Raw genomic sequence first — 144,179 nt, forward strand, 5'->3', positions numbered from 1 at the left:
CATCACTACTCTGGACGTTTCTGACTTAGAATATGTGGACAACTACAAATACAGTTGAAGTCGGAAGTTTCATACAACTTAGCCAAATACATACTGTTTTTCACAATTCCTGACATTTAATCCCCATAAAAATACCCTGTCTTAGGTCAGTTAGGATCACCACTTTATTTTAAGAATGTGAAATGTCAGAATAATAGTAGAGAGAATTATTTATTTCAACTTTAAATTCTTTCATCATATTCCCAGTGGGTCAGAAGTTTACATACACTCAATTGGTATTTGGAATCATTGCCTTTCAATTGTTTAACTTGGGTCAAACGTTTCGGGTAGCCTTCCACAAGCTTCCACAATAAGTTGGGTGAATTTTGGCCCATTCTTCCTGACAGAGCTGGTGTAACTGAGTCAGGTTTGTAGGCCTCCTTGCTCGCACACGCTTTTTCAGTTCTGCTCACAGATTATCTATAGGATTGAGGTCAGAGCTTTGTGATGGCCACTAGAATACCTTGACTTTGTTGTCCTTAAGCCTCGAGCACAGAGCTAGCACAACTTGTCCTGGCTGGATACCCCCTGTAGCCCGGCAAGTGCGGGGAGCTGGAACAGGCCGCACTGGGCTGTGCTGGTGAACCGGGGACACCGTGCGTAGGGCTGGTGCAGGATATCCCTGGCGAGGAGACGCACTGGAGGCCAGATGGTCATACATTGGGAAGGAGGTTAGGAAGGGCATTCTAGTTTCTTTATTTCTATGTTTTCTATTTCTTTGTGTTTGGCCGGGTGGGGGGGGGGGGGGGGTACTGTCACGCCCTGACCTTAGATCCTTTTTTATGTCTCTATTTTGGTTGGTCAGGGTGTGGGTTGGGGTGGGCATTCTATGTTTTTGTTCTATGTTGTCTATTTCTATGTGTTTGGCCAGGTGTGGTTCTCAATCAGAGGCAGCTGTCTATCGTTGTCTCTGATTGAGAACCATACTTAGGTAGCATTTTCCCACCTGTGTTTTGTGGGTAGTTGTTTTGTGTGAGTGACTGACAGAACTGTTGCGTTTTTTTCTACTTTTGTTTTTTGTTTCAGTGTTCAGGCTATATTAAAACATCATGAACACGTACCACGCTGCGCTTTGGTCTACTCCTTCTTCCTCAGACGAACGACGTTACAATGATCTTCGGATGTTTGCACTCACGAGATTTCCAGTTACACAATAAATCTTCCTTTTGTTCGATAAAGATTATTTTTATATCAAAAAACCTCCATTTGTTTGGCGTGTTATGTTCAGTATTCCACAGCCTTAGGCAGGACATCAAGGCTTGACAAATTCCAAATAGTATCCGTAAAGTTCGTAGAAACATGTCAAACGTTTTTAATAATCAATCCTCAGGTTGTTTTTAACATCAATAATTGATAATATTTCAACCGGACTGTAAACTATTCAATACTGGAGAGAAAGAAAATGTAGAGATCCAGTGTCGCGCGCATTAACTAATGTAAGGACATCCGTCTATCCACTGACGCGTTTTGATAAATCTCGCTCATTTTTCAGAATAAAAGCTTGAAACTATGTCTAAAGACTGTTCACACCCCGAGGAAGCCATTGGGAAAGGAATCTGGTTGATATCCCTTTAAATGGACGAAAGGCAGGCAATGGAACAGTGATTTTTCAAAATAAGAGTCACTCCGGGTTGGATTTCCTCAGGTTTTCGCCTGCAAAATCAGTTCTGTTTTACTCACAGACAATATTTTGACAGTTTTGGAAACTTTAGAGTGTTTTCTATCCTACTCTGTCAATTATATGCATATTCTAGCATCTGGACCTGAGAAATAGGCAGCTTACATTGGGAATGTTATTTTTCCAAACATAAAAATTCTGCCCCCTAGCTTCAAGAGGTTTTAAGAAGGATGCCTGTATCTTTGTGGTGAATGGGATTTTTTTTTACCCATCTACAAATAGGTGCCCTTCTTTGCATGGCATTCGAAAACCTCCCTGGTCTTTCTGTTTGAATCTATGTTTGAAATTCACTGCTCGACTGTGGGACCTTACATATAATTGTATGTGTGGGGTACAGAGATGAGATAGTTATTCCAAAATCATGTTAAACACTATTGTTGCACACAGGAGCTTATTATGTGACTTGTTAAGCTTTCCATAACAAAGGGGTTGAATACTTATTGACTCAAGATATTTCAGCTTTTAATTTGAAAATAATTTACAAAAAATTCTAAAAACAGAATTCCACTTTGACATTATGGGCTATTGTGTAGGCCAGTGACACAAAATCTGAATTGAATCCATTTTAAAAAAGTCAAGGGGTGTGAATACTTTCTGAAGACACTGTACATGTTGTCCCATTCCTGTGGTCGCAACATCATGCATGTGTTGACTGAGTGGGAAAAAAGGAGAAAGTGTAACCACCTACACCCACGACCCACCTGTTGTAGGCCTATATGATTTTGAAACCACTCATAGATACAGCCAACAATATTTTTTTTCTTTTTTTTCTTTTAATTGAACAAAACCACCTGATGAAGAATCTTTGACTTTGAAATAGCTGCTTCACACCTGACGTATTGCCAAAGAGTGTCATATAATTCTTTATAAAATTGTAAATTCTTTGGAAAGTAAAATCTTAAAATAGAAAATGGGCATACAATACCAGGCCGGCAATACAAGGCTACGAAAATGTATCATTATTCTAAAGAATCATACAACTGCAAGAGCTACAGTATAAAAAAATAGATAAAAATCTAATGTATTTTGCTAATAAATATTACATTAATACAGCATTTACTATTTGGCCTTCTTCAGCCTCTTCATTGACATCAAGGTTCTTTCAACAGCAAATTAGTCATTTTTATGCATGTATAGACATTAGTTGACATATTTTAGCTGTGCCTCCATCTGCTCTTTTTCAAAAGGCGACAGGAAAATCTTTGGTATGAGAGGCATAGCCATCTTTTTTCCTGAAAGATACTTTAGTTTGACTTGAAAATCCTGATCTGTTAAACAGGCATAACTTCTCTACAACCTAACCACCTGTATGAATTACCAGCGACTGGGTTGGTAATTGCACCAGTTAAAGACATGCTTGGGAACTTTGGTGACTACGAATTATTTTTTCAACCTCCCGTTTTGGGATGGATGTGTCAATGTGTAGTTCATACATGCATAATCTATGAGCAGAATTACTGTCTTCTCTCAATTAGTCACGAAATCCCTAGTTTGAAAGCGACTGTTTTTTGTGAAGCTGTGCTGTGCCATTTTCGCTACATTTTCCCCCACATGGGCCAGCCCCCCAGCAATTCAAGTTCTAGCCAATGAGCTTCAGCCCCTCGCCATTTGATTGACAGCTAGCAAGATGCACACACAGCAGAGCGACAGAGAGAGCAATGACTTGGTGCACATATGTGACATAGTACGCAATTTTCAGGGACAACTTTTGGCTTGTGAGTGCTACTTTCAAAACTACTGGCTAAAAAGTATACAAAAGAACAGGAGAATCTCTTTAAGCCACCACAGTTTTGCCATCAAAATTGTGATCAGTTAATAATAGAACTATCAAATGCATTGATAGCACCAGTCAACTCATGTCCTGAGTAATGATGATTAGAAAACGAATGAAAGACAAAGAATGGAAGAACATTGTCACTGGAGAATCACAGAATCCCATTCATAAGGATCCTGTCCTGGTTGGCTGGACTCTGCTGCACCACCACCAATGAGCTGAGATATGTCTCTGTCGATGATCTCATTCACTGCAAAAGAGAGACAAACAGGGGTTTAGTTTCAAGCCTCTTGTTGTTGGTTTCTTTATAGTTGATTCAGCCATCTGAGAGCAGCATTGCCCATCTCCTAAATATAAACCAAATCACAAATGTAAAAGTAAGTAAATGACACATCAAGCAATACAACATTGACACATACAATGCAGTGCATTGTTGATACAGATGTAGGATCTTAATTTGAGCCAGTTTGCTACAGCTGGAAAATTATCCTGCAGCAACAGGAAATGTGAATTATTATGTTGATTATAATTCATTAATATTTTTTGTACGGGATGATACACTTTACGTTAGGGCAAATCAGGTTGAAATTTTAAAGTGGAAATTAAAAACTTTAGAAGTATTTGCATTTCCTGATGTGCAGGAAAACTCTCATCAACAAAAGACTGATCAAATTAAGATCCTACATCTGTACATTGTATTATTTTAGTGACACTCTCCATCTACAAATGTCACGCATTATGAAAAATGACCAAGCATTGAGGCCTTGTCTAAAGGTTAGAATTGGCTGTATTAGAATTGGTTAGAATTGGCTGTATCAAATGGTGTGATCCATGACGATGGCTGAGGCTCCGGTCTGTATTTGTGATGTCTATTTATATTCCCCACAGTGCAACAAAAACACATGGATCATAAGGCCACATATACACTGTCTATTCATAGCCTGCCCATGAAAATGTGGTGTGTTTGAAACCCGAGCTGTGTATGAGGGTAGATGAAAGACCACATGTTTCATTGTCACATACACTGGATAGGTGCAGTGAAATGTGTTGTTTTACAGGGTCAGCCATAGTAGTACAGCACCCATGAAGTAAATTGGGGTTAAATGCCTTGCTGAAGTGCACAGCGACAGATGTTTCACCTTGTCGGCTCGGGTATTCAAATCATCAGTCCTTTTGGTTACTGGCCCAACGCTCTAACTGCTTACCTGCCGCCCAAACAAACATATGTAAACAAACACACAGCACCAGGCTAGCACTGTGGGGACCGAAATAACAAGTCCCTGGCTTTTCCAACCAACAGACTGACGGGAACTCAGACAGCTTGACTGCACCAGCTCCCTTCCTCCAAGACCAGTTACAAGACACTGTAAGGGCCTTAAACTATTTTATGCTTTAAACCTCTTATGGCTGAGATCGGCTAAGATCCCGTTAATGGGATCGATTTGACAACAGCCAGTGAAAGTGCAGGGCGCCAAATTCAAACAGAAATCTCATAATTAAAATTCCTCAAACATACAAGTATTTCACACCATTTTAAAGATAAACTTGTTGTTAATCCCACCACAGTGTCCGATTTCAAAAAGGCTTTACGACAAAAGCACACCAAACGATTATGTTAGATCAGTACCTAGTCACAGAAAAACACAGCCATTTTTCCAGCCAAAGAGAGGAGTCACAAAAAGCAGACATAGAGATAAAATTAATCACTAACCTTTGATGATCTTCATCAGATGACACTCATAGGACTTCATGTTACACAATACATGTATGTTTTGTTCGATAAAGTGCATATTTATATCCAAAAATCTCAGTTTACATTGGCGCGTTACGTTCAGTAATGTTTTGCTTCCAAAACATCCGGTGATTTTGCAGAGAGCCACATCAATTTACAGAAATAGTCATCATAAACTTGAATAGAAGATACAAGTGTTATGCACAGAATTAGAGATATACTTCTCCTTAATGCAACCGCTGTGTCAGATTTCKAAAAAACTTTACGGAAAAAGCAAACCATGCAATAATCCGAGTACAGCGCTCAGACAACAAAACCATGTTGGAGTCAACAGAAGTCAGAAATAGCGTTATAAATATTCACTTACCTTTGATGATCTTCATCAGAATGCACTCCCAGGAATCCCAGTTCCACAATAAATGTTTGATTTGTTCAATAAAGTACATAATTTGTCCAAATACCTCCTTTTTGTTCGCGCGTTTAGCCCAGTAATCCAAATTCATGAGGCGCGAGCAGACGAAAAGTCAAAAAGTTCCGTTACAGTCCGTAGAAACATGTCAAACGATGTATAGAATCAATCTTTAGGATGTTTTTATCATAAATCTTCAATAATGTTTCAACCGGAGAATTCCTTTGTCTTCAGAAATGCAATGGAACGCAAGCTAACTTTCATGTGAACGCGCGTGGTCAGCTCGTGGCACTCTGCCAGACCCCTGACTCAAAGAGCCCTCATTCCCCTCTCCTTCACAGTAGAAGCATCAAACAAAATTCTAAAGACTGTTGACATCTAGTGGAAGCCCTAGGAAGTGCAATATGACCAATATCCCACTGTATATTCGATAGGCGATGAGTTGAAAAACTACAAACCTCAGATTTCCCACTTCCTGGTTGGATTTTTTCTCAGGTTTTTGCCTGCCATATGAGTTATGTTATACTCACAGACATCATTCAAACAGTTTCAGAAACTTCAGAGTGTTTTCTATCCAAATCTACTAATAATATGCATATCTTAGCTTCTGGGACTGAGTAGCAGGCAGTTTACTCTGGGCACCTTATTCATCCAAGCTACTCAATACTGCCCCCAGCCATAAGAAGTTAAGCAAAACAAAATTACTAAAACTAAAAGATCCCAGCACTGTAAATCAATGAAATCACTGTCATTTGAAATTAAAATTGATTAAATCCTTTGAATTAAATCATTATCACCTAATGTGGCATAAGCTTGCTGTACCTTAATTTATGTATCAGAGTCGCAGAAACCCTGTAGGGTGAAAGTCCAAGTTCAAAGAGAACCCTTCCACCAAACTCAGACCAGGCGTCTTATTTCCAAGCCATATGTAGTGAGGGGGTTGTGGGGGTGCTATGAATACCTGTCATCACTGCACTGTGACAGCTGTGCCACAGACGGTAACTGAAGCAGATTAGCATGCAAGTTACCATCTGTGTGATTATAGTGTCTATAGTGTCAATCACAGTTAAAAGTGTTATCTCCTCAACTAGCAACCAGGGCTCCTGCCTATAATTAACCTAGATCAGCGTTCTTCAARCCTGTTCCTGGAGAGCTACCTGGTAATAGGTTTTCACTCCAACCCCAGTTGTGACTAACCTGATGCAGCTGATCAACCAGCTAATTATTAGAATTAGGTATGCTAGATAACCTACGGGACGGTAGCTCTCCAGGAACAGGGTTGGAAAGCCCTGACCTAGATCATAATGTACGCAAACACACATAGACATATGTGCACAACCGCGCACACACACATACATGGGCAGGCAGCCATGCAGCCCTGTAGGACAGCAAACAAAGACCCAGTGGGCATATGCCTATGGTGACAAGAAAACTGGGCAACAGTGACTGACTGTGTGGTTGGGACAAACACAGTCCGTCCAGCGAGAGGTGATTCATTAAAATATCTGGTCGGCATGGTGAGAGCCTGAGAGCTTAATGGTTCATTGCCTGGCCCCTGAAGGCTTGTAATTACAGCCAGCCCTACTGCTGCCTATCACCTAGCCCACAGTGCAATGGCATCCATTGATTCCTGCACTGTAATGTTCTTTATTTCTGCTTTCTAACCGATTTCTTTAAAGTAACTCTCCTGAGAATAAAATAAATAAGACCGATCAGATAGGGAAAAATCATCTATTCTACCCCTTCATTCATAGCTAATGGCCCAGTAATAACTGTGCTCTAAATACCCAAGATCAGTGGTTCCCAAACTTTTTATAGTCCGGTACCCCTTCAAACATTCAACCTCCAGCTAGCACAAGGGTCAGCGCACTCTCAAATGTTGTTTTTTGACATCATTGTAAGCCTGCCACACACACACTATACGATACATTCATTTAACATAAGAATGAGTGTGAGTTTTTGTCACAAGGCAGCTCGTGGGAAGTGACAAAGAGCTCTTATAGGAGCATGTCACAAATAATAACATAATAATAATCAATAATTTTGCTCTTTATTTTGCCATCTTACATATAAAACTTTATTTGTTCATTGAAAATTGTGAATAACTCAGGAATTAACCACAGGTTAATGAGAAGGGTGTGCTTAAAAGGATGCACATAACTCTGCAATGTTGTTTTGTATTGGACAGCGTCTCAGTCTTAAAAAAAATTCCACACACAGTCTGTGCCTGTATTTATTTTTCATGCTAGTGAGGGCCTAGAATCCACTCTCACATAGGTACGTGGTTGCAAAGGGCATCAGTGTCTTAACAGCGCGATTTTCCAACGCAGGATAGAAATCTGGCAGTGGCTTCTGATTAAATAAAATTTTCACAGAACCGCTTGTTTCAATTTCGATGAGGCTCTCTTGTTCAGATATCGGTAAGTGGACTGGAGGCAGGGCATGACAGGGATAACGAATCCAGTTGTTTGTGTCATCCGTTTCAGGAAAGTAACTGCGTAATTGCGCACCCAACTCACTCAGGTGCTTCGCTATATCACATTTGACGTCGTCCATTTGCACACAAAAAAATCATACAATGATGGAAAGACCTGTGTGTTGGAGCTCTTCTCTGTCCTTGTTAATGCAGACAGAGAAGAGCTCCAACTTCTTAATCATAGCCTCAATTTTGTCCCGCACATTGAATATAGTTGCAGAGAGTCCATTGAATATAGTTCCTGTAATCCTAGATTCAGATCATTCAGGTGAGAAAAAACATCATCCAGCTAGGCCAGTCGTGTTAGAAACTCGTCATCATGAGTCGGTCAGACAAGTGGTCAGACAAGTGAAAATTATGGCCAGTAAAGAAAACTTTAAGCTCGTCTCTCAATTTAAAAAACGTGTCAATACTTTGCCCCTTGATAACCAGCGCACTTCTGTATGTTGTAAAAGCGTTACATGGTCACTGCCCATAGCATTGCATAGTGCAGAAAATACACAAGAGTTCAGGGGCCTTGCTTTAACAAAGTTAACTATTTTCACTGTAGTGTCCAAAACGTCTTTCAAGCTGTCAGGCATTCCTTTGGCAGCAAGAGCCTCTCGGTGGATGCTGCAGTGTACCCAAGTGGCGTCGGGAGCAACTGCTTGCACGCTCGTTACCACTCCGCTATGTCTCCCTGTCATTTTGCGGCATCAATACAGATACCAACACATCTTGACCACCAAAGTCCATTTGATGTCACAAAGCTGTCCAGTACTTAAAAAATATCCTCTCCTGTTGTCCTGGTTTCCAGTGGTTTGCAGACGAGGATGTCTTCCTTGATTGACCCCCCATAAACGTAACAGACATATACCAGGAGCTGTGTCAGGTCCACCATGTCTGTTGACTCATCCAGCTGTAACGCATAGAATTCACTGGCTTGTATGCGAAGCAGTAATTGTTTCAAAACATCTCCTGCCATGTCACTGATGCGTCATGAAACAGTGTTGTTTGATGAAGTCATTGTCTGTATAGCATTTTTGGCCTTTTCCCCCAGCATTGTCCCAGCCATATCCGCGGCAGCAGGAAGAATTAAGTCCTCCACAATAGTATGAGGCTTGCCTGTCCTCGTCACTCGGTAGCTCACCATATAAGACTCTTCCAGCCCCTTCTTATCAATGGTATCTGCTTTTATACATAACTTACTAGTCAAAAGTAGAATTAATTCTCGCTCAAAAAACACCCGCGGCTTATTTTTCAAATTGACGTGTTTTGTTTCTAAATGTCTGCGCAAGAGTGAAAGTCTCATTGAGTTGTCAGATAGTACTTTTGCACATATATCACACTGTGGCTGAGGAAAGGCACTACTCCCAATATAAGTGAACAACAAATCAATTGAGATCTCATCATATTTGTGCCTCTTCGATGGTCCAACGTCCCTGTCTGTTGTTCGGTGCTTTCCCGGGTAAGGGGGCAGTAGCTCTTCGGATGCATCAGATTGTTGGATGTTAATTATTTGACTAGGCTACCTGTATTTGACATTGTGTTGTTATTTTGCTGAACACCAGATGGTTTCATTTTAGGCAGTAAAACGAGGATACTCAGGCGAGAAAAAAACCTCACACAAATGTATAGCGCCGTTGGAAAATATACTGTTTGAAATTTTTTGAATATTTAAATGTTTTACATAAATGTTTTTAATAATAAAAAAATAAGTTTTTATATTAATCACTTTTTTATTGCCGTACCCTCGACAGCATTGCGCATACCCCAGTACCCCAGTTTGGGAATACCTGCCCTAGAGAACATTTATCATCTGAGCCTCTTACCATCATCCAGTGTGATCTCCTGGAGCCTCATGTTGCCGAGAGGCAGCTTCTCCTCTGGTTCCTGCTTGATGTTCACTTTCTCTTGGTCGTTTGAGAAAAGGAAATGGGGGGCCGGGGTACACTCCTGGGGGTCACTAATAGAGGCCAGGCCCTGGGCTCTGCTGGGGGACAGTTGCCTCAGAGGACCCCCAGAGGAGGCTGATGCTGACGGGGAGGTGGAGCAGGTTGCTTGTGCTCCAGGGGTGGGGGAATACGAGGCAGGCAAGTTTCTGGCAGAGTGATAGCTCAGATTATACTCAGCCTGTAGGGCTGCCAGGTCAGAGTCTGATTGGGAGCAGTGGTAGCTTAGTGAGTGCAGCTGGCTTGTATTCTGGGTGTGGTTTCCCGCAGACTGGAGAGTGGCGCCAGAGAGATCAGGTCCAATGAGGCTCTGGTACATTTCCCTATGAGGGCTGGAGGCAGCTGGTTTGGTCTGGGCAGACTGAGGTCGATTGACCTGGGGTGCGGCAGGGCCAGGTCTCATGGGAGAGCTGGCCTGGCCGCTGTAAGGCACATTGTGTTGTGTGACCTGGTAGACAGGCTTTGTCCGAAGGGGTGGCATGGGGTCAGGTGTATGCACAAGGCTTATCCGCTGGTATCCCATACGGGGGCTGTAGCTGTGGAGGTGAGGGGAGTGCTGAAGAGGCGAGGAGCCAGAGGGAGTGTATGCTGCCTGGGAGGGTGGATCACAAGGCACTGGGTGACCACCAGAGGAACCATACAAGGCCTTGTCCTGAGAGAAGGCCACGCCAGGAGAAGTCAGCTGGCTGCTGGTTGGATATAGGCCAGGGGGATTGGTGCAGGTAGACAGATAGGCGGAGTCTCTGTGCTCTTGCTTCACTTGAGTAGCCACAACTGTACAGTCAATGGCAGTGGGATAATGGTGTGGAGAAGCACCAGCCAAGTATGTGAAGTTTTGTGTCTGGCTTCTTCTCCTCTTCCCGTTACACACATAGAACTGCACCTGGACTGCAGAGCTCACAGTTGTGTTGTGGTAGGTAGGAATCTCAACCACGATTCTGGACTGCAAAGAGAATGTTTCAAAATGATTGATTATCTATTCAAGGGATCCACGGTTTCTGTGAGGTCCATTTCATGTAACTTTTATTAATGTAATGTACATTACTACTTACTCTTTTACTCTTTTCTCCAATAACGTTTCCGTCAACTTCCCATTGTGTGTGTCCATCTGGAGAGATAAAACATCACAATTAATAACACATTAATAAACCTCTGCTAAAGTTGGGCAGCGTCACCATCTCTTACCAGGGCTTTTCTCCAGGAAGATGACCTTTGACTCTGGGGATATGTTGGAGCCGGTGATGACCATCTCCTCCCCCCCACTGACCAAGCAGCTGACGGGACTGCAGCTCTCCATCTGGGGAAGGTCTGTGGCCGAGCGCTGGGCTGCAAGCCAATTACATTTAACTATTAAATATACTGTACAGTAAAACAACATTATGTAAGCTACTGTATAAAATAATTTCAAGGGGAAAACTCTGACTTCTAGTTATAGTCTTACCTAATTATTATAGCCAATAACTTAATACAGGTTACATAAATAAAGAGTTTTCCTGGTCAAGTCGGCAGGGTAGCCTAGTGGTTAGAATGTTGGACTAGTAACCGAAAGGTTGCAAGATCGAATCCCCGAGCTGACATGGTAAAAATGTGTTGTTCTGCCCCTGAACAAGGCAGTTAACCCACTGTTCCTAAGCTGTCATTGAAAATAAGAATTTGTTCTTAACTGACATGTTAAATTAAGGTAAACTTCTTTTTTTTTTAAGTCCCATAATGGAGAAAAACTCAGGACTCTATGAATCATGTACATGTATCTTTGAATGTATGTACATACCATATACCAGGGATCATCAAGTAGAGGATGGTCAGGGGCCGGTACATAATTACAGATAATTTGTGGACCAGATATATTTAACTAAAACATAATAATTTCAAACCTTGCTARATTTGTATACGTTCATATATATTTCTCTATTATGCATGGGAATACTTTGGAACAGATTTCCAAAATTATGATTTGCTGGTGTTTTTAGTCTTTATTGTCCAACAATCTATAAAAATATATCTATTTTGTTTTTTAAATATATTATAATTTTTTGCTCAGAAAAATAAAATCGTACGCGGGCCAAATTTGGCCTGTGGGCCGCCAGTTGGGGAACCCTGCCATATACAATATGTAGCCCTACTGAAGATACTCACAGCACTCCACAGGAATAGAGGCAGCTTGCAGGCACATGACCTTTCCGCTGGGCTGAGGGATATACACACGGAATGCCACTCGCACACGTGTGTTCTTCCTCCCGATGTCTGTCTCCCCCTTCCTGAGCTCAATGTCAGAGTTCCTCAGCTTCAAGATGCCTGCACAGTCAATACTATAGAGGGGGACATACAAGCACAAGACAACATTATATAAAGGCCATTTGAATATAAAAGCTAACAATTGAATATAGTAACCTAATAAAATAGGCCTATAATGCTATGAATAGTTCAAGTTATTCATGTGTAATTTGATGGTGTTATGCAGTTTGTTGATTAGTCACAACATGTATCAGATAGTGTGAGAGAGATCTAGTCTCGAGACAAAATAATACCTGGATTTTTCTACTGTGGAAGGCAGCCACATTTCCATGACAAAATAAACTCAGCAAAAAAAGAAACCTCCCTTTTTCAGGACCCTGTCTTTCAAAGATAATTAGTAAAAATCAAAATAACTTCACAGATCTTCATTGTAAAGGGTTAAAACACGGTTTCCCATGCTTGACCCATAACCAATGACCCATAATGACCCATAACCAATTAATGAACATGCACCTGTGGAACGGTCGTTAAGACACTAACAGCTTACAGACGGTAGGCAATGAAAGTCACAGAAAACTTAGGACACTAAAGAGGCCTTTCTACTGACTCTGAAAAACACCAAAAGAAAGATGCCCAGGGTCCCTGTTCATCTGCGTGAACGTGCCTTCGGCATGCTGCAAGGAGGCATGAGGACTGCAGATGTGGCCAGGGAAATAAATTGCAATGTCGGTACTGTGAGACGCCTAAGACAGCGCTACAGGGAGACAGGATGGACAGCTGATCGTCCTCGCAGTGGCAGACCACATATAACAACACCTGCACAGGATCGGTACATCCGAACATCACACCTACGGGACAGGTACAGGATGGCAACAACAACTGTCCGAGTTACACCAGGAACGCACAATCGCTCCATCAGTGCTCAGATTGTCCGCAATAGGCTGAGAGAAGCTGGACTGAGGGCTTGTAGGCCTGTTGTAAGGCAGGTCCTCACCAAACATCACCGGCAACAACGGGCACAAACCCACCGTCGCTGGACCAGACAGGACTGGCAAAAAGTGCTCTTCAGTGATGAGTCGCGGTTTTGTCTCACCAGGGGTGATGGTCAGATTCACGTTTATCGTCGAAAGAATGAGCGTTACACCCAGGCCTGTACTCTGGAGCGGGATCGATTTGGAGGTGGAGGGTCCGTCATAGTCTGGGGCGGTGTGTCACAACATCGTCGGACTGAGCTTGTTGTCATTGCAGGCAATCTCAACGCTGTGCGTTACAGAGCAGACGTCCTCCTCCCTCATGTGGTACCCTTCCTGCAGGCRRATCCTGACATGACCCTCCAGCATGACAATGCCATCAGCCACACTGCTCGTTCTGTGCGTGATTTCCTGAAAGACAGGAATGTCAGTGTTCTGCCATGGCCAGCGAAGAGCCCGGATCTCAATCCCATTGAGCACGTCTGGGACATGTTGGATCGGAGGGTGAGGGCTAGGGCCATTCCCCCCAGAAATGTCCGGGAACTTGCAGGTGCCTTGGTGGAAGAGTGGGGTAACATCTCACAGCAAGAACTGGCAAATCTGGTGCAGTCCATGAGGAGGAGATGCACTGCAGTACTTAATGCAGCTGGTGGCCACAAGATACTGACTGTTACTTTTGATTTTGACCCCCCTTTGTTCAGGGAGACATTATTCCATTTATGTTAGTCACATGTCTGTGGAACTGTTCAGTTTATGTCTCAGTTGTTGAATCTTGTTGTGTTCATACAAATATTTACACATGTTAAGTTTGCTGAAAATAAATGCAGTTGACAGTGAGACGACGTTTCTTTTTTTGCTGAGTTTAGCAAAGCTATGGTCTGTTTCAAAAAAAAATTCTCTATGTAAAAATATGCTTATTCTTCAGATGACAATCCGTTCCCATTTTTTACATGCTATGATCTGTTCTAAATCTTAAAAAATGAATAGAGTTCACAGTGGAAGCCATTTTACATTTTAGATCATAAAACTAATAAATCAGAAGCACAAATGTTATATTTTTTGCCTTTGAAAACATAAATCTTGCATGGTTATGACCAGTACCTGCTGGACATATTGTTTTCGGGGAGCAGAGGTATTTCCAGAACCTTTGTACTGCTTATTACACTTTCCTGGCAAGCAGTAGCCACCGTCTTTCCCGTTACTCTGTGCACCTGGTAGAAGGCATGCGGTCTCAAGTAGCGATCGTCTGCCGTTCCAATGAAAATCTGCAGGTTGACTGGCTTCTCGTTGTATCCAATGAGCTGAAAATGAAACCAATCCATAGAGATATTAATAAGCATACTATTGAAGCATACTAGAGCATTTGATCTACAAAGCTATAAATACACTGTTTCACTTCTTCTTATGAGCACTCTTTTTCTGAGCGCTGTTTTCTAAGAAGACCTGATTATAATGTGATTATAATGACAACATGAACTGAATAGTGTATATTTCACTACATATGCATAACTGTGTTCATCATGTTTGGGTCTATTTATAAACAGTATGCCAAAACAATACCAAAGCTCTGTACAGATAGCATTACACTCAGAGAACGTCTAAAATGTGACCTGAAGGTTGAGCACTATTTAGTTTACTTATGGAGGGTTTGTAGTGCGCTTTCCCTACAGGAGTCCTGTAAGGAATATCCAGAATTGCCCACAATGAAATGTCCAAATTGAAACCAATTGAGGTCACCACAAATTTGTTGTGCCATAAAGGAGCATGAGATTGAGGAATGTTGAACCAGCCTATGTGATGTAATGTACGGGGAAACACTGTTAGTGGCATTACAGAGGACTAGAGAGTGAAGCTGTGTGGCTTTAACACCAGAGTCAATTCAATGTAACACTTCCTTTGATATCTCAGGATATAACACGTTGATTGACACTTCAAGGTTACAACTGAACTGCAAACAGCAGTTAATCAAAACATAATTTATTCAAACCAGGCATAAAGTTTTAACCATTTTTTGTTTTGCTTTGATCTCTTAGAGAGCCTCAAAGTTTGCAGTGTATCAATAGCACAATCATATTGATATTCTAGGTGAGAGCCTGACACTGACCCTCTATACATACATTTGTCATGTTGACTTGGATTTACATAGAATGTGTCTAAATACTTTAGCTGTGCTAGATTGAGCTTGCCAAGTGAAAATACTAATTGAATCCAGGTCTGGTGTCATGATTTTGGGAAAGTCTTGCTTATTACCTTGACTGAAGGGTGTCCTCCTGAGGCAGCCTTGATGGCCCCCCGACTCCCCTCTGTCTCATAGTGGGCCCTGTGGTGGCCCCGCGGCTGCACATCCACCTTCAGCTCACACTGGCCAAACTGGCTGGGCAGGGGCCAGTCCAGAGGGGGCAGGGACGAGGTCCTGGGTGGGGGAGCCAACACAGGGCTGTATTAATTAGGCAGCAAATGGAAGGAAACAGACTGAAACAGGGAGGGACCTGAACTTGTCCAATAAGCAATGCTCATTTTAAATTGACATTGTTTTGTTATGTTTTGGTACATTTTGCTACAGAGTGTGTGCACTAATGAATATGACCCAGCAGCTCTTTCTCATAAACATACAGTCATTCAGATTTGGTGTTAAAAATACCATGGGGGTCTGTGTTTTGTTCTTCACCTTTAGTAAAGCTGTGCTGACCCTTTGCTTTGCAAGGGTTCTATGATAGTACAATGTCTGCACCATGCTGAGTGATCGGGGAAATGAGAACACGTTTTCAACCAGTGGTTGGCATTATGAAGCACGCATGTGAGTATTGATGCCGATGTGATTATGAATAACAAACCTGAAAAGGGGTGTGTTGCCAAGTTTGGGTTTGCTCCAGGTGAAGTGTGAGGGAACCGAGAGAAAAACTTCTTCAAAAAGGCCATCCTGTTTTAGAATAGACCCAGACTCCTCTGCAGGTGAATCCAGGTAAGGCAAAGCAGCTCTGTCGTCTTCCAGCCCCTGCCCGGAATCTCCCTGTGCTTGGAATAGACCCATGTGAGCCTGATGAGAGGTCCTCCTGGTCTTGGACGGAACGTCTACCTCAGGGAAGCTGTACAGGAGGGCCCCCATGGCACCAGGGCTTCCACCCACCCAGGTATCCTCTGTCACACTGCCCCTGGGAGAGTGGCCCGGTGTGGGGCTGGGGGAGTGGTGTGGCGAGGGGGAGGCTAAGTGGACGTCGGCACTGGAGTGCCTTCTTTTCCCACAAGGGGATGTGGGTCTTGAGCCAGACCTGGAGGTGGGATGCAGGTTCAGCCAGTTCTCATCTGTGACGCTGTTGCGCGGGGAGTGACAGGGGGACTGGCGGGGCGATTGGCGAGGGGACTGGTGGGGCGAGAGTGAGTAGGTGCTCATGAAGTACTGCTGCTGCCACAGCTCTACCCCAAATCCCCCTGCGGCCTGGCCCTGTGGTGAGCAGATAGGGGAGGCCAGGGGAGAAGCCAGCGGGGAGCCCAGGGTGAAGCGGGCGGCCGCCTCGTTTAGCTCAGCCTCCACGTCATCATACACGTGGGAGAAGGACTCGCAGGAAGACATGTCAGACAGCCAGCTCCTGGAGGACAGGCTGCTGCAGGGGCTGGGGTTCAGGGAGGATGAGTCCCTGTAACAGGGGTCCAGGGACAGGTAGAGGTGATCCGTGGACGAGGAACACTCGCGGCTGCACTCCCCCCCGCCATCTGCCCCACTGATGAGCAAGGCATCCTGGCTGGAGACCAGCTCTTGGTGACTGATGGATGTGATTTGGATGCTTGGGCAGTCAAATGCCTTGGGGATGTGTCCAGTGGCACTGTATCTGGAACCGTGATCTTCATAGCTGGAGCTGGAGTGGTAGTTACCATGGGCCTGCAGAGGAGCCTGGTTAGAGACAGCTTGATGGCGCTGGTGACTCTGTTGTACGTCCGGGGCCTGGCCAATAGGCTGGGTGGTGTAGTATTGCGTGCTGTCATCAGGTTCTGGACCAGCTGGGTATAGAAAGAAAGTAGGCCAATTGAGAGTGTTGTTCATTTGCAATGTAAAGTGTCTACTCTTTAGAGCGTAGCAAATAAAAACAGTGCCACTGCACCCTGTATTAATCCGGAGTCCAGACAAAGGAACAGACAAACAAATGATAATTCTCTGATCTATTACTCTCTATTTGCATCTATCCTACAACAGCCTAGACTAGTCATCCATAGGTTAACCCACTGGGAAAGGTTTGTCATAAATGCCATTGCAGTCTCTACAAAATGTGGGGAAAACAAGACTAGAGACTGACCTGTTTAGCAGAGGCCACTGTAGAATGGCGATATATAGATTAACAGCAGCACTCGCCAGGCTAATTCGCATAACTGTATGTGCTCACAGCTGTCAACAGAGCAGAAGCAGCAGCATTAGAAGCGGCCTACTACTAATAAACAGTTTCACACAGGACACACGCCCACACACACTGTTTCTCTCTGGCCTGGTCTGCATGCAAAATGCAAAGAGGGTGAAAGGTCAAATGGCTGATTGTGCCTAGATATGGAGCACATAAAATAATTGCCTTTGGCCTTGACTTATTTGCAAATGCAATGAATGTAATGAATATAAATATTATCTGATGCAACATGGGCCCAGCAACCCCTCTGGCTGGGTGGTAGAGTGTGGCGCCTGAATGAGCTGCGGGTGCCATTTACAACCGTTAGAAATAAGGAAGGAAACAGACAAGAGAAGGGCTGATGGCAAGAAGGGAGTGGGTGGCTATCATTATGATTTATGCTCTTCCATTACAGTAGACATCACCTTTCACTTTTCATACCCCAATGTCGCTGGCATTTGATCCCTTTTGAGTACCTTTCTACTGAAAACTGCTGCTGAAATCTTTATCTTTGTGCAATACCAATAAAATAGCAAAATGGGCAGTTGTCAGTAAAATAGTATTTTATCCTACAAAGTACATAGTTATACACTGAGTACACCAAACCTTAAGAACACCTTCCTAATATTGAGTTMCACRRSCCCCCCCCCCCCCCCCTGAATGGCACACATACACAATCCATGTCTCAATTGTCTCTAGGCTTAAAAATACATCTTTACCTTTCTCCTCCCCTTCATCTACACTGATTGAAGTGGATTTAAAGTTGCACTATGCAGAACTCGCTACACCATTTCCTGGTTGCTATAACTCTAGTTCGCCTAATTTCAGTTTTTGTAACAAAATAAGCTAGTATAGTGTAAAGAATCCTTGTACCATCTAAACCTCTGTGAAATATATTTTCGATAATCAAAAATATTGTATTTTCAGCTGTATGAAGCTGGTGACAAAACCAAAAATAAAAGAGCAAAAACACAACTTAAGAACAGGAAGCATAGAAATAGCGAACATAGAGCAGATCTACAAATTCTTAGACTTGCTTTCAAGTAGAATGATAGATCTATAACTCACATTTCTGTGAATTTGGTCAGGTTGCCCAAAAAGTTACATATTGCCATTTTAACAAGTGACATCAATAAGGGATCATAGCTTTCACCTGGATTCACCTGGTCAGTCTATGTCATGGAAAGAGCAGGTGTTCATAATGTGTTGTGCACTCAGCGTATATTGAGCCACTGGGATTTTGCATGTCAGTGCTGTCCAAATTTCAACTGGACCAGTATCTGATTAGATATAATCCAATGTATCAGTGCAATTTATAACTGTGTAATAAACTCAGTGGTGGAAAAAGTGCCCAATTGTCATAGTTGAGTAAAAGTAATGATACCTTAATAGAAAATTACTCAAGTAAAAGTGAAAGTCTCCCAGTAAAATACTACTTGAGTAAGAGTCTAAAAAGTATTTGGTTTTAAATATAATGAAGTATGTAATTCCTTATATTAAACCAAACCAGATGGCACAATTGTCTTGTTTTTATTTTATTTTTACAGATAGCCAGGGGCACGCTCCAACACTCAGACATAATTTACAATGAAGCATTTGTGTTTAGTGAGGTAGGCCAGAACAGAGGCAGTAAGAATGACAAGGGATGTTCTCTTGATAAGTGCATGAATTGGACCATTTTCCTGTACTGCTAATGAGTACTTTTGGGTGTCAGGGAAATGTTTGGAGTAAAAATTATACTGAACTAAAATATAAACGCAACATGTAAAGTGTTGGTCCCATGTTTCATGAGCTGAAATAAAACATCCCAGAAATTTGCCACATGCACAAAAAGCTTATTTATCTCACATTGTGTGCACAAATTTGCTTACATCCCTGAAAGTGAGCAGTACTTCCAAGCGGCCTCATAACCGCAGACTACGTATAACCACGCTAGCCCGTGGCCTCCACATCCGGCGGTGTCGTCTGAGACCAGCCATCCGGACAACTGATGAAACTGTGGGTTTGCACAAACAAAGAATTTCTGCACAAACTGTCAGAAAACGTCTCCGGGAAGCTCATATGTGTGCTCGTCGTCCTCTCCAGGGTCTTGACCTGACTGCAGTAACCGACATCAGTGGGCAAATGCTCACCTTCGATGGCCACTGGCACGCTGGAGAAGTGTGCTCTTCATGGATGAATCCCGATTTCAACTGTACCGGGCAGGTGGCAGACAGAGTGTATGGCATCGTGTTGGTGAGCGGTTTGCTGATGTCAACGTTGTGAACAGAGTGCTCCATGGTGGTGGTGGGGTTATGGTATGAGCAGCCATAAGCTATGGACAACAAACACAATTGCATTTTATTGATGGCAATTTGAAAGCACAGAGATACCGTTACGAGATCTTGAGGCCCATTGTCGTGCCATTCATCCGCTATCACCTCATGTTTCAGCATGATAATTCGCTGTCCCATGTCGCAAGGACCTGTACACAATTCCTGGAAGCTGAAAATGTCCCAGTTCTTCCATGGCTTGCATACTCACCAGACATGTCACCTATTGGGCATGTTTGAGATTCTCTGGATCGACGTGTACTACAGCGTGTTCCAGTTCCCGCCAAATCCAGCAACTTCGCACAGCCATTGAAGAGGAGTGGGACAACATTCCACAGGCAATCATCAACAGCCTGGTCAACTCTATGCGAAGGAGATGTGTCGCGCTGCATGAGGCAAATGGTGGTCACACCAGATACTGACTGGTTTTCTGATCCACACCCCTACCTCTTTTTTTAAGGTACGGTGCCATGAAAAAGTATTTTCCCCCTTCCCTTCCCTAAAATGTAGCATAATTTTTTACACTGAATGTTATCAGATCTTCAACCAAAACGTAATATTAGATAAAGGGAACCTGAGTTTACAAATAAATAATAAATAATGAAAATAAAAAAATGGATACTTACTCTATTTCATTAACAAAGTTATGCAATACCCAATTCCCATGTGTGAAAAAGCAATTGCCCCCTTACACTCAATACATTGCAAATGCTTCCTGTAGTCGTTGATCAGTCTCACATCGCTGTGGAGGAATTTTGGCCCACTCTTGCATGCAGAACTGCTTTAACTCAGAGGTTTTCAAGAATGAACTGCTCATTTCAAGTCCTGCCAAAACATCTCAATTGGGATTAGGTCTGGACTTTGACTAGGCCATTCCAAACTTCAAATGTGTTGCTTTTTTGCCATTTTCATGTAGACTTGATCGTGTGTTTCGGATCATTGTCTTGCCGCATGACCCAGCTGCATTTCAGCTTCAGCGCACAGATGGAGGCCTGACATTCTCCTGTAGAATTCTCTGATACAGAGCAGAATTCATGGTTCCTTCTATTAGGGCATGTCATCCAGGTCCTGAGGCAGAAAATCATCCCCAAACCATCACACTACCACCACCATGCTTGACTGTTGGTATAAGGTTCTTACTGTGGAATACAGAGTTTGGTTTTCGCCAGGCATAATGAAACCCATGTTGTCCAAAAAGTTATACTTTTGACTCATCTGTCCATAGAACATTCCTCCAAGAGTCTTGATGATCATCCAGGTGCTTTTTGGCAAACTTGAGTCAACTTTCTGGATGAGATGGGTCCCATTGGGACGGCAGGAAGCCTAGTGGTTAGAGTGTTGGGCCAGTAACCGAAAGGTTGCTGGATCGAATCCCCGAGCTGACAAGGTAAAAATCTGTCATTGTGTCCCTGAACAAGGCAGTTAACCCACTGTTCCCTGGTAGGCTGTCATTGTAAATAAGAATTTGTTCTTATTAACTGACTTGCCTAGTTAAATAAATTGTCTGGTACAGATACCCCAAAAAACGACTTAAGTAGTACTGTCAAGTATTTTTCCTTAAGTACTTTACACCACTGAATAAACTCCACATCATTCAGAATGGCTGGTGTATTAATGCAGTGTAATCGTAAAACACTGGCGTCGTATTTTATATGTGTGTTATAAGTTTTAAAACATTCATGTTGCCTAAGTAAACTACACATTTAAAGATATAAAAAGTAAATGCTTATAACTGAATCTGACAGTCTAGGTTTATTAGGCTACAATTGATACCTTACAACAGGGATAATTAACTAGATTCAGCAGCGGGACGATTTTTTCTTGAGCGGGTGGTCAGGGGGCCAGAACATAATTACAAATAATTTGTAGACCAGATATATTTGATTAAAACACCATTTCAAACCTTGTTTACATTTGTGTAAATCACATATAATCTCTTTATTATGCGTACCTTTGAACAGATTTCAAAATTTTAAATCACCTGGGAGATGATTGGCTGGTGTTTTTACAGTATTTTATGTTCAACAAATAAAAATAAAAACCTTTGGGGTTTTTTTATCCAGAAAATTTGGGGGCCAAATAAAATCACCTGCGGGCCAAATTCGGTCCGTGGGCCGCCAGTTGGTGAACCCTGCCCTACAAGACAGTAGCGACACATGTAGGTCAATGACTGCAGCCTACATTCGTAGTTCTTCTACTTTCGCTCCAGGACCAGGTAGCCAAGGCAAAACGGCAAATTGGCATCGAATGGTTAACTTTATAACATTCTATTACGGCTTTGGCGAATACATTGTTGCATCAAAAAAAGAAGAGAACTCACCTACGGGGCCTAGCTGTTGTTGCGCCTCCTCCCCGAAAATAAGTCTGAAGTCCAGCTCCTCATTGCCGCTAAAATTTACAGTACTCATTCGGTCTGACGGGTCGTTTTTTTGCCGTTGTTTCAGAACTGCATTCAAGATTTTAACGATATAAGGAGGAAATGTTTGTTTGTACTATTAACAGCAACAAGAAGCCTATCCGAAGTTGTAAATAGTTAAAACGACTCCAAAATGCGTGTTTCCTCCAGACGACATTTATAACGACGTTATAATCTCTCGATACTTTACCAGTTCAGTTATGCAAATAAAAAAGACGCATAGACAATAGTTTGTCCGTAGTTATTCTCGATTACCGTTGAAGAAGCAGTCAGTCTACTCACTAAACTTCCATATTACAAACAAAGCATTGACAGACAGCTCCGTTCATGACGTCAGCTAAATCCACCACAGGCATCAGCCTGCGTACAGTACAGTAGCTGGTGAGAGAGGGTGCTGTACAGGCTACTTCACAATTATTAGAGTATCAAATCACCTGGCAAGGCAGTGTCTCTGGTTACGAATAAACATAATTAGAATCAAACTGTTTAATTAAAAACAAAAACAATTGATTCAATAGCAGCCAACTCTCAATGTATACAATCAACAAAAACGTTTATTGTATAAAGTGAAAGAGCAACAACCAATTAATTTAGGATGAAAACATAAAAAGCAAGTTTTCCTAATTTTGTAAGGTCCCATGTGAGACAATGGTGCAATAAATACTGCCTGAGAAAATTAACTATCTTTATACAGATCCTGTACCGCCCTCCTCTGGCAGATTTCATTACACTGTACATACACTCCTGTCAATAATTATAAAATAAAAACTTGCTTCTGGTTAATAAGAGTAGTGCAGAAAGTTGAAAAGTGGTTTTCTAATGTCACTTTACAGAAGAAACCTTTCAATATTGCAAGAGTAAGCAGAATGTATGATTTCAAGTAGCCTGACAAACTGTCTTGTTACACATTTGGACCTGTTTCTTTGTAAAATAATCCGATTACCAGTTTGGTTGATCAAATAAATAAAAATAATAGGGCCATTTAATTAATCCATACAGAGCATGATTTCTGCAAACCAACACCAAACAGGCTTGTTGTCACTAAACAAAATAATCCAGGAGAAAAAATAAATAGCATTGAACGCCTCATGCTGATGTCTGTTTGACTATTTGGGGGGGAGCTGACAGAATATCTCAGACACTGTACGCTACTCGTTGCAATGTCTCAATCTCACAATAATATGGCCGCTACTGTATCAATCACTCCCCATGGTAAGAGCTGACCCCCGCTGCAAAACAGCCACCATTTAATATAAAAGGTACATGCTGTCTTATTGCGGTCGTTAAGCAATCATTTTACACAGTGTAGTAGTCAGGCTGTGCTTGTCTTGTGCTGTACACTATTTGGAATAGTTGGTGACCCGTTGCTCTTCTGGGTTTTCAGACAGGTGTCTTTTCCTGGCTCCAAAGTATGTAGTGGTGTCCTCCTCATCTGGCGTCTCGTTGCTCTTCTCCTCCCTCTTCCTCTTGCCGACCAACCCAGAGTACTCTTCACCAGCCCGCCCCTCTGGTAGCCCCAAAACACGTAGACATACTATAGCAGAAGCCTGCTCTGCATATTTCTTTGACTTCTCCCTGCATGGTTATAAAAGAGAAAGTGTTTTTGTGTGTGAATACAGTGTACTTTAGCATTTGTATGAGTAAATAACACTGCTTTTAAGCATTATGTGTTATAACAGTGTTATCAAGCTTTAAATTCCCAGGGTTTAACTTGGTCACAAATAGAAATAAAATGAATTAAGCCTTTTGTGAACTAACAACTAACACTGGCATCTGCTAAATGACTAACATTTAAAATGTCTATAACACTTTCACTATTAACTCACCACAGAGTGGATCTGTACTTTGTCCCTGTCATCGTTACCATGGATTGGAAGGCCCGGTCTTGAGAGCGCTGTACCTGTAAACATCATACACAATGCACATAGGCACACTACACATAAATGCACTCTGGTTTTGACATATATGTTGAAATACCATGGCTAATCTAAAGTGGTCATCTTACTGTCTCATATCGTGGTTGCTCCAAGTTCTCCTTGCGGCTCCACTCCAGCAGGAACATCTTAGGGCTGAATTCTCCAGGGTACTCCCTCCTGACACACAAACATCACACTTCCATCATACTATGTACAGTCATAATAATATGTGCAATATGTAATATTCACAGTAATATATTACAGGACTTCCCACTACCTACCTGCCTACACAACTCAACTAGTGATTTACTAGACATAAACCAATGGTCTTAAAGGTGCACTATGCAGAAATCGTTCCGCCGTTTCCTGGTTGCTGAAATTCTAAGAGTTCGCCTAACTTCAGATTGTGACAAAACCACCAGTCATTGTGTAGAGAATCATTGTACCATCTAAACCTCTGTGACATATCTTTTCCACAACCAAAAATATAGTAGTTGGTGTACAAAACTGACAGTACAAGATGCAAAAACTAAACTTAAGAACAGGGAGCATAGAAATAATGCACATAGAACAGATCTACAGCTTCTTAGTATTGTTTTCAATTAGAGTAACAGATCTATAAATGAAATTTCTATGCAAATTTGGTCAGGTCTATCTTACATCCCTTAAACGGCATCCACCAGACAGAGTACGGTAGAGCTGCTGTAACCCGATGAGAGAGATGTGTAAGAGGAGTTCCAAATGGCCTTAGAACAAACCGTTCAAATTTGACACGCATTGTGGTGACATCACCATCTAGAACAGGCTGGTCGGGGTGATTGTGGTTGGTTTGGATGGCTTCCCTTCTGGCTTGTAGTTCTGCCTGGGTCTTCTTATAGTACTCCTGCAGCCCATATCCCTCACTGGAAAACACAGGTGTAGAGTTAAATACCCAAACATCAAACTTGAGTACCAACACTACAATTTTTGAGTACTTATTACCAAAAAGGTTCACCAATAGAATAATATATGAAATATAACTACATTTACTAGGAAATTAACTAGAATACTGGAATTCTGAAGTTCTCTGACATCATGACTCAAAAGACATGTACCAGATCTCTTCGTTGGTTTGGGCAGATTTGAGTTGCTTCCCCAGTGGAGACTCCACCTTATCCCTCAGCATCTGACAGAGGCAGTACTTGGTGTTGAAGGCATGGTTGTCGTAGCGGATGGCCTACAAATACAAAAAGCACAAACATTTCTTAATTGGCTTCTAACATGACACAATGTATTTTATGCTTGGTAAAGTTGGCATATAGCAAGTCATCTTTGATTTACGTCCCTGTAGTTTGTGATTGCGCCATTATCAGATCAAAAGACAAGCCTTTGATTACCTAGGTAACTTTCCTATGTCATACCACAATATGTCAATCTACAATATGACAGTGATAGTTGAGTTTGGCATTTTAACACAGTGGGTCTCCTGCAGAGTGAGGTAAAGTGGAKGGAGGGCGGTAGACTCACGTATTTGAGGTACTCCTCCATGACCTCCTCCACAGACAGCAGTCCCTGACTGCGGAACACTGAGGGGTTCCACATAGCCGCCCTGGCAACCATCACAGAGGACGCCCCGGTGGCCTTCCGGAACTCCTCGATGTCAGCGTGGGCTTTGACCCGGTCCAGAGAACCTCCGCTACACAAAATACAGTATGTGTCAAAGGAAAGGACAGTCAGTCACAACCATAGAGATGAATAATTGATTTATCTCCGTGTTCACAACACCTTTGAGAGAGACAGAGCGACTCACTTAGCGATGACAGGAATGGACACCGCCTCAGCTATAGCCTGGATGAAGTCACAGTGAACAGGGTGTCTTGGTCTTTCATCTTTTAACCTGAGGAAGTAGAGTCAGTCACAAATCAATTTGGATATGCAATACCCCCAAAAAGAAAATGAGCCACAAAAACAAGCATCTAAAATCAGATGAACGCAAAATACAATATATATATATAAAAGTATGTGGACACCCCTTCAAATGAGTGGATTTGGCTATTTCAGCCACACCCGTTGCTGACAGGTGTATGAAATCGAGCACACAGCCATGCAATCTCCACAGACAATTATTGGCAGTAGAATAGCCTTACTATAGAGCTCAGTGACTTTCAACATGGCACCGTCATAGAATGCCACCTTTCCAGGAAGTCAGTTCGTCAAATTTCTGCCCTGCTAGAGCTGCCCTGGTCAACTATAAGTTCTGTTATTGTGAAGTGAATACTTCTAGGAGCAACAACGGCTCAGCCTCAAAGTGTTAGGCTACACAAGCTCACAGAACTGGACCGCTGAAGCATGTAAAAATCATCTGTCATCGGTTTCAACACTCACCACCGAGTTCCAAACAGCCTCTGGAAGCAACGTTGGCACAATAATTGTTCGTCGGGAGCTTCATGGTCAAGCAGCCGTACACAAGCCTAAGATCACCATGAGCAATGCCAAGCGTCGGCTCTGGAGCCGTGGCAAAGCGTTCTCTGGAGTGATGAATCACGCTTCACCATCTGGCAGTCTGACGGACGAATCTGGGTTTGGCGGATGCTAGGAGAACGCTACCTGCCCCAATGCATAGTGCCAACTGTAAAGTTTGGTGGAGGAGGAAAAATGGTCTGGGGCGGTTTTTCATGGTTCAGGCTAGCCCCCTTTGTTTCAGTTTCCTGGTTCCGCATTACAATGCCCCCATGCACAAAGCGAGGTCCATACAGAAATGGTGTGTCGAGATCAGTGTGGAAGAACTTGACTGGCCTGCACAGAGCCCTGACCTCAACCCCATCGAACACCTTTGGGATGAACGCCGACTGCGAGCCTGGCCTAATCACCCAACATCAGTGCCCGACCTCACTAATGCTTGTGGCTGAAGTCCCTGCAGCAATGTTCCAACATCTAGTTGAAAGCCTTCCCAGAAGAGTGGAGGCTTTTATAGAAGCAAAGGGGGGACCAAATCCATATTAATGCCCATGATTTTGAAATGAGATGTTCGACGAGCAGGTGTCCACAAACTTTTGATATTGTAGTGTAACAAAGGGGATGATAAGAACAGGACTTTACCTGCCATGAACGGCAATAGCTGCCACACCTGTGTTCTCAATTCTCTTTACCAGACTAAGAGTATCTTCCAGCTGAACACACACATAAACACAGGGGTCAGTCAGTCTGCCTCACAAGTACAATTTTAATGACGAATGTAATCTTTAACAAGTGAGGTCAAAAGACTAATGAATTTGTCTCAAAACCCATGACACCCATCTTATTGCTGTAGAAAAGGCATTGTCCTTTTAAAACTTACTGTGGGCAATATTCTGATTTTACATGTCACTGGTTTGGACACTCCTTTCACAAGTGTTCTAAGAATCTAGACAAAGAGAGATGACAAAAATATTGATTTTATTTCTCAACAGTGCGATATTCAATTAGATTGAGCTTACTGATGGGGGAGAAGATTGACTACTCACCGCTTCGATTTTGTCGGGGTCTGAGAGCAGAGCAGCTCCCATCCCACCCTACAGGAGATACAGAGAAGCGAGGGGTCAGCAGACAGTCACCTTAGTGTGAACATTATATTAGGTCTGAACTGACTGACCATTCATTGACTGCTGACTGTGTCACTCATAGCCCACCTTAGTAGAGTATTCCTTAGGACAGCCCATGTTCACATCGATGGCAGCCACATCATTCTCCCTACACATTACAAAGAGGAATATATAAGAACAGGTGCCAAGGGGCAATAAGGCTTTCCTTTTCACTTGTGAGGTAGACCGTAGAACAGATTGTAGTGCCTCTCAACCTAGACCTCAGTTGCTGACAAAATATGCTTACATGTTCTTCCTATATACCAATAGAAATGGAACAGAAAGAATAGATGGACAACAGAAAGACAATGTTCAAGACTCACACTAGTCGCGCCACAATCAGTGCTCTGTCTGGGTCCGCAGTTCCCTGCAGGAACATTAAGAGGCAGTCATGTTGGTCCCATCTTTGACATGTTGAATAAATAAGGACATGAGTCCTGTCTATGTATGATATTGACTTCAATAGCCCCCCCCCCCCAATTCCTCTAATGAAACATTGCAGACAGTGAAGGCTCTCATGTATTGTCTACCATCTGGAAGACAACACGGTCTTTCTCCTTTTCGCAGGTCCTGAACATCACTCTCTCATCAGGAAGCCACGAAATCCACCGTCTCCAAGACCTCTGCAAATCACACACACACACACACACACACTCACCACACACACACACACACACACACACACACACACACACACACACACACACACACACACACACACACACACACACACACTATAGCATCTCACAGTGACAGTTGTTGCAACAACAGTAATCAAAGGACTGTAGTAGGGAGGGTGAGACATACTTACCATTGACAACTCTCTGACACTGTGCCATTTTGATGTCAATCAACTCCTACAAAACATACAAAAAAAATGGATTGAACACAGTAATCAAAGACAACAGTTTCAAAAGATAGATTGACAGTCAATTGCCCCAAAGCCATATAATGAAGCACACCTTCTCCACTGACAGACTTACCTCAGAGTACACAATGTCAGCACCATAATCCAGGGACAGCAGTCTCGTTGGTAAGGTGCCAACACGCACCATAGGTGCCAGTGCATTTACATTGCGGAAACACAGTCTACCCACTGTATTGGCCGTCATATTTTCTTTATTCGCCTGGTTCGAATGGAAACAGAAAACAGGCAAAGCTATTAGAACAAGCTGTCCATGTCCTGAGTCTCTTCTTGGTGAAGAGGTTAGGTTAAGTGAAGTAATCAACAACGAATGGTGGGTGTAATTCTATACGAATCAGGGTTAATAACAGCATTGCTTTAGCCAAAGACAGTTTTAGCTGCGTTGACAAACATGTTTGGTGTCGCTGTTCGCTTGCGTACAACCAGAGAAACGTGGCAGATATAACGTATTGCTGGTAATATAATTGGAGGACACACATCTGGCACTTACGATATCCTGTTTTTACTCCATAATCAAAATAACTCACCGTCATTTACAGAAAGTACATTATAGTGGTCTTCATTTGATCCCCCGGAACGCGTGTTGACTCGACTTCCTGTTTGAAACCTTGCATCATCAAAACTCGCCGATTTGGTATAGAAATTACTGCATAGAACAGACAAATTCACTAAGAGTAATGTTGTTCTAAAGTGGTCGTTTGTGTGTCGTGTGCTGCATACCTAACTGTACCGGCTGTGTAAACCTGATGAACGTAAAACACATTATAAGGTATAATATTTTAAAGCCACATATAAATACTTTTTTTATTTTTCTCTCTGGCTGGCAGTTACTGGTACATTATTGGCAAATTTAAACAGTTGAATACTTTATAGTGAGTGCAAAATTATGATAAATGATGATGGCAATGAAACAAAGCAGACAAAGCATGAAGTCATTCATTTCTGATAGGTATTTGATTTATTGTGGTATTATTGTCATTTTCTCATTTACAAAAAAGTGCACTAAAATACATTCCAGTTAACATTCCAAGTACTGAACCCATTGTAAACACCTGATGCTTTACAAATAATTTACAGTGTAAAAGCTCTTCATATCAAGACTGCTCTAGAGATTTGAACTAAAATGGATATAAAGTAGTAATAAATCTTGCATAAGCACTGTGTTTTACCTGACTGGCTTAATGATCATGGCAGCTGTTGGAGAGACAACTCAGACTCACGTAGTACTAACAAACTACATAATGATATCCTAAACCTACATCATTATCTGGTTATTGGAATGAAATATGTTTCTTGAGTAATGTGTGGTATCAAGTACAGTATCCATCTATCTACTACAATACAGTATATATCTATAAATCTAGGCTACTTAAAATGTATGTTAATTTCAAAAGAAATGCAACATATCCTCTTTTTTTTTTACAGTAACAGTCAAGGGCCTGGTCATATGAAGAACACAATATCAGTTAAAGAGCTCTGTTTAGGGAAAAGAAATGGAATGGCAGTACAGTGCACCACTGGAAAAGCAAAGGCCTTTTGTATGTTTTTGTCAGGTTACCAGCACAACATTTAGTTTTAAGTGTGGTAGAGAATAGAAAATAAAATAAGTTAACTTGATATTAGAATCTTAGTTTAGAAACAAGCATTAGAAAGGTCCAGCAAGCATTTTGTGAGCAGTTTTACTTCCACATAACACTGGTATAAATTGGTGTTTGGGTCATTATGTCAGCTGTGAACATTACAGTTGTTGTGTATTTACAGTATATGAAATAGAATCAGTAGTGTTAAAGGCAATGGCAAAAGTTAAACAAACTAATTACTGTAAAAACATAGTGACACTCAACTATCAACTACAACCATCTATCATTCAGCAGTATACAATCAGAACACATCTATGTTGTTGGCTGTTGCTGGCTAAAGAGATTAATTTCCAAAGGATTCCAGTCAAAGGCTCTGAGGTCTTTGTTCAGATAGTTTTGAATATGTTCACAAATCTGAGGAAGTCATGACATGTTGCAAATTAACAACTGGCAAGAAGCAGAATATGGAAGACCACAGTGCTTTTCAAATTCTCATAAGGAACACACAAAGCAAAGCAAATTCCAAATTCAAATAATAGGTAAGATACATTTTTGTTAACAAGGTACACAATTTCCCCTAAAAGGCACAATGATGCACAGTAAATCTTAGGTGAATTAAATCCCAAAGGCTCAAATACTTCCTTAGGGCATATGAAGTCTGTTTCAAAATGTGATACTGTTGCCATTAGCTTGTTGTCCTTGACGACTTAGTACAAAAAGAGAATACATTTTTTTTGCAAGTGGCCCATGCCTCAAAACGCAGGCAATTCCACCTAGCTGTAAAGAAATGGATATGAGTCTGAGGTTACCAGAGACCAGACAATGGGCTCCACTATAAGGAACGGGCCGTGTCTGTACTCATACAGTGACAGAATATACAAAAAGAAAAATACTTCAGAAGGCAAAAAGAGTTTAAGACTTCCTAGATAGAGTGTCAGAAGATTTGTCGGGCCATTCTTCGATTGGACTGATCTCGATGGGGTCGAACTGGGGGAAGACCACGAAACACAGCCTCTGTGCCACGTAGGTCGCTGACTCTGTGAGAAAACAGGTCCCACGTTTAGCATCACAAAAAAGTGTCTGACCAGACCACTAACATAGTATTCCTTTTAAATGCCATGTATCTGGGTCTACTTAAATAAAGAATGGTTTGATACTTGTTATATATAGGGTTTAGGGAGTTTGAATACCATTAAATACATGTGGTTGAATTCAGAAATTCAGATATTTGGGGGGGGCAAAGAAAGAGGCCAGGATTACTAAAACAAGCATGTATTTGCAGGACTCAAGAGGAGGACACTCACCGATGAAGTCATAGATACACTTTGGCTTGGCTTTCCAGTGCACCCCCAGGAAGTAGACTGGTACACCAGTGAGCATGATGACCAGCCCAACACCACACACTACAGGCTCAGAGTACAGGCTGAAGCCCAGTAACAGGGCCCAAAACATCAGGTAGGTGATAGGAACAAGTAGGTTTACCTGATAAGAAGGGATGAGAACAGATTTTGTTTTTATAATGAAGAGAGTCAACATGACGTRTCACCTTCCAATGAATCACTCTAGTGAAGAGGACAGAAGAAAATAGCTGCTTCTACTCTGTATTCAACAGTTGATGAGAACAGGTTCACTGTGTTGCTGTAGTTTGTTAGTTTTTGTCAATTACTGTGTCAATCATTTATCTGATTGAACCATGCCTGGATTAATAATACCTTAATTGGTCTGTAAAGTTTGGGCTTCTTCCATCGGTAGTAGAGCAGGCCTGCGATGGTGACTCCATAGGAGAGGTAGTTGATGAAGGACACATAGTTGATCAGGTTGTGTGTCTCTCCAATACACAGGATTACAATGGTGGCAGTACACTGCAAGACAGAGAGAGAGAGAGCGAGAGAGAGGGGGAGAGAGAGAGAGACCGTTATTGAAGACATAAGGTATAGGGGTATAGGACCTGCATGTTGGCCACTGAGTGTCATTTGAGAAAAAAACATACAGTAGAGACGTAGTAGTGTTAGGTAGTCTTACGCAGCAGAGGAGAGCAGGGATAGGGGTGCAGTTCTTAAAGTGAATCATAGCCAGCAGGCTGGGTAGATGTCCCTCTCTGGCCCCAGAGAAACACAATCTAGAAAGACAAATAAAAACCAAAATGGCTTATAAACATTTAATTTACTTAAAAAACACACACGCCTCCGTTTCTATGGCTGTGTCTCAATCCAAAGGCCGCATCCTTGTGGATTGAGACACAGCCAGCCGAGAGGACATCTTCCCCAGGGTTGACCCCTCACCTAGAAGATGTGAAGAGGTAGCCGTTGATGCCTCCAAACGTAGACAAGGCTACAGAGATGGGCATAATGACAGAGAACATCCCCAGGAGCTTCTCTCCAAATGTCTGCAGCAGAACAAGAAGGTTTACATTTAAGACACAATTCAAGCCAGGGATAACTCTTGATGTACAGCAAGTTAAAGGTCATCTCTATGTAAACATGCATTGTGTTGAACATTAATTAAAGGTCAATAAATCAAATAAGGGCACCATTAAAGTACAGTACACAATGCAGTTTTTGTCATTTTGCAAAGCAAAGCGAACAGCGTTACTCACGACAGCCACAGCATTGGATGACAGCAGCTCCTCAGGTGACATGGCGGAGAAGTAGGCGATGTTGGTGAGCGTGTACACAAAGGTCACCAATGGGATAGAGATGTAAATGGCACGAGGTAGGTTCCTGATGAGGTAATCCACACGGTACACAAACTACCGATGAGGTCATCCACACGGTACACAAACTACCGATGAGGTCATCCACACGGTACACAAACTACCGATGAGGTCATCCACACGGTACACAAACTACCGATGAGGTCATCCACACGGTACACAAACCATTGATGAGGTAATCTACACTGTATACAAACCATGCAATCAACACACAGTCTCATAAATCATGCATTGTTAGAGAAATAAGAAGGCAGCTGATATGCTGCGGTCCCGTGTGGGACACGGTCCCGTGTGGCTCAGTTGGTAGAGCATGGCGCTTGCAATGCCAGGGTTGTGGGTTCATTCCCCACGGGGGGACCAGGATGAATATGTATGAACTTTCCAATTTGTAAGTCGCTCTGGATAAGAGCGTCTGCTAAATGACTTAAATGTAAATGTAAATGTATGCAAAATATAACTCTATAGAATGTAAAATTGCAGGATATCACTTTTTTTAACATCACAACATACAACCTGTCTCTTATACACATCTAGATGTGTATAAGAGACAGGGATAAGAGCGTCTGCTAAATGACTTAAATGTAAATGTAAATGTATGCAAAATATAACTCTATAGAATGTAAAATTGCAGGATATCACTTTTTTTAACATCACAACATACAACTATGCATCACTCCACAATGCTTGCTTTCACGCATTCACAGCCGGACTGCATATTCAGTACACAGCATTGGATTGATAAACAGAATAGAATAGAATGCAAAGGAAAATAATGTTTGGTGAACCAGAAGCTCACCGTCGCGGTTCAACCACTTCCTCTGTGACGTAGTTCAGGAAGTTCCATCCACTGAAGGCGAATGAGGCTTGAAGGAAAGCCAGAGCGATCTGCCCAACCGAGGGAGTCGTGCTGAACTCAAAGGCCACCTGAGGCGTCAGTCCCTCGTAGTTACCTGGAGAAGTACAAATTCACCATCAATGTCTGGGGGGCTGTTTTAGGGAAATAGCTTAATAGTCTCTTTGACCATTAAAAGGTGCTATTGACCTTCGGCACCTGGGTCATGTTCAGTAGGCACAAAACCAAAAGAAAGCAATCCGAAACGGGGAGGTACTATCTGAACTTGCTAAATAAGAAACCTTCTATTAATTTTCAGTTGCAAAATGTCTTGCATGTCCCAGGATTGCTAAAATGAAAACCAATCTAGAGAGAGGGTAAGTGTGTGTGTGTGTGTGTCTCACCCTTGCAGATCTGCACCAGGCCGACCACTATGATGAGACCCAGGGCCGCCAGCTTCCCCACCGTGAAAACATCCTGGATCCTGGTGGCCATACGTACACTGGAACAGTTCACCCAGGTCAGGAACACTGCAGACGCACACGGAGGCATGCATGCACACACACACACACACACACACACACACACACACACACAAATACTTTAAAGTAATTGTCCAGTGAAAATCGGACTTTTAAAACTTCTGTTAACTCATACCCAAATAACGTTGTTGACTCGTCCTATACTCGTATTTGTGGCCAAAGCATAAATTGGAGAAAAAAACACTTTAAAAAAACACCTCAAGCTTGTATCTCAAACAGAATGTTTAAAAATGCTTGCTATTTTTCATAAAGGCTTGCCAATCAGCAGTCGACTCGCATTAATATTTTTTATGATCAGTACACGCCCACACCATTCTGTTGTTGGGGTATGCCCACACCATTCTGTTGTTGGGGTATGCCCACACCATTCTGTTGTTGGGGTACACCCACACCATTCTGTTGTTGGGGTATGCCCACACCATTCTGTTGTTGGGGTATGCCCACACCATTCTGTTGTTGGGGTATACCCACACCATTCTGTTGTTGGGGTATGCCCACACTATTCTAACACAGAAAAGCTGCTTTTTAACATACTTAAATAATAAAACAATTATAAAGAAAACTATTTCACTCATATTATAATTAATTATAGGTCATATTTCATAGAAATCTGGAAACACTGGACAGTTACTTTAAGGCAAGCATTTATTGAGAAAACAAAATACTATTTAAACCCAGGTATAGAATACGGTAGCCTAAGAAAGTTACCAACAATGATTAGTCAGAAGTCATGTTTGTCCTCACATAGGGGAGCTCTCGCCCAATCGGAATGTGGCATTAGGGATGCCAGGCAAGCCGTGAGGTGCACAGTAATGTGACATGTTCTCTCCCAGTCAGTCAGGGCTCACGCCTGGGCACATGGTGTTGGTCGGGCGGCAGCGGCCTAGCAGTTGCCATGGCAGACCGGAATGTGGGAAATGGTAAGGCAAAGGGGTGGACACGATTGTTTCACCTCGTCCATCACTGTCATTGGCTTGCCTCTCTTTCTCATGGTGGCCTGGCTCTCACAAACAAAGGCTAGGTGTCAAGGCCCCCAAAACAAACCGCTTCCGATGCAACAGAACAAAACCCAGAGAGGACATGCGGGCAGGTCCCTGAAGAGGCTGAGAGAAAGCTCACGTTTTCTCCAGATCGTTGGCATCCAGTCCCCCAAAAAACAAGTGAGAATAATGGCCCCTAAAAGCAAGGATCACAATAAAAAAAAACATGGGCCACAATGCTGTTGGCTTGTTGGCTTTTCCGCAGCTCAATCATGGTACAATGGGGATTTTTTCTTTTTTTTTCATTACTTCATGGGGTTCAGTGGAGGTACAGTGGAGGTCCACTCAGGCTTGTTGCCAAGTAATTAGTAATACTAGCATGTCCAAATTGTACATAGAGTGAGGGGTGCAACCCTGTGAAAAGCAATACACAAATCACAGGCGACAAAATTGGCTCTAACTTTAGCGAATGGGACAGACACTGTACATGACATTGAATTTAAGTCCAAGTTCCTTCAGGTTCACAAAAATAGTTGCAGTGACGTCATTCGGATGTCTTTTGTGGCGTCACAGTCAACTTCGTTGTAAAAGGATGTTTTTAGATGTATTTTTAGCGACCAATAAAAGGATGTCTATAACCACCTAAAAACCAGATGTCTCCTTGATAAAGAACTTAAAACTAATTTACAACCAGATAATTAGGTCACTAGGACATCCCATGGCATATTTTGCCCATTGGGATGATTTTATACATACTTTAGAAACTGTACTCTTCATCCGTCTTTGTTTCCCTAACTTTCCGGCTCACTCTTCCCCCTCCTGTCTGCCACTTCCATTTTCTATTTGACACACCATGCATTTCAATATTCCTGTCTCCCCCTTCCATTTTCTATTTGATACACCATGCATTTTAATATTCATGTCTCCTCTCTGAGAGTTTTAAAAGGCTTAGAGGCAATTGTTACATAATAGATATTTTACTCTGTTGCACCAGATAAACTTCCCATAAAACATAACACAAGCATGCACGCACACACACAGTCAGACACACGGTGCAGTACTCACATAGACAGACTGTTGACAGCAAGCGTGTGGCCATGTAGGGAGGGACACAGTCTGGGAAGACAGGCTGTAGGACATAGTTAGAAAAGGTCAGGGCGATGACAGCCAGGGTGGTAGGGTACATGATGAGCACTGCACTCCACAGCAGAAGGAACCTAGGATGGGAAAGAAACAGTATTGAACAGAATTGTATTTGGGGTAAAAAGTAATGCATAGGCTACATCAACAACATGTGAATTTCATCACAGAGAAAAGCATATGAAAGTATCAATTAAAAATGTATTCCCAAAGTAGTCTGCATTGATCCAACCTAATGTTACATATTTCATAATCAGCTTGCAAACTATACACATTGGGTGTGAAATAAACTGTAGGTGTGGGAGACAGAGGTACCTACCCAACAAGGCCTCCAAATATTTCTGTGACGTAGGAGTAGTCCCCCCCTGACTTGGGGATGGTGACCCCCAGCTCAGCATAGCAGAGGGAGCCTAGGGCAGCTATACATCCCCCTAGTATCCACACAATCAGGGCTAGACCCACTGAACCCGAGTGCTCTAGAACCCCTTTAGGAGAGATGAAGATTCCAGAACCTATGATGTTCCCTGTGGAGAGGGAGAAGGTATTACTAGAATGCATACACACAAAAACAAGCAATGTAAATATTGTTTAAAAATATACACTACCGTTCAAAAGTTTGGGGTCACTTAGAATTTCCTTGTTTTTGAAAGAAAATCAATTTTTTTGTCCCTTAAAATAACATCAAATTGATCAGAAATACAGTGCAGACATTGTTAATGTTGTAAATGACTATTGTAGCTGGAAACGGCAGATTTTTCATGGAATATCTACATTGGCGTACAGAGGCCTATTATCAGCAACCATCACTCCTGTGTTCCAATGGCATGTTGTGTTAGATAATCCAAGTCTAGCATTTTAAAAGGCTAATTGAACATTAGAAAACCCTTTTGCAATTATGTTAGCACAATAGAAAACTGGTGTTCTGATTTAAGAAGCAATAAAACTGGCCTTCTTTAGACTAGTTGAGTATCTGGAGCATCAGCATTTGTGGGTTCGATTACAGGCTCAAAATTCGCCAGAGGCAAAGAACTTTCTTCTGAAACTCGTCAGTCTATTCTTGTTTTGAGAAATTAAGGCTATTCCATGCAAGAAATTGCCAACAAACTGAAGATCTCGTGCAACGCTGTGTACTACTCCCTTCACAGGACAGCACAAACTGGCTCTAACCAGAATAGAAAGAGGAGTGGGAGGCCCCGGTGCACAACTGAGCAAGAGGACAAGTACATTAGAGTCTCTAGTTTAAGAAACAGATGCCCCACAAGTCCTCAACTGGCAGTTTCAATAAATAGTACCCGCAAAACACCAGTCTCAACGTCAACAGTGAAGAGGCAACTCTGGGATGCTGGCCTTCTAGGCAGAGCTGCAAAGAAAAAGCCATATCTCAGACTAGCCAATAAAAATAAAAGATTAAGATCGGCAAAAGAACACAGACACTGTACAGAGGAACTCTGCCTAGAAGGCCAGCATCCCGGAGTTGCCTCTTCACTGTTGACGTTGAGACTGGTGTTTTGTGGCCAGATGAGGACTTGTGAGGCGTCTGTTTCTCAAACTAGACACTCTAATGTACTTGTCTCCTTGCTCAGTTTTGCACCGGGGCCTCCCACTCCTCTTTCTATTCTGGTTAGAGCCAGTTTGCACTGTTCTGTGAAGGGAGTAGTATACAGCGTTGTACGAGATCTTCAGTTTCTTGGAAATTTCTCGCATGGAATTGCCTTCATTTCTCAAAACAAGAATAAACTGACGGGTTTTATAATGATCAATTAGCCATTTAAAATGATAAACTTGGATTAGATAACACAACGTCCCATTGGAACACAGGAGTGATGGTTGCTGATAATGGGCCTCTGTATGCCTATATAGATATTCCATTACAAAAATCTGCCGTTTCCAGCTACAATAGTCATTTAGTCTACACTGTATTTCTGATCAATTTGATGTTATTTTAAGGGACAAAAATGAGATTTTCTTTCAAAAACAAGGACATTACTAAGTGACCCCAAACTTTTGAACGGGAGTGTATATATACACTACCAGTCAAAGGTTTTAGAACACCTACTCATTCAAGGGTTTTTCTTTATTTGTACTATTTTCTACATTGTAGAATAATAGTGAAGATATCAAAACTATGAAATAACACATATGGAATAATGTAGTAATCAAAAAAGTGTTAAACAAATCAAAATATACTTCAAATAGCCACCCTTTGCCTAGATGACAGCTTTGCACACTCTTGGCATTCTCTCAACTAGCTTAACTTGGAATGCTTTCCCAACAGTCTTGAAACAGTCTTGAAGGAGTTCCCACATATGCTGAGCACTTGTTGGCTGCTTTTCCTTCACTCGGCAGTCCGACTCATCCCAAACCATTTCAATTTCTTTGAGGTCGGGGGGTTGTGGAGGCCGGGTCATCTGATGCAGCACTGCATCCACTCTCCTTCTTGGTCAAATAGCCCTTACACAGCCTGGAGGTGTGTTGGGTCATTGTCCTGTTGAAAATCAAATGATAGTCCCACTAAGCACAAACCAGATGTGATGGCGTGTCGCTGCAGAATGCTGTGGTATCCATGCTGGTTAAGTGTGCCTTGAATTCTAAATAAATCCCAGACAGTGTCACCAGCAAAGCACCCTCACACCATCACACCTCCTCCTCCATGCTTCACAGTGGGAACCACACACGCGGAGATCATATGTTCACCTACTTGGCGTCTCACAAAGACACATCGGTTGGAACCAAAAATCGCACATTTGGACTTATCAGACCAAAGGACAGATTTCCACCGGTCTAATGTACATTGCTTGTGTTTCTTGGCCCAAGCAAGTCTCTTCATTTTATTGGTGTCCTTTAGTAGTGGTTTCTTTGCAGCATTTTGACCATGAAGGCCTGATTCACGCAGTCTCCACTGAACAGTTGATGTTGAGATGTGTCTGATACTTGAACCCTGTTAAGCATTTATTTGGGCTGTAGTCTGAGGTGCAGTTAACTCGGGGTCTTCTTTCCTGTGGCGGTCCTCATGAGAGCCAGTTTCATCATAGCGCTTAATGGTTTTTGCGACTGCACTTGAAGAAACTTTCAAAGTTCTTGAAATGTTCCGTATTGACTGACCTTCATGTCTTAAAGTAAAGATGGACTGTCGTTTCTCTTCACATTAAGAAGGAAATAAATTCCACAAATTAACTTTTAACAAGGCACACCTGTTAATTGAAATGCATTCCAGGTGACTACCTCATGAAGCTGGCTGAGAGAATGCCAAGAGTGTTCAAAGCTGTCATCAAAGCAAAGGGTGGCTACTTTGAAGAATCTCAAATATAAAATATATTTTGATTTGTTTAACACTTTTTTGGGTTACTACATGACTCAATGTGTTATTTCATAGTTTTGATGTCTTCATAATTATTCTACAATGTAGAAATAGTAAAAATAAAGAAAAACCCTTGACTGAGTAGGTGTGTCCAAACTTTTAACTGGTACCGTATTTATTTATATGACTATTATAAAATCTGATAAAACTGTATCATGTGTTTGGAAACAAAAAAGAAAAACACTAAACAATACATTGAGATCTAAACAATAGATATATTGCAGTGTGTAGAAAGTGGGGATATTATATAATCTGGTCTATACACTTCCCCTTGAGCTAGCTAAAGGGTACTCACTGATTTATCCTCACATCAACCCTGAAATGATATGGCTCTCTCTCTTCAGATATACTTGAGAAAAATATCCTTCCTGATGATCATTACAAGTTAACACATCGTCCACAGAGGACCTCAGAAATGGAACAATTATACTGTTGATGTGAGTGAACAGAGCTTTGGACAGGAGATCAAGCAGTCAAAGTAGGAAGTGCTACCATCTAACTCAAGAGGCTTGCTTCCACATCAACCACACTCATTGAAGTAATAAAATGATCTGGGTTCCAATATGGCTGTACCATGTCCAAGGGAAATGGCCCCGTTGAAAAGTAGTGCCATTATGGAATTGGGTGCCATTTTAGACGCAGACCAAGTGTATCCCAACCAACACATTCAGGGTAGAGCACTCAGAGTAGCACAGCAGAAGGCAGCCAAGTGGCACAGACCTCGATTACATAACTGGACATAAATTATTTACTCTTAACTGTCGAGCTCAGGCATGAGCCATCCGCAAGAATTGAATTCAAATCATCTCCTGCATTATTTCTAGACTCTACACGGCCGGCTTTCATTTAGGTTTGTGTCCCTGTCAGAAATGCTAATACTGGGATGTATAACTTTTAAACAACAGGGTGGATAACCAGCATAGACTTCCTGGTCTGGATTGCTCAATTTGTCCAATCACAGTTGGTGGTCTGTACTGTGTCTCTCTTCCACACACGCATTGTGTGTACTATTTTCTATGATTGCGTTTTGCTTTTCGTGTTTTGATGTGCATATTATGATGTATAGTGATGTGTGTAGTGTATATTGATGTGTATACAGGGCTCATCTGTAAAAGAGACCGTGGTCTCAGCATGACTCCCTGTTGAAATAAAGGTTAAATAAAAAATATCTGCATTCTGTGGTGGAACAGACCTTCCAGGAGGTCCAGGAGTCAAAGAGATTTTCACTTTTTTCTACAGGACCGATCTTGATTAAAAAAAGTTTCATTAATGTAACTTATCAAAAGCCACTAGAGTAGGTTGGGGCCTGCTGTGAGGAAATGTAATTGAAAAACATAACTGTCAGTAGAAATGGCATAGAACATAGGCCTATTCTTTACATTTTAGACTTTCAGTTTAATAACCATTTTACAGTAACTCTAAAACAAAATGTAAACAGTCAAGTCAGAACATATGTAATAATTGCAACAGAGCATGCTGAAATCTTCAGCATATTTATCATTAGTCTGAAAACCATAACCACCTAAAATTGAATTTATTAGTCATGATACATATGCATCTTCCAGACTGCATAGTGGGATTTACTTTACTGTAAATCAGTAGCGATATTTTGTGATTACCCAAAATCAGTCATGTAACCTGATTACTTTGACCTGATGAGGATCCATCTAACACATGCGGTGTGTCATTATAGTGGCCTCTGACTTGTGGACTCCCTCYGGTGGAACAAACTTAAATTTGCAAATTGAATTGAATGTCATTGTGAAAACAGAAAGGTGTCATAATGTATAATGTATTTTTTGCAAACATCTTGAACATTTCTGAATTTAAAAGTAATCCATCTAGTTTGTCAAAAGTATCTGTAGTCTGATTACAATATTTCTTCCTGGTAATGTAACTGGTTAGTTCGGTTTTTTGTAATCAGATTACATGTCAGTTATTTTACTCCCCAACCCTGTGTAGGTGACACTTGGGTTTATATCTTAACTTGCACCCTTCAACAAGCAGATTAGATTTATTAAAGCAGTCCCTGACATTTCTTCTGCTTCGGCAGAAAATGTGCTTCTGCTTGACAACCAATGTGCTACTTGACTGACTTAATATATTTTGGCCACGTAAGCATTGAGGTAGACATTTAATGCACATATTTATTTGTCATGTTACCACACGATCAGCTCAAATAGTAACATATTCTTAGCATCACAGGTGAGAAGATGGGCCTATTTCTAAACATTAAACTTGTGACTAAATATAGGATATTAACTTGAATAATAGGCCTACATAATCCATCATTGGAAAACTAATGTTTCATTCAGTAAGGGCAAATGCTGTCAATAGCAAATTTACAACGTTATTTTATAAGGTGCGCATTCAAATAAAACAATGAACAAACACCCCCTAAGTCTCTAAAATGCAATACATTTTTACCAACCTTACCTATGATTATTGTACAGGCGCTTAAAAGTCCTATTTCTTTTTTCAGAGTCACTCTATCGGGGATTTCGTCACGCTTGTTGTTCCCATCTTTCAAGATCTTCAGTGCAGCCAACGGCTCTTGCCGTGAGCAGATACTTCTTTTCCGCTTTCCTCCATCCATGTCTGCAACCATATCAAAGGCTTTCTCGAATCCCTCTCTTGAACTCACACACGGTATTGATGCACACTGAATAGGGTGCGCTTGCGCAATAATCTGCCGCTGTCCAGGGTAGAATGCTAACTACCCCACTCTCGTGCCATGGCCCATCAAGTACTTGAGCGTCGCTGCGCAGGACTTTTCGTAAAATCACTCAACCTCACTCGAAGATCCCCTCGAACTGCGAAGTCCATAGTTTCACCATAAATATTTYGTTATACCAAATGTTCTGTTTCAATACCGGACATGATAGGATGGCATGCTTTTTAGCTGAGGCTTGCAAACATCATAGTTTGGTGTACTCTCCAATTTGAGTAAACCRCCCATCTTGAACACAACTGTGCGTGCATAATCTCGACTGCTCAGTGTTCATGCCCCCCTTTCAAAGTACACACATTCTCTTCATCAATGTCCTCAACTATTAGAGTATTCCATCTTGTGAATTGCAAACAGAGTCATAAAAAATAAATGTTAAATAAAACTATACACCTGTGACCACAGTGAACATAAGTACTCCATTATGGAGTAATAGAGTATACTAAATTATTGACCAACTGATCAATATTTTATAGGGGATGAAAGAGAAAATGCAATAATGCATTTAACAAGCATACACACCACCTGCTATGCCTTATCTACTACTACAGTACAAACTGACTCCAAATAAAAGTAGCCTAATCATCCTCAACAAAAGCACTATTTTCAATTGTAGGGGAAAAAATAGCATAGATTACAAAACATTTGGATGACAGGGATCCCCCCCCCCCAAAAAAAAACGAATTAAAATCATGTACCAGCTTTATAATTTACTTGGAACATATTTGAGCAAATACTTTCCTGTGTACATTTCATGCCGGATACACTCCCATTCACACAACTCTGCCCCTCTGTTTTGTCTTGTATCTAAAATTAGCCTGTCATGTTACATTGATGCAACTCTGAACAGCCTCCTGATGAGAGAGCCCACATTTGAACTGTCCGGGAGAGGAAACCCAAAGAGGAGGGCTCACGCCTCTGCTCCACCAGCACACGCATCCCAAAGGCGGCCTTCTTCATGCTTCCCTTCCTCTCTAAAGGACCCTAGTGGAATTTAGGAAGTCAAGTTGTGCAGTCGTACCAGGTCTTTTCTCTGCCTCTCTCGCTAACACCACAGACTGCACAATAAAGGGCCTGGATTCAGCTGATCCTGTTAGAAGGCCAATAAAACAGCCAGCTGCTTTGTGTGCAGGCAGGGAGGGAGGAAAGACGAACACTGCCAGCAGTGTGCTGCGACGCTTAAAGGAGGAAGCCGAGCAGAAAACCAATACGTCACAGGAGCCACTCTGGGTAACTGGATGGTGGACAGAGGGAAGGAGTGATAAAAACAAAGAGAAGACTTCTTCAAACAAATGCTTTTTAAGTGCCAGTAGGGTAGACTGCCTTTTAACTGCCAGCAGGGTATTATCTCATTGTGAAACGCAAACGTTCACAGCATCACACTGGGTCAAAAGTTTAGATGAAGCACAAAAATGAAATAGATATTTTATTTAACCTTTATTTAAATAGGCAAGTCAGTTAAGAACAAATGCTTATTTACAGTGAAGGCCTACCCCTGCCAAACCCTAACGATGCTGGGTCAATTGTGCGCCGCCCTATGAGACTCCCAATCACAGCCAGTTGTGATACAGCCTGGAATCGAACCAGGGTCTCTAGCACTAAGATGCAGTGCCTTAGACCGCTGCACCACTCAAGAGCCCATATAAATAAACAAGCAAACAAAGACTGTCCTGTCCAAATGTATTAACACTCATTAGATCACAAAATGAGTCGTGAACATTTTTGAGAAAAAATGTAGTTCCAGTTCTTAATAAGAATGGGGGGGCTGAGGTAGGAGTCAATTCATTCAGTCAATTCATGCTTTGGCCAGCATGCCAGTGTTAGTTCCTGTTGGATTGGGAAGGGATGGAATGGCATCACAGAGAGAAGTCACTGGCCAGGGAAAGCTCCACGCAGCCAACCCAGGTCACATGGTCAGAATGGTATAAAAGGCAGTCCTGACTGTGGTTGGGAACGAAGGCCTTTGACAGCTGTGCTAAGAAAGTGCTCCTTCATTGAGGCGGAATGCTTTATTGCAAATGGATTGGATTGGATTGAACTAAGCCAGGGGATCTGCCATTTCATTGAAGTTATAAGGTTTCCCTGTAGGTTCTAACATCGGTTGGAAAAAGGTACCCATATTGTATTACCATTTGCACCTGCAATCAGTTKAAGTAAAACAGTCCTTGGTTAAGGTTGTATTATTCCAATGGAAGTTTATGAATTGTTCTGGATGAGGAAAMAGCATCTTCTACTCCATCTTGTGGTCAGTTACACACACACACTTTCAATGTAGCTCTGCAATGTCTTGTGCAACACATGATATCAGGATCCTTGGGACCCCCTTCATTGAAGTTGCAATTTACAATGGTAAGGTAGGGATGTCCCAAGGATCCCTGATAGCACTGACCCATATTATAGGCCCATGGGTCACACTAACTGCAATACATTTTTGCATTACACAGAGAGGCACCAAAGCATTCTGTTTGTATAAACTTGTATCATAGAGATGTGAAGAAAAAACAAAAACTATAATTCCACTAGACTTCCAACTAAGGAAGTCTCTTTAGCTTTACAGCATTGTGTCAGGTTCACTGTTGCCCTCCTTACACACTTGAACATAAAACAAGTATTGATTTGTCAATGASCTGTGCCGTTTTGTCAGAGTCAGACCAATGGGTTGTGGAAGAAGTTGCGTATGTGCTGAGCCGTGGCCTGGCCCACGATGTGTTCCAGTTCGTGCGTTCCTGCATTGCACAGCTGGTGGATACTGGAGTAGTGCTGGAGCAGGGCCATGGCTTTGACCTTCCCTACGCCAGGGATCTGCTGAACCAGGGACATGACCAAGGGGTCTAGCAGCCAAGACACACTCCTCCTGCGGAACGGGTTGTCTTTACTTTCTCCGTGCACCTGCAGAGGAGAGGACAACTCATTAGTCAACTGTCATCATACATGGTTAGACTTATAATTTTTTAACTCTGCATCGTTGGGAAGGGCTCATAACCAAGCATTTCACTGTGAAGTCTACACCTGTTGTATTTGGCACATGTGACCAATACAATTTGATTTATTGAGTTCTAAATAGCTGTATGCCAGTTTGAGTTTAATGCGTATTTATGTAACCAGGAAAACACTTGTAAAGTGACAATTCTAAACAAAACTCTTCACTCGTGTGAAAGCATGACTTACTATTTGTGTGAGTAGCTGCGAGGCTTCAAGCTGGCTGGCAACAGGTAGCAGTGTCAGACCAAGCTCAAACACCACAAACTTCTGCATGGCAGAAAAGTACTGTTCGCTGAGCTGGGTCTTCTCCACCAGCACTATGCCCTGGAGGTTGCTGTTGGCCTGAAACAGAGAGGAGAGAAGATTAGAACATCACCAAGGAAAAATGGAAGATGTAGCATGTACATTAAAATATTATCTCAGTAGTTCATCCATTCACTTAACAGTGGATTTGTGAACTGGATTATACATTAGAATGTAGCAGTATAATCAAGTGTGTAGTAGTAGTAGTGGTGTAATAGTGTAGTGCCGAACACCAAAAGTAGACTTACATTTCTAAACCTAACAAGTTTTCTTTTGTAGTTGTTTCCAGCCACAATGTCAGTTTCAGAGACATACAAGATGCAGCTCTTGTTAGATAGATGAAAGTCCACCACGCCAAGTTCTTCTTCAAATATTGTTTTCACACTTCCAGTTCCTGAAATCAGGAATTCAACGACACCATGTTCAGAATGTAACAAACGAGAAGACTTTATTTACAATCACTCAGTAAATACTATGCAATCGTCATGTCTTATATTAAACAGACATGAAGTGACATTGTGCGCTAGCGCTGACAATGGGGTGTCCGCCGGGAATATCGATTGTTTGTTCCTACTGGTAGCTAGTGTATTGTTTGCTTAAACTTGTCTGTAAAATGTAAATGTATTTCAGTTGTAATGTAACGTAATTTCAATGACATGTGTAACTAATAAAGTAAAGACAGACTGACTGAAGTTGGGCTGGCTAACTACACGCTAAGTTGTTTGTTTACAATGTTAACCATCTAACGTTAGCTAGCCAACCCTTAGCCACAGGTTAGTTAGTTAATAGTTAATATAATAACTTTAGTTGCCTGAGCTACTGTAGCTACTCTTTGGCAAGAGACTCAGCTACAGTTACCTTTCAAACTTTGCACGAGGACTGAGCCTCTCCACTTCTCGTTGGAAATAACATGCCCATACGGGGGAACGGCGTTCATAAGAACGGGAGGTTTTATCGCCATTTTGCCACAACGATATGTCAGCTCTTTATTCAAAACAAAGTCAGCTTGCCTCCAAATGGTCAATATCTAACTCTTCTTCGATYAGGTTTAACGGCGGTTGGCATCCAATAAATGTTGCATTACCGCCACCTACTAGACTGGAGTACAACTCCCTTATACTTTGCTAAAAAAAAWTAAAAAAAACATAACACAATACTTTAAAATAAATAAACACCACCTTACTCCACTATTTAAATCTATTTAGTCCTACCTCAGGTCAACAACCTGAAAGGATGGGACACTACCACTTAACACACCCTGTAACTCTTCTGATTTTATTTTATTTGTTTATTTAACCTTTATTTAACTAGGCAAGTCAGTTAAGAACAAATTCTTATTTACAATGACAGCCTACCAAAAGGCAAAAGAACGGGTGTTTTATGTGGAGGATGAGGTCTGCAGTAGATATCTCAGATAGGGGGGAGTGAGGCCTAAGGGTTTAATAAATAAGCATCAACCAGTGGGTCTTGCGACAGGTATACAGAGATGACCAGTTTACAGAGGAGTAAAGAGTGCAGTGATGAGTCCTATAAGGAGCATTGGTGAAAAATCTGATGGCCGAATGGTAAAAAACATCTAGCCACTCAAGAGCACCCTTTCCTTCCGATCTATACATTTAGTCTCTGTAATCTAGCATTGGTAGGATGGTCATCTGAATCAGGGTTAGTTTGGAAGCTCGAGGAAACCAAGTTTAAATTGAACTTTAGCCTGCATCTTTGATATGTGCTGAGAAAAGGACAGTATTCCGTCTAGCCATACTCCCAAGTACTTGTATGAGGTGACTACCTCAAGCTCTAAACTCTCAGAGGTAGTAATCACACCTGTGGGGAGAGTGGCATTCTTCTTACCAAACCACATGACCTTTGTTTTGGAGGTGTTCAGAACAAGGTTAAGGGCAGAGAAAGCTTGTTGGACACTAAGGAAGCTTTGTTGTAGAGCGTTTAACACAAAATCCAGGGAGGGGCCAGCTGAGTATAAGACTGTATCATCTGCATATAAATGGATAAGATAACTTCCTACCGCCTGAGCTATGTTGTTGATGTAAATTGAGAAGAACGTGGGGCCTAGGATCGAGCCTTGGGGTATTCCCTTGGTGACAGGCAGTGGCTGATACAGCAGATGTTCTGACTTTATACGCTGCACTCTTTGAGAGAGGTAGTTAGCAAACCAGGCCCTCAGACACCAATTCTACTTAGCTGGCCCACAAGAATGGAATGGTCTACCGTATCAAAAGCTTTGGCCAAGTCAATAAAAATAGCAGCACAACATTTCTTAGAATCAAGGGCAATGGTGACATCATTGAGGACCTTTAAGGTTGCAGTGACACATCCGTAACCTGAGCGGAAACCAGATTGCATACAAGAGAGAATACTATAGACATCAAGAAAGCCAGTCAGTTGATTATTGACAAGTTTTCCAACACTTTTGATAAACAGGGCAAAATAGAATTAAGCCTATAACAGTTTCATTCAAGGACTAACCGTGGCTACCTTCTAAGCAATGTGAACCTCCCCAGAGAGGAAAGATAGGCTTGGCGATMATAGGGGCAGCAACCTTAAAGAAGAAAGGGTCTAAACCATTTGACCCAGATGTTTTTTTGGGGTCAAGTTTAAGGAGCTCTTTTAGCACCTCGGACTCAGTGACTCAGGGAGAATCTTTATAGCGGGGCAGGGGYAAAAGAGGGAGGAGCATCGAGGTTAGTCGCYTTAGAAGGTGTGGGAGATTAGGAAATGTTTGATGGGCAAGGAGGCATGGCTGAGTCAAATAGGAARCCTGACTTAATGAAGTGGTGATTAAAAAGCTCAGCCATGTGCTTCTTGTCAGTAACAACCACATCATCAAATTTAAGGGACAAGGGCAGCTGTGAGCTACCATGCTGTTGTTGCCTTTGGTCTCTATTTATGTAGTGTTGTGTTGTCTGTCTTGTCATGATGTGTGTTTTGTCCTATATTTATTTAAAAATATATAAAATATTTGTATCCCAGCAGGAGGCCTTTTTGGTAGGCCGTCATTGTAAATAAGAAATTGTTCTTAACTGACGTGCCTAGTTAAATAAAGGTTAAATAAATACAATAAATAGCGCCATCCTGTGGACTACCAAGTACATTGAACTGTACACTTTTTTTTCTCGATCCATCACCACGTTGCGGTCGTGATGATGCGCAGTCTCTACAACTACACGCTCGCGCTCGGAATCAGTTGAAACAGGTAAGAAACATAGCTACCCAACCTCGAACGGAATGCGATACTGTACCAAATACTATATATATATTATTGTCTAGGCTTCGCTCTTCCTCATGACAGTGATGTTGTGTAAAATAGTGTGAGCTCGATACGTTTGAACCTGAACCTCATTGATTTGACCGACCATTAATTTATGCAGTAATGACTTTCAGCTGATAATTTCATTCAGTTTCAAAACAAGGTAGCAGCTAATACCAATTGTTTGTCATGCACGACAGCCAGCATGTCACTAAATGTTTGTAAGCGATCATTCAAATACCTTTTTAGATCATTACAGTGGTCTTTGGCACTGCAAAGTTTCTCATAATTAACAATTACCTTTTTGTAACTACCCAGACTGCATTTCGACTTTTCCCGATACACTTTCAAATCAGTCAGCTCTCTAGCTAAGTTAGCTTAATCAGAGAAATGCACAACTAACAACCAAAAGCAGACTTACATTTGAAGTAAAATGTAAATTTAAGTTGCTAGTGTAAGTAAAGTTGCTACTGTAATTTAGCTAGCTAAACAAACAAGGTGCGCTAGCTAGCTATCTTGCAGTCAATATATGCGTGTCATTGGATGGCGCGCAAGATGGCGGTCAGTGCAGATAATTTGTTTTGGTAGCTGAAGGAATTATTGGATTCCTTTACCCAATTATGACCATTGGATTATTTCTATGGCCATAAAACCCCGTATGAATATGGTTTAGTTTATTTACCAAAGTAATTGATTACTTTCTGCAAGTTATTCACCTCTAAAACTAAGTTTGGGACAACACTAGCTCGCTCAAAAACTAGCTTGTCGAACGTACATGGAAACTGCCACGATCAGAAAGAAATGGCGAGATCGTCAGATGGACAATTAACCACAAAAGATAGTATGATTTTGGCTACTCCTCTTCAGAATGTAACTGTGGGGGGAAATACTGCAATGGGTGATGCAAATGTGGTGAGCACGGAAAAATCTGACTTTATCTTTGGAGAAGTGAAAACCTTCAAAGGTGACATGAAAAAAGTGAAAGTTATCTGCCAGGAAAATTAAAATAGCTGCTGAACTKGAGCAAAAGGTGAATGAGGCGGAGAGATACCAGCGCAGGTGGATCCTGAGGCTCCATGGAATTCCAGAGCAGGCGGGTGAGGACCTCAAATGCGGAGTTGTTGACATCTGTGGASCTGTCATTCCCGAATCAAAAGCCAAACTTCAGGAAAATGTAGACACCGTCCATCGTTTGGGAGGACTTAAGGATCAAGACAAGAGACCGAGGACAACCATCATCCGGTTCACCAACAGATCTACACGGGATCTTCTTTGGACGCAAGCGAAGAATTGTCAATTCCTCATCAAGCAAAAATTGAGGTTCACGGAGGATCTGACCTCAGCAGACAAAGTGACAAGAGAGAAACTGTGGCCGATGGTGGCTGCAGCTCGAAAGGCAGGGAAAACAGATTTTTTTGGGGATCGGTGCAAGAGTGATCATCGATGGGAAAGAAATGCGGCCAAATCAGAACATTTGAGTGAGAGCCAGAGCCTAACTCAGACAGAACTGTCAGGCCAAAAAACTGATTACCAGGTGAAAAGCAGCCTTTTATTATAAAAATGTACACCAACACTTGAATGAGAAAAGGCTGACCTGAGAACTGGTAAACTAAACACTAACTATAGGTGAATAACTGCTTATTGTAAAGTCTACACAATGTCTCCCCCTTGTGGGAGTAAGAATACTTTGGTAACTTTATGACCAATATTTTATTTTATTCTTTGTTGGAGAGGTTAATAATGGGATGGAAATCCTTTTGAGTTGCATATCCTTAGGAAAAACTTGTATTAGCATAACAAGGTTGTTGGATGAAGTTTGTCTTTATCTCTTTGTTCAATTAATGTCCGGGGTATTCGTAATTTACTCAAGCGTAAGGCTATTTTCCTGTATTGCAAACGGTTTAATGCAGACTTACTTTTTACAGGAGAGTCATGCTTGTTCTTSCGATCTATCTTTTTGGGAAAATCGATGGGGTAACGATATCTGGTTATCATATGGCAACAACCACTCTGRGCTGTAGCAGTTTTAAGAGGTGCATTTAAAGGGAAGGTCATCAGTAGTAAGACTCACCACTCTGGACGTTGGTAAATTTTAACAGTAAATTTCAACAGTGAAATGTTTTTATTAGGGAATATTTATGTATCCAACAACAAACAAAACAACAGGATATTATTTCAAGAATTTGAAGAAGAAATTAAGAGTTTATAGATGTATTTCAGGATATGAAAATTATCTTAGGTGGAGATTTTAATTCTGTAACTAATGTGGTGATTGACAGATATCCCCCTCCTAACAGATCCAGCATAGTTAATCCTGAGTTTAATAACCTATGCCTTGGTTTAGTTGATATTTGATTTCTAATTCATTAGATAATTCTGTAGTCAATGTATCAATTGAACCATCAATTCTTACTGATCATGAAGTTATATTCTTATCTTTAAATATTAATGGATTTGAAGTTAAACAGAATTGGAGTTATTGGAAACTCAATTGTAGACTGTTGGAAGATGATAATTTCAAGATGGATGCCAAAGATATTATACAAGACAATTGGAGGAAAGCCCAACTATTTAAGTCTTATGTGAAATATAGGCAATTAATGAAGTATGAAATAAGACAACCAGCCATGAAGAGAGGTAAAGAAATTGATTAACTTAAAAGATTGAGGGAAGATAAACTTAAGGAACTACTTTCTCTAATCTCTATGGAGGACCTTGATGAAGAAGGAAAGGGTCCGTTATTCTCTTTACAACTAGAAATGGACCGAATGTATGAAGAGAGAGCAAAAGGGGCATTTGTAAGATCAAGAAGTAGATGTTTGGAGGAAGGTGGAAAAAATACTTTTACAATTTAGAAAGAAAAAAATCTGAATTTATATCTATACATAAGCTCAATATAGATGGCAAACAAAATGAAAACCCCAAAGATATTTCAAAATATGTTTCAGAATTCTATGGTAACCTTTATACCAGTAATGCCTGTCCTACTAGTGACATATCTGCCTTTCTAGACTGTCAAAGACTGTGCAAAATTCATCGATGAAGACTTCCAAAAGTCTTGTGATGAAATTATTTCTATTAATGAAAAAAAAAAAATGTATCAGCAAGTTAAAAGAGAACAAATCTCCAGGGAATGATGGCATTATCAGTGAAATCTATAAATATTTTCAGGAGGATATTATTGAATTTATATTTAATGTTTTTAAGGAGGCAATTGATTTAGGGATCCTGCATGTTTCTGTAATACCCAAACCAAACAAAGATTCTATGCTGTTAGAAAATTGGAGACCAATCACATTAATGAACAATGATGGAAAGCTACTTGCATCCATCTTTGCAGAAAGACTTAAAGGTCTTGACCAAATCATTGACGATACCCAGTCTGGTTTTATGAAGGGCAGACATATATGTAATAATATTCTACTAGTATTGGACTTGATAGACTACAATGAGCACATTATGGAAGATGGCTTTATTTTATTTGTTGACTTTTACAAGGCATTTGATACAGTTGAACATAATTTTATTTTTGAGACTTTGATTTTGGGGGTTTTGGTCAATATTTTCAAAGTGTAATTAAGACACTTTACAATAATAGTAACAGCTCTGTTAAATTATCCCATGGAACTTCACAAAGATTAGACGTGGAATTAAACAAAGATGCCCAATTTCTCCTTTCTTATTTTTATTGGTCACACAAGTTATGGCACTTCACATAAGGATAGTTTTAGGGGTATTCAGATACAAGACAAAGAGATAAAATGTTCACAATTGGCTGACGACACCACCATTTTTTTGAAAGTCAAGAAAGCTATTGAGTGTATTAATGCCTTCACACATGTATTAGGTTTATCTCTGAATATTAGGAAATGTGAATTATTTGAGTTGAAAAGATGTGACTTAAACTCAGTATGTAATATCCCTGTAAAAGATGTGATCACATATCTTGGTATTACAGTTAGCAAAGATCAGAAGGAAAAGGCCAACTTAAATTTCTCTCCTATTGTAGAGAGAATTGGAAAGAGATTTAACTCCTGGTTGTTAAGAGATCTTTCTTWATCTGGATGTGTACTTTTATCAAAATCTGAAGGTCTGTCCAGACTAGTTTATACCTCCCTTGCCTTGGATGTTCCTCTGTCAGTAACTAAAATGGTTGATACTAAATTATTTAACTTCATATGGAGAAATAAACCATTATTTAAGAAAAGCTGTAATATGTAGCACCCAAGGTGATGGAGGTATAGAGGTAATGCTCTGGATTTTAAAACCTCTAATATAATATTTKAGATTAAATGGATACAAAACTATTTAAGAAATAAGGATTGCATCTGGAATATCATCCCCAATTTAATATTCCAACAAATTGGTGGTCTAGAATTCTTACTCAAATGCAACTTTAATATGGGTAAAATCCCTATTAAGCTTGCAAACTTTCATAAACAAGTACTTCTAACTTGGAACCTCATGTACAAACACAAWTTTTCTTCTCATAGGTATACAATCTGGAATAATAAAGAAATAAAATACAAAAACAAGTTTTGTTTTTCCAGAACTGGTTTGACAACAACATTATTTGGGTTAAACAATTATTGAATAGTGATGGACAACTATATGAATATCCAGAATTTATTAGAACACACAATGTTACATTCACTCCCGAGGAGTATCAAATTGTTGTTAGAGCTATCCCTAAAGGTGCTATTCTTCTTTTAGGAGAATATAACAATACTCCAAGTGCAACTGTTGAGGATTTTGTAGCCTCAATACAATTAGAAGGAATTGACATTTTAAACTCTAAATTTAATAACATGTATATAAGGAAACTGTCAATATGTTACTCTTCCTTCTGCTAAAATGTACTGGAATGCAGCCCTAGGACAAGTGAACTGGAACAAAGTCTTGTGTGGCTCAGTTGGTAGAGCATGGCGCTTGCAACGCCAGGGTTGTGGGTTCATTCCCCACGGGGGGACCAGGATGAATATGTATGAACTTTCCAATTTGTAAGTCGCTCTGGATAAGAGCGTCTGCTAAATGACTTAAATGTAAATGTAAATGTTGTTATCTGGTAAATATTGTATATCTAAGGTGAAAGAAGTATCATACAAACTCATTCATAGAATCTACCCTGTAAAGACCTTTATTGTACACAGATTTAAAATAGCTATTGATAACAAATGTGTATTTTGTGATTGTGACCCAGAGACTCTTGACCATTTATTTCGGGACTGCTCTTATGTCAGAAGATTTTGGTGTGAGTTAGATTTCATTTTAAAAGAAACAACTATTAATGTTAATCTGAGAGACTCTGATATGTTTTATTTTGAACCAAATTATATGGACCCTGATTTAACTTTCATTGTTAATTTGTTTATCTTTCATGGAAGATTCTTTGTCCATAAAATGAAGTGGACAGAGAACAAACCCCTCTTCACATTATTTAAGATAGAATTGAAATATTATTTTGAAATGATCAGAAAATGTAAAAACAAAAAAGCAATACGCACCATGAAAGTATTTAACAAATTGAAAACGAATCCTGATATGTAATACCCCTGTCTGTCAGGTTTATGTACTCTTGTTTGTATATTTCTGTTTTTTTGTATTTCTTGTGTTCATAATAAAAAGTAAATATATGCGTGTAGCAAATTCAGATAAATTATGTATATTTGCTAGCTACAGTAGTTTTCTGAATTTGAACCCCATGTCTTGCAGGTTACCAAACTGTCAGTGACGGTTGAAATCATGCTTGAAATAAATTTTTTGAAAGTAAGTAGCTGTCTATGCGTGCATTTCCACACAACATTGCAACTAACATATCTAACTATCTAGATTGCCAATGGGCTGTCTTCGTTACCTTGCAAATGTGTGTTGTTGCTTTACAAATTGAAAGCGGTTTCACCACCATGTTTTCTTTGACAGGTGGAGAACCCGTCCTGTCTGTGGGGTCGGTTTGTGAAGGGTCCAGGGATAGAAGCGGTCGAGAATAAAAAAGAATATGATGATCTGCAAATGAAAATGAACCTTTTCTATCATGAGGTCAACCTAGATGTGCAGAAGATCAAACCCTCAACTATAGAGTCGGGACAGGTAATAATCTCTGTGGAGAGAGTGAAGGGTGATTAGAGCTAAATGTAATCTGGAATGTTTGTTTTAGTATCTTGAGTTTAGGGTAATCAATTTGAGTATATGGCACATGATGAAAGACATTTCTTGTTTTTTAAAGTGAATGTGCATTTACAGATCTGCCTGACTGGCATAGCTCATGAAGGATAAATGAACCTATTATTTGACTGACTAGTTACTACACTGCTATATGAAAAAATGTAGCATCATCATTGTGTTGTTCCCCAGGTGTGTGTGGTGTACTGGTCTACCCTAAGGAGCTGGTGCCGAGCCATCGTTGAGTCTCTTTTCCTGGGCACCGTTGGAACCCAGGCCATGTGTTTCCTAGTTGACCACGGAGAGCGCGTCATCGTCAGCTCAGATGAGTATGTCCTAATTCACTTACTCACTCATCCCCATTGTGCCAGCTGATGCAAAGGGCAACCAAAAAGGCTCTCGACTTCTGACAGTCTTTGGCCATCTTCTTGGTTTTGCACTTGATTAATGTATGTCATGAAATGTAATTGGCTGATCATGGAGCCCTTCCATTCTTCCCCAGGATTCGGGCTCTGTTAGATACGTTTTTGCAGCTGCCCTTCTGGGTGAGGAAGTTTCAGCTGGCTGGTGTTCATCCCATGACGCTGCACGTGTCTGGAGACTGCCTGGAGAAAGCTGAGCTCATGTAAGGGTGAACTACAGTGCCGACTAGATTGATGCACTAAAATAAGCATCAAAATTACTGTAATTATTTTGTACTAATAAAATCACCTTTGTTATCAGTTATTACTTATTACTTGTTTTCATTCTAGACCATCAACGCAATGGGACAGCTCTGCCACACGCTATTTGCACAATCTCTTACAAGGTACGTAATCCTCCTGCAAGGTCAGTTTCAATCGAGATCACTGAATTGAGAAAGCACAGTTTGTAGTGCTGGAGTCTCATTGCTGTATATCAGTCCTAACTGTGCTCTTTTTTCAATTATCTGACCTGAAGCYTCTACCGAGATGGAGGCAGTGTTGTGTGATACACAGGCAGATTGCACTGCCATTGAGCTCTACTTGACCATCAAAAATGTCAAGGTATTGTACAACATACAATCAGTGGTGATGCCTCCCATAATTAGGTATCACAGTTTTTCTATACAACTTTGAAGCTAAAAGATGGTTATCTCTCTAGATCTGTGTGAACGACGATCTGGTCTCAAAGAAGTTTGCGTACTTCACAAGCCAGAAGGCCCATCAAACCAGTGGGAAAAATGGTGTTGTTGATAGATCCCCAGCCGTCTTGGCATGTGACATCTTTTCTGAAACTCAGAACTTCCTGGCTACTGACGGCTGCACCGTACGATCACTTTCAGATTTCCTGCTCCGGCAGCAGGACCCAATCGTTCATAATCAAGGTGAATGCAGTTATTGTGAAGTCTTCATTAAGAACAGTTTATTATATGTCTTCCAAAAAGTTCCCGTTGTAAAATATCACTGCATGAACTTGAGGGGGGAAACTCCTAGTAAGATTTTCTTCATTGAACTTTCTTTATTGATCTCTTTAGTGGCTGATCAGTGCCAGCTAACGACATCTGTGAAAGATGCATCGAAGGCTTCCAATGAGGTATCAAATCCAAAGGTGACTGACTATTTTACCCTCAATAAGGTTGGAATCATGGCCCAGTTGGAATCATGGCCCAAACAAAACGTTATATCCTGTGAAATCAACACTGTTATGTTATTTACTTGTTGTTTTACAGAAAAGCCTAGAAAATGGAAGAAATCCCTTAGAGGGAGGAAAAAAGAAGGCAGCCCAGCCGCAGAACAAGAAATTCAAGACGTTTTCAGAGATTGATGGCGATGAAGACAAGAGGTTTGTTCTATAGGTTTAGTTATTGTTTTTATTGCTCAACCGGTCATTTGGCAGTGGGTCTGCCTTTTGTAGTACGATAATGTCAAATTGTTGTTTTTAATCATAGCGTTCTTCTTTCAGCGACGACAAGCCCGGAGAGGACACCGACACATCTCTTGTGTCAGAACTGTTCAAAAATCTGAACCTGTTAAGGTGAGAATGCTTTAGTCTTCTACTTTCATGCTACGGTTCTAATCTGCTTTGAATGACATTTAATAAAATTCTTACTTGTTCTGGATCTCAACAGATTCAAGAAGTTTCTGAATCCTGCTTCGAGCACTCAAAGGGCTGCTATTCCCAAAGTGAGTTTCTGGATGGCCGTTCTTGTTTTTGTAAAAATTCACTTGCACAAGAACTCTGCTTCACATGTTTCTAAGTCATGAGTGCCCAAACTTTTGCACTATGTGACACAAAATGGAATCTCCGTAGTGAATCTTGGGTCAAAAAGAGACGTGGACTAATGCTGTAAAGCACCTTTTGTTTAATTGTCAGACTGCGCTTATTGAACAGAAGGAGGAACGTGGTGTTCAGAGGATCTCTGCGCTCACGGAGAAAGCAGAGAAAGAGCCAGTCACTGCACCTCAACAGATCGGACAACAGACTGAAACGGCTGTATGGTATGAACACAACCCTCCAGCCACTACCACTCACATTCTCTGTTCTAATTAGAGGACCTAATGGGGAAAAAAGTATTGTGACTTTAATCCTCAACAATTTTGGCATGTGTATCTGTTGCATGGTGTAACATTTATGTATTTTAAATTGTCAAATAAAATCAACTGCTGCCATCCTTTCAACCACAACCATCAGTTTACCACTACCGCTCACATTTGTTTTGTATTCTAATGCTACCTCCCTTTCAACCATGACGTTGCCCATATGTAAGTTAGTGAATTGGTCAGAGTTGTTTTAAAGTGCCATCTGCTGAATGCTTTCATAGTAACGGTGATAGTCAACCTGTGGATCAACAATGCCGTGAACAAAAGTATATCACATTAAAAGCTAAGACAAGTGATATGTGTGTGTTTTCTCACAATTAAACATTGTTGAATTTCTTGGGTGACCGTTTTTTTATATTTATATACTGAACATAAACGGAACATGCAACAATTTTCAAAGATTTTACTGAGTTACAGTTCATATGAGGAAATCGGTCAATTTGAAATTAAATTCATTAGGCCCTAATCTATGAATTTCACATGACTGGGAATACAGATGTATCTGTCAGTCACAGATAACTTTAAATAATGAGCCTCATGATCTTGTCACAGTATTTCTGTGCATTCAAATTGCCATTGATAAAATGCAATTGTGCTCGTTGTCCGTCCATAGTTTATGCCTGCCCATACCATAACCCCACCGCCACCATGGGGCACTCTGTTCACACCGTTGACATCAGCAAACCGCTCACCCATATGACGCCATGCACGTGGTTGTGAGGCCAGTTGGACGTACTGCTAAAATGACATTGGAGGCGGCTTATGGTAGAGAAATGAACATTACATTCTCTGGCAACAGCTCTGGTGGACATTACTGCAGTTAGCATGCCAACTGCATGCTCCCTCAACTTGAGACATCTGTGGCATTGTTTTCTGACACAACTGCACATTTTAAAGTAGCCTTTTATTGTCCCCAGAATGAGATGCACCTGTGTAATGATCATGCTGTTTAATCAGTTAATTGATATGCCACACCTGTAAGGTGGATGGATTATCTTAACAAAGGAGAAATGCTCACTAACAGGGATGTAAACACATTCTGTGCACAACATTTGAGAGTAGTAAGCTTTTTGAGCGTATGGAAAGTGTCTGGGATTTTTTAAATTTCTGGTCATGAAACATGGAACGAACACTTAACATGTTTCGTTTATATTTTTGTTATTAATGTGAATGTTTACTAAAAAGTGTAATTTGTGTTTCCAGTACTCCTAGTGACCTAGTAGACCGGACACAAGAGTTTGTCTTCACAGAGCAGCCAACCATTGATGAGGAGCTCGTCTGCGCTCGGTTGTTGCAGTTGCTAAACCCTGACCCTCTCAACCCAGATGTATACTCATCAGAAGTCACTGTAAGCATCGAATCAACCTTTAATTTATACAAAACATTTAAATTATCAATGGACTGGATGCAGATATACTCTTCACTTCCTTGGGTAGCTTTCACCAAATGTATTGACATGTTTTGTGCACATACAATAATATCTACTGTGCATGACTGACTTAAATGTGTTCTTCATGTCAGATCGTCCATACTGATCCAAGCAGGAGTGGGATAATGGTGCATTCTGCCTTTACTCTGGACCCCTGCACCAGTCTGGCCAATGCTCCAATCACTGACACCTTCCGGAGGGTTGGTTTGCTTTCAACTATGTTCTAACATTCGAATGGAATGTATTTTTAATGCACGGAGCGCTGTACATTGCTCTGGATGAGAGCGCCTGCTAAATGACTATAAAGTAAATGTATTTACAACTGTGAAAATGTAATGTTAGGAATACGATAATGGAAGTTGAGATTTGTTCAGTATAAATGTAAATAGTTGAACATTTGAAATGACTGTTCAACATTTTACGCTGAAGATCTTAGGCAATAATAATGTCCTGTCGCATGGGCAGCAGGTAGCCTAGCGGTTAAGAGCATTGGGCCAATAACCGAAGGTCGCTGGTTCTAATCCCCAAGCTGACTACGTGAAAAATCTGTAAATGTCTAGACTAGTATGTCATGAAGACTGGTAATGTGCTTCGTGTTCCTTTTCAGATCTTGATGAGGAAGAAGTATGCCGGCCCGTCTGTGGCTGAGAGTTACTGCTGGCCGGCGGTGGCCAGGGGCTGTGACACGGTCCTCATCTCCCACAGCGGAGACCAGCCCCTCACCTACATCCCCCCGTTCCTGGCCCACATGCAGCTCTCCTCCGTCTTCAGCGCCCTCTCTTCTCGCACCGGGGTGAGTTGAGCAAGTAGAGCACTAGACAGGAATGGTGTGATTTCCAGTGTTTCCCCTGCTATTATTATTGTGGTGGATAACTATCTCTGTTTGCCACCTAATAAAATTGTCTGGCTTCAATTACAGTTGAAAATCTTTGTTTTGGCACAGGCCTCTGCAGCTCCTTTCCATGGTGATACCACTCTATGTAGACAAAGTAGTATGTAGAAATCTGGGTGTTTTAATTGGTTTGTTAGGGTTCAATGGCAAACAGCAGTAACCTACCTATGTCCAGTAAGTCAGGCATGGTTTTCTGCTGACAAATCTGCATTTAAAGGATCCATTTGTGTTTTATCTAATACCACATTGTATGCGGTCTCCTTCAGCCCATAGCGGTGATCCTGTGCCCGGGGTGGGAGAAAGCCCAGACTGTGATTGACCTGCTGGAGGAGAGCCAGACCGTCCAGGTCCTCCACCCCATGGTCATACTGTTGGGACTGGGAAAGGACGAGGCAAAGACCGTTAAGATCCAGAACAACTGTAAGATCATTATTCACAGGATCAGGACAGTTAGGTTTGACAGCCAGACAGGAGTATTACATTCCTCTCCTGCTGTGTTTGTGTGTGTCTCCAGGCCAGGTGGTGGTGACCACTCCGTTCAGCCTTGTGCGTCTGCTGCGTTTGCACTGTTTCCTGTTCCTGCGGCTGTGTCACCTGGCGCTGGACGAAGTGGACCTGCTCTTTTCTAGAGCCCCGGACGAGGTGAGAGACACTGACTGTTCTTCAACTGTAGTGATACTGTACAAAAGGAGAGAACGGGAGATTCACATGGTAAATGGGCACAGACAGGAAAATAGCCAAGATGGGACTCAAACTCCCGTCACCAGGGGGTGATACAACTAGACCAGACTCCAGTGCTTTCAACTGCTTAAAGCAGTAATCCCGGTCATCTGCGCTTCAAAGGCAYCACCTCACGGCACACCGCCTCCCCCCTATTTGACCTTGATATTTTGTGTGTATGTACTGATGTAGGTTGTGTGTGCCGTTTTTTAAATATATGTAGTTCTGTCCTTGAGCTGTTCTTACATTTACATTTAAGTCATTTAGCAGACGCTCTTATCCAGAGCGACTTACAAATTGGTGCATTCACCTTATGATATCCAGTGGAACAACCACTTTACAATAGTGCATCTATACTCTTTAGTATGGTGGGGGGGTTGAAGGATAGTGATTACATTTATCCTATCCTCTAGTATTCCTTAAAGAGGTGGGTTTCAGGTGTCTCCGGAAGTTGGTGACTGACTCCGCTGACCTGGTCGTTGAGGGAGTTTGTTCCACCATTGGGGTGCCAGAGCAGCGAAACAGTTTGACTGGCTGAGCGGGAACTGTACTTCCTCAGAGGTAGGGAGGCGAGCAGGCCAGAGGTGGATGAACGCAGTTGCCCTTTTTTGGTGTAGGGCTGTATCAGAGCCTGAAGGTACGGAGTGCCGTTCCCCTCACAGCTCCGTAGGCAAGCACCATGGTCTTGTAGCGGATGCGAGCTTCAACTGGAAGCCAGTGGAGAGAGCGGGCGGGGTGACGTGAGAGAACTTGGGAAGGTTGAACACCAGACGGGCTGCGGCGTTCTGGATGAGTTGTAGGGGTTTAATGGCACAGGCAGGGAGCCCAGCCAACAGCGAGTTGCAGTAATCCAAGAGTGAGATGACAAGTGCCTGGATTAGGACCTGCGCCGCTTCCTGTGTGAGGCAGGTCGTACTCTGCGAATGTGTAGAGCATGAACCTACAGGAACGGGTCACCGCCTTGATGTTGGTTGAGAACGACAGGGTGTTGTCCAGGATCACGCCAAGGTTCTTAGCACTCTGGAGGAGGACACAATGGAGTGTCAACCGTGATGGCGAGATCATGGAACGGGCAGTCTTCCCCGGAGGGAAGAGCAGCTCCGTCTTGCCGAGGTTCAGCTTGAGTGGTGATCCGTCATCCACACTGATATGTCTGCCAGACATGCAGAGATGCGATTCGCCACCTGGTTATCAGAAAGGGAAAGGAGAAGATTAATTGTGTGTCGTCTGCATAGCAATGATAGAGAGAGACCATGTGAGGATATGACAGAGCCAAGTGACTTGGTGTATAGCGAGAATAGGAGAGGCCTAGAACAGAGCCCTTGGGGACACCAGTGGTGAGAGCATGTGGTGCGGAGACAGATTCTCCCACACCACCTGTAGAGACGACCTGTCAGGTAGGACCAATCCAAGCGTGGGCCGCCCGGAGATGCCAACTCGGAGAGGGTGATCTGATGGTTCACAGTATCAAAGGCAGCCGATAGGTCTAGAAGGATGAGAGCAGAGGAGAGAGAGTTAGCTTTAGCAGTGCGGAGCGCCTCCGTGACACAGAGAAGAGCAGTCTCAGTTGAATAACTAGTCTTGAAACCTGACTGATTTGGATCAAGAAGGTCATTCTGAGAGAGATAGCAGGAGAGCTGGCCAAGGACGGCACGTTCAAGAGTTTGGAGAGAAAAGAAAGAAGGGATACTGGTCTGTAGTTGTTGACATCGGAGGATCGAGTGTAGGTTTTTTCAGAAGGTGGCAACTCTCGCTCTCTTGAAGACGGAAGGGACGTAGCCAGCGGTCAAGGATGAGTTGAATGAGCGAGGTGAGGTAAGGGAGAAGGTCTCCGGAAATGGTCTGGAGAAGAGAGGAGGGGATAGGGTCAAGCGGGCAGGTGTTGGGCGGCCGGCCGTCACAAGACGCGAGATTTCATCTGGAGAGAGAGGGGAAAAGAGTCAAAGCACAGGGTAGGGCAGTATGAGCAGAACCAGCGTGTCGTTTGACTTAGCAAACGGGATCGGATGTCGTCGACCTTCTTTTCAAAATGGTTGACGAAGTCATCCGCAGAGAGGGAGGGGGGGGGAGTGGAGGAGATTCAGGAGGGAGGAGAGGTGGCAAAGAGCTTCCTAGGTTAGAGGGCAATGGTTGGAATTTAGAGTGGTAGAAAGTGGCTTTAGCAGCAGAGACAGAAGAGGAGAATGTAGAGAGGAGGGAGTGAAAGGATGCCAGGTCCGCAGGGAGGCGAGTTTTCRTCCATTTCCGCTCGGCTGCCCGGAGCCCTGTTCTGACCTGGTGACCTGACCTTCTTGTCTATTAACGTTCTGTATTATGTCATGTTTCATGTTCTGTGTGGACCCCAGGAAGAGTATTTGTGGCTTTCGCAATAGCTAATGGGGATCCTAATAAAATACCCCAAAAAAGCTCAGTCTCGTCTGTTTTCCTCCCTCGCCACTGTCTCCTCAGCAGTTTCTGACTGTTCTCTCCCTTTCCTCAGATGACCACTATCCTGCAGCACTTCCAGAGGGTGACGGCCAGTGAGGAGCGTGTGTCGTGCCCCAGACAGATCATCGCAGTGGGAAAGCGCTGGAGCCGCCACCTGGAGGGCCTGCTCCACAACCACATGAACAACCCCACCGTTGTCGTCACGGTGATGGAGGAGGCCGCACTCTACGGCAATGTGCACCAGGTCAGTTTTGGGAGGACTGACAACAAAATAAATCTGAAAACCTACAAACGTTGTAGGGTCTCCACCATCAGAGAGCTGGTTAAAGCGATAGTTCAGGCAAAAATCTATATTTAAGTGGAATTACCCTTACTTTGAGTTGTCTGAAGGCCCATAGTGACAGAATCAGCAATAATCCATTGTTTACTTCTGCCACAATCAGGATCAAGCCTAATTAGCCTCGTCCAAATTCATGAATGTAAACAGCCGGACTGATGGTAGCAAAGCTGCATCGCAAGCAGAAACTTCTTAAATACTTTAAACTAAATGTAATGGATTATTGTGGATTCTGTCACTTTGGGCCTTCAAAGACAACTCAAGTTAATAAGGGTAATTTCACTCAAATATAGATTTTGTCTGAACTATCCCTTTAAGTGTGTAGCTATCTCTGATTTGAAGGGCCTGTTCGTTGGATTTGTGATTGATTAAAGCTATGTAATGGGGCAGTAAACCTGCTTTCATCGTATCTCATTTAGACTAGTCATTACTTTTAGTAAGGGAAGAAGTGTTCAAGAGTCAAACAAGGTCTAAAAGTCTCTCAAAGCAAAGTTTCACTCATGTATATGTTCTTCAATAAAAAGTTAAAAAATAATAAAATGGAAAGCTATCTCTCTTCTGCCTCCCCCAAGATTATCCTGTTGTGTCTGGACTGCACTAAGATCTCTGTCCTGCTCGGGGCGCTGGACTTCACCCCCGACGTGGCCCAGAAGACCCTCGTCATCACCAACTCTGCTGAGGAGGCCGAGCATGTCTTCAAGGTAACTGCAGCAATCTATAGCTCTAGAACTAAGACATTTTATTTTGGCAGCCTTATTTTTGGATGTCCTGTCCACTGCTGGTACGGGGTACTATAGAAAGAAAAAGACATTGTTACATTTCAAAACTTGTAAGATTTGCATTTTGCAACCTTATTTTTGGACATCTTACCACAAGTGTACAGCACTAGAAAAACAAAAATACATTGTTCATGTATATTTAGTCAACTAAATGTTTGTTTCTTGTATCTGTCATTCAGGCTGTTTCAAACACATCAGCGTTCTCCCTGAAGGCCCACGAGGAGTTAACCTACCAGTTTGACTTTGTGACTGAGCAGTGGAAGAAGCCCATTGGACCTGGCACTCATGTCATTCTGGGTGAACTGATGCACAATTGCCTTTTCTTAGGAGTTGACAGTTGCAATGAATATGAAATATCATACATCTTTCCATTTTATGGCATAATCTGCCAGGTCAGCTCAGTTTTCTTGATTGAAAGTCAGCCTGTCTCTATTTTTTTTCCAATTTGCCCTTTGTCCAATCTGACCTGTTTTTCTTTCCTTGTCTTTCTGTACCAGTCACCACCAATGAGTGTATGAAGTCTTTGGGTATCTGTGATGCTACGTGTGTTGTGCACTACGGCTTCCCAAGCTCACCTAAGCTGTTTGGCAGCCGTCTGTTTTGCATGTCCCAGAACTTCCAGAACCTTTCAGACAAGGTAACGTTAGGACAAACTAATATGTTCTTTCTCTTGCTCGGTCCTGGATTCAGAGCTGAGATAAGCGTGCACAGCTCTTGACTTTTTCAGGGAGACGTCTAGTTTAGCGGGCAGATCTCAAGTCAGAAGATGGACCTGAGTGGTCTCCTTTTACATAACTTATTRAGATGGCACCTGTGTAAGTGTGTCTTCTTTGACTGTATGAGGATAGTCTACTTTGTGAATTCCTTTTCATATTGGATTCTGTGATTGACAGGAGCGTGCTGCAGAGAGCACGGCCCACCCTGCCAAGTCAGTGCTGCTGCTATCTGAGAGGAATGCCCGTCACGTAATCGGGGTCCTGCGCTACCTAAAGCGTACTGAGGCCTCGCTGCCTCCAGAGCTGCTGCAATTCGCCCAGGGAGTCCTGCGTGCCAAGGAGGAACAGAAGTCTGACAGGCCTCTGTGCAGATACCTCAAGAGCTTTGGCTTCTGTAGGTCAGTGCAGCTGAGATGCAGACAATACTCTGTCGAGCATTTCTCCATGGGACAATAAAGCTAGATTTGATTTGCTGTTATGCATGTTACAATACTCAAGACATAAGCTGAACTTTGAATTTGGGTACTTTGAAAGATGCATACTTGTTCTATGCACTTAAGAATAGAACTTTATAGTTTTGTAATTCATTGCTTTGCTCAAGGGCACAGCAGCAATAGGTGGCACCTGCTATTCTTTATGTAGTGCTTAATGTGACTTGCTGTATTGCAGGGACAGCAGTGTTTGTTCTTATCGACACAGCATCAGCCCCATAACAGACCAGCCACTGCAACCAGACTCTGGAACTATTGTGGTGAGTCAGCATATTATATGATAACACTTGTTTCAGGGGTGTAGATATCAGGCAAGAACAGATGCCAAAGTTGGACATATCCTCTCAAGCTTTTCCAATGAGATCACAGGTGTAATATAGCTTAATATGCTATCTGAATTTATACAAATGAAGAAATCATATTTTTTTCACTCTTACGTTTGAAAGGTTCTGCCCTTGTTCATCAAGACTGCTTCCGTCTACTACGGACGCATTGTGAGTAAGAAGGAGGACCGTTATGAGAGCCTGGCAGCAGCAATGACTACATACTACTCCGCTGAGAAGCTGGGTGCTAAGGAGGTTCTGGAGGGAGGGCTGTACGGAGTACAAGAGGATGAGGTCTACCACAGGTCAGAAAACAAACAGCATTAATTCAGTCATTTTCATAACTGATGATGTATGTTATATGGCCATGAAGCAGGTTTAAACAACATGCCAAGTAATGGTTACATGCAGTGAAGTGTAGTCCAAATCCTCTGGGTGGGTCAAATGCTTTTGTCACATATCAACCCAATGCCACTCTACCTCACATTCCTTAACAACTCCTCCCACTGCTCCTCCTACCTGTCATGCAGGGTGCGGGTGACTTCGGTGCCGGACAAGGGTGAGTGGATGTTCTGCAGCGTGAGGGCTCTGTTCCTGGATGAGGGGCGTGAGCAGGAGGTGAAGTCCCACCAGCTGCTGCAGCTGCCTGCCCAGTTCCACATACTGCCGCCCCAGGCTTTGGAAATCATCGTCTGCAGGGCCATGCCCATCGACGCTGAGGTCAAATGGAACCCCAAGGTCTCTTACACCACGCTGCACTCACTGGGCTCTTTCTCACTCACATCTTTAGCGATAGAACATTTAAATTATTAGAACCAATGACCATGAACTATGTTACAGAAGCTAAAATTATGTGTTGAGATTTTTAAAATTAAAAAAATCTATATATTTCACGATTATTTAACCAGGTAGGCCAGTTGAGAACAAGTTCTCATTTACAATTGCGACCTGTCCAAGATATTGCAAAGCCTTGCGACACAAACAACACAGAGTTACACATGGGATAAAAAAATGTACAGTCAAATAACACAATAGAAAAACCTATATAAAGTGTGTGCAAATGTAGTAAGATTAGGGAGGTAAGGCAATAAATAGGCCATAGTGGCAAAATATGTGAAAARYGAGATACTGGGGTGCAAAGGAGCAAAAMAATTAATAACAATATGGGGATGAGGTAGTTGGGTGGGCTGTGTACAGGTGCAATGATTGGTAACCTGCTCTGACAGCTGATGCTTAAAGTTAGTGAGGGAGATATGTCTCCAGCTTCAGTGATTTTTGCAATTCGTTCCAATCATTGGCAGCAGAGAACTGGAAGAAAAGGCGGCCAAAGGAGGAGTTGGCTTTGGGGATGACCAGTGAAATATACCTCCTGGAGCGCGTGCTACGGGTTGGTGTTGCTATTGTGACCAGTGAGCTGAGATAAGGCGGGGCTTTACCTAGCAAAGACAGTGTGTCGGAGGCTATTTTCTATATGACATCGCCGAAGTCAAGGATCGGTAGGATAGTCAGTTTTACGAGGGTATGTTTAGCAACATAAATGAAGGAGGCTTTGTTGAGAAATAGGAAGCCGATTATAGATTTGGATTGGAGATGCTTAATGTTTACAGTCTAGCCAGTTTACAGTCTAGCCAGACACCTAGGTATTTATAGTGTTCCAAATATTCTACGTCCGAACAGTCCAGAGTAGTGATGCTAGGCGGGTGCGAACAGCGATCGGTTGAAGAGCATGCATTTAGTTTTACTTGCATTTAAGAGCAGTTGGAGGCCATGGAAGGAGTGTTGTATGGCATCAAAGCTCATCTGGAGGTTTGTTAACACAATGTCCAAAGGGCCAGAAGTATACAGAATGGTGTCGTCTGCGTAGAGGTGGATCAGAGAATCACCAGCAGCAAGAGCGACATCATAGATATATGCAGAGAAGAGAGTCAGCCCGACAATTGAACCCTGTGGAACCCCCATAGAGACTGCCAGAGGTCCGGACAACAGGACCTCCGATTAGACAGACGGAATTCTATTTGAGAAGTAGATGGTGAACCAGGCMAGGCAGTCATTTGAGAAACCAAGGCTGTTGAGTCTACCGATAAGAATGCGGTGATTGACAGAGTCGAAAGCCTTGGCCAGGTCGACGAAGATGGCTACACAGTACTGTCTTTTATCGATGGCGGTTATGATATCGTTTAGGACCTTGAGCGTGGCTGAGGTGCACCAAGGACCAGCTCGGAAACCAGATAGCATAGCAGAGAAGGTACGGTGGGATTCTAAATGGTAGGTCCTCTGTTTGTTAACTTGGCTTTCAAAGACTTTAGAAAGGCAGGGTAAGATGGATATAGGTCTGTAACAGTTTGGGTCTAGAGTGTCTTCCCCTTTGAAGAGGGGGATGACCGCAGCATCTTTCCAATCTTTAGGGATCTGTGACAATACGAATGAGAGGTTGAACAGGCTAGTAATAGGGGTTGCAACAATTGTGGAGGATAATTTTAGAGAGGGTCCAGAGCTGATTTGTAGGGGTCCAGATTTTGCAAGTCTGGAGTGAACCAAGGGCTATATCTGTTCTTAGTTCAACATTTTTTGAACGGGGCATGCTTATTTAAGGTGAAAAACACTTTTTTAAAGAATAACCAGGCATCCTCTACTGATGGAATGAGGTCAATATCCTTCCAGGATACCCGGGCCACTTCGATCAGAAAGGCCTGCTCGCTGAAGTGTTTTAGGGAGCGTTTGACAGTGATGAGGGGTGGTCGTTGCCCGCGGACCCATTACGGACGCAGGCAATGAGGCAGTGATCGCTGAGGTCCTGGTTGAAGACAGCAGAGGTGTATTTAGAGGGAAAGTTGGTCAGGATGATATCTATGAGGGTGCCAGTGTTTACGGATTTAGGGTTGTACCTGGTAGGTTCCTTGATAATTTGTGTGAGATTGAGGGTATCTAGCTTAGATTGTAGGACGGCCGGGGTGTTAAGCATATCCCAGTTTACGTCACCTAACAGTACGAACTCTGAAGATAAATGGGGGGCAATTATTTCACATATTGTGTCCAGGGCACAGCTGGGGGCTGAGGGGGGTCTATAACGAGCGGCAACAGTGAGAGACTTATTTCTGGAAAGGTGGATTCTTAAAAGTAGAAGCTCGAACTGTTTGGGCACAGATCTGGATAGCATGACAGAACTCTGCAGACTATCTCTGCAGTAGATTGCAACTCCACCCCTTTTGGCAGTTCTATCTTGTTGGAAAATGTTGTAGTTGGGGATGAAAAGTTCAGAATTTTTGGTGGCCTTCCTAAGCCAGGATTCAGACACTGCTAGGACATCAGGGTTGGTGGAGTGTGCTAAACCAGTGAATAAAACAAACTTAGGGAGGAGGCTTCTGATGTTAACATGCATGAAACCAAGGCTTTTACGGTTACAGAAGTCAACAAATGATAGCGCCTGGGGAATAGGAGTGGAACTGGGGGCTACAGGGCCTGGGTTAACCTCTACATCACCAGAGGAGGAGTAGGAAAAGGTTATGGCTGAAGGCTATAAGAACTGGTCGTCTATTGCGTTGGGAACAGAGAATAAAAGGAACAGATTTCTGGGCATGGCGGAATAGATTCAGGGCATAATTGTGATTGCTGAGACTCATATTGTGAATGCCAATTGCTATTTTTGGAGCTTACCTTTTCAAAGTGTGTAACTAATGACTCTAGAACAACAAGTTACAATGACATTATTATTATTTAATATTTTTTAATAAAAATAAAATAAAAACTTTTCCTCCCCAATTTCGTGGTATCCAATTGTTAGTAGTTACTATCTTGTCTCATCGCTACAACTCCCGTACGGGCTCGGGAGAGACGAAGGTCGAAAGCCATGTGTCCTCCGAAACACAACCCAACCAAGCCGCACTGCTTCTTAACACAGAGTGCATCCAACCCGGAAGCCAGCTGCACCAATGTGTCGGAGGAAACACCGTGCACCTGGCGACCTTGGTTAGCGTGCACTGCGCCCGGCCRGCCACAGGAGTCGCTGGTGCGTGATGAGACAAGGATATCCCTACCGGTCAAACCCTCCCTAACCCGGACGACGCTAGGCCAATTGTGCGTCACCCCACGGACCTCCCGGTCGCAGCCGGCTGCGACAGAGCTTGGGAGCGAACCCAGAGTCTCTGGTGGCACAGCTAGCGCTGACAATGACATTATTCTTATGTTGTGGTTTCAGGTGACCAGGGCCATCAGTCAGAAGATCAAAGGCCTGCAGCACCAAGCCAAGGTTGTTCTGTGTTTGGGAAACACGGTCTTCGTCGATCCCATGGTAGGTTCTTCTACTCCAACTACAGACAGCTGAATTTCAACAAATCTTCAACACAAACACTTAATCCTTGTGCGGCAGATAGCCTAGCGGTTAAGAGCATTAGGCCAGTAAACGAAAGGTCGCTGGTTCGAATCCTAGAGCCGACTAGGTGTAAAATCTGTCTGTGCAAGGCATTTAACCCTAATTGCTCCAGTAAATGGCTCTGGATAAGAGCATCTGGAAAATTACTAAAATGTAAAAATGTGCTTTGTTCTCAGGTGCGGATGACCCGACTACCAGGCCTGAAGACCTTAATAAATGAATGCAACGTCCATGCTGAGATCCTTAGCACGGGGATGGGCACCAGCAACCCTCAGCACCTGGACCTCCTGAAGGAGCTCTGCCACGGGGCTGGGCCTGGAGCCAGTGCTGGGGATGCCCTGCTCACCACGGTGTGAGTTCAGTCCTCTATGCCCATGGGTAACCAGGCTTTCGGCACCATGGGACCTCCATAATACAAGATGCTGTACACTGACATCCAACAGCATTCTTCACTTATAATACGGCACAATGTAATACAGCATGTTAATATGGATGTTGCTACACCAGGGGCTATGTGCAGATATGGAAGTTATGTCAGATAGGACATGGCGGTCAATCATTCAATTTCTTTCTCTTCAGTACTTAATGAGAGCACTGCATTATCAACCTATTACAATTGTGTGTCGTGACTCATGTCTGCTTGGTTTGTTTGTTAGGCCGGATGGCTCTGGGTTGACCTTGGAGGAGAAGGTGCAGGCTGCAGAGGAGGCCCTGGTCCACAGGATGAGGGCAGCTGTCGAGCGCTTACACTGTGGCCAGGAGGTTTCTGTAGACCCGCCCCAGACCCAAACGTCTGTGCTTCATGCCCAGACAGACTTGTCCCAGTGCCATATGAAGGCCTCAGCAGATCTGCACCAGATGGACCAGAAGGTCTTTGCTCATGCACCCCAGCCTTGGATGAACGATGTCTTTGTATACCCGACCCAGCTCTCGCCCAAGCCACAGGAGGCCCCATTAGCAGCAGTTCCTGATCCGAGCGAGGCTCAACTACCAACACTCATGGACAGGGTCCAGATAACTTCCCCTCTCCCAACACCTAGCGAAGCCCAGATATCTGCCCCACTCCCAACAATTAGCGAGCCACAGTTACCTGCCCCAACAACTGCGCACAACGACCCCAAAATGGAGCAGTGGAGGAGCCTCATAGCTAACCTCCAAGGTGCCACTCAAACACGGAGGTTGGTGTTCTTCTTCATTTTCACTGGGAAAAACTTCCGTTGCTGCTCGCTTACTGTTCTTCCTATTTTTTTTTCTTTGGTGCAGTCGGTCAATAAAAATAAATTTTCTGATGTTTGATTCTTTCACTATACAGTGCAGCTCTGCACCCGACCCGTGATATCCCACTGGCCACAGACGTCAATTTAACGTTTATTACACATTGGTTCAACATAATTTCATTGAAATGACGTTGGAAAAACGTTGATTTAGCTAGTGTTCTTAGGCTTCCATCTGTGCTGAGTGCTCTAACTGGGATCAATGGCTAAAGTTGCATTGATCTCACTTCAACATGTGATGTTCACAAGACTTGTGTTGTCATGCAGGCATACAGCTCTACAAGGATTCACCCCCAAAGACTGGATTTCTGCAGTTCCCCGCCCCATTGAAAATGGTATGTAAACTATTTTAGTTTGATAGTGATCAACAATGTACAAAAAGTACATTTACTGTATGTCTGTTGAACCACGACATTCACTATTGTTGAAAACAGAAGTTGATAATGATCAACAAAGATGTATAAAGACTCAAATATTTTGAGTAGTCTAATATGCCATTCACCATTGTTGTACCTCATAAGGCTGGCTCTTCATACTACTCCAAACATGTCATGTGCAATCAGAGGAAAAAAACTGTAGACCACATTTACTCCACACACAGAGATGCATACAAAGCTCTCCCCCACCCTCCATTTGGCAAATCTGACTATAATTCTATCCTCCTGATTCCTGCTTACAAGCAAAAACTAAAGCAGGAAGTACCGGTGACACGCTCAATACGGAAGTGGTCAGATGACGCGGATGCTATGCTACAGGACTGTTTTGCTAGCACAGACTGGAATATGTTCTGGGATTCATCCAATGGCATTGAGGAGTATACCACCTCAGTCGTCGACTTCATCAATAAGTGCATTTACGACGTCGTCCCCACAGTGACCGTACGTACATATCCCAACCAGAAGCCATGGTTTACAGGCAACATCCGCATCGAGCTAAAGGCTAGAGCTGCCGCTTTCGAGGAATGGGACATTAATCTGGACGCCTATAAGAAATCCCGCTATGCCCTCAGACTACCCATCAAACAAGTATAGCGTCAATACAGGATTAAGATTGAATCCTACTACACCGGCTCTGACGCTCGTCGGATGTGGCAGGGCTTGAAAACTATTGCGGACTATAAAGGGAAACCCAGACGCGAGCTGCCCAGTAATGCGAGCCAACCAGACGAGCTAAATGCCTTTTATGCTCGATTCGAGGCAAGCAACACTGAAGCATGCACGAGAGCACCAGCTGTTCTGGGTAATAACTGTGTAATAATGCTCTCGGTAGCTGATGTGAGCAAGACTTTTAGACAGGTCAACATTCACAAAGCCACGGGACCAGATGGATTAACAGGACGTGTACTCAAATCATGCACAGACCAACTGGCAAGTGTCTTCCCTGACATTTTCAACTTCTCCCTGAGGTAATACCTACATGTTTCAAGCAGACCACCATAGTCCCTGTGCCCAAGGAAGCGAAGGTAACCTGCCTAAATGATTACCGCCCCGTAGCACTCACGTCGGTAGCCATGAAGTGCTTTGAAAGTCTGGTCATGGCTTACATCAACAGCATCCTCCCGGATACCCTAGACCCACTCCAATTTGCATACCACCCGAACAGATCCACAGATGAGGCAATCTCAATCGCACTCTACACTGACCTTTCCCACCAGGACAAAAGGAACACCTATGTGAGAATGCTGTTCATTGACTACAGCTCAGTGTTCAACACCATAGTACCCATGTAACAGTATAGCTTCTGTCCCTCCTCGCTGGACTCGAACAAGGGACCCTCTGCACACATCGACAACAGCCACCCTCGACGCATCGTTACCCATCGCTCCACAAAAGCTGCGCCCCTTGCAGAGCAAGGGGAACTACTTCAAGGTCTCAGAGCGAGTGACGTCACCGATTGAAACGCTATTAGCGCGCACCCTGCTAACTAGCTAGCCATTTCACATTGGTTACACCCCTTTGACCTCCTTTTCCGCAGCAACCAGTGATCCGGATCACGGCACCAATGTAACAGTATAGCTTCCGTCCCTCTCCTCGCCCCTACCTGGGCTCGAACCAGGGACCCTCTGCACACAGCGACAACAGCCACCCTCGACACGTCGTTACCCATCGCTCCACAAAACCGCGGCCCTTGCAGAGCAAGGGGAACAACTACTTCAAGGTCTCAGAGCGAGTGACGTCACCGATTGAAACGCTATTAGCGCGCACCCTGCTAACTAGCTAGCCATTTCACGCCAGTTACACCGACAAAGCTCATCACTAAGCTAAGAACCCTGGAACTAAACACCTCCCTCTGCAACTGGATCTTGGACTTCCTGACAGGCATCCCCCAGGTGGTAAGGGTAGGCAACGACAAGTCTGCCACGCTGATCCTCAACACTGGGGCCCCTCAGGGGTGTGTACTTAGTCCCCTCCAGTACTCCCTGTTCACCCACATCTGGGTGGCCAAACACGACTCCAACACCATCATTAAGTTTGCTGATGACTCAAGTGGTAGGCCTGATCACCGACAACAATGAGGCAGCCTATAGGGAGGAGGTCAGACAACCACCTCTCCCTCAGCACAACAACCTCTCCCTCAATGTGAGCAAGACAAAGGAACTGATCGTGGACTACAGGAAAAGGCGGGCCGAACAGGCTCCTATTAACATCAACGGGGCTGTAGTGGGGCGGGTCGAGAGTTTCAAGTTCCTTGGTGTCCACATCACCAACGATCTATCATGGTTCAAACACACCAATACAGTCGTGAAGATGGCACAACAAAACCTTTTCCCCATCAGGACACTGAAAAATATGTCAAGGGTCCCCAGATCTTCATAGGTCTGCACCATCGAGAGCATCCTGACCGATGCATCACTGCCTGGTATGGCAACTGCTCGGCATCTGACCGTAAGGCGCTACAGAGGGTAGTGCGGACGACACAGTACATCACTGGGGCCAAGCTTACTGCAATCCAGGACCTCTATAATAGGCAGTGTCAGAGGAAAGCCCATAACATTTTCAAAGACTCCAGTCACCCAAGTCATAGACTGTTCACTCTGCTACCGCACGGCAAGTGGTACCGGAGCGCCAACAGCTTCTACCCTCAAGCCATAAGACTGCTGAACAATTAATCAACTGGCCACCAGACTATTACATTGACCCCCCCTCCATTTGTTGCAACCCGCTGTTTATTATCTATGCATTGTCACTTCACCCCTACCTACATGTACAAATTACCTCTAAGCTGTACCCCCGCACACTGGCTCGGTACAGGTACCCTCTGTATATAGCCTCGTTATTGTGTTTTTTTTATTTTACATTTTATTTAGTAAATCTTTTCTTAACTCTTCTTGAACTGCACTGTTGGTTAAGGGCTTGTAATTAAGCATTTCACGGGAAGTGTCTAAACTTGTTGTATTTTGTGCATGAGACAAAGTTTGATTTGTTTTATTCAGGTCATTTGATTGATGAGAAGCAAGTCAACGGCCAGCAAGTCATCAACGGTGAGAAAGTCATCAGTGTTGATGTGGATGCACCAAAAAGGTATTTGAGGTACACGTATCCCTTATATTTCTGAATAGTCAAATGAAACTGATTTTCTGTTTATGTATTGCGCATCAGTGTTGCATGGGGTCAATTCTATTTAAATTCAGTTTACTTAATAAATATATAAATTGACTGAACTGACTCCAATCCATCACAGATGTACATTTAGTTAGTCTTTTTCAGTTTCCATCCACAGATCAAGTGGTTCCAGAGAGATGACACAGTCACACTGAACATAAAGCTCAGAGAACCAGTGGATCAGAGATGTGAATTCTTCCCTGACAGAGTGGTGTACAGGTCTGTTGAATGTCTGTCATGTGTCCTTTCAACCACCTGAACATACATCTTTTAAAACAAATCTTAAGTAGCTTGAGGCAAGTGCTGAGCTGTTAATGTTTTTATTCTATGTAAATAATTTTTTTAATTTTTTTAAATAAATAACTCCCCGTGCAAGGTATCATTGTGTGTGCAGGACGAAGTCAACATTGGGGCTGTAATTTCCTGCATCACAAATGAGAGAAGCATTTAATTTGATAATATTTCATCTCTAACTATTGCCTCTAGTGCGTGTGTGAATGACAGGCCTTATCGTGCTCACCTGGAGCTCCACAGTAACATCACTGCAGAGAGGTGCTCCTGGGAGATGAAGTGCAATGAGCCAGTCATCAGGCTCGTCAAACAGGAGAGGGGAGACTGGAAGATGCTCCTCAAGCAAAAGGTAGTGCTTTTCATTAGAGAGACATAATATATTTGTTCCATCTCCTAACCTCCTTTGTACAGCTAGCAATACCTGTAGGTAAACATACTTTGGATATTTAGTCCTTTTGACATTCGCGAACTAAAAAATACAATACATGACCTTCCAGATGAGGAGTTGTCAGAGTTCTGCTTACAGTAACAGAATGTTCTAGTAGATGTCATGCCTCGTTGTTTATTCATAATGAATATTGATGAAGGTGAATTGTGATGTCCTCAGAGTGCTTTTGTTAGTTTGGATTTCGACCGATTTGAGGAAGATGAAAAGAAGACTTCAAATGGTAAGTTTTTAGAATCATTTGCACTAAATTCCAGAAGCTAAAGTCAATTACGTTTATTTGCAGTCAGTTAGCTGCCCCAAAACTCTTTCACTTTTTAAAAATGTATTTATTTAACCTTTAACTTCACTCGCTTTCTATCATTGTATCAAGCCTCTTATAATGACAAGGAGGCTCCAGTAAGGCTTTCACGCCCCCGCGATATGCAACTMTTCAGGGAAGTCAGGAACCAATATACTCAGTCAGTTAGGAAAGCAAAGGCTAGCTTTTTCAAACAGAAATTTACATCCTGTTGCACTAATTCCAAAAAGTRCTGGGACACTAAAGTCCATGGAGAATACGAGCACCTCCTCCCAGCTGCCCACTGCACTGAGGATAGGAAACAGTGTCACCACCGATAAATCTACGATAATCGATAGTTTCAATAAGCATTTATCTACGGCTGGCCATGCTTTCCACCTGGCTACCCCTACCCCGGCCAATAGCTCTGCACCCCCTGCAGCAGCTTCTCCTTTACACAAATCCAGACTAGAGGTCGATCGATTATGATTTTTCAACGCTGATACCGATTTATTGGAGGACAAAAAAAGCCGATCCCGATTTATATATATTTTTTTATATATATACAGTGGGGCAAAAAAGTATTTAGTCAGCCACCAATTGTGCAAGTTCTCCCACTTAAAAAGATGAGAGAGGCCTGTAATTTTCATCATAGGTACACTTCAACTATGAGACAAAATGAGAAAAAAAAATCTAGAAAATCACATTGTAGGATTTTTAATGAATTTATTTGCAAATTATGGTGGAAAATAAGTATTTGGTCAATAACAAACAAGCAAGATTTCTGGCTCACAGACCTGTAACTTCTTGTTTAAGAGGCTCCTCTGTCCTCCACTCGTTACCTGTATTAATGGCACCTGTTAACTTGTTATCAGTATAAAAGACACCTGTCCACAACCTCAAACAGTCACACTCCAAACTCCACTATGGCCAAGACCAAAGAGCTGTCAAAGGACACCAGAAACAAAATTGTAGACCTGCACCAGGCTGGGAAGACTGAATCTGCAATAGGTAAGCAGCTTGGTTTGAAGAAATCAACTGTGGGAGAAATTATTAGGAAATGGAAGACATACAAGACCACTGATAATCTCCCTCGATCTTGGGGCTCCACGCAAGATCTCACCCCGTGGGTCAAAATGATCACAAGAACGGTGAGCAAAAATCCCAGAACCACACGGGGGGGACCTAGTGAATGACCTGCAGAGAGCTGGGACCAAAGTAACAAAGCCTACCATCAGTAACACACTACGCTGCCAGGGACTCAAATCCTGCAGTGCCAGACGTGTCCCCTGCTTAAGCCAGTACATGTCCAGGCCCGTCTGAAGTTTGCTAGAGAGCAATTGGATGATCCAGAAGAAGATTGGGAGAATGTCAGATGAAACCAAAATAGAACTTTTTGGTAAAAACTCAACTCGTCGTGTTTGGAGGACAAAGAATGCTGAGTTGCATCCAAAGAACACCATACCTACTGTGAAGCATGGGGGTGGAAACATCATGCTTTGGGCTGTTTTTCTGCGAAGGGACCAGGACGACTGATCCGTGTAAAGGAAAGAATGAATAGGGCCATGTATCGTGAGATTTTGAGTGAACCTCCTTCCATCAGCAAGGGCATTGAAGATGAAACGTGGCTGGGTCTTTCAGCATGACAATGATCCAAACACACCGCACGGGCAACGGAGTGCTTCGTAAGAAGCATTTCAAGGTCCTGGAGTGGCCTAGCCAGTCTCCAGATCTCAACACCCATAGAAAATCTTTGGAGGGAGTTGAAAGTCCGTGTTGCCCAGCAACAGCCCCAAAACATCACTGTTCTAGAAGAGATCTGCATGAGGAATGGGCCAAAATACCAGCAACAGTGTGAACCTTGTGAAGACTTACAGAAAACGTTTGACCTCTGTCATTGCCAACAAAGGGATATAACAAAGTATTGAGAAACTTTTGTTATTGACCAAATACTTATTTTTCACCATAATTTGCAAATAAATTCATAAAAAATCCTACAATGTTGATTTTCTGGATTTATTTTTCTCATTTTTGTCTGTCATAGTTGAAGTTGTACCTATGATGAAAATTACAGACCTCTCATCTTTTTAAGTGGGAGGAACTTGCACAATGGTGGCTGACTAATACTTTTTTGCCCCACTGTGTATATATATATATCATACACACACCACCCACACATTTTGTAATAATGACAATTGCAACAATACTGAATGAACACTTTTATTTTAACTTAATATAATACATAAATACACACAACCACACACAATGATACTGAAGAGTCTGCTTAGGAGACAAATACTCTCAACTGTTTGAATAAAAATAGAGTAAGTTACCTGTGATGAATGTTGAAAACAAAAACTGTCATTCTTATATGCAGGAAATCCTATTTTAATAATGGGCATGGTAAGAATTGACGACCAAAGTGAGAGTCATAATTCCCATGACACCTTCTAGCAAAATCTGAAAAGCGGTTCTTCATTTATTCCATAGGATATTTTTTAGATTCACTTAAAATAAGGTCTGTTTTCGTTAGGCTTACACCACCTTGCCAATTTTATAACTGTTGTAGACATCCATAGGACAAGGTAACTCTGATCATTATTGGCTAAATATAAGCGAAGATCATTTTTTTTGTAGAGTGGATTTATGAAAATATGTTGACAAACGTTACCTTATCCTAGTGAGATTTACACGGGTATCAAAACGTCGAGGCGGTTTTAGCCTGCACGAAACACAGACCTTATTTGAAGTAGATCAAGACATTCTCTATGGAAGACATGAACGGTAAAATAACAAAGGAACCCCTTTCAAGTTCAGCCGCAAGTTATTACAGGAATTATAACGCGTCGACTATTTCTCTCTAAACCATATACCTTTGACTAATCCGGAAACTCACCTCGAAAACAAAAACTGGCCCAAACTGTTGCATATACCCTGACTCTGCGTGCAATGAACGCAAGAGAAATTACACAATTTCACCTGGTTAATATTGCCTGCTAACCTGGATTTCTCTTTAAAAATATATACTTGTGTATTGATTTTAAGAAAGGCATTGATGTTTATGGTTAAGTACACATTGGAGCAATGACAGTCATTGATTGATTGTTTTTTATAAGATAAGTTTAATGCTAGCTAGCAATTTACCTTAGCTTACTGCATTCGCGTAACAGGCAGGCTCCTCGTGGAGTGCAATGTAATCAGGTGTTAGAACATTGGACTAGTTAACTGTAAGGTTGCAAGATTGGATCCCCCGAGCTGACAAGGTTAAAAATCTGTCGTTCTGCCCGAGGCAGAACGTTCCTAGGCCGTCATTGAAAATAAGAATGTGTTCCTAACTGACTTGCCTAGTTAAATAAAGATTAAATAAAGGTGTAAAAAAAAGAAACGGCAAATCSGCGCCCAAAAATACAGATTTTCCGATTTGTTATGGAAACTTGAAATCGGCCATTCCGATTAATCGGTCGACTTCTAATCCAGACAGCTGATGTTCTGAAAGAGCTGAAAAATTTGGATCCCTACAAGTCATCTGGGCTAGACAATCTGGACCCTCTCTTTCTAAAATGATACGCCGAAATTGTTGCAACCCCTATTACTAGCCTATTCAACCTCTGTTTTGTATCGTCTGAGATCCCCTGCCTTTCTAAAATCTTCAAAAGCCAAGTTAACAAACAAATCACCAACCATTTCGAATCCCACCGTACCATCTCCGCTATGCAATCTGGTTTCCGAGCTGGTCATGGGTGCCCCTCAGCCACACTCAAGGTCCTATATGATATCAAAACCGCCATCGATAAAAGACAGTGCTGTGCAGCCGTCTTCATCGACCTGGCCAAGGCTTTTGACTCTGTCGATCAACGCATTCTTATCGGCAGACTCAATAGCCTTTGTTTCTCAAATGACTGCCTCACCTGGCTCACCAACTACTTCTCTGATAGAGTTCAGTGTGTCAAATCGGAGGGCCTGTTGCCCGGACCTCTGGCAGTCTCTATGGGGGTGCCACAAGGTTCAATTCTCAGGCCGACTCTTTTCTCTATGTATATAAATGATGTCGCTCTTGCTGCTGATGATTCTTTGATCCACCTCTACGCAGAAGATACCTTTCTGCATACATCTGGCCCTTCTTTGGACACTGTGTTAACAAACCTCCAGATGAGCTTCGATGCCATACAACACTCCTTCCGTGACCTCCAACTGCTTTTAAATGCATAAATAAAACTAAGTGCTTGCTCTTCAACCGATTGCTGCCCGCACCCCCGACTAGCATCACTACTCTGGACGTTTTTAACTTAGAATATGTGGACAGCTTCAAATACCTAGGTGTCTGGTTAGACTGTAAACTCTCCTTCCAGACTCACATTAAGCATCTCCAATTCAAAATGAAATCTAGAATCGGCTTCCTATTTCGGAAAACAAAGCCTCCTTCACTCATGCTGCCAAACATACCCTCGTAAAACTGACTATCCTACCGATCCTTGACTTCGGCGATGTCATTTACAAAATAGCCTCCAACACTCTTCTCAGCAAACTGGATGTAGTCTATCACAGTGCCATCCGTTTTGTCACCAAAGCCCCATATACTACCCACCACTGCGACCTGGATGCTCTCGTTGGCTGGCCCTCACTACATATTCGTCGCCAAACCCACTTGCTCCAGGTCATCTATAAGTCTTTGCTAGGTAAAGCCTCGTCTTATCTCAGCTCACTGGTCACCATAGCAACACCCACCCGTAGCACGCGCTCCAGCAGGTGCAGTTGAAGTTTACATACACTTAGGTTGCAGTCATTAACTTGTTTTTCAACCACTCCACAGATTTCTTGTTAACAAAACATAGTTTTGGCAAGTCGGTTAGGACATCTACTTTATGCATGACACAAGTAATTTTTCCAACAATTGTTTACAGACTATTTCACTTATAATTCACTGTATCATAATTCCAGTGGGCCAGAAGTTTACATACACTAAGTTGACTGTGCCTTTTTAAAGAGCTTGGAAAATTCCAGAAAATTAGGTCATGGCATTAGAAGCTTCTGATAGGCTAATTGACATAATTTGAGTCAATTGGAGGTGTGTGTATGTGTATGTATTTCAAGGCCTACCTTCAAACTCGGTGCCTCTTTGCTTGACATCATGAAGAAATCAGCCAAGACCTCAGAAAAAATATTGTAGACCACCACAGTCTTGTTCATCCTTGGGAGCAATTTCCAAACACCTGAACGTACCACGTTCATCTGTACAAACTATAGTACGCAAGTATAAACACCATGGGACCACGCAGCCGTCATACCGCTCAGGAAGGAGACGCGCTCTGTCTCCTAGAGATGAACGTTCCTCTGGTGCGAAAAGTGCAAATCAATCCCAGAACAGCAGCAAAGGACCTTGTGAAGATGCTGGAGGAAACCGGTACAACAAAATCTATATCCACAGTAAAACAGGTCCTATATCGACATAACCTGAAAGGCCACTCAGCACGGAAGAAGCCCCTGCTCCAAAACCGCCATAAAATGTGCCAGATTACGGTTTGCAACTCCGCATGGGTACAAAGATCGTACTTTTTGGAGAAATGTCCTCTGGTCTGATGAAACAAAAATAGAACTGTTTGGTCATAATGACCATCGTTATGTTAGGAAGAAAAAGGGGGAGGCTTGCAAGCCGAAGAACAGCATCCCAACCGTGAAGCACGGGGGTGGCAGCATCATGTTGTGGGGGTGCTTTGCTACAGGAGGGACTGGTGCACTTCACAAAATAGATGGCATCATGAAGATGGAAAATTATGTGGATATATTGAAGCAACATCTCAAGACATCAGTCAGGAAGTTAAAGCGTGGTCGCAAATGGGTCTTCCAATTGGACAATGACCCCAAGCATACTTCCAAAGTTGTGGCAAAATGGCTTGAGGATAACAAAGTCAAGGTATTGGAGTGGCAATCAAAAGCCCTGACCTCAATCCCATAGACAATTTGTGGGCAGAACTGAAAAAGCGCATGCGAGCAAGGAGGCCTACAAACCTGACTCAGTTACACCAGCTCTGTGAGGAGGAATGGGCCAAAATTCACCCAACTTATTGTGGGAAGCTTGTGGAAGGCTACCCGAAACGTTTGACCCAAGTTAAACAATTAAAAGGCAATGCTACCAAATACTAATTGAGTGTATGTAAACTTCTGACCCACTGGGAATGTGATGAAAGAAATAAAAGTTGAAATAAATCATTCTCTCTCCTATTATGCAGACATTTCACATTCTTAAAATAAAGTGGTGATCCTAAGACAGGGAATTTTTACTAGGATTAAATGTCAGGAATTGAGAAACTGAGTTTATATGTATTTGGCTAAAGTGTATGTTAACTTCCAACTTCAACTGTATATTTCACTGGTCATTCCCAAAGCCAACACTTACTTTGGCCGCCTTTCCTTCCAGTTCTCTGCTGCCAATGACTGGAAGGAATTGCAACAATCACTGATGCTGGAATCTTATATCTCCCTCTCTAACTTTAAGCAACACCTGTCAGAGCAGCTTACCTGTACACAACCAATCTGTAAATAGCACACCCAACTACCCCATCCCCATATTATTACTTACCCTCTTGCTCTTTTGCACCCCAATATCTCTACTTTGACATCATCTGCACATCTATCACTCAAGTGTTAATGCTAATTTGTAATTGTTTCGCCTCTATGGCCTATTTATTGCCTTACCTCCCTACTCTTCTACATTTGCACACACTGTACATAGATTTTTCTATTGTGTTATTAACTATACATTTGTTTGTTTTTGTCGCACTGCTTTGCTTCATCTTGGCCAGGTCGCAGTTGTAAATGAGAACTTGTTCTCAACTGGCCTACCTGGTTAAATAAAGGTGAAATAAAAATTAGCCATAGAGAAAACAAAATACACTACATTATCAAAGTATGTGGACACGTCAAACATCGCATTCCAAACTCATGGGCATTAATATGGAGTTGGTCCCCCCCCCCTTTTGCTGCTATAACAGCCTCCACTCTTCTGGGAAGGCTTTCCACTAGATGTTGGAACATTGCTGCAGGGACTTCTTCCATTCAGCCACAAGAGCATAGGTGAGGTTGGGCGATTTAGTCCTGGCTCGCAGTCAGCGTTCCAATTCATCTCAATGGTGTTGAGGTCAGTGCTTTGTGCTGGCCAGTTAGGTGTGGAAGAACTTATCTCGACAAACCATTTTTGTATGGACCTCGCTTTGTGTATGGGGGCATTGTAATGCTGAAACAGGAAAGGGCCTTCCCCAAACTGTTGCCAAAGAATTGTCTAGAATGTCATTGTATGATTTAGCGTTAAGATTTCCCATCACTGGAACTAAGGGACTTTGCGCGATCCATGAAAAACATCCCCAGACCATTATTCCTCCACCAAACTTTACAGTTGGCACTGCATTCGGGTGCGTCTTTTTCCTAACGCAGTTAAGCCAAACCACGCCCAGTTATTCAGAGGGGCATCCTACAGTTCTTTGAGAGGTCTCCAAGTTCGGAAGTGAATATCGCGGCGCGAAATTTGCCACTGATTAATAACATTTTCCCTTGTTTTTCAAGATTAAAAAAAAAATGTAATGACATAATGTCGTGGCCCAAGCTAGCCATTAACGTCCCTTAACGCTCAAAGACAGATTCAATGGCTGTAGCATCGTGTTCGACTGAATGATTAGCTTATAAATATTTGCGAAATTATGAATAATAAGAATGTTTTTACCTGATAATAGACTACCAATGATAATATAACAACTTCAAATACCGAGCTAGTAACGTTAAGTAGCCTAGGTTAACTTAGCTGACCTGCAATAGAGGGAATTCAGAAGAGGTCTCAGACATTTTTACAACTCATTCAAACTCTGAAAATAAATACATGGGCAAATGTTACCAAACATGATGTTAATAGGCCTGCATTACGGTAGGCAGCTAAGTGTTAAATTACACTTTCCATCCTTACCTTGGAAGGTCACTGTCTCTGCTCTGATCGCCTGTGAGTGAGACAATGCTAGCTAGCCAATGGAAGCGTAGTAGAACGCCCCTCTGATTAACGGGGCGTGGTTTTGGATTAACCGTGTTGGGATAAAAGAAAAACGCCATTTGAGCAGGTAGAGTTCTCCTGGCATATGCTGTAGCGTTGACTTCCCTTCACTGGATGTAAGGTGCCTAGCCTGAATCATGATAAACCAGCCAGGTTTACACCACTCCAGCCGACGCTTGGCATTGCACATGGTGATTTTAGGCTTGTGTGCGGCTGCTCGGCCATGGAAACCCATTTCAGGAAACTCCCGATGAACAGGGCTTGTGCTGACGTTGCTTCCAGAGGCAGTTTGGAAATCAGTAGTAAGTGTTGCAACCGAGGACAGACAATTTTTACGCGCTTCAGCACTCTGTGGTCCCGTTCTATGAGCTTGTGTAGCCTACCAATTCACGGCTGAGCCGTTGTTGCTCCTAGATGTCTCCACTTCACAATAACTGCACTAACAGTTGACTGGGGAAGCTCTAGCAAGGTAGAAATTTGACGTACTGACTTGTTGGAAAGGTGGCATCCTATGACGGTGCCACGTTGAAAGTCACTGAGCTCTTCAGTAAGGCCATTCTACTGCCAATGTTTGTCTATAGAGATTGCATGGCAGTGTGCTCAATTTTAGTCACCTGTCAGCAACGGTGTGGCTGAAATAGCCAAATTCACTCATTTGAAGGGGTGTTCACATACTTTTGCATATACAGTGTAGTTCTGACTGACCACCTTGTTCTGTTGCTGGTGTTCCCCAGGTCTCTGCTTTGTGGGGCACACTGGGGAGGAAGGCTGCTACGTGAGCTCAGACAGTAGCAGTGACTGACTGCAGACAGACGGCCCTCATCGATCCTCCCTCTAATCATCAACTGAGAAGAACCTAGTGCCAATCCCTCAAAAAGACATACTTTCAGCCAGTTAGTTATTATACACTTTTCGTTCATGTCTCCTTGAAGGACGCATCTCTTTAGCTGTTTTAGCACATTTCATATGACAATTCCATATTTTCAGGTTTATTGTTTAACGATTTTTTGATGTTATGCGATCAGACTCAACACAAGTGAATTGAGAATAATGATGGCGTATTCAAATCTGTTACGACACTGGTACATCAAAGTACTTACTACTAAGGAATTGCCAAACTAGCAGATACCCATAGACGTCCAGTCATTGTGTTAATGCTATTTAGAATTGGCTTGCGAAACACCCTTTAACTTCCTTCATACTGAACCAGTCCTTGTTTTCAAGCACGTGTCTACTTGACAGAAATGTCAGAAACAGATTAAAGCTACATTCTGGGATTCGAAAAACTGCTACCCTGTCACTTGTTTTGGCATACAGCTGAGGGATGGGGCTAGTAAAATGTAACCCCTCAAATTCATAGACTGCGTTCAAGGTGCAAGGACTAACAGTATATATGCCATTTACCAGACGCTTTTATCCACAGCGACGTAGTCATGCGTGCTTCGTACATCATTATTTTACGTACGAGTGGTCCTAGGAATTGAACCAACTATCCTGGTGTTGCAAGAGACATGCTCTACCAACTGAGAGGACCAGTCCATGACATCCAAGCTATACATTGTTTGTTTACGTTATTGTCGTTTGTAAACAATAGTGTAATAAAAACCAAATATTTTGGATTATGATAAAGACCGACGGTTGTGCTTTACTCATGAGGCATTTAAAGCTCCATTATGTAACTTTGTATATATTTTTTTCAATAATCTTAATGACCATTAATCAACTTTCAGTCTATCGTTCTTCCAGACTACATGCATTTTTGCTGTGATTTTTCAATTAAAGTGGAATGGTTTTGTAATAGTTGCTTTGTAAACTAATATCAATGATTTTACTTTCAATACATGGACCAATTCGGTATGACCCAAGTTCCGCTAGAAGAACCGAAAGATTTACTTTGGCCTTAAAGCATTCAAAATAAAAGTTAACAAAACAACAGCTACTTTATCAGTAGTCTTCTATGGTAGAAATGAACCTTTCAGCAGTACAATGAAGTTCAAAGCTATATATAAAAACACCCTTACGAAGTGTGGAGTGGGTTGTGTAGTTAAAAATGTAAACACTTGGAATTTCTCTAAATTAAATGGTTAGTTTATCTTATCAAGCTAGCTGTAGCAATAGTAAACAATGGATTATCGTGGATGCTGTCACTACAGAGAGGTATAGAACGATTTAAGTTATATTCTACTCAAGGTTTTCTAAAGCTAGCCAGATTCAGTTAGCTTCACATTCCGGATCCGGCTTAATCCGTACTGACTAGATATTGCTCGTCTGCCTGCCGCTAACTCCTGTGCATGCCGCATATGGCTACTCAAACTCTTAATTGAGACAATGCTGAAATATCAGTCCATGGGCGAGTCGGTGCCACATTTTAAATTTGTGCCGATTTCAAAATGAAAAAGTTATCTGTCAAATTCAGCAGCCTGTGGTGTGAAATAAGCTTGTAGAAGTGCCGTCTTTATTGTATTACTTATTGGTAATGCCATCTTTGGTGTGTTTATTAATGCACCAACATCTTTACTAGCGATAAAATATTTGTCTTAAGTCATACACAAGTTATACTGTGAGTTACGTTTCAAATGTGATAGGTATTTGAACATAATTTAACACAAAAACATTACATTTAATAAAATATTTAATCAGCCTTCTTCAAATGAAGGAGATTAGGACTCAATCTTTGCAGTGGGAGGGAATCTGTTTTTATTGTTCCTCAACTCACAGCTCAGACAATTCAGTATAAAATTTTAGCCCTGAGTTAGCCTGCCTGGGAGCAGGTTAGTTCTGAAGGATTCGTTGCCATAGAAATTTACCTAGCTAAAAGGTAACTTTTGTGGTACCGGTTATCCCGAGTTGAACTCTGAGTTGGTCAAAGTTACCTCACCTCACTAACTCGTGCAACCATGTACATGGTATAGGGCTCTGGCCTACATAAACAACTCAAAGGCTGCGTTTACATCCCAATTCTGATCTTTTGCCACATGAGTTTTTTCACCGATCAGATCTTTTGCCAATACAGTGCATTCGGTAAGTTTTCCGATCCCTTGACTTTTTCCACATTTGATTACATTACAGCCTTAATCTAAAATTGATTAGACATTTTTTTCCCTCATCATTCTACACACAATACCCCATAATGACAAAGCAAAAACAGGTTTTTAGAAATGTTTGCAAATTTATACAATTGATTTGACATTTATGTAAGTATTCAGACTCAGTACTTTGAAGCACCTTTGGCAGCAATTACAGCCTCAAGCCTTCTTGAGTATGACGCTACAAGCTTGGCACACTTGTATTTGGGGAGTTTCTCCCATTTGTTATCTGCAAATCATCTCAAGCTCTGTCAGATTGGATGGGGAGAGTCGCTGCACAGCTATTTTCAGATCTCTCCAGAGATGTTCGATCGGGTTCAAGTCCGGGCTCTGGCTGGGCCACTCAAGGACATTCAGACTTGTCCCGAAGCCACTCCTGCATTGTCTTGGCTGTGTGCTTAGGGTCATTGTCCTGTTGGAAGGTGAACCTTCGCACCAGTCTGAAGTCCTCAGTGCTCTGGAGCAGGTTTTCATCAAGAATCTCTCTGTACTTTGCTCCATTCCTCCTTCCCTCAATCCTGACTAGTCTCCCCTTCCCTGCCGCTGAAAAACATCCCCACAGTATGATGCTGCCACCACCATGCTTCACCGTAGGGATGGTGCCAGGTTTCCTCCAGACGTGACGCTTGGCATTCAGGCCAAAGAGTTCAATCTTGGTTTCATCAGACCAGAGAATCTTGTTTCTCATGGTCAGAGACCTTTAGATGCCTTTTGGTAAACTCCAAGCGGGCTGTCATGTGCCTTTTTAACTGTGGCTGAAGAAAAAATGTATGTACCTTTTTTTTAATCCATTTTAGAATAAGGCTTTAACGTAACAAAATGTGGAAAAAGTCAAGGGAGCTGAATACTTTCTGAATGCACTGTAATTGTGCACAAAACTAAATTGGGCTGCCTGTATAAACGCAGCCATTGTAGATTAATTTCACCCAAGCATGTAGATTGGATGAACTAACCCTTTAAATGGTCAATCTGCAGTTGCTACATGCATTTTTGGACTTAAATATGTACCCATTGATTCTTGAAGAATATAACTTATAAATCCCTTATGAGCTTAGTTCAATTGTTGTACCGCATCAGAACCCAACATATAAGCTTGTTTTCCTCCAATGTTTGTTCACAAAGTAAATGTAAACATTTATATAGCCTCAAAACATGGTTAAACTATAATTTGTATATCATGACTGGTCAGTCCTTGCATCAATAGCTCTATGAATTTGAGTAGTTACATTTTTCCAGCCCCATTCCTCAGCTTTTTACCAAAACGGGTGAGGAGTACATTTTGTTTCAACTGCTGATGGCAGCTTTAAAATATGGTTCTGTTAGTGTTTTTGCCATAGTCTGGTTCCTCTCAAGGTTTCTTCCATCTGGGCATTTTTCCTTGCCTCTGTGCTTCTGCTTGTTCTTTGGAGGATTAAGCTGTGTCACTGTGAAGCACTTGCTGTTGTAAAAAGTGCTTTCACTTTTAGCATTTGTGGCACAAATCCCCTGCAAGTCATGGTACCTAAATTAGCATTTTTAGTGCATCAGGTCCAAATCATCTATAAGTAAATTAGTTGATGCTAATATAAGTACTATGACTTGAATCGGATTTGTGTCACAAATGCAAAAATATTATCATTTGAAAACGGTGCCAAGGAAACTAAATCTTGGATTGCTGTCATACCTTGTCCATAGACTGCTTACAGGGAAAGAAACAAATGTTATTTTCTAATTTGGGACTTGCGATGGATTTCCTTCATATGGATTCTGTTTTTTGTTGGTCAAACTCCGTTTCACCTGTTACAGTCTAAGCCCTGTGTAAGGCGGGGGGGGGGTTCTGCTAAAATATATGGAATTATTTACAGAATGTCATAGGATCATTTAGCAATTTGAGTTAGAATTTTAAGAGTCCTTGAAGTATCAAAAAATATATATGAAAAAATGATTTATTTGGCTTTACTGCTATTAGCCCATACAAACGCATTGAATAACAGATTTACTACATGGAACAACAGATATCCCCCCCAAAAAATCTAAAGGAAGTTTGTTCTGAAGTGTCTGTCCTATATCTGAGAGCTACAGTATAAGAAAGATCAGGAAACATTTTTATTTGTACATGTATTTAACCCCTTATTTTTGGCACTAAACTGTTAACTTTTGGCCACGACTGTACGTTTTGAGAATGACACAAATTTTAATTTTCACAAAGTTTGCTGCTTGTGTCTTTAGATATTTTTGTCAGATGTTACTATGGAATACTGAAGTGTAATTACAAGCATTTCATAAGTGTCAAAGGCTTTTATTGACAATTACATGAAGTTGATGCAGAGAGTCAATATTTGCAGTGTTGACCCTTCTTTTTCAAGACCTCTGCAATCCGCCCTGGCATTGCTGTCAATTAACTTCTGTGCCACATCCTGACTGATGGCAGCCCATTCTTGCATAATCAATGCTTGGAGTTTGTCAGAATTCGTGGGGTTTTGTTTGTCCACCTGCCTCTTGAGGATTGACCACAAGTTCTCAATGGGATTAAGGTCTGGGGAGTTTTTTGGCCATGGACCCAAAATAATGATGTTTTGTCAAAATTGTGAGTGAGCCCACTCCCTTGGCTGAGAAGCAACCCCACACATGAATGGTCTCAGGATGCTTTACTGTTGGCATGACACAGGACTGAAGGTAGCGCTCACCTTGTCTTCTCCGGACAAGCTTTTTTCCGGATGCCCCAAACAATCGGAAAGGGGATTCATCAGAGAAAATGACTTTACCCCAGTCCTCAGCAGTCCAATCCCTGTACCTTTTGCAGAATATCAGTCTGTCCCTGATGTTCTTCCTGGAGAGAAGTGGCTTCTTTGCTGCCCTTCTTGACACCAGGCCATCCTCCAAAAGTATTTGCCTCACTGTGCGTGCAGATGCACTCACACCTGCCTGTTGCCATTCCTGAGCAAGCTCTGTACTGGTGGTGCCCCAATCCCGCAGCTGAATCAACTTTAGGAGACGGTCCCGGAGCTTGCTGGACTTTCTTGGGCGCCCTGAAGCCTTCTTCACAACATTTGAACCGCTCTCCTTGAAGTTCTTGATGATCCGATAAATGGTTGATTTAGGTGCAATCTTACGGGCAGCAATATCCTTGCCTGTGAAGCCCTTTTTGTGCAAAGCAATGATGACGGCACGTGTTTCCTTGCAGGTAACCATGGTTGACAGAGGAAGAACAATGAACAAGCTTCCAGCCTGTTATTCAAACTCAATCAGCATGACAGTGATCTCCAGCCTTGTCCTTGTCAACACTCACACCTGTGTTAACGAGAGAATCACTGACATGATTTCAGCTGGTCCTTTTGTAGCAGGGCTGAAATGCAGTGGAAATGTTTTTTGGGGATTCAGTTCATTTGCATGGCAAAGAGGGACTTTGCAATTAATTCATTGCAATTCATCTGATCACTCTTCATAACATTCTGGAGTATATGCAAATTGCCATCATACAAACTGAGGCAGCAGACTTTGTGAAAATTAATATTTGTGTCATTCTCAAAACTTTTGGCCACGACTGTATATACTTCCTTTCATTTTTTTTAACTGGTCCTGGGGGGACCTTCAGAGGAGTCTTGTGAGGCCCATGTTCGTGAGAGTCTCACCTTTTCACAGAATGGTCATATTTGTGTGTAGTCCAAACGGGCGTTTGTTGATTACTAATGAGGCATTTGTTAGTTATTGAAGAGGGCGCTGATGTTGTGGCAAAAAATCTGTCGGAAACCTCTACCCATGTAGCTTGTGTGATCTTGTTAATTAACATGTATCATATTATATTGCTTTTTTGTCTCAATCCATGTAAAGCTTTGTTTTTTGGTTAAATTAAAGTTATTTTGTTTCTTGAATTTTCCTGTTATAATTAGTTTATTACACTTAGAACTGGATCACCCTAATAACTACTGGAACACCAAACATGCAACATTTCTACTTATTACAATACCTGTAAAGAGGTGAACGGGGTATGGTCGGTAGCCATTGGTGGGCTCTCATGAATGGACATGCTTCAAAATCGAATAGCTGCTTTCCTACTTCCGCTTTTCACTAACACACATTTCAACATTGTACCTTTATCAGCAGGTGGCAGTGTACGTCTGATATAGACTATTCAGAAAGTAATTCATATCCCTTGACTTATTCTGCATTTTGTTGTAACAGCCAGAATTAAAAATGTATTAAATAGATTTTTTTTCATAATGACAAAGTTAAAACACTTAAAAAAAATAAAAAATAGTTAATTTATTGAAAATGAAATACAGATATCTCATTTACATAAGTATTCACACCCCTGAGTCAATACATGTTAGAATCACCTTTGGCAGAGATTACAGCTGTGAGTCTTCAAGTTATGTCACGTTGATTGTTGCTAGACAGCCATTTTCAAGTCTTGCCATAGATTTTCAAGACGATTTTAGTCAAAACTGTAACTAGGCCACTCCGGCACATTCAATGTCGTCTTGGTAAGCAACTCCAGTGTATACTTGGTCTTGCGTTTTAGGTTGTTGTCTTGCTGAAAGGTGAATTTGTCTCCCAGTGTCTGTTGGAAAGCAGACTGAACCAGGTTTCCTCTTTGATTTTTGCATGCGCTTAGCTTTATTTTGTTTCCTTTTATCCTAAAACACTCCCTACCTATAACATGATGCAGCCACCACCATGCTTGAAAATATGAAGTGGTACTCAGTGATGTGTTGGATATGCCCCAAACATGTGCAGACTTCCTTCTTTTCACTTTGTCAATTAGGTTAATAATGTGGTGTAACTACAATGTAGTTGATCCATCCTCAGTTTTCTTCTATCACAGCCAATAAACTCTAACTGTTTTAGTCACTGAGTGGTTTCCTTCCTCTCCGGCAACTGAGTTAGGAAGGACACCTGTATCTTTGTAGTGACTGGGTGTATTGATACACCATCCAAAGTGTAATTAATTACTTCACCATGCTCAAAGAGCTATTCAATGTCTGCTTTTTTTTATATTTACCCATCTACCAAAAGGTGACCTTTGCGAGGCATTGGAAAACCTCTCTGGTTGAATCTGTTTGAAATTCACTGCTCGTTTGAGGGACCTTACAATTATCTGTATGTGTGGGGTACAGAGATGAGGTAGTAATTCAAAAATCTTGTTAAACACTTATTGCACAGAATGAGCCCATGCAATTTGTAAGTTAAGCAAAATGTTACACCTGAATTTATTTATGCTTGCAAGAACAAAAGMGTCGAATACTTATTGACTCAAAACATTTCAGATTTGTATTCATTTGTAAAAAATGTAATAAAAACAATTCCACTGACATTTTGGGGATTTGAAATTGAAATTCAGGCTGTCACTTCAAAATGTGCAAATAGTCAAGGGGTGTGAATGCTTCCTGAATGCACTATACATGCCTAATTTGGGCCCATTTTAAATATATTGAAAGGGCCTTCTATTACAAACGAATTGTTTACCATGGGTAGGTAGGGGACCTGTGACATTAGCTCCCAGTGGTTCCTAGCGCCTCTGCCATTGAGGCCTAAACTTTCACTGTAGTCACTGTGTTGCTGATTAAAACCCTGTTTCATGTTAGAATATAAAATACAAATCACAGCTCATTTTGAATAAGTGATGGATTAGAAAAAAGTAAAAGGTCACGTACACTTTAAGTATCCCGATTGCACACTGACATTGCAACATTTTATTACATTACACTGTGAAAGAAACACTTAAACCTATGTTATTCTGCAAATCAAGTTCAAGAACGTGTTAGAGAGCAGTAAAGGCTTTTTTAGTATTATACTGTATGTTGATTTACAGTGTAACTTGGCTTCATTATGCGCAGTGGAGAGTCATCCTTTCTGTTGATGATTTGAGCCAGGCCGCTGAACAATTTGTCCCGGAGTAGCAGGATTGGTTTGCGGTAAATCGGGGAACCTTCACCTGATTTGTTGACAAAACCGAACTCGCGTTTGTTTTCCTCATCAAATGAGGGATTACAGTTCTCCATGCAGCAGGATATGATGCTGGCATCACGATTTTCTCTCAAAATAAGAGTCCCCTTACAAAGACATGCTGAACTTGGGTGTAGTAAAAGGTCAATAACACTTCGTATTTTTCACTGCCCCATGAAATTACAACAGACTACAGGTCTACAGACCCTACCGAGTACTCCAAACCCCACTTTTACATCAGCACAATATTTTTTTTCCTATAATCCCAATATTGTCAACATACCAGTTTTAACATTTTATTTTTCAGGAGTGGGCTTAATGTTWAAAAATATATATATATATATAAATTCCGTCTTGCATTTGCTTACAAACAATACATATCGACGTTGATTAAAATATATATTTTGAATGAGTTAACCATGCAATGGTTTGAAATATGGGCTTTAATTTGGAAGGGTTCCTCATTACGATAGTGACGTCGCCCTTTATTGCTGCTTGCAGAATAGTAGTAAATTATGGAGACTGGTGTTAGTGTTGACAGCCATCGGTGGATCAGATGGTGACTTCTGTTTACCGCAAGTCTTTTGAAGAAGTGCATTTTGCAATGCGATTCCTCAGGGTTTAGCAAATAGAGGTAAGTTAATGGTCATATTGTGTTTGTATGAATGTAACGTTAAATGCAAGCCGACGTCGTTGTTGCTGTGAGCTAGCTAGCTAACTACTGTAGCTAGATAGCTGAAAGATAAGCAGCGTGTTAGCCCTTGATCATGACTCAGTTCCATTACACATAAATCATTGGACGAAGGCGTCTTCTGTACGGGGGAGTTTTGTTAAAAGCCCTGATGCTCGGTCTAAATGACTTAAATGTCTGAACATGTACACGCATTGCTTGCGGTGCGGTTTTGGAAGCATAAGGACCTTATCGTTCATATCACCAATAAATAATTTTATGAAAACAAAAGGTTAAATTGATACACCTTTTATATGGTTAGTGTTGCCACATGGCCATATCGCAATGTTATGGGTTGTGTTTACGAAAGAGACCACCTGTGCTATCTAGCGTGCTCCTAACACCTGTGTAACGGAAGAAGGCCGCCAGAAACTTGTCACTGAAAAATGTCAGCTGCTACTGTGATAAACCCGTTAAAACAGTGTGTTTCATTTTGCATTTGTGAAGTTATTTTGATGTGATCTGAAAATATATATATATATTTTAGAAAAGTATCACAATTGAGAATCTATTCACGTTTAGATGGAGTATACAAGCATGTCGTTACACACGCAATTACATCTACTAAATATGCGTATGTGGCCAATAACACTTGATTTGATTTGTCTGTTTGGCTGCCAGTCTACCTTTGTAAATAACATACTTTAAATTAAGGAGTAACGGTAGGCTCTTTTAAGAGTACATCTTGGGCTAGCTAACGTGTTAATGTTGTTAAGAATACAAAAATCTGGCACTGAAACCTCTACCCATGTAGGCCATATTTTTGTCCACTTCCAAAGCAAGTATTTGTATGATATTGAACTTTGACTGTCTCTTACAGCCTGAAAATTGCAAACACATTACACCCCTTACCTGCAATATATCAAGTGTAATTTTGCAGTATATATATATATATATATATATATATATATATATAACCTATTCCTGGAAGTTTTCAACCTGTGCACTATTGTACCCCCGATTGCGTTGTCCGTGGATTAGTTGGCACGGTATGCAAATTGTAGTGGGGTTAGGGTGTCGGGTAAGGTGGAGATGATATGATCCTTAACTAGCCTCAAAGCATTTCATGATTACTGTCCATTGTTTTTGGTCTGGATAAGTTATAATCGTTACAGTGGAAACAACATCCTCTATGCACGTCCTGATGAACTACCCGAACATTTCCCAGTCCGTGTGATCAAAACAATCTTGAAGCATAGATTCCGATTGGTCAGACTAACATTGAACAGTCCTTACCACGGGTGCTTCCTGCTTAAGTTTCTGCCTATAGGTGGGGAGGAGCAAAAATAAACCATGCTTTGTCACATATACCAGATAGGTACAGTGAAATAAAATGTTGTACAGGGTCAGCCATAGTAGTATGGCCGCCCTGGAGCAAATTGGGGTTAAGTGCCTTGCTCAAGGGCACATCGACATATTTTTCACCGTGTTGACTCAGGTATTCAAACCTGCGACCTTTCAGTTACTGGCCCAATGCTCTAACCGCTAGGCTACCTGCCACCCTGAATGGAATGGAGAATGGAGGTATGATCTGATTTTTCAAAAGGAGGGACTTTTAGTTATCCCGGAAGGTAGAGGAGCAATGATCCAGAGTCTTTGATTCGCGTGTTGTACAGGAGATGTGTTGATAAAATTTTGGTAGCATTTTCCTCATGTTTATTTTATTAAAGTCCCCAGCTACTATAAATGCAGCCTCGGGATATGCATTTTCCAGTTTGCACAAAGTCCAGTGTAGCTTCTTGAGAGCCGTCGGCTTGTTGGGGAATATACATGGCAGTGACGATGACCGAATAAAATTATTTTGGGAGGTAATGCAGTCTGCATTTGATGGTGAGGTATTCCAGATCGGGAGAACCAAAGGACTTGAGTTCCTGTACGTTACCACAATCACAGCATCATGAAACATACCCCTCCACCTTTCTATTCCGGAGAGTTTCTTCCTGTCTACATGATGGATGGAGAACTCCGCTGGCTGAATGGAATGGTCGAACAAACCAGAGGTAACTAATTTCCGTTTTTTATAACTACAAGCTGGTAAGCTCTATTCCTGACCATGAGGTCAGTCATGCATCATACCGGCAAGCCTATGCAGTAATTGTCGGTATTGTGGTTCACATTCAAGACACCATGGTTTTACAGAGCCTTTGATGAGCACATTTAAGACTGTCGTCCGTGAAATCTGATTTGTGGGGACATCAAATTGTATACAGTTTTGGCTTGTTATCCGTGGGATACTAAATTAGTGATAACTCTAAATTAGCCTAGTACATTAAATCAATTGCATTTATTTTTTTCTGTTGGACAAGCACATGATCATACGATGCAGTGTCCATTTCAGTTGACCTTGGGGCTGACACAACGTTTCAAATTTACTCCAGTAATCTATGATAGGCCTATGTTGTCGACGTATGTGCTTTCGCCTGGGTACACTTCTTTCCATGGAAACAACAGGATGGATGTTAGCTGTATTGGGGAATTAAAACCAGAGTCCAACTCTGCAAACATTGTCATGGCTTTGGCAGAGGAAATTATAGGCCTATTCATTTCAAGTGCATTTGAATCAGTACGTTTTTAAAACCTTCTTGTTTGAATTGCAATCATTGTTACTGCTCATCTTGAAGGAGTCTATTGATCAGTGTGTTACAACATGGGACCTTCTATTGTAACATGTCACCTTAGGTAGTGGACCAACCTGGTTATGTGCTCCACTTGGTATCATTTCCCTAGGATTTGATTGTTTAGGCTGGCCTATGTTTTGTCTCCAACATTTGTCATTTTTGGTAGCCAGGCATGGGATTGCCTCCAGTCTATTTGTAAAGTGTACTTGACTGTTCTCACAAGTGTCTTTCATTATAGATAAAACAGGTTGAAGGCACTTGTTATCAAGATGAGATCTGGCACGATAAGTCTAATCCAATAAACTACTAACCTAAAACAGGCCTTAAGAGAGGATGTTGCTATTTTTAACTTTGTTTATTCTAGAGCTAGTCAAAACAAAGGCAAGAAAGTTAGACAAGTGTTGTCTTTCAGAAAAGTGTTAAGGGTGCCTCTTCAAATTAGGTGATACGCTTGTTCTTTACTGGCTAGAGGTCAGTCTGCTTTTAACAGAGAAGTACTATACGCTGACAACCGTGTGAAATCAATGTACACTACATGACCAAAAGTATGTGGACACATGCTTGTCTAACATCTCATTCCTAAATTATGGGCATTAATATGGAGTTGGTCCCTCTGTTGCTGCTACTGTATAACAGCCTCCACTGCTCTGGGAAGGCTTTCCACTAGATGTTGGAACATTTGCTTTGGGGACTTGATTCCATTCAGCCACGAGCATTAGTGAGGTTGGGCATTTATGTTGGGCTATTAGGCCTGGCTCGCAGTTAGCGTTCCAATTCATCCTTAAGGTGTTTGATGGGGTTGAGGTCAGGGCTCTGTGTGGGCCAGTCAAGTTCTTCCACACCAATCTTGACAAACCATTTTATGTATGGACCTCGCTTTGTGCGCAAGGGAATTGTTATGCTGTAAATGTTATGCTGTTATGCTGTAAAGGTCCTTCACCAAAATGCCACAAAGTTGGAAGCACAGAATCATATAGRATGTCAGTGTATGCTGTAGCGTTGACTTCCCTTCACTGGATGTAATGTGCCTAGCCTGAACCATGAAAAACCGCCGCAGACCATTGTTCCTCCTCCACCAAACTTTACAGTGGGCACTGCATTCTGGCAGGTAGCGTTCTCCTGGCATCCGCCAAACACAGAATCGTCTATCGCACTGCCAGATGGTGAAGCGTGATTCATCACTCCTGAGAACACTTTTCCACTGCTCCAGAGTACAATGGCGGCAAGCTTTACACTACACCAGCTGACGCTTGGCGTTGCGCATGGTGATCTTAGGCTTGTGTGCGGATGCTCGGCCATGGAAACCCATTTCATGAAGCTCCCAACGAATAGTTATTGTGCTGACATTGCTTCCAGAGACAGTTTGGAACTCAGTAGTGAGTGTTGGACAAATTATTTTTTTACGCGCTTCAGCACTCAGTGGTACGGTTCTGTGAGCTTGGGTGGCCTACCACTTCGCGGCTGAGCCACTGTTGCTCCTAGATGTTTCCACTTCACAATAACTGCACTTACAGTTGACTGGGGAAGCTCTAATGGGGAAGAAATTTGAGAAACTGACTTGTTGGAAAGGTGGCATCCTATGACAGTTCAGTGAGGCCATTCTACTGTAAATGTTTGTCTATGGATATTTAATGGCTGTACTCGATTGTATACACCTGTCAGCAAAAGTGTGGCTGAAATAGCTGAATGCCGTCATTTTGAAGGGTTGTCCACATACGTTTGTATAAACAGTGCATTCGAAAAGTATTCAGATACCTTGACTTTTTCCACATTTTGTTACGTTACAGCCTTATGTTTTTTCCTTCATCAATCTACACACCATGCCCTAAAATGATAAAGCAAAAAGTTACATTTTTTTATATTTTTTATATATATTTTCTCTGCAGATCCTCTCAATCTCTGTCAGGTTGGATGGGAGAGCGTTGCTGCACAGCTATTTTCAGGTCTGCCCAGAGATGTTCCATTGGGTTCAAGTCTGGGCTCTGGCTGGGCCACTAAAGGACATTCAGAGACTTGTCCCGAAGCCACTCCTGCGTTGTCTTGGCTGTGTGCTTATGGTCGTTGTCCTGTTGGAAGGTGAACCTTCGCCCCAATCTGAGGTCCTGAATTTTGTTTCTCATGGTCTGAGAGTCRTTTGGAAAACTCCAAGCGGGCTGTCGTGCCTTGTACTGAGGAGTGGCTTCCATCTGGCCACTCTACCATAAAGGCCTGATTGGTGCTGCAGAGATGGTTGTCCTTCTGGGAGGTTCTCCCATCTCCACAGAAGAGCTCTGGAGCTCTGTCAGAGTGACCATCGGGTTCTTGGTCACTTCCCTGACCAAGGCTCTTCTCCCCTGATTGCTCAGTTTGGCCAGGCGGCCAGCTCTAGGAAGAGTCTAGGTGGTTCCAAACTTCTTCCATTTAAGAATGATGGAAGCCATTGTGTTCTTGGGGACCTTCAATCCTGCAGAAATATTTTGGTTCCCTTCCCCAGATCTGTGCCTCGACACAATCCTATCTCGGAGCGCTACGGACAATTTCTTCGACCTCATGGCTTGGTATTTGCTCTGACATGAACTGTCAACTTTGGGACCTTTTTTATATAGACAAGTACAGTGCCTTGCAAAGGTATTCACCCCCCTTGGTGTTTTTTCCTATTTTGTTGCATTACAACCTGTAATTTTAAATGGATTTTTATTTGGATTTCATGTAATGGACATGCACAAAATAGTCCCAATTGGTGAAGTGAAATGAATAAAATGACTTGTTTTTAAAAAATATAAAAAAGAAAAAATGGAAAAGTGGTATATGCATGTGTATTCACCCCCTTTGCTATGAAGCCCCTAAATAAGATCTGGTGCAACCAATTACCTTTCTGTCACATAATTAGATTGCACACAGGTTGACTTTATTTAAGTGTCACATGATCTGTGTATATATACACCTGTTCTGAAAGTCCCCAGAGTCTGCAATAACACTAAGCAAGGCGCACCACCAAGCAAGCGGCACCATGAAGACCAAGGAGCTCTCCAAACAGGTCAGGGACAAAGTTTTGGAGAAGTACAGATCAGGGTTTTGTTATATAAAAAAATATCAAACTTTGAACATCCCACAGAGCACCAATTTTTAAATCCATTATTAAAAAATGGAAAGAATATGGCACCACAACAAACCTGCCAGGAGAAGGCCGCCCAGAAAAACTCACGGACCAGGCAAGGAGGGCATTCATCAGAGAGGCAACAAAGAGACCAAAGATAACCCTGAATGAGCTGCAAAGCTCCAATCTCCGCTGTGGAGCCTCTGTCCATAGGACCACTTTAAGCCATACATGCCACAGAGCTGGGCTTTATGGAAGAGTGGCCAGAAAAAAGCCATTGCGTAAAGATAAAAAGAAGCAAACACGTTTGGTGTTGGCCAAAAGGCATGTGGGAGACACCCCAAACATATGGAAGAAGGTACTCTTATCAGATGAGACTAAAATTGAGCTTTTTGGCCATCAAGGAAAATGCTATGTCTGGCGCCAACTCAATACCTCTCATCACCCCGAGAACAACATCCCCACAGTAAAGCGTGGTGGCAGCATCATGCTGTGGGGATGTTTTTCATTGGCAGGGACTGGGAAACTGGTCAGAATTGAAGGAATGATGGATGGTGCTAAATACAGGGAAGTTCTTGAGGGAAACCTGTTTCAGTCTTCGAGATATTTGAGACTGGGACGGAGGTTCACCTTCCAGCAGGACAATGACCCTAAGCATACTGCTAAAGCAACACTCGCGTGGTTTAAGGGGAAACATTTACATGTCTTGGAATGGCCTAGTCAAAGCCCAGACCTCAATCCAATTGAGAATCTGTGGTATGACTTAGATTGCTGTACACCAGCGGAACCCATCCAACTTGAAGGAGCTGGAGCAGTTTTGACTTTCTGAATGCACGGTATAGGGTATATAGTAGACAAAAGGACTTCCATCAGAAGATGTTTCAATGTAATGTTGATGTATAGTTTGACCAAACAGCATGAAAGGTCAGATGAAGGAAAATACTTTGTCCATTATCTTGAAGAAAACAGATGTGTCTTTATGCTTACGAGCCGTGCAGTTCACTCCCCACTGGTCACGAGTGTGAAGGAAGTTTTCCCCAAACCAGGGCGCTTCAGACCTTGCAGACAGGTCACACGGCACATTCTTCAGGGTTTCAGGCCATCAGGCAGCGTCTATCTGATAGCCTACCAGGCAGGGAGCACGCAGAGAGATGAGGGTGGAAGTTGATGGTGCTTCTGTCTTCACACTGAGCCTGAGCTACTGCTGATCTACTATGAAGCCTAGTCCGACTCCGAAAGAGGCTGGTTTAGGTTAAGATGAGTCCTCCCAGTCCCACTCTGCTACTGTGGTGTGGGACTGTCCCAGTCCCCCCCCCCCCCATGGCGTTATCTTTCCTGCGATTCGTAAAGATGACGTTGAGCTCAGCATCTCAAGTCCTCTTTACTCGGCGCAAACAAGAGAATAGATCAGGCTACTCAATCAGACGATGAGACTTTAAATGGATTTCATATTCAGGTGTTCTCCATTTTGGGGATGATGCTCACATGATGTATTTATGATTTTCCAATGGAATGATTGGAGTTTTATATCAGAAGGAGACATAAAAGGGAAGATGTGATGCCACAGCATCATATGACCTGGCTAAATTTCATATAAAAAAAAAAAAAAATAGTTTCAACAGGAGATGAGGCTTCTGTCTGAACATTTGAGGCTTCGGGAACATTTTGTAAAGGCTCGGTGCAGTCAAATGTGATTTTGTATTTATTTATTTATTTCTACATTGAGGTTGGAATAATACTGTGAATTTGTGAAGATGCTGATGCCCTTTTAGTGTTAGAGCTGTTTGAAAATAGAGATTTCAGGCCAACTTTTTTGATGGGAAGGAGTTTTGCCCTGCCTGGTGACATCACTTTAAATTAGTCAATAGACACAACCTCTCTGCCAATAATGACTTCAGTTTTCCCTCCCCACTCAGACCACTCCAAGACAGTCATAGATAAATTCTTGCTCGAGAAAGTGCTCTTGCTAAGAAGCTATTTATTTATTATAAAGTAAGTTACTTAATTTTCACCCAGAAATGATTTGATATTGAGAGAGAGAATGCTGCATTGAGCCTTTAACAACCTGTTGGTTAGATCCTTCCTGCTGTGTGTCTCTGAGAGACTGACTACTTTAATAAAGGTTGATGTTTCATGAAGTTCTTCTAAACATGTCATATACACATACAGAATCTCTGGCCCTGSAGATGCACTTATGTGGGGAACCAGCTTTTGTAATGTAATTTCTGAGAACGTTAACGAGCTCAGCTGAGAGGCAGCTGGCTAGGGAGAGGGAGGAGGAGAGCAACCCTGGAGACAGGAACAATATTCTTGTTGTTCCTGTTGTGGTTTCAGACGCTTCAGGAAAGAGGACACTCTCTGGACCTAGCTGCTTCTGTCTGTTTGTCCTCTTTGGCAAACCCTTAACCTCGTCCCCAGGCAAATTGCTACCGTAAATAGCCAACATATACTGCATGTTCAACAGAGATTTGGCTGGTGGACTAAACCCCTAGCTAACCAGCCACTTTGCTCTTACCTAGGCTACTTCATGTCAACAACTCTAACATGTTCTCTGTCCAGCCTTGGCTGAGTTTCCGTCCTTATGGAGCAACATGAAAGCATTTTTTGTTGTTGTAATTGTCAGCCAGACAAAGTCACCTAATATGGAATCCTTCCCTCCTACCATATATTTACTGTTAACTGTCCACCTCTTTTCCTCCCCCCAGGAGCCAGAGATCCAGATCCTTATGGCTGTGTATGATGAGAACCTCCTGAAGAACCCTTTTTACCTGGCACTGGAGAAGCAGAGACCCGACCTGTGCAGCAGAGTGGCAGAGCTACATGGCATTGTGAGTGGCTGTGGGGCCGTACTATAGTACTCAGCCCTTTTTTATATTGTGTATGTTACCAAGCTCAGCAGAATAAAACTATTGTGTTCAGGCTTGCATGATCTTATACAGTAAATATTCCAGCTATAATGCACTACTCCCCTCTGTCTGAAAATGCAGGATTTAAGAGAGTGACGTTTCTTCTTTGTGAGCTGTGTGTAGACTTGGACCAGAATCACACAATGTAAAGGTTCAACATATTGAGCTAGGCCAGCACGACTGTCCAGAAAATGCAGGACAATTTGGTACCACACTGGCTGAAGATTCTCTTTATGGCAAGTCAGCTGCAGGGCACGAGGGCATCCATTTATGCAGAGATAAGAAGAACATAAAGGAAAAGAGTCAATTTTTCATAGTTGAGGGAGGCCATGTTATTGCTTTGGAAAATAGTTTGTCTTGCCATTTGTAGAAAATGGCCACTTAGAAGGTTCTCAGCCTACTTGGTGGTTAGCAAAGGAATATATAGAGGATAATATCTGGACCATTACTATGACTCACCACTGTTAGTGTTCTGGGAAGTTCTCAAATGAGAGCTCTGTCTAGTAACCACCTACTACAGTGAGAGAAGGAGAGGGGGCGAGAGAAAGCTCATGCAGACACTACTGTCATAGGTGTTGAATCGCGTGTGGGTGGTAGGCCGTACCAGAGAAATAAATGCTACTGGCTTAAATGTGAAGTAGCATTTTTACAGTCGGCTCAGGTGCTTTTTATTGTGGGTACTTTACCAATAAAACCTTTTGATGAATCCATTCTCAGTCAGTCACGAGAAGCATTGTTGATTACCCTTGTTGATGATGGTGTGGTTGTGCCACAGGTTTTGGTGCCATGCTGTGGAAGCCTAACCCTTGGTGCATACACAGCAGCCCAGTTTGAAACCTACGTTTTACACCCATCTGGAGAAGGGTATCAGACTGTAGATGGAAAGGTAAGATCCATCTGCCAACGCTACAGTTCCTGTTGTATCATTGGTGCAACTACACAAAATATCATGCAGTTTTATTTTCTCTATACCACAGGAGGTTAGTGGCACCTTAATTGGGGAGGACAGGCTTGTGGTAAAGGCTAGAGTGGAATGGTGTCAAATGCATTAAACACATGGTTTCCATGCGTTTCATTCCATTAGCTCTGTTCCAGCCATTACTATGAGCAGTGCTCCTCTCAGCAGCGTTCACTGCTATATACCCATTTAGTTGATTGTAAACAGCTGCTATAAAGCAGAGCGTTCTTGGTTAAGACATCTTGGTCAACGATACTATCTGTGTGTTTTTGTCCTGTCTGATAGGAGCTGACCATCCAGGACAGCTTGGTGAGACTGGGCTTAGGGTTCCAGGCCCCAGCCAATGTGCCCATCCTGTTTGAGGAGACCTTCTACAATGAGAAGGAGCAGAGCTACAGTATCCTCTGTATCGCCAGGCCCATCGACACCGACCAAAGCCCAGGTAGTACTGCTTTCCTCCAAAGTGACAAAAGTTGATTAACTTAGTGTATGGTTTAGGCCATATTGAACCAGATACAAACACCTATAGCCACCATCTCACTCTCACCTTTCTTCACTCCCTATTTTCTCTCACAGTGGAGGTGACGCCCAGCCCAGCCCCGTACTATCTGAAGAATGTGGAGGATGTCAGGGAGTTCCTGGGCTGCCATGTTGAGAAACTGGACAAGTTCATCAGCAGCTTTTGCCACTCATTTAAGGAGCAGGAAAAGAAGGGACTGCGACACCACATCGTAAGTACTTACCCTAAACAACACACCTATCTGACGCTAGACTGCTTTCGACACCATGTAGAGTCTATGCCCCGACGAATTGAGGTTGTTCTGAGGGCAAAAGGGGTACAACTCAATATTAGGAAGGCGTTCATAATGTTTTGTACACTCGGTGTACAGTAACATGATACACTAATGTATAATATTTAATGGCTAAACTATAGTAATGTACACTAATGTATTGTATGCTATAGACGTATAATAAGATGTTATATGACTTCTGCTTTAACATGTAACTGTGCTCTCCCCTCAGGACTCTGTGAATTCTCTTTATACTAAATGTCTTCAGTGCCTGTTGAGAGACTCGCGCCTGGTGAGTAGCATGTTTTGCTACGGAAAGCAAAACCCATTTTCAAATTATTTTCTCCTGTTTCATGCTTATTGGACACAATACTGAGAAGTAAAGCTGATTTGTTAAACCTCCTTTCAGAAATTGCTGGTCAAACAGGAGCTCCAGATGACTCTCCTCAAACAGGCGGTTGAGGTAGTTCTATCCTAGTCGCCATCCCTCACACTTACTTTCAAATTTGACATGTCTGCTGCTTCTCTGGGTGCTTTTTGGACTGTTTCTTCATTCTGGTCATCAGTGAAATTCTGTTGTGTGATGCTGTAATGATGTAATATATTTTTATGTAAAGTTGTCAGTAAATATTTTTCTCTTTTAGATGTATATACATCATGGTATCCATGATTTCATCTTTAATTTTGTGGGGACTCTTGAAGCCAGCCAGGTATGTAAATAAATATTATACAGTATTTGATAATGCTGTCATTTATAGGCCCAGAATTCCCATGCAGTGAAGGTTAATATCTATGTTTATTATCACTGTTCCAACAGGATTCTGCCTTCAACAAAACCACCAGAGGCCTGCAGGACCTGCAGCAGAAAGACTTTGGGGTCAAATCTGAATTTAGGTTGTTTTTTTTCACGTGGTCTCTTTTAATTTCTGCTTTTTATGATTACAACTCAATAACGTGATGCACATCACATTATAAATCTGTGCTGGCCAGAAAACAAGTCTGCATACAACACAAACAAAAATGAACAGACACCATATTGATCTCCATAATGTCAAGCAGGTTTATAGCAGTAGATCCCTATCAGGTCATTTCACCACTATAACCTGTGCTGTTGTGTCTATAGACTATAGGAGTATGTTTCTCTTTCCACTCTTGTACAGTATCAATATTGATTTATCCTGTTGTACTTCCGTGTTATGTCTCCTCCTACAGTATAAATATCCCTCGGGCCAAGAGGGAGCTGAGCCAGTTGAACCGCTGCACCTCTCCTCTACACAAACTGCTCTGCCTCAGGAAGGTGTCTCTCACAATCATGCAGTCCCCCAGCCACTCCGGTATGTGTCTGTCTGTTTTTTATGTCTGTCTCTGTCCATCCTACCTATGCCATTTCATGTCACATCGGCAGCAGTTTACAGTGTTACAGACTTGTATGGAACCATCACAAATGGGACGGATTCCATTTTAAAGGCACATTTGCATTCCACTGTCAATGGGCTGATTGTTGTATCATCAAATAAAATGTTTGCTTTCATCCAGAAATACTTAAAATGCATAAAAAGCTGATTTACCAATGTTTTATGTAGACATGACATTATTATAAGCAGCCTACAAGTCTTTCAAGGCTGGTCATTGTAACCCAGATCAGGATTTGTTGTCTGTTCTATTCACGCCCTCCCTGGTAATATAATAACTCGGTGTGTACACACAGTCCACAGAACAGAAACTGTAGGGGCCTAATGTGTATGTCCAGTTTGTTTTGCAAATCCAACCTTGTTGGCCACATAACAACCCGGCCCTGTCTCTGCAGAGTGCTGCAATCCGCTCCTAATTTCTGATGGCCAAACAGCCAATTTACCAATTTAAAGCCTAAATGAGGACAGAGGCAGAGTGTCTGAGAGGTTACACTGACTGTGTGGACACTTGCCTGTTTTGTAGGATGAAGCTGTTTTATGTCTTCATTTTGAAGAGCCATTTCTCCCTGCTGTATGCTCTAGTTGTAAACATCACACAGTCACTGAAACTTAGATGCAACCACAGTCATTTAATCATTTCTTTCATTTCCCTTTTCTCCATATGCAGTTAGCTTAGAGGCTCTGTGTGCAGACGACCTTCTGTCTGTGATTCTGTACTTACTGGTGAAGACGGAAATCCCCAATTGGTGAGTAAGGAGTTATAACCTAGTAATAACTTGGACCTAGTAATTAAACAGTCAGTAATTCATGACTAACAGCCATGTTAAACTAACAAGCATGCTCTTCCAGGATGGCCAACCTGAGCTACATCAAGAACTTCCATTTCTGTAATTCCACCAAGGAGGAGCTGAGCTACTGCCTGACGTCGTTCGAGGCCGCCGTGGAGTTCATCAGACAGGGAAACTTCGGCCTGAGCCAGGGACGCGTGGTGAGCACAGTGCAGTACACAGGGTGTCTCTTACATTACATTAGTCCTGGCCTGCTTGGCTTGGCTCAATATTGTGAAGAGGGCTTTATACACCACAAGCACATACGTTGTTGTAGCTGATATCCTATCCAAGCACATTGTTGACTTATATACACCAACTTATCACTGCAATACCTGTGATAGCAGGCCAAAATAATATTGATAAAAACACTCCCCTGTGCAGAGTGAGTGACTATGGCTGTGTGTGAGGTTTGCAGGGCTTAGGTGACCTGAACGACAAAGTGCATTTCACCCAGAAGATAAACCTGCTCTCCCAGAACTCTGCTACCCCCATAGACCGTCTGTTTCAGGTGAGAACCCTGTCCCCTGACCTTTAGAAGGGGAGAAAGCTATACTCTGCATAACGTTATGCTTCATTCGTCAGATGGACACCTAATTTCATTCAGCATTTAATTTTAATAGGAAAACATTTGATTAACTTTTTTCTTTCTTTTTTATCAATTGTGTGTGTTGATCCTTTTTATTTATCTTTGCTGATTGTGTGTGGATTGATGGATTCTGCAGCACATAGCCAATGGTAACGAGGTGGAGGTCCAGCGTGTGTTGAGTGAGAACCAGAGTGACAGGGTAAAGGGGTGCCACCCCCTCTGCTCCTGTGACCACTGTGAGCTCCGTCTCTCTGGGTGGGTACCGCTCCCACGCACACAACTCCTCTATCATAAAAAATGATATTCTCAGTAGGAAAAGTTCTTTCTTTCACTACATCTTGTTATAATCATTTCCCCTTTCTGCCCATTTTAATGGCTTAAAATCATATAGGAACTGAAAATGTGATTATTCTTCAACTCTGTCTGCTTACAGGAGCCTGAATGACCCCTCCATCATAACTCCATTCTCTCGAGACGACAGGGGATACACTCCACTTCACATCGCTGCTATCTGCGGTAAGAGATACCAACAGGTTTCAGAGGTACCTAAAGTTGTCCAGAAAACTGCCTCCGGGCCACACAACAGGGGATTCCTGGTCTGCCACATTCTGTACTGTTCATCCCTTTCCATCTGTCTCCCTCATTTTCCACTGTCTAAATCAAATAAAAAGCCTGTCTTTGCCATGGCAGGTCAGTCCCTGTTGATCGACCTGCTAGTGTCTAAGGGAGCTCTGGTGAATGCCACAGACTACCATGCCCTCTCACCCCTACACCTCTCCTGCCAGAAGGGCTACCAGCGAGTCACGGTGAGCCAGGACGCTAGCAGGATGACTATAGCCGGGTCCCAGATCTGTTTGTGCTGCCTTGCCTACTCCTAAACAGATCTTGAACCAGGCTAGGAGAGCTACAATAAAGATACAAAAAGGATACTTCTATTACAAACTGTATATTGTCTCTGACATATTTATATTTTTCTCACATTCTGTTTGTCTCTCTCTGTACTCCAGCTGCTGCTCTTGCACTATAAGGCTTACTCCGGTGCCCAGGATAACAATGGCAACACTCCTCTGCACCTGGCCTGTATGTACGGACACGAGGATGTACGTCAGTCTGGGGAGTCACTCTCCATTTAAAATCTGGATTTAAGTGCACAGTTTATTCCAACAGCCTTGACTCTGCCACTTTGTGTGGTAACCTGAGTGATAGAGCTGAAGAAATGTAACCAGTCACAGTACATGGGATAGCAGTCACAGTATCTGTATTGATACTGCCTTAAATAAGTATATGGATGATGATGACAGGGGATGACACCCTGCATTGACAGTCTTCTCTATGGTAGTTCAGAGGAGATTGTTCTCAGTCTAACAGTGTTATCCGTGTCTCAGTGTGTTAAAGCCCTGGTGTACTACGACCTGCACATGTGCCGTCTGAACATCCAGAATGACAAAGGCGACACCCCCCTGCACATCGCAGCCCGGTGGGGCTACGAGGGCATCATTGAGGTGCTGCTGCAGAACGGAGCCAGCACCACCATCTACAACAAGGTCAACGACTCTCCACTACAATGTGCCCTCAACTCTAAGGTGAGGAGTAGAGACCCCTGGTCACAGCTGACCAGGCCTCTGCCTGAAACACACTTCTTACATGGGTACTTTAACACTAGGAAAGCAGAGAGTGTCATATTGACCAAAATGTTTTTTTAAATACTCTGCCATTTTTTAAAGTCAGGTCCTTTTCCTGAATAAGTCTATATATAAGTCTTATATAATATAAGAACATTGTGTTCTTAGCAATTTCAAGAAGATCTTATTTTTTTTCCCTGGCAGTCATCCAGCACAGCTGATAATGTTCCATCGAAACTACACTACATGACCAAAAGTAAATGGACACCTGCTTATCAAATCTCATTCCTAAATCATGTGCATTAATATGGAGTTGGTTCCCCCTTTGCTGCTATAACAGCCTCCACCCTTCTGTGGAGATTGGAAATTGTTTAAGGTGAAAAGTTTAAGGTGTTCGGATCACAAAGAAGAACATTCGTGACACGCTGTAAAAAATGTAAAGATGCTGGAGGAGTGCTTGACACCATCTGTGAAGCATGGAGGCAATGTGATGGTCTGGGGGTGCTTTGGTGGTGGTAAAGTGGGAGATTTGTGCAGGATAAAAGGGATCTTGAAGAAGGAAGGCTATCACTCCATTTTGTAACGCCATGCCATACCCTGTGGACGGCGCTTAATTGAAGCCAATTTCCTCCTACAACAGGACAATGACCCAAAGCAAAGCTCCAGACTATGCAAGAACTATTTAGGGAAGAAGCAGTCAGCTGGTATTCTGTCTATAATGGAGTGGCCAGCACAGTCACCGGATCTCAATCCTATTGAGCTGTGAGCAGCTTGACCGATGGTATGTAAGAAGTGCCCATCAAGCCAATCCAACTAGTGGGAGGTGCTTCAGAAAGCATGGAGTGAAATATCTTCAGATTAGCTCAACAAATTGACAACTAGAATGCCAAAGGTCGGCAAGGCTGTAATTGCTGCAAATGGAGGATTCTTTGATGAAAGCAAAGTTTGAAGTACACAATTATTATTTCAGTTTAAAATCATTATTTATAACCTTGTCAACGTCTTGACTATATTTCCTATTCCTTTTGCAACTAATTTCATGTATATTTTCATGGAAAACAAGGACATTTCTAAGTGACTCCAAACTTTTGGACGGGGTGTATATGACATGTGTTTTTTTAGAATGTTGACGTTCAAAAGACTCGTCATTGGCTCGAAGGGGGGTCCCACTCGGCCAGGCTTTTCTGCTGTTAAAGATGAGGCTTAGCATACTAAACATTTTAGTTAGATAAATATATATATTCAGAGAAAGTATTAACAGAAGGGTGGGAATTGTTCTAAGGAAGAAAATATTTCTGAATGGCCTAGCAACAGGATTGGCTTGATATATTTGCCTTGTCATTCAGTATTATTATGATTTTGAACAAGAATGAAATGTGAAACGGTTGTATTAGAAATAGAGCCTACTTTTATGCTTAAGTAATTATTTATTGGCTACTTTTTAATCTCTTAAGCTGATGTATGAACCTGAAAGAATGTGAAGGAAGTAACCCAGTTAGTGATTATCCTTTTACAAAAGCTTTTGTCCTGTATAGCTTAACGCAGTGTGTATCTAGGCTACATACCAGAATGAGTATCAGAGGTAATTCTGGAACAGCTGTGTACATGCCAGAATTTGTAAACGGAACAGTGCTTGTGTGTCAAGGAGTGTGTTTGTGGACGCGTTATGTGCAAATTAAGAAGTATGTGCACATGCGTAAGAGCGTGTGTAACTGAAGTGTACTTGTCTATGCGTCTTTCAGATTCTGACGCTATTGGAGTTGTCCCACAACGTCTCTCATAGAAGAGAGAACAATGATGTAAGTCAGATTTCATCACTTAGGAAGTGACAGAGAAGAGATGTAACTACAGTATTTCATTAGATACAATGATGGCTCTACTCCAGGCAGCCAGCCTGTTAGAACACCATTAACCAACATACTGTAGTTCTACTCTAGACTCTTACAAATATATCTCTTCACTTGCTCTGCTAGGAGCAGCCTGTACTACATGGGTGTCAAACTCATTCCACGGTTTTTGGTTAAGATGTAGACAACTAGGTGAGGGGAGTTCCTTATTAATCAGTGACCTTAATTCATAATTTAAGGACAATGGAAGAGCCAAAACCCGCAGACACTCGAGCCTCTGTGGAATTAGTTTTTGAAACGTGCTGTACGTGTGTGTGTGGTCAGCTGAGTGACGGTGCTCTCTCGCTCTCAGTCCCCAAACCGTTCCCCCCAGGCCTCTGACTGCAGCAGCCGCCGCTCCTCTGTTTCCAGCACCACCTCCCAGAGCGCCGAGGCCAGACCCGACGGAGACAGGGTCCGACACAAAGAGGTTAGAAGGGAGCACTGAGGACCCCTGGGCAGGGCTGACCCTGGCAATGCCTGAGATGAGTAGCATCATCTTAATTTAAGGGGAATAGGGATGTAGTAGAAATTAGATGCACTATTTTTCTATATCGAGGGAAGCTAATATTTGGCGCTTTCACCCAACATTTTTTTGTGGGATGACTCTGTAATTTGTAATCCAGTTTGTAAAGATCTTGCTGGTGTTCTAATATGTAGCCTCACTCTCTCGACTGACAGGTGGAGAAGTTGCTTCGTGCGGTGGCGGATGGAGACATAGAGATGGTGCGGTACCTGTTGGAGTGGTTGGACGAGGAACCAGAGGAGCAGCATGCAGGGCTGCCATCCTGGACAGAACTGTGCCACCCACTGTGCCAGTGTCCACACTGTGGACCAACACAGAAGGTCAGAGAGCAACCCTGGCCTTTCATTCCTACTCCTTGGCCAAGCCCCTTTCTGATATATAGACGATGTCAGTGAGCAAACGGCAAACTTGACACATGGCTGGCAGCACTGAAGCTATGTTGAATGGAAAGTTAGATGTTGAAAAGATATGATTTATGATGTTCCTGCAGTGCTGCCTAGTTAACTTGATGATGTTATTCTTCGTATTTTCCTCTGTGTGTGTGTTTGACTCCAGAAGTTGGCGTGCCTGCAGGCCAGTGGTCTGAGTGTGAACAGCAGTAGTGTGGATGGCTTCACTCCCCTCCACGTCGCAGCGCTCCATGGTCACACAGCCCTGGTGTCCCTGTTCAGCCGCCACGAGGCCAATGTTGACGCACGCAACAGCCAGAGCGCCACGCCACTGCACCTGGCCAGCCAGAACAACCACATACAGGTGGGCACGCAGCACTATATTTCAGCTGTGTTCGATTGAGCTTGCATGGCACATCTGAACAAATGGAATAGTCCCAAAAGCTCAAACCCCGCCCATCGCATTAATCATGTTCAGGTAGTGACATCACTGCTGGAGTGCAACGCCAAGCTGAATAAGAAGGATCACTATGGCAACACTCCTCTGATCCACGCCTGCCTGAGAGGTCACCTGGACACAGCCACTATCCTGCTACAGGTAAACACACACACACACCGTCCTGCCGCAGGAACACACACACACACACCGTCCTGCTACAGGTGACCACACACACACACACACCGTCCTGCCGCAGGTAAACGCGCGCACACACACACACCGTCCTGCCGCAGGTACATGCGCACACACACACACATACACCGTCCTGCCGCAGGTACGCGTGCACACACACACCGTCCTGCCGCAGGTGTTAAGTTCATGTTTTAAGTATCCCTATATTCCTGTTATTACGGGGCTATCACTCAGTCAAGAGTGCGCATGAAGTCTAGTTCGTTGATGGACCTGGCCTTGAGTGTAATGGCTACTTGTAGTGTGTTCATATAGTATAGTAAACTTTGTTAAACTGGAACCTTGTCGTTGTGTCATTTCGAGTTAACATTGGTAGCAGAGGATGGTTTCTAACTACAATGTGCCACCTCACTTCGACGAGAAGAGGTCGTACGAAAGTTGGGAAAATGAACTGGGAATCTGGACACGCGTTACTAATCTGGACGRGAAAAAGCAAGCACTTGCGGTGGTATTATCGCTCGAGGAAAGAGCGAGAGATACAGCACTGGAAATATCCGTTGAGGATTTGAACAAGGATGACGGTATGGGAACTTTGATCACAGCACTGGATTCTGTATTTCTTAAAGAAGAGAAAGACCGTGCCTACGAGGCATATTCAAACTTTGACAGTGTTACGAGAGATATTTCGGTTGCAATGACGGACTACATCATCGATTTCGAACAGATGTACAATAGAATGCGCAAGTACGACATGGTTCTCCCAGATGCAGTGTTAGCGTTCAAGTTGCTAGACACTGCCTGTCTAGATGGTAGGGAGAAACAGTTGGCTTTGACTGCTTGTACTGTGCTGACTTTTGCAAATATGAAGTCGGCACTAAAAATAATATTTGGTGAAAAGACGTCTGTCGCGCCAATAACAGATGGAATGCAAGTGAGTGACGCAGCATATTACACGGAGCAGCAGAGAAAAGGCGCCAACAAGTCACGTTCTCAAGACAACCAGAAGAGGGCGCCATTTCCCGGGACAAATCCTTTGGACAAATATGGAAGGAGATCTAAATGTGCTATTTGTCAAAGCACTTACCATTGGGTTAAAGACTGTCCTCATAAAAATGAACAAGTTAAACTAACAGAGGAAAATGTAAACACAGAGATAGAGCAGTGTAACATTACACTGTTTTCAAATGATCTGATACTGGAGATTTTTATAGTTTAATCCTTAGGATCTGCTGTGATTGATACTGCATGTACACGGACAGTGTGCAAAATGGCTTGATATGCTCTGTCAGTGAACTAAATATGAAAGAAGTACAAAATATGATTGACCACCAAGCAAAAGAGCTTTCAAATTTGGAGATGGGAGAATTGTCCATTCTACCAAGAGAGTTAAGATACCAGCAAAAATTGGGTCAGACTAAGTGTCAATTGAAACAGAGGTGGTCCTACAGATATCCCCTTACTATTAAGCAAAGCTTCCCTCAAGAAGGCAGAGGCTGTACTAGACATAAAAATGACAAGGCAGTGATGTTTAAACAACCAGTGACTCTTGAACTTACTACCTCAAGCCACTATTGTGTAAACATTTTAGACAAAGACATCTCACAGAGTCCATGCAAAATGAGATTCTGACAGACACAGAGCACATGGAGATTCTGACAGTCACAGAGAACATGAGCACTAAAGAAAAACACAAAGTATTGCAAAAGCTTTACAAAACAGTTTGGGACATGATACAGTTGACAGACTTCAGAAGTTACTCAGGAGTTCAGGAATAATGATGATGAGAAGTACGAAACTGGAAACAAAGTTGTACTACAAACGAGTTGACTGTCAAGAGTGGAAAGGACCGGAGTAGTCATTGGTCAAGATGGTGTGGTGATATTTGTGAGGCACGAAGGCGTGATTGTCAGGGTGCATCACTCAAGATTGCGGAAAGTAAATGAGCTGAGAATCAGTAGAATCAGTCTCCTAATGAAAATGACAAAAAGGACACAGTAACAGACACACAAACCTACCAGATGTCACATCCAATGATATGGACACTGAAACTGACACAGGAAATGGAGCAGAGACCTTTAACCATGCCACAGGTTAACTATTGAGCGTTCAAATGAGGAAACATTCAACAACAGCCATATGTGTTAAGAGAACATGGTTGTTCCAATCTGAAAACAGGACAAACTGTTAAATACATGGACAGAGAAAGTGGTATTCCACATACAGCAACCGTCATTGGACGAGCAGGAAAAGTAAAAACACAAGAACTGGTACAACTTGCAGTACTCTGAACCAGCTACACTTTCTGGTACAACAGGGTCAGCTGACCTGTCACTTGTAGATAATATCAGAATTGAATCAATGGAAAATCGAGAAAAACAGAATGACATTCAAAATGATGATGTACTTGAAACAAAGGACGTGTCATTTGACTCTGCTAAGCTAGATGAGCTCAGTAATTGGGGAAAAATTGAGTGTTTGAGGAAGTCAAAGACATTGGCCAAAAATGCGTCTCAACAAGGTGGGTGTGTACCCTTAAAGAATCCTTAACTGGAATAGTGCCTAAAGCACGTCTAGTGGCTAGAGGTTTTGAGGAGCTGGCTGCTAAAGAACTCCCAAAAGACTCACCGACATGCGCCTCAGGTCACTCAGATTGCTGATGTCAGTGATCTGCCAGAAAAAATGGAAACTTAATTCCATAGACATCAAATCTAGATTTTGCAGGAACAGAGCTGTCAAGGGCATTCACATCCGACCTCCGCCTGAAGCTAAAAGCGAAGGAACACTGTGGAAACTAAAAAAAGTGTGTGTATGGACTGGCAGATGGATCACTCTACTGGTACAACAAAGTCAAGGCAACAATGCTGAATACAGGTGGAAAAATGTCACAAGTGGATCCTGCAGTCTTCTATTGGCTTGATCAAGACTGCAATGTGACTGGAGTACTTGCCTGTCATGTTGATGACTTTATCTGGGGTGGCTCACAGACCTTTGCTTCAACTGTGATTCCACACCTCAAAGCTGTTTTCTAGGTTGGCCGTGAGGAGCATGATCATACATTTTTGTTATGTTGGCATAGAGTTTATTACAGTTGATGGCAAAATACTGATGCAACAGGAGAGCTATATCAAGAATCTTCAACCCATCCACATGGATTCTTCAGAGCCGTACAAAGGAATTCCCCTCTGTGGAATTGAAGCTGATAATTTGAGGTCAAAGATAGGACAAATTTTATGGGTTTGATAGACAGAGTAGACCTGATGTAATGTTTGATTTTTGCAACTTGGCATCTAACACAAAACACGCCACTGTACAAACCATTCATGAGGCATACAAAGTTGTTCGTAATCTGAAATCACAACAAGTGATTTTAAAGTTTCAGCATGTGGATAAGATGACTCTTTGAAACTAGTTGTCTTCAGAGATGCTTCGCTAGGGAACCTTACAGATGGAGGCACACAAGGTGGACATCTAATCGTGTTAATGGGTGAAGGAGGAAGATTCTCACCTATCTGTTGGCAGTCAAAAAAAAGGATCACAAGGGTTGTCCGAAGCGGACTTGCTGGAGAAACCCTTGGTCTTGGGGATGGAGTTGACAATGCTATCTTTCTTGCAACTCTGGAGCTTACCACTGGTGAGACAAAACAGCACTTTCTACCTGTAGTTTGTGTCACTGACAACTACTTTTAGTTGATGCTGTGAAGTCAACCAAGTCTGTCACAGAGGAAGACTCAGCATCAAGGAACTTATTCAAGCACAGAGAATCCAGCGGATTCTGTGGTAGACCACAAAGGAACAGCTTGCTGACTGTCTGACTAAAAAGGAGCATCCGGTCTTGTGCTCCTACAGGCTCTCGCTCCTACAGGCCTCAGTAATGGAAAGTGGCAGCTTGAGTAATACAATAAGAACTGTCACACAACCTTTGTAATGGGGATCTTGAATAATATTTGGACATTTAATTATGTTGTTGATGTTTTATTTGTCTTTAAAGAAAAGGGGGAGATTGTTAAGTTCATGTTTTAAGTATCCCTATATTCCTGTTATTACGGGGCTATCACTCAGTCAAGATGCGCATGAAGTCTAGTTCGTTGATGGACTGGCCTTGAGTGTAATGGCTACTTGTAGTGTGTTCATATAGTATAGTAAACTTTGTTAAACTGGAACCTTGTCGTTGTGTCTTTCTCGAGTTAACAGCAGGTACACACGCAACACACACACACACACACACACAACACGTCCTGCCACAGGTACACACCACACCACACACCGTCCTGCCGCAGGTACACACACACACACACACCGTCCTGCCGCAGTACACACACACGCGCAACACCGTCCTGCCGCATGTACACACACGCACACACCGTCCTGCCGCATGTACGCAAACACACACGCACACAGCCGTCTGCGCGGTGACACCCCACACACACCACCGTCCTGCTCAGGTGAACACACACACCATCCTGCTAACACACACACCATCCTGCTACACACACACGCACACCATCCTGCTACACACACACACACACACCCACACACACGCACACCATCCTGCCACACACACACACACCATCCTGCTCACACACACACACACGCTACACACACACATTCTAACCAAACACCATCCTTGCTACACACACACACAATCCTGCTGCAGGTGAACACACAGGCCAACTGTTACTCTTTACAATGTGTGTTCTATGGGCCTCCAGAGCAATGCGTCAGTGAACCTGTCCAACAACCAGGGGAACACGGCCCTGCATGAGGCTGTGAGGGGAGGTCACCTGGTTCTGGTGGAGCTGTTACTGCAGGCTGGAGCCCTGGTCCACATGAGGAACCGGAGACAGAGGACAGCACTGGACTGTGGCAAGGAGACTGGGGGCAAGGTGAGAATAGAACAGCTACTGCATGGTCTAAATACACACTGTATGTTCAGTAGCAGATCGGAGAGAATCATTGATTAAATGTTAAATTGATTAAATGATCTACAGAACACTGAGATCCTGAGGATTCTTCAGAAGGCTTCTGGACTCTCCCCTGATGCTGAACCAATCAAACTGCTCTCTGTGCCCAAGGGGGCTTTGGGTAAGAGAGCCAGTATTGACACCAGCCACTTTTTCCTTGACCTGCTAGAGGGTGACAGTAGAGATGTGCTACAACCAACACACAGTGACAAGTCTTCGTCACCATCTTCAAACTGTGGCTGCCTTCCTATCCTATACCACAGAATGCATTCCTGTGGTATGCTAGTGTCTAACTCATTTCTCCCAATCACAGCCCATTCATTTGTCCAGAGGTTCAAGCTCCATCAGCATAATACCAATGGAAGATGTCAGAAGCTGGCCCAGTCAATCAACAGGTTGGTCTCATGGAAAGGATGACTTGTGTCTCCTAGTGGAATATTTGAACTTGAATTTGCTAAACGTATTAGTTTACCATGTGGAGTTTGTTTGTAGTTGAGTTAGATGTCAAATGTTTTCTAGAAAGTATAGAGAAATGTTTAAGCAGTTAACACAGAGGTCTACAATACAACTTTTGTCATAATAAACTTACATTTTAAGGAACTGCACTGAAACATAGCAGTTCCTTTTAAAATGTAAGTTTATTAAAAGGGATGATGTTTGCAGAGTTGAGCAGATGAAGAAAGGTCTTCCCAGTGTGCCTTCCATCAACTCACCCACTGCCCAGAGGAGGAAGCTGAGACGGGGGGTGACCCTGGAGAGCAGTGGACCTTTCAGCTCCAGCCCAGAGGGAAGCCCCCCGCCTGGGTACCACAGGGACAGCGAGAGGGTCCTGAGTCACTGTCACACCGTGGACACAGAGCACCCCCTATTCCCTCAGTGGGCCCGGGACCTGAGACACACAGGAGAGGTTAAGGTGGACACACATGTAGCCGAAGACCGTTCACACACAGACACTCCCGGTGAGCCTGACATACTTGACGTGTCATGTTCACAGCTGATGGCCGTTCAAATACACACACACAGCCAACGACCCCTCTAATACACTACAAACAACCAGCAGCGACCCGTCACACACACCTAGCCAAGTCAATGAAGGAGACAAAGACCGAGAAGGACATGAAAAGATGTCCTCACCAGATACAGATTTACAGTGGAAAAGATACTGTCCAGAGGCTGGGAGCCCACCCAAAGAGCTGGTAGAAGACCTGGTGGAAGAAAAGGAGATCCTCTAAGGAACGGATGGTTGAGGCAGACCCCAGACGGGAGAACTTGCACAGAGTGGGTTAACCAGAGATGAGTGGAGCCTAGTTCTAGTTACAGAAAGAGGACTTCTATGCTGACTGTTATTGAAAGCACTTTTTCACCTTGCCTTCAGGAAAAAGGGTAACAAATCATGTTAATTCAACTTCATGCGAATGTCATTTCTGTTTTAGTACATTTTTTATTTGGTTGCTCACTCTTCTAAAAGAGAGTAGATGGAACGTTCTAACAGTGACATTATAGCATATCACGATGAAGAAAGTTGGTTTACTTGATAGGATCATCTGCATCTATGCTCCTCTTACATCTGACAGGGTTTTATTTCAACATGTACAATCAGGGCACTGTTTTTATTCTTAACTATTTTGTTTTTTTATTACACTTCTCAGGTTTGGATATCATTTTTAATTGACTGCGTTAGTTATTCCCTTTTTAGAAAACCATCAATTCTTCCAGCCCATCTATAACAAATGACATCTGAATGACTATGCACAGTAAGGCCACACTTGTATCCCAGTGAATGTCACACACAGTTTTCTTGGTTGCTCTGTAGGTAGAGGGAGCAATGTATACACATCTATATACAGTGAGTAGCTCAATTTGTTGACTCCAGAAATTGTACTGTAGTTGTACTGCATTTGAGAATATAGTAACCCAACTGCCATAGTTAATGTCATGGAAATGGGTACATATGTAACCTGTAGAAAACAATATATTGCAAAAAGTGCTTATTTATCATTCAGCAGAAAATTCTGTTTCACCTCAATGGCAGTTGATCCTGCCAAGCAAGGCCATATAGGACCCAACCGATGCTATTGGGAGTTTGCACTTTACTCCTACCATTTTGTTTTCTGTCAACAACACTCTGAAATGTCTGTAGCTCTTTTTGAATTGACATTATTTTAAATGATCGTTATCCAGCACATACAGTATATTTAACACAAATGACTAGCATCAATCAGCGTAGGGATGTATTTTTATTTCAAGGTGACCGTTTTGGTATATGCAGTAGTAGTTATCCACTCCAATTTCAATGTTAATTTATGTATAAAGTATTTTATTTCGAATGTTGAGGCAGTGAACAATAAATAAACCCATGATCTATTGTCGTTTGTTCTGTTCTTTGCAGGTGTTGGCCAGTTATTAAAAAAAGATATGTATATTGTGCTTTAGGATCTATATGCTTGGTAAGTTTCTAATGTTATGACTTTTATACGGTTAAAATATTTTAAAGGGTCATTCTAGACTTGGTACGTCCATTTTGGAGTGATACATTATATGTACACATTTGATTCTTGAATAAAATGCCTCATGAGCTTCGTTCAATTGTTGTGCCCCATCAGGACCCAAAATATAACCTTGTTTTACTACAATATTTGTAAACGAACACTATACACTACAGTATATAGGGGCGCGGAGGACGCTTTGTTAATGTTTCAACTGCTGATTGCGCTTTAAGGATGCCCATTCTACTCATTTGAATGTTATGGTATCCACCACTAGATGGCGGTGTTTGTCCTTCAATGAGATTGGCCTTTCTCCACATGTGATCCAGTGAGACGAGGGCCCTAGGTGCCACCAGGAGAGTGAGCAAGCAGAGACAACAGCTGAGCCTCTGTCTAATAATGTTGCTTTCTGCTGTGGCACCAGGGAGTCCATACTGCCCTGATAGGTCATGTATGTCACTGTCAACATGGTGTTCATGTCATCCAGGCAGACCCTGGGTGTTCTCTCTGCATGGTCCTCACAGAAGCGTACTCCGTGGCCGTCTGCTTAGGGGACATATGGGAGTCAGGAAGTACACTACTTTGGGGCAGGTGCCATTACGAGCTCCAGCCTCCCAGCTCACATCAGGCGACCGTTATGAGTGCAATGTGTCTTCCACAGAGCGGGAGAATACTCCTGGACTACTACAAAATGTTGCTCGTCTGCTGCTACTTCACCCAGACCATATTCAGTGAGGAATGCAGTAAGTGGTTTTTGATTGGGTGTCTCCGTGACTGCTGCATCTTTTTACTGGCACTAGAGGGCACTTCAGGCAAAGTTACGGCTACAGTCATTATACCAGGGTTTCCCAAACCATGGGGGACCCAGGACCAAGTTTGGGGAACATATACATATATATATATGATATGTCTGTCTCAGTTTACCCTCCTGGAAAGCTACTGGGTGTGCAGGCTTTGGTTCCAACCTTACTCTAACACACTCGATTGGGTTAAACAATGTAAAATGTGAGGATGACTCACGAGGTCATTAAATGTAAAGCACTTTGAAACGTTGTTCTATTGAAATGCAAGCCTTACACATGGATTGTATTTATTTTATTTTTCATATGGAAGGTACTGTATGTGCTTAATGTGGGAAGAGACTTCTTGTTTTGAGGCACAACATTACCTCAGCCCTCAAAGACCAGAGACTGGGCCGTTCAACACAATGTTCTGCGTCTGAAAACCAACACTGTGAGACCAGCTGCTTTTATAGAGGTCCTGGAGCGAGGGAGTAGAGAAGGGGAGAAGAGGGTGAAGGGACTGCATGGCAGGGGGCTAGGTGATATCAGATCCTAACATCTGGTAGTCCTAGGGGTTATCCCATGCAGAGTGGACCTCACACTGGTTGAGAATGCCCCAGCAGCGTCTACACCTGTTGTTTACGACGCATGTGACGAATACAAATTTGATTGATGTCTGGTGGTGTTTAGCCTCAATGCACAACACAGTTGGGAAAGAGAGACATATGGGCCCTAAAGCCAATCAAACAATTACTTCACTGCAAATGTCAATGTTTTAGTTAATCTACTGAATGCAACTTTGGCAAATTCATACAGAGGACTGCTCCTAAATAATAAATGATAAGGTTGTGTCTTTGGTATGATAAAGTTACAGCACAGATATTCTTTAGATTTTATAAAGAAGGGTGTAAAAAAGAAAATGTAAAAAAAAAAGAGGTCACAGGCCAATAGTTTGAATGGGTGATATGGACCAAATCAGCGGTAATATTATACCGATATAATCCATAAATTACTGCTTGATAATTTGATGATTTTATTGTTATTTATAGTATTTGAACTCCTTTTTGAGACTCTGGTGGATTGGATTTCCCCCCTTGGCTTCCATTTGTTTATGTAGCTGGGACCTAGAAGTAATTCTATTAAACTAAATGGGTAGATATCCTGCACTATTAAAAAAAGGTCATATTTTGCCATCATGAAAAATGTATCCATAGACTGTCAATTTGAGTTTAAACAAATACCATTTATATTTCTTATGACCTTTGTGTAACCTGAGCTTTTACTGAATCCAAGACAACAGAAACATGAAAATGTCCGAATGTTTTTATAATCTTTTAACGTTTTGAGTAAGATGATGGTGTGTCTCAGACTATAGAACGTCTCAGGAAACGTTTAAACGTCCATAGACACAATGTATTGATGTTTCATACACACTTTCTCTGTTAGTTATCCGTTTTAAAAAGGACTTCAATATCAAGAGACTTTTGAGAAAAATAGCCTATGCAGAAAGCCACGAAAAATCACTGCAACATAGAAAACATGGAATTGCTTTAAATACCTTAGGTATTTTTACATACCCTTTTAAGTCATTGTGCACTAAGTGCGCTGAGTTTAGTACACTGTGATACGCTTTTCTCACTCTTCTCTGCATGTTTTGTTGCTTTTTGGCTCTTCGAATTCCAGGATCAAGAGAAATCCCCTCCTTCAGGATAACATTTTCGAACGTACACACTTAATTCCTTCAAGATGGCCTTGGAAAATGTAAGCTTCTTAACTGTTAATATTTTCAAAACGCAGATAGGCCTGGTTTACGAGGAATATTTTTGTGGTGTGATCATATTTAATTTCCTCCCTGCTCAACTTCAAAATAAATACAAATAAAACAGATATATGGGGATTACATTTTCCACAGTTGCTTCATGTAATTGCTACTAAAATCTAGCCTGGCTACATGCAGGGGGAATTTCGAGAATGATTTATCCTTATTGAAATACATATATATTACTTATTGGAATGGTTCTGTGATAATGCAGTTAACACAATAATGCATTGTTTTTTTAATCCAATACTTTTGCCGCATTGGCAACTTTCTGTGTGGAGTTGTGTGCATAACATGGCTGCGGTTATTTGACAAGGCACATATGTCAAACATTGCAGCCATGCCATATGAAATGAACTTGATAAAAAATAAAATATTGTTTGCATAATGAACGACCAAAGTTAAATATAAATGACAGAGTAACACGCTTTTCTTCTCAAACAGACTTCAATAAAACTCTTCTTTAATGATTAAATATTCACCACGCGTTTTGACAAAGGAATGCACTTTACTTTCTTCAGATATTATTAAACATTATCCTTCAAAAAATGCAAAATGTAATAATTCAATATTCATATTCCTAAATAATCGTTTGTTGTCTTTTTAGGGACTCACAAGAATACTCATGTTCAATGTTTCCTTTTCCCCACTGAAAATATCCTTTATTTTCCCAGTTCGATAATAAATAAATGTTTATATAGAGCCTATAGCTTACCAAATAACACACAGGCTACTAAACATGTGTCATACCTTTCTTAAGTTCATATCTCAAGTCTTTACAAAGATCTATCTGTGTTTGGCTCCTGGCTTTGCTATCTCTTGCCAGTGCCTCGGCTCTGTGTAACATAGTTTGATGTAATCCATTTAAATGTGTCGCTGACCCCACGTTGGATCCGGGGCTGTGCAGCTGTCCAAAAGCGCCATGATAGTTTGAGTAACCCTGGAAAAAGGGAGATGTATAATAGACATGTCTTGAAAGGGCTGCGCTGTGAGGGAAATGATTCTGAAGAGCGGCTCGCGGTGGAGATGACACACGGGCCGGAATTTCTGTGCGCAATTGTCGGGGCACATTCTGGGCACCATCGCTACATCCTTTACATTTGTCCGAAGAAGTTGCAATCTCCGCCAGCGACCACAGTTTAGGTTTTGGGGCTGGAAGGGGCGAGTCAATCACTGACGTGGCATTGCTGGAGTTGCCTGTGTCATTACGCCTCGGTGCAGGTGGACTTGCCGTGTCCGCTGAGTCTGAATCCCTCTGCGCTCCAAGGTGCACGTTTAGAGGAGATGCTGTGGTAGTGGGACCCAGCATCTCGGGCACTCTCCTGTCCCCATGGTCCTTTAAATCCGGATCAGTTAAGACAGGTTCCATATCATTGCTGCTATTGTCCTCTTTCTCACGGGAGATTCCCACTGGATATGGATGATGTCCATCTGCAAGAAGATAGAATAAATTAGACCAAATCGTTCCAAGGATTACCGTAATCACCCTTTCAAGGTCTAACGAAAGCAACAGCATGTTGTAAGCCTATGCAGTGAATTACATGGAAATAGGACAATATTTTTGTTTTTACAACTTTTGAAAACAATTAAATGCCTGAAATAAAATAAGTTTTAGGCCTATTGCAACTTATAAACGTTATTGAAAAAAATTATTAAACTAACCTGCTTCATTTTTCGACCCAATTTCTGCTGTGGGCTTGAGTGGCTCGTCGTCGTCGTCATTCTTCTCCAGGTCAATGTTGTCATCCTCTTCCTCATCCTCACTTCTATTCCTCGGGTTCCACGTCATTTTGTTCTCTTTCTTCAAACGTCTTCTGGCGTTAGCGAACCAGGTGGACACTTGGGTAAGGGTCATCTTGGTGATGATTGCCAGCATGATCTTCTCGCCCTTGGTGGGGTAAGGGTTTTTGCGATGTTCATTGAGCCACGCTTTGAGAGTGGAAGTCGCATCCCGTGTTGCATTTTTCCTGTATGCAGGGTCGCCATATGGATAGGGGCCCAATGCACCACCAAACGGGTGATATTCTAAAGAGCCAGTGATGCCGGCTGAAGGATCATACGCGGAACCCTAGAAAGTCAATAGACAGACAATGTATAATCATCTATTCCAAGATTTTGACTGCACAAGACTGGCAAGCCTAAAATAAGGTATTCGTAATTTCCAGATCTTACATTTCCAATTCTATTGATTTAGAGATAAAAATTGATGTATATTATAGGCCTTTACATTTAGGCACAGTATATTCACAATTTATGACAGATTAAATATTGGACACGATTTTAACTCAAAATTCTATATTTTCTTTTGCAAAGTTTAGCAAATAATTATGATAATTATTTAATTGCATAACTTATTATAAATTACTTAAAGCTTTTATTAGGAAGCTTTTATAAATATTTATTAAACATCTATAGTCTACTCCTTGCATCAGAAGGCTACACTTCAGCCTACTCGGATACAAATAGGCCTTTTCAAGGAAACGAACAGCATTTTTGTTTTTACAAAGTGCCTAATTAATTATTAAACTGTAGAGTATTCACTCACCACAAACGAGTTCATTGCCGCCCTCTGCTCTCCGCTGTACTGAAGGTAAGAGTTGAAGCCTGGCGATGAGCCATTGAACGCCGGTGATCCCGCGTACGGCGCGAAGGCTGAGCCTGAAGACGGCCGGCCCATTTCATCTGTCCTCGGTCTTCCTAAAATCACACTGGAACTGAACGGGGGACAGGAATGGAGAGCCAGAGAAACCGACGGTTGGAAGAGAAAGCCTTGAGGATACGCCATGATGACTGAGTGACCTCCTAAAGTCAGCCACTTAGGGCCACTTCTGAGCTTTCACCTGGTTAGTTGTACACTCACAAGACTAGCGCATGGAAACACATCTGAAAACAGGCCCTTTCCCTCAATGTTCGCATTTGTGAAATACGTATTCCATTCAATAACATTACGAACTGTTGCGTCGGTTGGTTTGTTGTTGTTTGCTGCAGCAAGTTGTCTGGAAAAGTAGTCTGCATGCAGCCTTCCAGCGGAACACTTTGTCGATGCTCACTACCTGCCAGGCTCTGGTAATTGAGTATTCTGAGGCAAGTGCTCCTCCTGCAAGTGGGAGTCAGCAGAGGAAAAAAGGCAACCTCATTCTATAATTGTCAGCTCCACCCCCGTGAATGCGCGCGCGTACACACACTCTCTCTCTCTTCTCACCACACACACACACACACACACACACACACACACACACACACACACAACACACACACACACACACACCACACACACACACACACACAACACACACACACACACACACACACACACACACACACACACACACAACGCTATTATTCAGATAGCCTATTATCGAATCAATATTATGTATTACCTGTAGCCTAAGACATAAAATGATATTAATCTAGGGTCAACTATCGATTAATGATCTTATTAGAAGCACTCCCGTTAAGGAGGCAAACTGCAGTTCAAACAACAACAAAGCGGTAACCCCGCCACTGATTTGGTAAACAGCTGAGGAATGGGGCCAGAGAAATGTAACCACTCTCATATTCATAGACACCTCTGTGGATTCAATGACTGACCGTCCATGATATCAAAGGTTTTAACCTATACAGTATTTGTTTACATTTACATTGTTTAGAAACATTGGAGTGAATAAGCTTGCAGTAGCCTAAACTGTATTTTGGGTTCTGATGGGGTAGAAATAAAACAGTTGAATAAGCTCATGAGGCATGTATAAGTTATATTCTTCAGGAATCAATGTGCAGGCCTACAGTATACATCATTCATTTATTCAAAAAATGGATGCAGCCTACCATTCGCAGATTGCCCCTTTAACTGAGAGGGATCGCTGTTTATACTGTTCTTCAGTTGTAACAATTGCAGATATACAGTCACCTCCAAAATTATTGGCACCCTTGATAAAGATGAGCAAAAAAGACAGTTTAAAATCAATAAGACAAATACTGAGCTATATTGTATGCAAAAACAAAATAGGAAAAGTTGACTATTTTACGCAAAAACAATTGCTCAGAGAAGTATATTTTGTTTAACAAGTATTAAAACAAATTCTCAGAAAGATAGGTGTCAAAATGACTGTCACCCCTGTTTTCATTGCTGAGGCACCCTCACCTTGCGAGGATAACAGCCCTGAGCTTTTTTTCTCAAATGTTGTATGAGATTGGAGAATGCACTGGGAGGAATATACGCCTACACCATTCCTCCATACACAATCTTTCCAAATCATTGATATCCATCCTTTGGTCTGCACTTATGTACTGCCCTCTTCAATTCAAACCACAGATTTTTTATGGTGTTCTGAAGACTGAGTTGGCCGTTGCAAGATTTTGATTTTGTGGTCAAATAGCCATTTATTTGTGGATTTTGATCTTGGGGTGCTTGGGGTCATTGCTGTGCTTGCTGGGAGATCCACTGGCGGGCCAAGTTTCAGCCTCCTTGCATAGTGAACCAGGTTTTTGGCTAAAATGGCCGGGTAGGCCTACTTGGTAGAGTTCATGATTTTTTTAAATCACCGTTTGCCTTATGTTGAAATTCCTGAGCGTTATTTTCCCTTTCCGGCAGCTGAGTTAGGAAGGATGCCTGTATCTTTTTAGTGGCTGGGTGTATTGATACACCATCCAAAGGGTAATTGATAACTTACATTTTTCCCACCCATCTATCAATAGGTGCCCTTCTTCGCGAGGCATTGGATACCATCCCTGGTCTTTGTGGTTTAATCTGTATTTGAAATTCACTACTCGACTGAGGGACCTTACAGATAATTGTATGTGTGGGGTACAGAGATGGAGTAGTCATTTAGAAATCATGTTAACCACTATTATTGCATACAGAGTGAATCCGTGCAACTTATTATGTGACTTGATAAGCAACAATTTTACTCCTGAACTTATTTAGGCTTGCCATAACAAGGGGTTGAATACTTATTGACTCAAGATGTTTCAGCTTTTCATTCTTTATTAATGTGTAAACATTTTTATAAACAAAATCCCACTGTGACATTATGGGGTATTGTATGTAGATCAGTAACATAAAATTAAATATAATCCATTTTATATTCAGGCTGTAACCCAACTAAACGTGGAAAAGGTCAAGGGGTGTGAATACTTTCTGAAGGGACTGTATGGTGTCCAAGGCAACATTGTCTGTGTCAACAACAAGTTATTTTCTCTGTCTCACATAGACCTGTTTGCCTGCCAATGGCAGTGACCAAAAGGAGAAGGAGAACTGTCAGGACACAATAGAGACAATGAGGAAGAGAGAGATAGATGCAACACGGAAGAGAGAAAATGAGGAAAAGAGAGAAGGAGGAGAGGAGGGAGAGCATGAAAAGAGTCAAAGGGTGGCTGGTAGGGAAGAGAGTGAGGATGAGGAAGTGACTGAGAATATTGAGGATGAGGAAGTGACAGAGTATTGAGAATGAGGAAATGACTGAGAGTAGTGAGGATGAGGAAGTGACAGATTAGTGAGGATGAGCAAGTGACAGAGTAGTGAGGATGAGGAAGTTACAGAGTGGTGAGGATGAGGAAGTGACAGAGAGTAGTGAGGATGAGGAATTGACCGAGCGTGGTGTGGATGAGGAAGTGACTGAGCGTAGTGAGGATGAGGAAGTGACTGAGCGTCGTGAGGATGAGGAAGTGACTGAGAGAAAGAAAGAGAAGGAAAGGGAAGTAAAGGAAGTCTGAGTCAAGAATTGAAAGAGAAACAAACATTTCAAAATAGGTGCTAAAAGCCCTACAAGATGACAAAAAGAGTTGTAAAAGAACCAGAAAATGATAAGAGGAACACAAAAAGCGTGAAAAGCAAGAGAAGGAACAGAACGAGAGGGAACAGAAAAAAATAAAAGAAGAAGAGAAGAGGAGAGGAGAGAAAAGGATATAATTCAAATCTTAGAGGAAGAGAAGAAAAATACAGAAAAGGAGGAGAAAAGTAATTTGGAGGAGGCAAAAAAGAAAGAAAAACTGAGAGAGAGATGGAGAAGGTGCTAGAAAAGCAGAGGAAAGAACGAGAGAAAGAAGAGAAAAAAAGAGGAAAAGGAAGAGATTGGCAGATGAAGATAAAAGCAGCGTAAGAAAGAAAAGAGATTAAAAGAGGAGCAGGAGAAAAGAGAAGAGAAGGAACGTACATAAAACGATTGAAAACAAGAGAAGAAAGAGGGAGAAAAAGAAAGAGAAAAAGAGAAAGTGGGAACAAAAAGAGAGAAATTGGAACTTGCAACGGGGGAAATGGAGGAGGCAAAGATGAAAATAAGAGAGAGAGCAAGAGTGGAAGAAGAAAGATCAGGAAAAAGAGGAGGCAGAGATGAAAAAGGAGAACAAGAAGCAGAGATGGATGGAGCAAGTCAGAAAACAGATGAAACAAGCCAGAAAATGTGAAATCTTCAAACTTGAAAACGCATCACACTTTGTACAACACTTTGTATTCAGGACAAAAAGGTAAATGCTTTGCCATATTTTTTGCAGTATTACTTTAGGGCCATGTTGCAAAAATGATTCATGTTTTGGATTATTTTTATTCTGTTCAGACTTCCTTCTTTTCACTTTGCCATTTAGGTTAGTATTGTGGAGTAACTACAATGTTGTTGATCTATCCTCAGTTTTCTCCTATCACAACCATTAACCTCTGTATCTGTTATTCCTCTTTAAGGAATACCTAGGATAGGATAAAGTAATCCTTCTAACCCCCCCCCCCCCTTAAAAGAGTTAGATGCACTATTGTAAAGTGGTTGTTCCACTGGATATCATAAGGTGAATGCACCAATTTGTAAGTCGCTCTGGATAAGAGCGTCTGCTAAATGACTTAAATGTAAATGTAAATGTAAAGTCACCATTCGCCTCATGGTGAAGTCCCTGAGCAGTTTCCTTCCTCTCCAGCAACTGAGTTAGGAAGGATGCCTGTATCTTTGTAGTGACTGGGTGTATTGATACACCATCCAAAGTGTAATGAATAACTTCACCATGCTCAAAGGGATATTACATACATTTTTATTTTTAACCATCTACCAATAGGTGCCGTTTGCAAGGCATTGGAAAACCTCCCTGGTCTTTGTGGTTGAATCTGTGTTCGACATTCACTGCCTGACTGAGGGACCTTACAGATAATTGTATGTGTGTAGTACCGAGATGAGGTAGTCATAAAAAAATCCTGTTAACCACTATTATTGCATACAGAGTGAATTCATGCAACATATTATGTGTTTTAAAAAAAAGTAACCTTTATTTAAATAGGCAAGTCAGTTAAGAACAAATTCTTATTTACAACAACTCTCTACCGGGGAAGAGTGGGTTAACTGCTTTGTTCAGGGGCAGAACAACAGATTTTTATCTTGTCAGCTTGGGGATTTGATCCACCAACCTTTCGGTAACTGTCCCAACACTCTAACCACTAGGCTACCTGCCACCCCAGGACCCTGTGACTTGATAAGCAACATTCTTACACCTGAACTTATTTAAGCTTGCCATAACAAAGGGGTTGAATACTTATTGACTCAAGACATTTCAGCTTTTAAWTTTTAATTCATTTGTAAAAAAAAAAATAATAATAATAATGAAAAAAAATATTCTACTTTGACATTATGGTGTATTGTGTGTAGGCCAGTTACAAAACACTTGTTAAATACTTATTGACTCAAGATGTTTCAGCTTTTCATTCTTTATTAATGTGTAAACATTTTTATAAACAAAATTCCACTGTGACATTATGGGGTATCGTATGTAGATCAGTTACATAAAATTAAATCTAATCCATTTTAAATTCAGGCTGTAACACAACAAAATGTGGAAAAACTCAAGGGGTGTGAATATTTTCTGAAAGGCACTGTAGGAGGGGTTTATGACTTTGTGGCTGTGGTCAATGCCGTGTTTCTGCGCATGAGCTTAGCTAGCAAACGGCGCCATGACATTGCCTACAAGGATGAGCGGAAATTTCTATTGGAGGATTTTCTGCCTATCTTCATACTGTACTGTCTTTGATGGAGTTTTGGGATAAACGCTGACAATAAAGTTCAAGGTTAACACAAGCTTAGGAGATCTTATACATTTTGTTCTATCAGATAATATAAGTCAGTTGTTAACATGATCTTTATGAATTTACTCACTTCCGTCATCATGAAGTGCATTGAGAGGCTAGTCAAAGACCAGATCAACTCCTCCCTTCCCGACACACTCAACCCGCTCCAATTCGCTTACCGCCCTGACAGCCGCCCCCAGATGGTGAAGGTAGGCAACATTACCTCATCTACACTGATTCTCAACATGGAGGCCCCACAAGGGTGTGTCCTCAGTTCCCTGCTGTACTCCCTGTATACCCATGACTGCGTGGCCTCACACAGTTCCAACTCATTCATCTAGTTGCACACGACACGACAGTAGTAAGCCTGATAAAACAGGTCAGCATTCACAAAGCTGCGGTGCCAGATGGATTACCAGGACGTGTACTCAAAGCATGCGTGGACCAACTGGCAAGTGTCTTCACTGACATTTTCAACCTCTCCTTGACTGAGTCTGTAATACCTACATGTTTCAAGCAGACACAATAGTCTGTGCCAAGGAACGAAGGAAACCTGCCTAAATGATTACAGCCCCGTAGCACTCACGTCGGTAGCCATGAAGTATTTGAAAGGCTGATCATGGATCACATCAACAGCATCCTCCCGGATACCTAGACCCACTCCAATTTGCATGCTCCCCAACAGATCACAGATGACGCAATCTCAATCGCACTCCATACTGCCCTTTCCCACCAGGACAAAAGGAACACCTATGTGAGAATGCTGTTCATTGACTACAGCTCAGTGTTCAACACCATAGTGCCCAAAAGCTCATTACTAAGCTAAGGACCCTGGGACTAAACACATCCTCTGCAACTGGATTCTGGACTTCCTGACGGGCCGCCCCGGTGGTAAGGGTAGGCAACAACACGTCTGTTACGCTAATCCTCAACACTGGGGCCCTCAGTGTGTGCTTAGTTCCCTCCTGTACTCCTGTTCACCGACGTCGGCATGGCCAAACACGACTCCAACACCATCATTAAGTTTACTGACGAACAAACAGTGGTAGCTTGATCACTGACAACGATGAGACAGCCTATAGGGGAGGTCAGAGATCTGTCAGTGTGGTGCCAGGAACAACAACCTCTGCCTCAATGTGAGCAAGACAAGGAGCTGATCGTGGACTACAGAAAAGGTGGGCCGAACAGGCCCCCGTTAACATCGACGGGCTGTAGTGGAGCGGGTCGAGAGTTTCAAGGTCCTTGGTGTCCACAACTATCATCGTCCAAAACACACCAAACAGTCGTGAAGAGGGCACAACAACACCTTTGCATCACTGCCTGGTATGGTAACTGTTTTTCTTGCTACTACACGGAAGCGGTACCGGTGCGCCAAGTCTAGGACCAAAACGCACCTTAACAGCTTCGACTCCAAGCCATAAGACTGCTAAACAATTCATCAAATGGCCACCGGATTATTTACATTGACACTAATGCCCCCCCCCCCCCCCACTGCTGCTACATACTGTTTTATTATCTATGCAAAGTCACTTCACCCCTACCTATGTGTACAAATTACCTCGGCTAACCTGTACCCCCGCACATTGACTCGGTACCAGTACACCCTTTATATAGCCTCGTTATTGTTATTTTATTGTGTTACTTTTTCATACGTTTTTACCTTAGTTTACTTGGTAAATATTTTCTTAACTCTTTCTTGAACTGCATTGTTGGTTAAGGGCTTGTAAGTAAGCATTTCACGGTAAGGTCTACACATGTTGTATTCAGTGCAAGTGACAAATAAAGTTTGATTTGATTTAATTACCAACAACGACGAGACGGCCCACAGGGAGGAGGTAGGCACTCGGACGGCTTGGTGCCAGGTAAACAACCTGTCCCTCAACATCAGCAAAACAAAATAGCTGATTGTGGACTTCAGGAGAAACCTGGCTGGGCACACCCCCATCCTCATCAACGGGGCGAACACATCTCCGTGGAGCTGAAATGGTCAAAGCGCTTTGGACGCAGTGGTGAAGAAGGCACTACAGCGACTCTTCAATCTGAAGAAATTAGGCCTGTCCACGCTGGCCCTCACAGTGTTATACAGGAGCACCATTGAGAGCATAGTGTTGGGCTGCATCACAGCCTGGAACGGCAACTCCACCGCTGCGGACCACAAGGCACTACAGAGAGTGGTACGCTCAGCTGAACGCACCATTGGGTGCACACTGCCTGCCTTTCAGAAAACCTATAGCACCAGGTGTTGCAGGAAGACATGGTCTGTTCTCCCCGCTTCCATCTCTCAGACATGGGCAGTATACTGTATGAGTGTCATGGCAAAAACTGTAAAACTGGCCAATAGCTTCTACCCCCAGACCATCAGGATGCTGAATAGGCAGTTACCTGCCCCCCTCCTCTATTTAAAGTTATATTTGCCTAAAAGCCTTAACGAGTTTAAATTGCGATGGCCCATGGTTATTGTAAGCTTCTACTGTAAACACAACGCTCACCAGCTCTGCTTAGTCAGACCTGTGTGCATGGATAGAGTTCATCTTATTTGTGGTTACTATAACTAGAGTGGATAGCTTAACAGACATCACTTTCACACTGGCCCATGGTGTGTGGTCAGTCTCTGTCATCATCGTTGTCTTAAAAGAAAAATCTACAAACWGTATGGGGTGATCTTGATAAGCTCTGTGTGTCTGGTTTTCTTTAGACGACAGCCACACCACAACCTACCACCCAGGAGAAGTGACTGTGACATGAATACACAGGTAAGCTGTTCCATTGATAGACAAACTGTAATAGCTGGAGCATGAGTGATGATCGCAAACCTAGATGTGTAGAATATAGAAGCCCTTGTTGAACCTGGCTACTGTTTGTCCCTCTAGCCTTCTCTTCTCGGTGTCTCTGTGTCTGAATGGAAATCCTTCTCTTATACAGTGAAGTGTTAAGATACGAATGCTGTGTTGATATTCTGAAATTAGTCTGTTCTCCCATGAATTTAACTGTGCCAGATACTAGGAATTAGTTGTTGACAATGTTTTATATACAGTATTAAAAAACAGCAACAATATGATTTACAGTTAGACTTTTAATACACCTGGGAAAGAGATTGGGATAATATTCCCATTTCAATTACACAATACATTACCAGAACGTGCCTGAAGAAAGAGAGAGAACTTTTCATTTGAAAATAAGTCAGTAACATGGAGACACTAAACAAATACTGATTGAGCATAATGAAGCCTGAGCAATGTGAAAAGTCTTCTCCTTAAGGAGTCTCTCTAAGTACATCATAAGCATGACCACACTCCTTATTGCTGCCGGGGGAAATGGTGCTGTTGATGATGTGTATGTGTGTGGTGTCGGTGTGTGTGTGTGTGTCGGTGTGTGTGCAGTGGGAAATGGTGCGGTTGATGGGCATGATCATTTGTGGCTCATATGCAGTTTCTCAGCTTATAAACTACAGATGGGTTGAGTAGATTAGAGATGGTATTTTCACACTTTTAAGCATCCCTTACTAATGCACTGCAATGTACTGTTAGGTTACAGTTGGGGAGGAGTATGATGTAGGCTTGCATCTTATAAGCACTGTTGGTTACAGTGTTGGATGGATGAGAATCATATTAGTTAAAGGCCATAAATGCATGTGGTATGGTGGTGATCCATTTCTAAACAGAAGCTATATAATATGATAGCCTATTATATGCATTTACTCAGGTTTTCTTTAGCTAGTAGCTTGACACCAGCTGGTGACCCAACATGTGTTTGTTTGTATGACCATCTTAATTACTACTATGTACTTTTTTATGCCTTAAAGTTACAGGTACTGTAATTGCCAAAATAAAGGAAACACCAACATAAAGCGTCTTAATAGGGCATTGGGCCACCACGAGCCAGAACAGCTTCAATGCGCCTTGGCATAGATTCTACAAGTGTCTGGAACTCTATTGTAGGGATGTGACACCATTCTTCCACAAGAAATTCAATAATTTGGTGTTTTGCTGATGATGGTGGAGAACGCTGTCTCAGACGCCGCTCCAGAATCTCAGCATTTTTATACATGACCCTTAGCATGATGGGATGTTAATTGCTTAGGAATTGCTCAGGCACCACACATGTGCGGAAGCACCTGCTGTCAATATACTTTGTATCTCTCATTTACTCAAGTGTTTCCTTTATTTCGGCAGTTACCTGTATGTAAACAACTTGTGAGGACAAAGTTGAAGATGCACAGTTGTAATTCATCATCTAATTCCCCCACATTCTCTGTGGTACTGGTTCTTTTGTGGATATAATTCTGCAGATGAAAGCAAAATCTCCTCTCTTTTTACCCCATTCTTTATTAATTTGCTTAGCCTGGAGGGCAAATGACAAGAGGTTACTTGTAAGACAGTGTGTTTAATTAATTCGAAAAATACATTCCTTTTAAAAATAGTTGTTAAAGTATAAACTGTAATCCTTGTTAGCTGGACTCAACTGTAATTACTACCCATGGGATTTGTGTATTAAGCATGGGAAATGTCGGGGCATTGTCTGTGTTAATGAAAGGACTTCACTGTAAGGGCTAATGGTTACTATGACAGCACTGCCAGGGAAAGAGAACTGGGATATACTATAGTGTTCTAGACTGGACATCCCATTAACCACAGTATTCAAGAACGAGGCTTTTAGCCTAGAATTCAAAATGTGTGTGAGCGCGTGCTTGCATGTGTGTGTGTGTGTTTGCGTGTAATCCGTATATGCACACGTTTGTATCTGTGTATGTTTTAACCTCTGCGTCTTGCTCTCCATTGGCAGGCGACTCCGTGCCCTATGACAGTGTCTTCTTCAGGTCTTCAGGAGTCCCAGCAGGGTTTGGAGGGAGAGTCAAGGCCTCCAGAACATCGCCAACAGTCAATGACAGCAAGACAGTTCCAAGACTGGCGGAATAGTCTAGGTACGAGTTCAGCACCAGACCAGGAAACATTGCAAGGTCTAGACCAGGGTCCAGCACAAATCCAGGAAAACACTGTAGTGTCTTGACAAGGGTTTAGTGCAAGGCCAGGTGAGACTATACAGTCTAGACCAGGGTACAGCTCCAGCACAAGACCAGGACAGWCTGAATCAAAATGACTCACATCAAGTCCAGGATCAAAATGGTTCACTGGGCTCAGAGAAATGCCCTACAGAAGAACAGGATTCTCCAGGAAATGCCCAGGACCAGGATGAGGATCCACTGGGAAACAAGGAGTATCAGTGTAATGTAGCCCTGAAGCAATGCACAGCTCACAGCTCAAACCTAGAAAGGCTCGAGGGAGATCTAGGCAGGCTGAGTAGTGTGGAACAGGATCCATTAACACTCCCTGGACAGGACCACGACAGGCTGCATGAAGTCACCATTCCCAGCCTGCTATCAGATGAGAACCAGAAACAGGCACAGGACTCTAACCATGATCTAGCTGGAGATAAGCATGTACCATACTGCACTGATTAATCCCCAAACCCAAACCAGGACCAAGAGCAACTACTGGGATCACACCAAGACCAGCAAAAGGTCATCCCAAATGGGCCACTCAACCTAGACCTGGACCTGACCACAGATGATGCGTAGGGGGAGCAAGGAGGCTGCATCCCAGCAGTGGTGATCACCCAGGCAGAGGAGGTGAGTAAAGCTACAATACCTGATGGGAAATAATATATCTAACACTCATTGATATTCATGGGTTTCAACTGTAGTTCCACACCACTCTCTAGCTATACTGCTCACACTGCCAAAATGTCTTCTCTTCCTCAAACCCTTTGTTTTCCCAACTCGCAGGTAGCCCTTTCTTCTCCGTAGTTGCCTGCTTTGTTCTTTGTTTAAACTATGTCTCTGATCATGTTCAAAGCCCAGCTTTTCTGACAGCTTTTCTTTCTCTCACCTACTCTCTCTTTATTCTTTCATCAAACCATTTTGATTTTTTCTATTCAATAGAATTTCTGCATTGTTCATATAGTAACTGTTTTTATAGGTTTGGGGGTAGTAATTTGGCATTCATGTCCTGCTTCCACTCATCACAATGTTGATTAGAGATGATCTGAACGTCTTCAATAATATTTGTTCAACTGCAGATGGTTCTCTTATTAAGCCAATGATCCTTCTTTCTGAATCACAAAGCCCCCTTTAGTGAATAGACTGAGTTTATAACAAGGGACATTTAGGTAAGGACATACAATTTGGTTTATTTACTCTTATCCAATCACTAAACTTTCCATATTGGTTCATTTTGAACATAACACTCGGAAAATGCTAATATCGGTCTCATGACTTGAATGGGATTTGTGCAACAAATACACAAACTTAACCAAAGCATGGATTGCTCTCATACCTTGTCCATAGACTGCTTACAAGGTAAAGAAACCAATATAATTTTGTAATTTGGGTGAACTATCCCTTTAAGCCAAGCCGGAGGAATCTGAGGGGGTAAATTTGAGAATTTAACTCTCTTGCAGCCAGCGCTCCTATGATAGAATCCATTACCCGCTCTCATGTGTACATGTTCAGTGATCCAAACCGTCTCCAAATAAGTTTCCCTCACAACCTCTCCCTCACACACGGCAAGCTTAAACCAAATTGACTTTACCGATCTGAATTATGAAGATACCGATATCATGCATAAAGTTATTTACTCCTCTGAAGAATTGGAATAAGTAATTCCCTCAGATGGCGGTACGGGGGAACTAATATGAATGCAAATAGGGTTAGCCTCCTGCATTAGTGTCTGATAAACAATTTACAGGCCTCAGTGTTCGCTGGGGAATACACAAACTCCTGGCTACACACACACACACACACACACACACACCAATCACAAACACACACACACACAACACACACACACACACACAACACAACACACACAAACACACACACACACACACACACACACACACACACACACACCCTCTCTCACTCTCTCTCTCTCTCTCCTGGCTGCACAGGAGGGAATGGGAAGATGCCAATCCGAAAAGAGAGAGGGTCCGTTCTAGCTATTCCTCTCTTTAGACCTCCTTATCTCCATTAACCCCTTGAGCCCCCAGCATCATTAGAACTAGATCAGACCATGCTGTTACATTCTAGCATGATAAACAATCTAGCATGAAATATAATTCTAGCATGAAATACACTATCTACAAATTGCAATGTCTTTTGGTTGCCCTTTTTTGGCATAGGTACTCTGATATTTCCCATGATATTTTAGTGCTGTTTTTTGTTGTTGTCCGAATAAAGTCATTTTTTCATAAAGCTACTTCCTTCCTTCTGCTTACAATGTTGCAAGTCATCCCCCAAATGTTCAGCTCATTTACTTCTGTAAGGTTTGCTTTAAGCGCTCTTTAAAATGTTGTTTGGAATGCCATGATGTTCAACATACAGTTGAAGTCYGAAGTTTACATACACTTACGTTGGAGTCATTAAAATTCGTTTTTCAACCACTCCACACATTTCTTGTTAACAAACTATAGTTTTGGAAAGTCGGTTAGGACATCTACTTTGTGCATGACACAAGTCATTTTTCCAACAATTGTTTACAGACAGATTATTTCACTTATAATTCACTGTATCACAATTCCAGTGGGTCAGAAGTTTACATACAGTAGTTGACTGTGCCTTTTAAAGAGCTTGGAAAATTCCCGAAAATGATGTCATGGCTTTAGAAGCTTCTGATAGGCAAATTTACATAATTTGAGTCAATTGGAGGTGTACCTGTGGATGTATTTCAAGGCTAACCTTCAAACTCAGTGCCTTTTTGCTTGACATCAGGAGAAAATCATGAAGAAATCAGCCAAGACCTCCACAAGTCTGGTTCATCCTTGGGAGCAATTTCCAAATGCTTGAAGGTACCACGTTCATCTGTACAAACAATAGTGCGCAAGTATGAACACCATGGGACCATGCAGCCGTCATGCCGCTCAGGAAGGAGACACGTTCTGTCTCCTAGAGATGAGCGTACTTTGGTGCGAAAAGRGCATATCAATCCCAGAAAAACAGCAAAGGACCTTGTGAAGATGCTGGAGTAAACAGGGACAAAAGTATCTATATCCACAGTAAAACAAGTTCTATATCGACATAACCTGAAAGGCCGCTCAGCAAGGAAGAAGCCACTGCTCCAAAACCGCCATAAAAAAGCCAGACTACAGTTTGCAACTGCACATGGGGACAAAGATCCTACTTTTTGGAGAAATGTCCTCTGGTCTGATGAAACAAAAATAGAACTGTTTGGGAATAATGACCATCGTTATGTTTGGAGGAAAAAGGGGGATGCTTGCAAGCCGAAGAACACCATCCCAACCGTGAAGCACGGGGGTGGCAGCATCATGTTGTGGGGGTGCTTTGCTGCAGGAGGGACTGGTGCACTTCACAAAATAGATGGCATCATTAGGCAGGAAAATTATGTGGATATATTGAAGCAACATCTCAAGACATCAGTCAGGAAGTTAATGCTTGGTCGCAAATGGGTCTTCCAAATGGACAATGACCCCAAGCATCCTTCCAAAGTTGTGGCAAAATGGCTTAAGGACAACAAAGTCAAGGTATTGGAGTGGCCATCACAAAGCCCTGACCTCAATCCTATAGAAAATTTGTGAGCAGAACTGAAAAAGTGTGTGCGAGCAAGGAGGCCTACTAACCTGACTCAGTTACTCAAGCTCTGTCAGGAGGAATGGGCCAAAATTCACACAACTTATTGTGGGAAGCTTGTGGAAGGCTACCCCGAAACGTTTGACCCAAGTTAAACAGTTTAAAGACAATGCTACCAAATACTAATTGAGTGTATATAAACTTCTGACCCACTGGGAATGTGATGAAAGAAATAAAAGCTGAAATAAATCATTCTCTCTACTATTGTTCATTTCACATTCTTAAAAGAAAGTGGTGATCCTAACTGACCTAAGACAGGGAATTTTCCTGTGATTAAATGTCAGGAATTGTGAAGGTGTATGTTAACTTTCGACTTCAATTGTATGCTTGATGATGTGTGTGATAAGTTTGTAAAGCAACCATTGCAAAAAGTCTCCATTTAACTTTTTAAGACTCAAGATGGAGATGAACAGAGCAACCACATTTGAACAATCGAGAAAATAAATAGTAAAAGTGAAAGCCATACAAAACAGTGTCAACACAAATTTCAACAACAGAGGAGCTTAGCAATAGCCCTGAGATGTACATTTACTTGTCAGAGTTCTCTTCCCTTTTTGTGCTACCTGGCTGCCAAGGCATTGCAAATCACTGTTCTCCTTCCATTGCCAATGATTGGGTGACATCCTGTATGTTTTCAACTAGGCTGGCATAATCATCTCCTTCCCCTCCTTCTTCATCTCCATACTGCGCTAAGTGCCCTTCACATCTCGGGTATCATACTGCATTCACACTTCATTTGTGTGTCCTTGTTAATGGTCTATGTGGTGGTATTTGAGTAATGGGGAAATGTTGATGTACAGCATTTGTCAGTCACTGTTACCAATTAGAGTCCCCCTGTGTCATATATGTAGGAATGTCTTCCATCTTGTTTTCTATTGGCATTTATCTTCCCAATACAAACCCAGTGGATAATTTACATAATTTCAGTTGTGTATTAAATAGAATTGACGTACATGACTACAACTCATATCTTAACCACAGATTTAAAAAGAACATTTCACAAAACTTGCTCTGTAGTTTTCCTGCAGTCAAATGACCAACTCGCCCTCTAGTGGCCTCATGGGTGGAATGTTAGTCATATTTTTCATAATTTTATAATTAATAAACCTTTTCTTCTTTCTACGCCGAAAATCCAGTGTTTCTATGTCAAACGGTTTTGTTATATTTTAGTCTTCTTTGATGCATATAAAGTGTAATATTGGGATGCAAACTCAAAATTGAATACATTTCAACTCTACATTTGACATGATACAGTTGTCTTCTATTTTTTTAAGCCCATAACCTTGTGTGTGAGGTGTATACTTTTTCAAAGTAGATTTGTCTAGGACCACCCAGAATTGCTGTCTAAGGCACTGCATCGCAGTGCTAGAGGTGTCATTACAGACCCGGGTTCGATCCCAGGCTGTGTATCAGCTGGCCTCGACCGGGAGACTTATGAGGCGGCGCACAATTGGCCCAGCATTGTCCCGAGTTAGGGAAGGGTTTGGCCGACCAGAATGTCCTTGTCCCACCGTGCTCTAGCGACTCCTGTGGTGGGCCGGGCGCATGCACGCTGACTTCGGTTGCCAGTTGTCTGGTGTTTCCTCCGACACAGTGGTGCGGCTGGCTTCCGGGCTAAGCGAGCAGTGTGTCAAGAAGCAGTGCAGCTTGGCAAGGTCGTGTTTCGGAGGATGCATGACTCTGAACCTTCGCCTCTCCCGAGTCAATACGGGAGTTGCAGCGATGGGACAAGACTGTAACTATCAATTGGATATCACAAAATTGTGGAGAAGTATAAAGCACTAAAATAAAATAAAAACACCACTCAGTAACCCTCTGTGTAACCCTGATTTAGCCCACTGCAGTACAATATTTTAGCATTAGGACAAAAACATTCTGTTTGTGTGCCTTGTCATCATTACATGCCATGAAAACTGAATGAGCAAATGGCAAGTACTATAACTCTCTTTCACTCATTCACCAAATGTGGATTTTATATTGTGCTATGTGCCTATTTCTGCCTAGTAACTAACTCTGAAGGGCCAAGCTTTTAAACCAGTCTTTGGTGTATGCTACTCAGATCCCTACCAGCCGCTTGGCAAATACTTGTGTTTTTCATTACTTTAAATCAGATTATTAGATCTGATGAAAAGGCAGACATGGTGTCTCTTTTCAAATGGTGTCATAATTATGGAACACAGTGACACTGGAGCACATAGACATGATTAACTGAAATCAAACTGATTGGAGTGATGATAGCCTCTATGTGTGTTTAGCCTCTAAAAATGTTTAGTGCATTTTTACTCTGTGTTTGAACAATGGTTCTGTGCAAAGTGTAAATGTGTGTGTGTGTGTGTGTGTGTGTGTGTGTGTGTGTGTTGTTGGTGTGTGTGTGTGTGTGTGTGGTGTGTGTGTGTGTGTGTGTGTGTGTGTGTGTGTGTGTGTGTGTGTGTGTGTGTGTGTTCTACAGCCTCGTCTGGATAATTAGTTCTCTCGTGGACAGCAGTCTGAACAGCTAAAGGACAATCACAGCCATATGAGATTTAAGCCTGGGCCCGGCACGCTCTGTCTTTTACTGCAGACTTAATGTTTTTACTACAGGCCAGTCAGGCGCTCATTTTGTACCTTCATAGGAATGACTGACTCTCACACAAGAGCACGAACTGGACTATTTTGTTGAATTGTAAAAACTCTCTTATATGATGATTCAGTGGCTCACTAAAGCACATTTGAAACACAGGGATCTTATTGGAATTGATAGTGGTAGGTTGTATAATGTTGAGTGCCGAGGGTGGCCCTCTGTATTGTTTAATTGGTGGTAATTTAATTTGGCATTCATTCAAGGACAAACCATATTGTGTGAACTTGTGTGGAGAGATGTTTCAGATTTGCATAGCCTAGCATCTTGAATTGAAGTTCATATGGTATGAACCATATCGCTTGGATAAAAGAGTTCAAGATATCTGAGCAGGATTAGAATTGAAGATCCATTCCTAGTACTATCCCAGTCCAGTCTCAGCGATGGGGAACCTACTGGCCTGCTGTGATCTGCTGTCCCTGAATAGTGACACTGTGCCGCTGTCCACGGTGAGTGACTTACATCATATACACACATTACAGGGAGGGTGTGAGTTCGCGTCCCATACACACACATCACAGGGAGGGTGAGTGAGTTCTTACACACACACACACACACCAACACCACACACACACACAACACACACACACACACACACACACACCACACAACACACACACACACAACACACACACACCCACCACACCACACACCACACACACACACACACACACACACACACACACACAAACACACAGCAACAGCAGCACACGGACAGCACACACACCACACAGGGGGAGGGCTGAGGGACTTATCCTACACAACACATTACAGGCCAACGAGGCAGGGATGTGACCTCAATCAGTGTTTCCCCTGGTTTGGTACCATAGGCAAATACCTTGGTAAAATTCTGAATGCTGCACTCACCATTGAGAATTTGAGACTTTTGGTAATGCTTCCTCTGTCATTGATTTCCTTTCTTCTTGACAGCATCCATTTTGTTGATAGCCTATTCCATTTATGGCACCTGGGCCCGGTCTGATGAAGCCACGAGAAGCTGTAAGAGATTGGCCTAGGTGAGGCTTCCACACACCAAGACCTCCATCTAGCCAAGATGTACCTCTCTAAGCAAACAACACAGATATTCCCCTGTTAACAAAACATTAATGTCTCACCTCAGAGCTATCCAATTTCATTATCGCAGAAAGAAGAAGCGCTTTATCCAGAGGTCGGAGGTCAGGCAGGAATATGGAACCATGGCACCTCTCCAATGAGCATCCAGGCCATATCGTTGTTTCAAACATCAGGCAGAGCGCTCGTCTAATCCTAATTCCCCTGACCTTGGTGACTGTCGGAGGCTTTGACAACACGGGGCCATGGTACAGAACAGAAGCTCTCTTTCACGCCCGCCACTGCCGATGCCAAAATGGCTCTTTCATTCCTCAAACAATCATATGCTAGAGCCTCTGAATGTAAGGGCAGATGACATAAACTATGGGTTGTCTGTTTTGAGATAAGTGCTTTATTCTTAACTCCATAAGTGTGGGGTCTGACCCTAGTGTATGTTCTGACTGAGATGTTATTTTCTTCTTTGCATCTCATTTAAGCCCCATTTGAATATGCTCATCACTGCTGCAGCCCTGTTGTCGAAATCTCAATTAATATCTTCATGTCTCAAAGATCTTTCATTAGTTACCAAAAGAGATATTAGTGTTTTTTCGGGGTGGAATCTTAAACTGGAATCCTCAACAAAGAAGAAATCCTTACTGTTGATACACTTGCTTCATAACATATTTTATGTTGATACATCTTCCATTTATAACTTGGAGGATAGTGTCTTCATAATGCATTTTGTAGTTATACAACACCATAGCCGTGGGAAGTAAGGGTTCTGAGGGTTCTGCAACACCCCCTGAAAAATCTGAATAATAAAAGAATAATAACAAATAAATAAACATATTTTTTTCTCACAAAAGTAGTGCCCTGGGCCTTTAATAGTCCTGTATTAGCGGCCCGATATAGCAATCTGCAGCGCTGGCAAAAACATCTCCTCCCTGCCCCTGTCTCCGTTAACATTTTGTTGTGTTACAGCCTGAATTCAAAATGGATTACATATATATTTTTAACCCATCTACACACAAAAGGGAAAAATGGCGCAGGAGAAGAAGGCAGATGTTTTACGTGTCCCCAACCAATTGTGTTTTATGTTCATATATTTGCATTTTTTGTAACTTCGTTTTTTACTTATTTTGTACATAATGTTGCCGCTACTGTCTCTTATGACCGAAAATAACTTCTGGACATCAGGACTGCGATTACTCACCACGGACTGGCAGAATCATTTTTTTCCTCTAACCCGGATGCTTATAAGAAATCGACGAACCATCAAACAGGCAAAAGCATCAATACAGGACTAAGATCGAATCGTACTATGCCGGCTCTGACGCTCGTTGGATGTGGCAGGGCTTGCAAACTATTACAGACTACAAAGGGAAGCATAGCCGAGAGCTGCCCACTGAAACGAGACTACCAGACGAGCTAAGAACCTTCTATGCTCACTGAGACAAATGGCACTGAAACATGCATGAGAGCACCAGCT

At 42.3% G+C, this 144,179-nt stretch overlaps 7 protein-coding genes and 1 long non-coding RNA gene across 12 annotated transcripts; 3 read left to right on the top strand and 5 right to left on the bottom strand.

Moving 5' to 3' along the window:
- Positions 1–2,154: 2,154 nt before the first annotated feature.
- Positions 2,155–22,787, bottom strand: nfatc3b (nuclear factor of activated T cells 3b). 2 transcript variants are annotated; one of them, XM_023985970.2, is made up of 9 exons: positions 22,248–22,787; positions 16,080–17,241; positions 15,496–15,658; positions 14,347–14,546; positions 12,176–12,348; positions 11,225–11,365; positions 11,092–11,147; positions 9,920–10,982; positions 2,155–3,741 (listed from the first exon to the last, which is right to left on the bottom strand). In XM_023985970.2, exons 1-9 carry the CDS (start codon positions 22,333–22,335, stop codon positions 3,632–3,634), a joined length of 3,156 nt encoding a protein of 1,051 aa, XP_023841738.1. In that variant the 5' UTR covers positions 22,336–22,787; the 3' UTR covers positions 2,155–3,631. The 2 variants fall into 2 exon arrangements, with proteins under 2 accessions (XP_023841738.1, XP_023841737.1); XM_023985969.2 differs by having other exon boundaries at positions 15,496–15,682.
- A 92-nt stretch (positions 22,788–22,879) lies between these two features.
- dus2 (dihydrouridine synthase 2) lies at positions 22,880–29,415 on the bottom strand. The gene is given in 17 exon segments (XM_023985971.1): positions 22,880–23,918; positions 24,170–24,243; positions 24,349–24,436; positions 25,018–25,161; positions 25,354–25,475; positions 25,766–25,934; positions 26,049–26,135; positions 27,338–27,408; positions 27,576–27,641; positions 27,742–27,789; positions 27,907–27,967; positions 28,182–28,225; positions 28,389–28,451; positions 28,453–28,481; positions 28,670–28,715; positions 28,842–28,985; positions 29,311–29,415. Coding segments are annotated over 17 exon segments (1,497 nt in total). The 5' UTR covers positions 29,317–29,415; the 3' UTR covers positions 22,880–23,683.
- A 297-nt stretch (positions 29,416–29,712) lies between these two features.
- Positions 29,713–42,888, bottom strand: slc7a10b (solute carrier family 7 member 10b). The gene is made up of 11 exons (XM_023985973.2): positions 42,365–42,888; positions 36,890–37,094; positions 36,496–36,647; positions 34,313–34,438; positions 33,873–34,026; positions 32,960–33,083; positions 32,646–32,749; positions 32,386–32,482; positions 32,076–32,225; positions 31,668–31,845; positions 29,713–31,400 (listed from the first exon to the last, which is right to left on the bottom strand). Exons 1-11 carry the CDS (start codon positions 42,534–42,536, stop codon positions 31,276–31,278), a joined length of 1,587 nt encoding a protein of 528 aa, XP_023841741.1. The 5' UTR covers positions 42,537–42,888; the 3' UTR covers positions 29,713–31,275.
- Positions 42,889–44,650: 1,762 nt separating this feature from the next.
- Positions 44,651–46,971, bottom strand: faap24 (FA core complex associated protein 24). Its single transcript, XM_023985974.2, has 4 exons — positions 46,800–46,971; positions 46,190–46,335; positions 45,825–45,980; positions 44,651–45,545 (listed from the first exon to the last, which is right to left on the bottom strand). The coding sequence occupies exons 1-4, from the start codon at positions 46,900–46,902 to the stop codon at positions 45,303–45,305; spliced, it is 648 nt and encodes a 215-aa protein (XP_023841742.1). The 5' UTR covers positions 46,903–46,971; the 3' UTR covers positions 44,651–45,302.
- Positions 46,972–49,060: 2,089 nt separating this feature from the next.
- On the top strand, positions 49,061–91,267 carry tdrd12 (tudor domain containing 12). Its single transcript, XM_070443207.1, has 35 exons — positions 49,061–49,149; positions 54,916–54,969; positions 55,123–55,290; positions 55,555–55,691; positions 55,865–55,987; positions 56,115–56,170; positions 56,302–56,387; positions 56,485–56,707; positions 56,858–56,931; positions 57,053–57,165; positions 57,286–57,357; positions 57,452–57,506; positions 57,697–57,821; positions 59,127–59,265; positions 59,445–59,552; positions 59,960–60,145; positions 60,511–60,664; positions 60,759–60,886; positions 63,444–63,635; positions 64,301–64,429; positions 64,687–64,804; positions 65,005–65,144; positions 65,401–65,621; positions 65,893–65,974; positions 66,161–66,342; positions 66,568–66,775; positions 70,233–70,325; positions 70,583–70,758; positions 71,063–71,584; positions 71,948–72,015; positions 75,114–75,201; positions 75,388–75,501; positions 75,769–75,922; positions 76,181–76,241; positions 85,065–91,267. Exons 2-35 carry the CDS (start codon positions 54,946–54,948, stop codon positions 85,130–85,132), a joined length of 4,587 nt encoding a protein of 1,528 aa, XP_070299308.1. The 5' UTR covers positions 49,061–49,149; positions 54,916–54,945; the 3' UTR covers positions 85,133–91,267.
- A 2,576-nt stretch (positions 91,268–93,843) lies between these two features.
- Positions 93,844–119,626, top strand: ankrd27 (ankyrin repeat domain 27 (VPS9 domain)). 4 transcript variants are annotated; one of them, XM_023985976.2, is made up of 27 exons: positions 93,844–93,975; positions 102,471–102,593; positions 103,447–103,557; positions 103,915–104,071; positions 104,206–104,360; positions 104,653–104,712; positions 104,830–104,883; positions 105,065–105,130; positions 105,238–105,314; positions 105,633–105,754; positions 106,500–106,578; positions 106,682–106,820; positions 107,078–107,170; positions 107,385–107,503; positions 107,682–107,764; positions 107,939–108,054; positions 108,256–108,348; positions 108,634–108,831; positions 110,613–110,669; positions 111,070–111,186; positions 111,438–111,602; positions 111,838–112,035; positions 112,150–112,269; positions 117,009–117,182; positions 117,288–117,381; positions 117,574–117,655; positions 117,924–119,626. In XM_023985976.2, exons 2-27 carry the CDS (start codon positions 102,492–102,494, stop codon positions 118,297–118,299), a joined length of 3,207 nt encoding a protein of 1,068 aa, XP_023841744.1. In that variant the 5' UTR covers positions 93,844–93,975; positions 102,471–102,491; the 3' UTR covers positions 118,300–119,626. The 4 variants fall into 4 exon arrangements, with proteins under 4 accessions (XP_023841744.1, XP_023841745.1, XP_023841746.1 ...); XM_023985977.2 differs by having other exon boundaries at positions 111,841–112,035; XM_023985978.2 differs by having other exon boundaries at positions 111,091–111,186.
- Positions 119,627–122,793: 3,167 nt separating this feature from the next.
- Positions 122,794–125,461, bottom strand: irx5b (iroquois homeobox 5b). Its single transcript, XM_023985979.2, has 3 exons — positions 124,893–125,461; positions 124,010–124,415; positions 122,794–123,778 (listed from the first exon to the last, which is right to left on the bottom strand). Exons 1-3 carry the CDS (start codon positions 125,130–125,132, stop codon positions 123,081–123,083), a joined length of 1,344 nt encoding a protein of 447 aa, XP_023841747.1. The 5' UTR covers positions 125,133–125,461; the 3' UTR covers positions 122,794–123,080.
- On the top strand, positions 124,410–136,002 carry LOC139027595 (uncharacterized). Its single transcript, XR_011479717.1, has 3 exons — positions 124,410–124,495; positions 133,078–133,135; positions 135,165–136,002. It is a non-coding gene; the product is annotated as an uncharacterized lncRNA (long non-coding RNA).
- The last annotated feature ends 8,177 nt before the right edge of the window (positions 136,003–144,179 follow it).

This window comes from Salvelinus sp. IW2-2015, linkage group LG4q.1:29, assembly GCF_002910315.2.
Source record: "Salvelinus sp. IW2-2015 linkage group LG4q.1:29, ASM291031v2, whole genome shotgun sequence".
NCBI classification, from domain to species: Eukaryota; Metazoa; Chordata; class Actinopteri; order Salmoniformes; family Salmonidae; genus Salvelinus; species Salvelinus sp. IW2-2015.

Coding starts and splice junctions, on each gene's coding strand:
- faap24 (XM_023985974.2), bottom strand. CDS start 46,902: ATGGCGATAAAACCTCCCGTTCTTATGAACGCCGTTCCCCCGTATGGG. Junction 46,336..46,799: donor CCTCGTGCAAAGTTTGAAAG/GTAACTGTAGCT, acceptor TCCTGATTTCAG/GAACTGGAAGTGTGAAAACA. Junction 45,981..46,189: donor AACTTGTTAGGTTTAGAAAT/GTAAGTCTACTT, acceptor TCTCTGTTTCAG/GCCAACAGCAACCTCCAGGG.
- slc7a10b (XM_023985973.2), bottom strand. CDS start 42,536: ATGGTTGCAGACATGGATGGAGGAAAGCGGAAAAGAAGTATCTGCTCA. Junction 32,483..32,645: donor TACCTCTTCACATCTTCTAG/GTGAGGGGTCAA, acceptor TTGTCTTTCTAG/ATTGTGTTTCTCTGGGGCCA. Junction 31,401..31,667: donor GTGTATCTATGACTTCATCG/GTGAGTGTCCTC, acceptor GTTTTCTCACAG/AGTCAGCGACCTACGTGGCA.
- nfatc3b (XM_023985969.2), bottom strand. CDS start 22,335: ATGAGTACTGTAAATTTTAGCGGCAATGAGGAGCTGGACTTCAGACTT. Junction 11,366..12,175: donor CTCTATTCCTGTGGAGTGCT/GTGAGTATCTTC, acceptor ATTGGCTTGCAG/CCCAGCGCTCGGCCACAGAC. Junction 3,742..9,919: donor GGAGATCACACTGGATGATG/GTAAGAGGCTCA, acceptor TCTCTTTTGCAG/TGAATGAGATCATCGACAGA.
- ankrd27 (XM_023985976.2), top strand. CDS start 102,492: ATGGCTGTGTATGATGAGAACCTCCTGAAGAACCCTTTTTACCTGGCA. Junction 105,131..105,237: donor GGACTCTTGAAGCCAGCCAG/GTATGTAAATAA, acceptor CTGTTCCAACAG/GATTCTGCCTTCAACAAAAC. Junction 117,183..117,287: donor GCAAGGAGACTGGGGGCAAG/GTGAGAATAGAA, acceptor AATGATCTACAG/AACACTGAGATCCTGAGGAT.
- irx5b (XM_023985979.2), bottom strand. CDS start 125,132: ATGGCGTATCCTCAAGGCTTTCTCTTCCAACCGTCGGTTTCTCTGGCT. Junction 124,416..124,892: donor CGGCAATGAACTCGTTTGTG/GTGAGTGAATAC, acceptor TTGACTTTCTAG/GGTTCCGCGTATGATCCTTC. Junction 123,779..124,009: donor TGGGTCGAAAAATGAAGCAG/GTTAGTTTAATA, acceptor ATCTTCTTGCAG/ATGGACATCATCCATATCCA.